Genomic DNA, 144,179 nt, shown 5'->3' with positions numbered 1-144,179 from the left:
ACTAAGGAGAACCTACTGTGCTACTGTATAGCACAGGGAACTCTACTCAATGCTCTGTGGTAACCTAAATGGGAAGGAAATCCAAAAAAAGGGGATATATGTATACCTATACCTGATTCACTTTGCTGTACAGTAGAAACACACAACATTGTAAAGCAACTATACTCCAACAAAAATTAAAAAAAAAAAAAAGTCTCTCTGACCTGGATGGTTGGAATTCCAATGTTCCCAAGCCCTGTGTCAACTCCTCAGTCTGTTCTTCGCCTGGCCTTGTAGAATTTCGCTCTATGCGTACAAAGAGTAGTTAGTATTCAGCCAAGGAACCCAGGGAACCCTTGTGAAAATGCCTGGGGCGCTTTCCTTGTGCAGTTTGCTCCCCTACACTATTCTGCCCTGCAAATTCCAGCCTCCTCAGCCTCACCAAACTAGATTTCTGTCTCCTCATTCTCGTGAAATTAGCATGCTCCACTTGAGTTTTCTCCCTCTTTATTGTGGTTTAAAAATTGCCTCCAGGAGACTTCCCTGGTGGTCCAGTGGTTAAGACTCCTTGCTTCCACCACACGGGGCACGGGTCAGATCCATGGTCCAGGAACTAAGATCCCATGCGTGGCGTGCCAAAATGTAAAAAAAAAAAAAAAAAAATTGCCTCCAGGTAGGGCTGCTGGATTTAACAAATAAAATCCAATATTACATTTTTGTACATATTTATACTAAGAAATTATTCTTTATGTATCTGAAATTCAAATTTAACTAGACAGTCCATATTTTATCTGGCAACCTTACATCCAGGCAGAAAGCCAGGAGAATTGAGGGCTCACTTCAATTGTTTCTCTTCTCTTGGAACCACAATCTTGAGTACACTGTGGTCCCAATGTCTGAAAACAGTTGTTTCATATATGTTGTCCAGTCTTCTAGCTGTTTACAGTGGGAGGGCCATTCTGTACCAGTTACTCAATTCTTGGCGAGAAATGGACACTCATAGTGCATCTTTAAGCAAGCAGGCAAACAAACAAATAGGACGGCTGCCCTATCTGGAATTGTTCAAGGAAATCATTAAGAAACAGTAATAGAATCTAAACAACAACAACAACAACAAAATAACAAAAAAAAATGGTCATGAAGAACCTAGGGGCAAGATGGGAATAAAGACGCAGACCTACTAGAGAATGGACTTGAGGATATGGGGAGGGGGAAGGGTAAACTGGGACAAAGTGAAAGAGTGGCATGGACATATATACACTACCAAACGTAAAATAGATAGCTAGTGGGAAGCAGCCGCGTAGCACAGGGAGATCAGCGCGGTGCTTTGCGACCACCTAGAGGGGTGGGATAGGGAGGGTGGGAGGGAGGGAGACGCAAGAGGAAAGAGGTATGGGGACATGTATGTGTATAACCGATTCACTTTGTTATAAAGCAGAAACTAACACACCATTGTAAAGCAGTTATACTCCGATAAAGATGTTAAAAAAAAAAAAAGAAGAAAGAAACAGTAAATAAACGTGTCACTTTTACCCATCCTGGAGTATGTTACAAAGAGTTGCTTATGTGAGGAAGAACTCAATTATAATTCAGAGCATCTGCCTTTCATTCAAGATTCTTATTTGAAATTCCCATTTCTCTTCTGCTTTATGGTCTCCACAGGCTTTTTTTTTTTTTTTAATATTTATTTTTTTGGTTGCACCAGGTAGCACATGGACTCCTTACTCGTGACATGTGAACGCTTAGTTGCGGCATGTGAACACTTAGTTGAGGCATGCATGTGGGATCTAGTTCCCTGACCAGGGATGGAACTCAGGCCCCCTGCATTAGGACCAGGGAGTCTCATCCACAGCGCCACCAGGGAAGTCCCCCCACAGGCTTTAAATTTACCTCAGTCTTAGCTGCTCCAGACCACGTCAACCTATCCCTTTGGGACATCACAAGGGTCCTGTAAGGTGAATTCTGGGCACTTCACACATTCTGTATTCTTAGAAAGACCATTTCAAATATAGCCTCAAAAGCAGTGAGATGCTATGCAGCCATCATCATATGAGAGAGTTCATTTTATTTACACAGATTACAATGACTGTCATTTCTTGGGAAGTTCAAAGAGATAGTGTTCATGAAACCGTAGTTACACAGATAGTAGAAGGAACTTGTGCCTTGTGAGGATGAGAGGTCAACTAATACTTATTGAGTGTCTATTATATGCCAAGTGTTCCGTATTCAGTGGTTTGCTGGAGCCAGCCTGTGACAGCTCATATGCGCTTGTGAGAGGCAATTGTTAAATATTCAGGAATCTTGCCAGCCAGTTTTTAAACTGTTGAAATCTTGAGATTGACAACAGGAGGAATATTTATACCATGGAAATCATCAAATGCTACAAATTCTGGCTCCTCCATCAACTCCAAGAGTTAACTGTTACGCATTTACCAGCACATCACTGTAATCTCATTTTTCATTTCATCTTATCTTCGGAACAACTCTGTAAGGTATTTATTAGAATGTGAAGTTTAAAGATGGAAAGAAGACTGAGGTTACATAAATAATATGGCCCAATTTTCCCAGAAAACAAGTACAAAACCAATTCTGCGTAACTTTACGTCCTCTGCTTACAGCTCCACAGCTCTGAGCCAGGAGACTTAAACAGAGTTGTTGCCTTAACACTAATTGATTTTATGATCTTGGACCAGTACCTGACCTCTCTGGATTACCACTTGTTCATCTGTGAGGTTGGGAGCAAGGTCTCTTTTGGATGTAATTGTGCCTGTTGTCTACTAATTCTACCCCTGCCCAATTGTGTCAGAAACACTAAAAACTCCTACCAAATGGCTGCCAGAAAAAAAAAAAAAAAAAACGCTTGTATCACTAGGGGCTTCCTGAGACTTAAAGCTATGATACTACCACATTTTCTTTGCTCAAATGTCTACCATCAAGGAGATGTAATCAAGAAAATGTGTTTAGCAAGTTCATTTATTAAAAATTTGGTAGGGCAAAGTAACCTACTGTAAAAGTACCTGTCTTGTTTTTCTTAGCCTTTGATTATTACCCACCAGTGTCACTGGCAAAGCCCATTAACAATTCCTGGAAAATATTGAATCTGGGTGATAAAATAAAGTCCTACCTTTTTTTTTCCTTTGTGCTTAGTCTAGTTTCACTTGCTCATAGGATACTGTGTGCAGAAGCCTTGCACCTGGCACTTCAGACCAGAGTTCCTAGTGCAAAATGGCTGCACTCATCCCCCTTCCCTGCTGACAAGAACCCTAAAAAGCAGCCCCACCAATGGCCTGTAGGATAGAGTGTGTACTCTAGAGCGCAAGCTTGCACCTCTCCATTCATTGCTCAAAGAATAAAGATTTCCTTTGCTTGTGAACTGAACTTGGTCTTGTTCTATTGGCTCAAAAGATACCAGGCAGAAGGACCCTTGTTGAGGGCCGACTCAGGAGGGTCGGTAGCAAAATTTGGTGACTACAAAAGGGTGGACCTTCTGCCTGCACCCACCCACAGGGCTCCAGGCTCACTCTGGCTCCAGGGGGAGGACACCAGAAGGTTAGGGAAGTTTGAAGGTTAGGTGAGAATGACTGACTCTCACCTTTGAGTACACTCTGATGGGGTAGAACGGCAGCAGCTTTGATCCAAATCCAAAGCAATTCTGCCCAGCAACATGAAGACCCTGTGTGGTGCACACACAGCATAGCCCCCAGAGTAATCTGGACTGCGCCCCATTGAAGGAATTACTGTGACATCATTGGAGATCGAAGGCTGTAACTAACACATCTCTACCCACTGCCTCCGGCTGGCCTTCTTGCAGTACTGGATACCCGAGGATAGTGGCGTACTGTGGACAAGACAGAGCCAGTACCATCCTCTTGACCCCTGTACAAGGCAGTAACAGCTGCACCAGGGCTTTTTGCCTTCCTCCCCGACCAACAGTAGCATTCTCCATAGTCACTTTCGGTTTAGTAAAGGAAGGTGGCCAGCCCCGTGGGCCAAGAGGCGAGACCAGGAAAAAACCCAAGTAATAAGGACCTCCTTGACAAAACGGAATGAGGATACTCAATCCAAGTTCAGGAAAAGGCACTGGGGAAGCCCAAGTGCAGAAGGATCCCAAGGTAGGTACGCAACTGGTGACCTGACCTCTTCCAGTCAGCGCTAGTTGTTCTGAAGTGTTACAGGGGGCCGTGCGAGCCACTCACAAGACCAGGAACCTGAGTGGCAGGAAGATGTGTGAGCTGTTGGCAAGAACAGGCAACACCCACTGCCTGATCCTTCCTCCTTCCTCTGCTTGTGCGGTGAAGCCTGGGTGAGTCTTCATCGACTGAGATTCCACGGGCTCTCCACAGCAAACTGGTGAGTATCCCATGGGGATCCCTCATGCTTTTAGCTCTCACCCACCAAGAAATCCAAAAACTTCTCCTTTTTGGCCAAAAGGAGGAAAGAGAAGATTCCCACCTCACACAGCTGTGCCTCTCCCTAACGGACCAAGTTGGTTAGGAACTAACGTGGCTAAGCTGCTCTGGCCCGGAGGTGGTCCTGTCCAACCTCCTGTGGGATGGTCTGACTGAGGAGAGACTGTCTCAAGCATGGCTGTTACAATTCAAGGGGACCCCCGCCAGTTATATCAGAGCCCACGCCATTTGGACACCTCCTATTTTGGTCTTTTGAGGAATCCATTAACACTTTAGTGCTGGTTCCAAATTTCCTGAACAGGAAACCTTATTTGGGTAAAATCTTGTGCATTTGCGTGCCAATAAATCACTCCAATCACCCCCCTCAGTAGTTTGAAACAAATCCAAAACAGAACATCTAAGGTATGGGAAATCAAACATTCACCATACCGAAGGAGCCCATTAGGGTACATTCTGCAGAACCGGAAGTTTTTCAGGTATCACCTCCAACCCTAAAACATTTAATCTTCCTATGTAATACAGCCTAGCTCCAATACCAGCGGGGACATTGGGAAAGTTGGCCAGTTAATGGGTCTCTAAATTAAAACACCATTTTACAATTGGGCCTGCTATGCCGGAGACAAAGTTTAATCTTCCTATGTAATACAGCCTAGCTCCAATACCAGCGGGGACATTGGGAAAGTTGGCCAGTTAATGGGTCTTTAAATTAAAACACCATTTTACAATTGGGCCTGCTATGCCAGAGACAAAAGAAATGGGATGAAATTCCCTCTGTTCAGTTTTTTGTGGCATTACATTAGAACAAAGGCCTTCAAAATGGTTGTGGTAATCCAAGGACCCCCCAGGAAAAGTACTCCCTTTGAGGCAGGTCCCTGGATAAAGGAGGGCTCATCCAGGTACATGTCCCATTTGCACTTCTGATCTATATAACTGGAAAAATCATGGTAAGGGGTTGAGGGAAGATCCAAAGGGGTTCCTGAATTAGGGGAACATTTCAGACCCATGACCCCACCTGGGCTGACATCCAGAGCCTCCTCGATATACACTTAACAGGGGAGGAAAAGTCAAAAGCCTGGGAGGAAGCAGACAAAGAGAACAGAAACAATGCAGGTCATGCTATTTTCAGAATAAGGAATCAAGTGGTCCCAGATTACAAACCCAACTGGGATCACCAGGACCATGGGTAAGGGGTGGGAAGACAGAGGCTGACCAATTATAAAAATATCATCCTAAAGGGAATCCATGCAGCAGGAAAGAAACCTGCCAATTGGCATAAGATAAAGGAAATCTATCAGAAGCCAACAGAAAACTGTTCAGCATTCCTACAGCCTCAGGGAATGCCTCCAAATCTATATTAGCCCTGACCCTGAGTCACTGGAAGGGAATGCAGTCCTGAGTTCATTTTCAATTCCTAAAGTGCTCCCGACATTAGGCATAAACTCAGAAACTGGAAATAAAACCAGATACCCCTACCTATCTCTTGCCTGGTCAAGGTTGTCTACTGGTGTTTAATAACCGAGATATAGAGGAAAAGTCAGAGGATAAAATGGCCCAGAGGCAAACCTACCTACTAGCTGTTGCCCTCCAATGTCAACCAGTTGGCAAAGGGATCTGTACTAACTGCCCACAGAGACTCGCTTCATTCTCACAGTCAGAGAAACCTACCCCAGGAAAGGGAAGAAGCCATTTGCAGCCTCACCCCTCCTAAAACTGCAAGACAGCTTAGGGGGTTTCCCGGGGATGGCTGGGTTTTGCCACTTCTGGATGCCTACCTATGGTCTAATAGGTAGGCCCCTAAATGAAAAGTTGAAAGGAAACGATGATGATCCTTTTGAATGGAACTCAGAATGCAAAGGGGCCTTTCAAGAATTGAAAAAGCAATTACTTCAGGTTCCTGCCCTGGCCCCCCCAGATCTAGCTAAACCCTTTGATCTTTACATTCAGGAGAGAAGGGGAATTGCCCTTGGGATATTAGCTCAAAAGCTGAGACCACTTACTCAGGTGATTGCTTATTTCTCTAAACAATTAGATCAAACTGCTAAGCGGTTGGCTTCTTGCCTGCAAGCAGTAGCAGCTACTGCAGCCCTGCTAAAAGAGGCTGAACAGACAACATTAGGTCAGTCAATCACTATATGGACTCCACACCAGGTTCAGGCTTTAGTAAGTTCTAATAGATATCAGAATAACTATCCCCTGGAAGGTCGATTCAAGTTTAGGCTATGCTGTTAGACAACCCAGTGGCTTCCATAAAAACCTGCCATATGCTAAATCCTACCACCCTGCTCCCCACAGAAATGGGGTCCCTGGAGCATGACTGTATAGAAACCACAGACATGATCTATTCCAGTCGCCCTGACCTAGGAAGTGAGCCTCTCTCAAATGCTGAAGAGGAATGGTTCACGGATGGGAGAGGGGAAAAGGCTAGTGGGATACATAGTGACATCTCAGACTCAAGTCACTGAAGCAAGAAGCCTACCCCCAGGGACTTCTTCCCCAAAGATGAAACTGATAGCCTTGAAGGTCAGGGAAGATCTTAAATGTTTGCACAGATTCCTGGTATGCATATGCCCTCCTACACGCAGAGAGAGGTATGCTGACTGCAGAGAATAAACAGGTGAAACATGGCTTAAACATGTTGAAGCTCTTAGGAACAGTACAGCTTCCAAAAAGAGTGGCAGTGATTCATTGTAAGGGTCACCAAAAGGGGGATGCAGAGGAAATAAAGGGAAACAACAAGGTGGACACAACTGCCAAAAGGACGTGGCCTTAGAACAAGTAACTTGGATACTACTCCTCATAGCCTGAAGGCAGATCCATCTAATAATTCTCCAATATACACAAAGGAAGAATTAGACAAAGCCCCAAAATGGGGCTTCAGTAGAGATCTAGGAGGCCATGGGTGGCTAGTTGATGAACAATATTTTCCCCAAACTTCAGCTTGTTAAGCCCATCAGGGAGGCTCATTAAGGAACTCACTACAGGAGAGAAGCCCTATATAACTGATTAGTTGAGGTCATGGTAACTCCTGGCATGAAAAGTGTAATCAGTCGGGTAGTTGAGACATGCCCCAACTGCACAATGAACAACCCCCAAACCAGACCCTTCAGAGGTCCCCAGAGAAGGCCCATTTAGACCAGAGAGATATATCCTGGAGAAGACTGTTAGACTGATTTCACTGTCCTACCGAAAGTACCGGGCAATTTCAGATATCTCTTGGTACTAGTAGACACATTTTCTGGGTGGATAGAAGCATTCCCAGCTAGAACTGAAATAGCAGCTGAAATAGCTAAGGCATTACTAAAAGAAATAATCCCCAGGTTTGAGCTCCCAGGATCCATACAAAGCGTTAATGGTCCAGCATTTGTGTCTCAAGTGATAAAGGGGATAACAAGTACCCTGGGCATAAAACGGACCTTGCTCTCAGCCTGGAGACCTCAACCGTCCATCGGGGAAAGTGGAGAGATCCAATCAGACCTTGAAATGGGCCTTAGCCAAGCTATGTCAGGAAACTCAAGAAAATTGGATTAAGTTGCTTCTGACTGCCCTTTTCTGCAAGCGGTTAGCCCTAAGGATAAGTTAAAGTTAAGTGCATTTGAACTCGTGTATGGTAGACCCATTCCCCAAGCCTAAGAAAAGGGACACCTTAACCCACTTGAAATGGAACAACTCAAGTATGCCCTCCAGGCAGGAGAAACGTTGAAAGCTCTCACGGAACATGGTGACCAGGTGCTGCCTGCACCCACCACCTGGCCCTATACCCCTTCTGGCCAGGAGACTGAGTGAACCTAAAAACATGGAAAACTGGCAGCCCGAAAGACCAGCGCATCCCTAAGTGGAATGGAACAGAAGTAGTAACAGAAGACGGACCTAAGCCCCTCAGTGCCCTTCAACAATGAGGAGCAACACAGAGGAGGGATTTGTCTCTGGCAAAGCCCATTAACAATTCCAGGGGAATAAAAATAGAATATGGGTAATAAAGTCTAACCTTTTTTTCTCTTCCTTTGTGCTTAGTCTAGTTTCAGTTGCTCACAGGGTGCTGCATACAGAGGCCTCACACTTGGCACTTCAGACCAGAGCTCCTAGTGCAAAACGGCTGCGCCCAACACCTCAGCTCAGCCGACCGTGCGCAGAAGTGCTGCCCACGCCACTGCAATTCAACATGGCGGCGGCAGGCCAGGAGTCACGCCGATGCAGCCTCTGGCATCGCGATAGCCTGAGCCGCACAAATGTGCCTGCCCAGGGAGAACTCGGCCCCCTCCCCTCCCCACTGAGGAGATCCCTATAAAGGAGCCCCGCCCACAGCCTGTGGTGGTGGGGAGGCGTGTGCTCTAGAGTGAGAACTCCTACCTCTCCATTCTTTGATCAGAGAATAACGCTTTCCTTTGCTTCTGAACTGAATTCGATCTCGAAGGACACCAGGCAGGAGGACGCTTGTTGGGGACTGACTCAGGAGGGTCCGTAACACCAGCACCCTCTGATTCCAGAAGGACAGCCAAGCCTTTGTGCCATTGATGGGCTTATCCCTGAGGACAGCTACATGGATCTTTGTTTTTAAAGAATTCATTAAGGAGACTAAAAGTGGGAGAAAATGAAGGAAGTGTACTTCAAAGGTAGAAGAGGAAAATAATCTTATTTTAGAAGATGGATATATTCCTAAAAACTGGGAGAAGAATTGCAGGTTTGTAAGGTTCAGAAGACTAAGTTTATGGGTTGTTTATGGGAAGGACTGCTGGGTTGTCCATAGGAGCTAGGCACTAAGAACCTTGGCCTAAGGGCTCCAGCAAAGTTTCTAATAATTGGGCACCAGCAGAGTGAGCCTCTAGAACCACCACTAGCTCTTTTTTTTTTTTTTTTAAATTATTTATCTGTTTACTTTTGGCCGTGCCGCATGGCATGTGGGATCTTAGTTCCCTGATCAGGGATCGAACCTTTGCCCCCTGCAGTGGAAGTGTGGAGTCTTAACCACTGGACCACCAGGGAAGTCCCAAGAACCACCACTAGCTTTGCATGGCCCGAAAAACTACTTCTGAAGCAAGTATAGACAGAAGCTGCTAATTTAGCTTCGGAGAGAGGAGTAAGGTCTGAAGATTGGCTGTTACTTGACTGGTGATTGGGCATTAAACTGGGTTTAATCTGGTTGTCATGGACAAATGAAATCTGTTATATACAAATACATATAATTCATAATATCTAAATATCATCAGCTGTTGGAGGATGTCATCAAGAAAGTGTGACTGCCAGTTTGACCTGATTGGTCGACTTTACCCCCTTCCATGTCCTTGGAACGTGTACTCTGATTGCCTTCCCCATCCTAGAAGCTGCCCAAGGACACAGCCTTACAAAAATGATGTGGTATTGAAACCATCAGGACTGGGTCCATGACTGAATACAGTTAAAGTTTCTACAGAAACTTTCAAGATTTGGAGGGCGGGTGCAGAGATCTCATCTTTCAGTGGCCCAAGACAGGCCTGGTAAATAAGTTCCCTTGCTTATTGAACCTGCCGCCTTCCAATCAAGAGTGGTCGGCCTCTTTCTTCAGTCTCTTCCTGCCCTCTGCATATGGGGGGTGGTTTCAGATTTTACCCAGGAAGCTCTGGAGGGGGTTCATGAACCAACATCAGCAAAGAGATTCCAGGATTATACCTATGTAGCAGAATGGAGGAAAATGATGATCTTAAATGCTGGTACTGGGGGTGGTTTCAGATTTTACCCAGGAAGCTCTGGAGGGGGTTCATGAACCAACATCAGCAAAGAGATTCCAGGATTATACCTATGTAGCAGAATGGAGAAAAATGATGATCTTAAATGCTGGTACCATAATTCTTTTTAAGGAGTATCTTAGTTCTGGTCTTCCAAGAAGCAGATGAAATTACATGTGCAATAGATTTACTGGGGAGAAAGACATGAAGTATAAGGGGGAGATGGGCAGAGTAGGCAAGGTGCATGTGGGATCTTCCCGGACCGGGGCACGAACCCATGTCCCCTGCATCGGCAGGCGGACTCTCAACCACTGCGCCACCAGGGAAGCCCCATAATTCTTTTTAAGGAGTATCTTAGTTCAGGTCTTCCAAGAAGCAGATGAAATTACATGTGCAATAGATTTACTGGGGAGAAAGACATGAAGTATAAGGGGGAGATGGGCAGAGTAGGCAAGGAGAACCTTCAGACTGTGATGATCTGGTAACTGTGAGAGGAGACCAGAAGGAATAATTTGTAGGATGAGCCTCCTACTGCAGCACAGTTCTGAGAAAGTCTTGGCCAGGTCAACGGGGGCATCCCTTAGCAAATTTCATGGGAATTGAGAAGTCCCATGTCAGGCAAGAATGGCTCGCTCTAATAGCCTCACTGTGCACTCACTGGCTGGAGGCATCTTAGGGGAAGCATAGCCTCAGTGTGTGTAGGGTGTCTGTGTGTGTGTGTGTGTAAATCAAGGAAAAAAGCTTCCATTTCTGGATCAACAAGATATGAAACAGAGGTGCTGTGCATGGCAAAGAAAGACAATCTATAACTGAGTCAATTCTGAAGAAAGAGGAGTTCAGAGCCAGGGTGGTCACTAGAGAGCATAATCTCCCAGAATTCACAGAAACCTTGAGGCAAGCATTGGAAATTCCACAGATTGTGCAGTGAGAGCACTGGATGAATATTGTCTAGCTCTGCCAGGGTCAAGGAACATTGACTGCAAAGGTAAGGTCCTCATGCTTAGCCACTGCCAGAACAAGTATGAGATGTGAAAGACTGGTAAGATTAAAGAAGAGAAGCCAGGACTTCCCTGGTGGCCCAGTGGTTAAGAATCCACGTGCCAATGCAGGGGACATGGGTTCAAGCCCTGGTCCGGGAATATCCCACATGCAGTGGAGCAACTAAGCCTGTGCGCCACAACTACTGAGCCTGTACTCTAGAGCCCGTGAGCCACAACTACTGAGCCCACGTGCCACAACTATTGAAGCCTGTACACCTAGAGCCCGTGCTCCGCACGCACCTAGAGCCTGTGCTCTGCACGCAACAAGAGAAGCCACCGCAATGAGAAGCCTGTGCACTGCAACAAAGAGTAGCCCCCACTCGCCGCAACTAGAGCAAGCCCGTGCGCAGCAATGAAGATCCAGTGCGGCCAAAAATGAATAAATAAAATAAATTTATTAAAAAAAATAAAGTACTGTACATTATTTTTCCCAGTCTGCCAACAAGTTCTTTGTTTTAAATCTAGCTGGTCTGTTAGCACTATCCCACAACGAACCATCTGCCACAGACCTGGATTGCCTTCTTTTCTCACTTATTCCAATTTCAACTGGTGTTTTGAAGTTTTCCTGAATTAAAAATTACAACAATAATATTCTTTGTATGAATATCTATCTATCTATCTATCTATCCTTTCATGTGTATTATCTTATTAGATTCTTGAGAAGACCCAGTAAAGAAAGCTGGTCAGCAGTTATGTTGCAACCACTTACAGATGAGGACATTGAGGTTTAGAGAGGATTGCACAAAGTCACACAGCTAGTAAAATCATTTTAATGTGGATATTTCTTGGTCCAAAGTCCTCCTCCTTTCCATCGTACAACTTTTCTATAGTTCGTTCCATGTAGGTGATTTCCAAGATTCAGTGGCTCTAGGAGCTACAAGTATATTTTGAGCAATGGCAGTATCTTTTTAGGAATACCTAAAAGTAGAAGTAGACTCTGAGACAAAAAATTGAGTGCAAGTAGTTTATTTTGGGGGATGAAGGAGACCCTGGAGGGGAATGAGGAAGTGAGACGGGGGAAAATGTAGCCAATAAAGTCTATGAAATCATGCCAGCTAGGACTGTGGTGACTGGAGTTTAATCCCTTAATCCCTCTGTGGAAATTCTGGGAGCCTGTGTAGGACACACAGCTCAGAGTTATCCTACCTGGGAGGCAAGGCAACTGGAGTGTGCCCAAGCTCTGGTTAGTCTTTGGTTGAAGGCTGCTTCTAGCCAATTGGATAGCAACCTTGGCTCAGGTAGCAAGAGAAAGCCCTCAAGGAAATAAATACAAGTGCTGGTAGTTGGCAATTGAGCCTGTGTGCACTGAAGTGGTAGGGTGAGGTCATATGGGTGAGGCATCAACAGCATCTTATTGGAAGCATCAATGGAGTATTTTATACACAGTCATCATACTCACTTTTCTCTAATCATCATCATCAGAATGGATATAGCACAATAAACTTAAAAGCTCTTTCACATATTATCAAATACTTCTTTGATCTAAGCAGCATTGTGCAGATGGAAAATCTAGGTATAAAAAGTAACTTTGTCAATTGTATTGAACACCTTAGGATGAATACATTTTATCTCCTTCGTGAGAATTCTCATAATTTAAAAAATGCTTCTTTTCTTATACCAAGTTGATTATTCCAAGTTCCAGTTTTCCTTATTTTGTGAATTTGCACAGCTTTTTTTGATGGGATAGGCATGGAAGCAGGGAAATTCAGGAGGTGTGGGGGATGGAGAACATTTTTGGACCCCCCCAGTCTAAAAACCTCTGAGAAATAAGCTAGAACAGCATATTAGAACCTCATTTAAAACAAAGAAATAAACCAAAAAAAAGATATCAATTGTAATTGGAAAAGATAAGCCATGTATAGATAGAGTTTAAATCAAATAAAATTTGTTCATTTATGCTATGTCACATTATGTAATAGAAGAAATATTTGCTTCATTAAATAGTTTAAATCAAAGTGTTCCTCCTTCCCCCTTCTACAAGTTCTGGTGAGATGAGCTTATTTCAAAGAAGTCACCACTGAGAAGCATTGGGAGAACTCTAGGACAGCCAAAAGAAGATTTTGTATTTATTAGCTTGTGTTTCAGGGTAGCTAAGTGAACAGTAACTCTGCCTGGACAACCCTTTTAATGGGATTGTCACTTCTGGGTTGAACTGCTCTTTCAAAAAATTCTTGCATCCAAATCCACTTGTTCTTGGATAATGCAAAGGAGTGACCCTGCTGTCAACACATTATAATGAGAAGGCAAAGGACACAGATTATAAGAACTTGCAGGGACTTCCCTGGTGGCACAGTGGTTAAGAACCCGCCTGCCAATGCAGGGAACACGGGTTCGAGCCCTGGGTCCGGGAAGATCCCACATGCCACGGAGCAACTAAGCCCGTTCACCACAACTACTGAGCCTGCACTCTACAGCCCATGAGCCACAACTACTGAGCCTCTGTTCTGCAACTACTGAAGCCCATGCACCTAGAGCCCGTGCTCCACAGCAAGAGAAGCCACTGCAATGAGAAGCCCGCGCACTGCAATGAAAAGTAGCCCCCGCTTGCAGCAACTAGAGAAAGCCCGCGTGCAGCAAGACCCAACGCAGACAAAAATAAATAAGTAAATAAATTTAAAAAAAAAGAACTTACAGAGTTTCTTGTAAGTCATATTTTTGTTTCCTTATAAAGGGAAATATATTATGTTTAGAAATTAGAGGGTTTATATTTTAATCCTCCATAAAAGAGATTAAATCTTATTGTTTATTAACATGCTAGTATTTTATTAAATCTTTAAAGTTAAACATCAAACCACTAACAAATTAAATTTGAATAATTTTTATATCAGTGGAGAAGCACTGTGATTAAAAAGATGTATCAGGATTTTTTTTTTTTTAAGTGAGCACTAAGAATTTACCATTATGGAGTAAATCTTTTCCAAAATCATGAGATTTCTATTTCAGCTGACCCAGTGTTATTTGTCTTGCCTCCAGCCTTTCTAGTTTAACTCTCAAAACTAAGAACACAAAGGCAGCATGTTTGGGGACAATAGGACACTTTGGAGCCAAAGTGTCACAAGAGCAGGGAAGGACTGGAGGAGACAAAAGGTGCATTTGCTCCCGTTTGCTATGGTTCATCCAGCTGTTGCTGCCTTCCTGGTAGGACCATTATTTTAAGGCGCAACAGACAGTACTTTCGGTTGCTTTAGATTCTGTCAGTCATATAAATATGACCAAAGTAAGACATGAGCCAGCTTTTATCACAGAGTTGCACAGACTCAGATTGCTCGCTGCAAATTCATTTGTAAATTGGCATATTATCAAGAATAAAAACTCCCTAAAAATTATCTAAAAGTAGTTCATGGCCTGACCCTCTTCATGTCTAGATAGAGATCCACTTTTAGAACATAACCTTTTATATTTTTATATTCCTCTAGAGCACTAAAAATATTCCCACTTAGGATTCTCATTTAATCTTCATAGTAAACCTGCAAGGTCAACAGAGTGAGTACTATTAATATCCCCTTTAACTGATGATGAAACTGTGGCTACAAGAGATTCATTAGTATGTCTGAGTTTTCAAAACCTACCTACCCTCTCTTCTCCCCTTGTACTGTTAATTTTGCTATTTTCTTCTCTAATATAATAATTTAAAGAAACGGAAAATATGAAGTCACAGCTCTGAATTATGAGGCTATTCTATAAAACTTTCAAATGAAGAAAAGGAAAAGTCTTACCTCCTTGGAACATTTTCTTCCCTTATATTAATTTAGGTGTCAGGGAGCTTTTAGTTACCAAGAAAGGTAAAGATATATAAAGAGGGGAAGATACATTCTCTGCCTTTCAGAGGTTTTCAATCTAACAGATAAGAAGGTAGCAGATAGCTTCTTGGAAGGCAGATCTGTCTCTCTGGGAATCTTTTTTTTTTTTTTTTTAATGCGGTACGCGGGCCTCTCACTGTTGTGGCCTCTCCCGTTGCGGAGCACAGGCTCCGGACGTGCAGGCCCAGCGGCCATGGCTCATGGGCCCAGCCGCTCTGTGGCATGTGGGATCTTCCTTGACCGGGGCACGAACCCATGTCCCCTGCATCGGCAGGCACACCCTCAACCACTGCGCCACCAGGGAAGCCCAATCTTCTTTTTTTTTAAACAATGCTCTGCATAACACCCCGTTTAGAGAACTACCTAGAACTGGTAGGATCAAAAGGGATAGTACAGTGTCCAATAGCTCTTCTGTCTTACTCTAAGCGTTCTTGGAGGGGGGCTTCGAGTAAATGACTTCTGGGAAACATTGGAAAGGATCTGAAACAATGGTGCAGCCACAACAGCTACTGTTAGCTTTCCTTACGAGTCCTTTTACATTCTTTTAATCATTCTTTTTGCTTATTTCTCTTAGGCTCTGAAGCACAAAAATACAGAGACAAAATGTGACCAAAATAAGGGCTTAATGAGTGCTAAAGAGGCAAAACGAATTCCTAATCACACTCTCCCCCCATTTTAGCCTGTTTCCAGCATCTTGAAACCAGTTCTACACTATTTACTCATATTCAAATTAACTTTTTTTTTTTTTTTTTTTAAATTCAAGACCCATTTATTCTCTAGCTCTGCCCACATGGAGACACCCTCCTTGAAAAGGCGTTGAATCCTTCCGTTCACTTTAACACCTTGTGCTGAAAACATGTGTTCCGAGGTTTCACCTATGAGATCCACATTCTTAAAGCACTAATTCTTAAACCTCATCTAGATTTCTCCCCTTGGATGGGGGGAGATGACCCAAACACAGAGAAGAACAGCTCAGGACTGTGGGCTCTGCTCACCCAGAAGACTTTGCAGCTCCCCTGACCACCCGGCTGGAGCCAGGATTAGGGCCCTGAGACAAGGGGCACCTGGTGGGCTGCCACCTGCTGGGCTGCTGCCACTGCCACCAGCCCCCTAACTCCTGTCCTCTTCACTAGGCTGGCTGTCACCTCTAGTTTCCCTGGAGTTTGGGGATTCCAGAGGGTCTCTGCTCACACTTCTGTATCACGCCTGCTGCCTCAGAACTGCCGATCCACACCAAGGGGGAAAAGCACACAGAACTGCTTTTCAGCACACCAACGTTCCACACAAAAGTTATTCCATAAGCCTGCAGGTTCTTTTTCATCAGAGGACATTCCCAAGGCCATGACTTCCCTCGGCTCCCCACTGCCCTTACCAGCAGACTGGACTTGTGTGGCCGCCGTGCTGAGTCGGGCACACCCCCCTACCCCCACCCCCCGGCTCCACTCCAGCACACTCTCATGGAGAACTGAGGACGGTGCCCTGGCCTCATCAGCAGGATCTGTCCCGAAGCCAGTCCTAGAGTGACAAGAGCCACACCTGCAGGTCTATTCCACTGACCAGCCGCACAGGACCGAGCTGGGCCCACGGACCTTGGTCTGGGTTGTGTTGGATGGTCGTTCTTGCCTAGGTTCACAGGCCAACAGCCGCCGTCCTTCCTTCCCTGCTCATCACCGCACCAACGGCTCACTCCTACCTGCTGTCGTCACACGCCTGGCAACCTCATGTTCGGGGCCAGCCAAGAATTGAGACCCCAGCAGCCCCCTATTTCCCAGCAGGCAAACTCCCCATTAAACTACTGCTGCCTAGCCGTGTTCTGGAGGCTTCAGAGCCGGGAAGGTGCGTCGGGCGCTGGGTTGGGCGGGGACCGGGGCAACGGCCCCGAGGCCGCGCGGACCCGCCAGGCCCTCCTCCGTCCCCGCCGCCCGGAAAAGCTCAAATTAACTATTAACCAAGTCTTTTTCTTTCTTTTTTTCAACGTTGTTCTTTAAGTATCTCATGAATTGCAAAATATACCTTAATTGGCAAGGTGTTTGGACTCATACTTACCCTGCCTTGCTCTGATTATGTAGCTTTGTTTGGAAGGATACCGGACTCTTAGTAGCCCTACCCACCATGTTGCGCTGGTTACGAAATTCCTGAGCCCACGTGGGCGACGCCCACCTGGGCCATGGGACCTGTCCCAAACTAGGAAAGGCATCTGGCCAGTCCCACTCCCACCCTATAGAAGGAAGGAATATGTGCCTCCACTAATCAGAAAACGAAAATTTCACCTCGGACCATTCCTTTGTTTTCTGGCTATAAACACTGATCAATAGCACATGTTTGGGCTCGACTCTCCCAGACTACTAGAAGTCTGCCCACAGTTCTGGCAGCGACCTTTCCCTCTAATAAATTCTATCTTCTTTACATTCTGCCTTGTGTCTGGAAATTCTTTTCCGACTCGCGTTAGGACCACGACAGTTCTATTCCATGTTCGTTGATGTTTTCAATAGCTCAACCTTTTGTCTTCATGATTCTAAAGAGAGCACTTTCAAATCCATCATTCCAGTCAATGATGGCTATTAATTAGTGCTAAGCTCAAGGCTGGTTGATGCATGCTACCACTTCATATGTTCTCTTCGGTTTCTCAGATTGGTAGTAAGTCATTTAGAAGCTACTGTTTCAACATTGGCAAAAGTTGGAAATGGTATGTTGCTCTGTTTCTTGAAAAGTCATGACTTAAAAAAAAAAAGAAACATAGAAGATAACAGCAGTAACATTCACCAGAGAGCAAGCGCCTAGCAGCCAGCCCTAGAAATCCAGATCTTCTGGATAGAATCCGATCCGCTGGGCAGCCAGAAACTAATTCTTATCTCAGGGTGGGGGTAGCTTTGGTCTTGGCTGTCTGGCTGTAGCTCATAGCAGAGTCAGGGCCTTAAGCGGAACCATGTTGCTCTTAATTTAGACATAATTTAATAAGTTCAGTTTTCTGATATCCTAGATCATCTGAATAGAAACACAGAAACAGCAAGTTAGAGCAGAAAAAACAAGCTCACAGTAGCATGTAGTGACAGTTAAGACAGTGAAAGGACAACAGAGGAAATTGGAAAGCAAACATAAAAATCTATAAAGTAAAGCAGCCTGGGGCTCATTAACATAAGAGCAGATGACTAATTCTGTAATCTTTGCAGTCCTGGAACTGAGAGTACCAGGAGAGGACAGAAATAAAAAGAACTTTTGAAAAATGGCAAAAACTTCTCAAATTTATTGAAGAACAATAACCTACACATCCAGGAAACTCAACAAGCTCCAAGTATAAATGCAAAGAGATCACAAATAGACACATCATAGTACAAAACACTAAAAGGCAAAGACAAGGAGAACATCTTGAAAAAACCTAGAGAAAAACATCGCATCACTTAAAAGGAAACAGCTCACTTCTGGCTTATTAAGAAAACCATAAGGAAGAGAAAATACATGTACAGTACCGTACTGTCTTTATTGATACCACAGGTTTATACTGTCAGTTTACAAGATGAATCATCTCTCTGCCAATACCTATATCAGTATTGTCTTATATGACACAAAACACTGTAGATGTTATATGTATTACTAACACTAAATATCAAAACTGAAAAGATAATGTGAAAAAGAAATTCATATTTATTTACAGGTATAATGATTCATGCATTGATAACAAAGAAGCAGCAATATGTTTGCTTTATGGTAGCCTAGTGTAATCGCTACAATTGCTTCAAGGTAGACTAGTCTATACACGAATGAACTGTTATAAAAATTGTTATGGTATACAGTATTATGGTCCTATTCATAATACAGTATTGGAAACAGTTATATTAAAAAAACTCCACTTACCTGTGATAAGCTGATATGTATTTTCTCCAAATATGAGAGAGAAGCATACTGTACAGTAGTGTAATTCTTTGAAAGCTAAGTCATAAAACAGTAAGAAAACTAACACGTTATTAGTTTTATATTAAATATTACTCACCTTATGCCTATGTAAGGATAGGCTATCCACTTCAATACAAGTCTTGCACATGATGTTCTATATGATGGATACTTAGGCAATGATAATGATGACACAAAAACGTCTCATACAGTTCTTGTCGTACAGTTATTAGACTTCCACATGAAGACACTCATACACAACAGATAAGTTTATTAACTATATGGCGTAATGATTATTTACTATTCACTAAGAGGAAGTGAATCATCATAAAGGTCTTCATCTGCATCTTCTTCATTTTGGGTAGGCTGAGGAGGAAGAGGAGAGGTAGTCTTGTTTTTTCAGGGGTGACAGAGGCGAAAGAGGTGGAGGAGGTGTGAGGGGAGGCAGGAAAGGGAGGTGCACTTGGTGTAACTTTCTGCAAATACACAGTAATTTCTTTGATTTTTGCTTTTTCATTTCTTTAATGAAAAAAATGGTACCAATCCTTCCTCCACCATTTGCTTTAGTTTCAGTGCCCATATCATAGAAGGTCCATGTCATAAAAGAAGTCAAAAGCAGTCATGAATAATCAGAACCCTTCTGCCAGTTGTCTAGTGTCAGTTTGTTTTATGGCACTGCTTCCTCTACATCTTCTTCCTCATTGTCTGCTACTGGTTCGGAAGCACTCTGCCTGCCCCATCAAATTGTCTTCTGTTAATTCCCCGGGTGTGGTGTCTATTAGCTCTTGAATTTTTCTAATATCCATATCTTGAAATTCTTCACCCCCACTTTTTTGCCATATTCACAGTGTCTTTCATGATTTCCTTGACTGGTTCTGTCGTAAATTCTGTGAAGTCATGCACAACATCCGAACAGTTTTCTCCAGCAGGAACTTATTGTTTTGGGCTTGATGACTTTCACAGCTTTTTCCATAATGATGGCATCTTTAATGGTGTAATCTTTCCAGACTTTCATGATGCGCTATCAGGGTTCTCTTCCATAGTGTTGACAATCCTTCTCCATAGAGTACCATGTGTAATGAGTATTAAAAGTCCTTACAACTCTCTGATCTAAAGGCTGAATAAGACATTGTGTTTGGGGGCAAGTAGACCACTTTGACACCTTCAAGCATTGAAATCATTGGGTTCTGGATGGCCAGGGGCATTGTCCAATATCAAAAGAATTTTAAAAGGCAGTTCCTTACTGGCAAGGTACTTCCTGAATTCAGGGACGAAGCATCAATAAAACCAGTCCAGAAAAACAGTTCTCATTGTGCAGACTTTCTTGTAGTGCAATCAAAGGACTGGCAGCTGGTATCTATATTTTCCCTTCAAGGCTTGGGGGTTAGCAGCTTTATAGACAAGGGCAGTCTGGAACATAAACCCAACTGCATTTGCACAAAACAGTAACCTATCCCTTCTTGTCTTAAATCCTGGTGCTCATTTTTCTTCCTTACTAATAAATGTCCTTTGTGGCATTTTTTCTTTCTCCTCAATGATAATTGGTATTCTTTCTCCTCAGTGATTTTCTTAATGGCATCTGGGAACTTGTTTGCTGCCTCTTGGTTGGGAGGAGCTGCTTCTCCTGTTATCTTGGCATTTTTAAAGCCAAAATTCTTTCTAAAAATTATCAAACGAACCCTGGTGGTGCAGTGGTTGAGAGTCCGCCTGCCGATGCAGGGGACACGGGTTCGTGCCCCGGCCCAGGAAGACCCCACATGCCGCGGAGCGGCTGGGCCCGTGAGCCCCGCGTACTGCAAACAAACAAACAAACAAAAACATAGCAACATAAAAAGTTACCTTTCTAAGGAAAGGAAAAAACTCACCCACAATCCTATTATCTCAACACAATAATTTTTCTTTGTATTTATTCTCTTCTGGTTTTATTCCAGAGGAATTTACATTTTATTTTATGGAGGTATAACCATTTATATTTTTATTTTTTCAGTTGATATTACACTGGATACTTCAGCAAGTTTAATTATCATTTTTGAGGGCATCACATATATTCAGAGATATATAAGCTATTTTCTCATGTCTCGCTCCCCTCTGCCCATTCTATTTTCTATTGGTGGACTTAGAAGGCTCAAGATTTTCAGATTCAAACCAGCTAGGAAAAAATAGCAAAATGTAAAACTTCGGTGAAGTAATATAGCCTCTTACTTTACCTAAGCTTTAAAACTGAACTTACACAATTTGAAATTAAGTGTTTAAATATAAATACAAGTTTCATCTGAATATGATGTTTTTTTCCATCTAATATTTATAATGTAAAATGCTATTAGAAGTTAAAAGTTTTGATTTATAGTCTATGAATCCACCATACTCTGCAGGTAATCTGAAAAAGAGCAGTACATTTAAAATGTTTGATTCAGATAGCCCTATATTCATAAAGCTACCTGATACCTTTATTACCTCAACTAATATACTGCATTAAGCAGTAATTTTGGAAAAAGAAAGTTCAACTCTGAATCAATCAAGTAGTACAATAGTTGAAATTTGCATTTTTATCAGCACGTACAAAATATCACAAATCATTTTAAAACAGCTTTTCTCCCAATTTTTCTAATATAAGTATGTCATTTCTTAAAGCATACTATTAAATTTTTTTTCTAGGAGTGTTATAGTTGTATTATGCAAGTTCAGTACGTGGCCTACAGGAGGAAATAAAAGAGGGAGAAAAATAATTTAAGGTCCATCTGGCTTCTAATGTGATAACCAGTTTAACAGACTTTAGCTCACTGATATTTATAAAGACTCTATGCTTTACTTCCTGTTCTCCCCCCATCCCACCCCGGCCAAACTCTGTCAAGTGGGTCACTTCCAGGATAGAGGTATTTGCTTCCTTCCTTAGCATTACTCAACCAATTCAGCCAGAGGCATAACCATTTATAGATGCAGTAGAGACCTCTCCGTTTTGCAAATTATAACTCAATTCCAGCTATCATATGCATAATTCCTTTTTTGGTTACTGGACATTTGGGATATACATTATTGTTAGAACGCAACATGCTGTCATGTATTTAAACATACTGCCTGTTTTAAACCAAAACAACACACTTAAAGCCATCCATCACCAACTAGTAACAACCGCTTTGATGCTTTTTTCAACATAACTGCTTATTCTTGGCATGCTATAATTTGTAGTAAATGTGCTGCTGAAGTAAATATTTTTTTTTTTTTTCGATACGCGGGCCTCTCACTGTTGTGGCCTCTCCCGTTGCAGAGCACAGGCTCCGGACGCACAGGCTCAGCCGCTCCGCGGCATGCGGGATCCTCCCGGACCGGGGCACGAACCTGTGTCCCCTGCATCGGCAGGCAGACTCTCAACCACTGCGCCACCAGGGAAGCCCATACTGCCTGTTTTAAACCAAAACAACACACTTAAAGCCCATCCATCACCAACTAGTAACAACCGCTTTGATGCTTTTTTCAACATAACTGCTTATTCTTGGCATGCTATAATTTGTAGTAAATGTGCTGCTGAAGTAAACATTTGATTGTTTATTCATGTGACTATAGTTACCATCTTCACTAGGTTTTAACACACCAAATAGCTGTTACTGAGCCTTGTGAAATGGATTAGTGTTAAATACTTTAAATATAGAAATAATTAATTTGAGAAATGTTAAAGATACAACCTATCAATTTACTATTCAATGAATAACTAGCTGATATGGAGAACTCTAGGAGCCATTTAAAAATACTTATGATTAATGTTGGAGAGCAAATAAGTTTATGCTGTATTATAGCTCAAAATGATCATTGACATATTAGTCCAGATAAATTTGGTTGAGAAGATAATGAGAGATAGTACAATTCTTGACAATTAGATTGTAGACCTTGGCAAAGTAACTTCTCGTTTGGGCTTCCTCACTTGTAAAATGAAGGGATTAGGCTTTATTACGTCTAAAGCTTTTAAGATTTAAGAGTATCTGACTTCCCATAATAGCTGTTCTTGAAGTTAAGTTTTTGCCATATAGCATGTCTGCTTACACCAAGAACACCCTATTTACATGACAATTAATCTCAGTTTACAATTAAAAATTCATTTTCATTTATTAAGCTTTCTTAAAGTGAGCAAAACCCATATATTTATAGAAATCACCAAGAAAAAAACTACTGTGGAATATATTCTTAGCTGGAATATAGAACTAGTGATTTTTATTAAGTTAGAAGTCTGGGGAAAGTGTGAAGATGATAAATCAATTTATTTAAGTTCTTATTCTGCTCATTGTAAGATATTGTAGGAGTTATGTACACTGCTGACCCTTATCCCAGGATTAACATTGCTATTCAAATTGCACAATGATGGTATGCACAAAAGCCACATATTGAAATATATTATTGGGGCTACTCTAGTCAAGGAAGGTTAAAAACTGATGAGTCATTACATATGAATGGGGCTGAGATTTTCATGTTACATTAAAAATGTAAGGGATTAATCAGTTCCATCTTTTCATTTCTAGTAGGAAGTTGTGGTCCAAAGAAGTGACTTGCCAAGGTCACAGATCTAATTATTGTCAGTTGAGAAGAGTGCCCAGATCTGATTGCCAATTCTACATCATACTGTCCTGCAATCCTTTGATTAGGTATAACTCCAAATGGAATATAAAATCTTAAAGGCACTTTAAAGGCAGTCCATGTAGCTCAACTTCTCATTTAAATCTGAAATTTCTTCTGTAACACCATGTCAGATGTCATTCAGCTTCTATTCCAGTGGTTAACATACTCATTTATCCTTCAGAGGCGATCCCTTTCCTTGATGGACAAAGAGCCATAAATTCTCTTACCCTGAGCTCTAATCTGCCATTTTGCAACTTTCACCTAGTTCCACCAAGCCAAAAAGGGTAAATTGTACATACCTGTCAAATATGTGAAGACAAAAAGGGTAAATTGTACATACCTGTCAAATATGTGAAAACAGCTATCATTCCTTAGTGATAATAATCCTTCAGTTATTCTTTGGGTTTCAGTTTATGGGATTCTTCCCAACTTGGTAAAACACCCCAGGATTTGCTCTAATTTGTGAATATCCTGTCACTGCATCCTGAAATTATTGCAGATGTGGTTTGACCAGCACTTTGTATATAAGATTTATTTCTCCATGATCAATTTTTCATCACCATCATCTTACTTCAGGTTGTAAACAATTGGCTCAAATATTATTTCCAGCAAGTTACAATCTCTAGATATTTTTCTTTTTTTCTTAAATTGTTTTTGCTCCATAGTTTTTTTTTAAAAAAATTAATTTATTTTTGGCTGTGTTGGGTCTTCATTGCTGCGTGCAGGTTTTCTCTAGTTGTAGCAAGCGGGGTCTACTCTTCCTTGTGCTGGGCGGGCTTCTCATTGCGGTGGCTTCTCTTGTTGCAGAGAACGGGCTCTAGGCGCACAGGCTTCAGTAGTTGTGGCTCATGGGCTTAGTTGCTCCACGGCATGTGGGGCCTTCCCGGACCAGGTATCGAACCTGTGTCCCCTGCATTGCAGGCGATTCTTAACCCCTGCACCACCAGTGAAGTCCCCAGATATTTTTCATCTATAAGCTCTTGACAAGTGTAGTTTCATATTTTTTTCAATGGTTTTCTACTATTTCTAGAATGATGATACCATATGTGATTGTGCCGCTAACTAGCTTGTCAGCCGCCACCCTCATCCCTCTGCCATCATTTCCCCTTGACCTCTGACCGGTGTCCTTAATTTCAAACGCACCATCCTTCCTCTAGGCTTCCACATATTGTTCCCCTCGGACCACCCGGGCCCAGTGTTTTCTTAGTCATCCTTCAAAGCTCAGTTCAAATACCACTTCTTTGTGGGACTCCTCCTTGCCCTTCTTCCCACGTTCCCTCAAAAGCACCTTTTACCTATTATAATACCCTACAAAGCTCCTTCAGCCTTATACAAACAGTAATAATACTTGTGCAATAAGGTGTCTGTCTCAGTTATACTGTGAAGGCTGCGAGGACAAGGTTGATTTTTTTTTTTTTTGATGTCTTTCTTTATCTGGCATAGGGTTTTGAATGATTTAAACATTCAGTAAGTATCTGTTGGATGAATGAGTGAATACTGAATTAGTGTGATCAATATTTTGATTTTCCCAGGTGATCAAAGAAAACAGTTAAACTCTAGGGTGTATGTTGTACAAAGAAGGAAACGTATAGGCTTTAAGACAATCTTGAGAAGGAAAAACCTCTCTAAAAGAAAGAAGGAATAATAAAATTTAGGAAACTATAGATCTATGTACTATAAAGATGAATGGTATTTTTTTTTTAGTCCCTGTACTAAGTAAGGAGTGAGGAGCATGGAAGAAGAAAAACAAGCACAGCTGAGTGGCATATTTTTGTTTTACTGTTAATTTGACACATCTGAACCAAAGCATTCACAATACTTGATATACTTTGAAGAGAGTCATACACTATAGTCTTAGACATAACCACAGAACAAGCAGAACAATTAAAACTACATAAGGCCTTAAAATATATCCACAGTGTGTATTATTTCAATATTCACTCATTTACAAATTAGACTACATACCATTAATTTTATTTTTATTTTTCTTTCATTGTTTTATTCAAGCAGGATTCATTCAAGGAAAGGCAACTTAGTTTTTGTGTGAGCTTTATTTTTTTCACTACATTCGTTAATATAAAAGTTATGACATTTTCTTATCTCCTGCATCCAGGAGTAAATCCATTAAATTCTCAGATAGTAATCCAAAACAACAGGTCCTATTCTTAAAAATAGTCAAAGTGAAAAGGGATCAAATAGCCAGTCTGTTTGTGGTCTTAACGAACATCTAATGGACTTTCAGGTTTTCTAACAGTGACAGTATTGCATTTCTACGAGATTAGTCAAAATTTAAAACAACATTGCGTACAAAATTATTCTTGAAGCTCTAAATGCCTTTTAAATTACTAAAATGAAAATTTTAAGTAGTTGCCTCACAGTACCAAACTTATAAATCAAAACTAGTTAAAATTCAGTGCTATTGTGACTTTATCATTTACAAGGTAACTAGTGGGTAAATTAACAAATGGCATAAAAATTAAGACTTACATCATTTTTTTTAAAGGAGAAAATGTATGATAACCAGGGAATACAGAAAATTCAATGTATTTTACAATAAAATAACCTTTAAATCTCTATCCCTGTACAACAGGGTTTAGGTCATCTTTAGTGAACTTGCATGTTTTCATACGGTTTATTCTGAGTACTTTAATTGTTTAAGATATACAGCTTTTTATTGAAAGAATATTACATTTGTATACCAGGATAAGATTTAGTACATTGAGATGTTTTAAAAATATTTATAAATTTGTTTCTGATATGCAAAAGCATTTGGCAATACTTTCATAGCGTTTGATCTTATAGAATTAAAATTTCATACAGTACTCATCTTGATGTTTAAAAAAAAATTCACAGAAAAAATATAAATTACATAGCCTGACTGCATGATACTCTTATTTCCAGTTTCTAGTTTGGTAATTAAAACCTTCATTAAGTCTGTTAACAAATCATTACCTGTACATTTATGAAGGCAACTGACATGATTTGCAAACAAAACCTTCAGGTTTTATGTTATTTACCAAAGAGTGCAGTTCAGCAAGAAAGAAAATCCAGTATGCAAATTTTCAGAATATTTTACAAATTTACCAGTTCCTGCGACACAAACTGTTTCAATCTTTCAAGATACTGTCCATAAAGTTCCACATCATTGTGACCTGCCCCTTCAACCCACAGAGGCTCCACAGGTCTTTGGCAACGCTCAAACAATGCGAGGCCGTGTGAGAAGTCAATGACTTCATCTTCAGTCCCATGAATTATTAATACTGGAGAGGTAATCTTAGAGATTTTGTCAATGCTGTAGGGAAAGAGGAGGAAAGAAGTCAACAAATTAAGTATGAAAAGGAAACAAAAAAAATTTTCTTGTGCTATATTAGATAATTTAAATATCAGAACCATCTTTGAATCAATTCAGAAGGGATAGATACCTCTTGGATTTCAAATGATTCAAAAGTCATCTTTACATTACTCCCTACCTTAAGATTATCTGAGGACGTTAACTTCATGCACTTCTGTTTTGAGGGAATCACTCAATCATTATAGTCATCCTACTTCGCCTTTCTACAATGTTGATATTTTAGCACAGAAACTTAGGTTGCAAGGAGAGGAAGAAACCAAGGACCATTTCAGCTATGTGCTAACTTCATACCTCTCTGCATTCACAATTTTTTCTCCCTCCCAATATCCTACTAAAATGATAAGCAAAATATTTTTTTTGTTTTGGGTATTTACTACAAAAATAGGGAGAATATAATAAAACATAACATTTTGGAGCTGGAAAGCAGATAAATATGTGAGATAACAGATTAAAAGTATAGGAGAAAACATAATTTTTAAGAGGACAGAAGGGTAAAGTTAAGAACCAATCCAATTTATATCATGGAATACCCCCAGAAGGCTAGGAACTGACATGCAGATAAAGGCGGGTGATTCAAATCTACAGAATTTGTTCAAAGTCTGTTTAAGAAATAGTGTCCTGAACCCCTGCCCCCGCCACCCCAGTTCTTTTCTTTCCTCCTCCTTTTGCAGCTGGGTAAATGCCCTCTACCTAAAACTGGAAGGTCTGTGGACTAGGGGATTGCCGGACACAGTTTAAAGCAGAGGTACCAAATAGCAAGTAAACATATACATGTTGTTTGCTATGAACCCATTTTCCCTACTGGGCTCCCAGAATGCTGGCAGCCAAGCCTCCACCTTTTAAGAGATAGTTGTAGGAAGAGTCTTCTTTGGAGACTATATATCTGCCTTAAGAGGAAAAATAAATACTGACATTGGGGTGGGATCCCCAACTAACTGGCTTGGCCAGATCACTGGATAGTGAACTCTCAGTCAACAAGTCTTAATTCCCCACACTTCAGCTCAGCTCTTTAGTTCCTTACTCTTCCATATGAGCACACAAGAATTATCAGACATCAGAGGAGATGTCACTTTACATATAAGACAAGGATCAAAATAAACAGTAAAAAAGGGCAACTTGGAAGAGACAAACAATACAAAGAAAAAACCTTACAAAGAACAATCTTTAAAAATTTTCTGAGAGAAAGAGGCGCAAGGCATAACTATAAAATGAGGACAGAATCTTGAAAAAGAAGAAAATCATCAATGAAATAATTCAAGGCAGCATTTGGTAAGGAAAAAATGCTTGGGTATATTATTTGCTGTCAACTCTTCAATAGTAGAAGAATTAAATAAAAAAGGAAACGTATGATCTTTTTCAAACAGTTTACTGTTAGTGCTGCACACTCTGTTGGTGCAGCTGAAATGAAAGAGGGAGCTAAACAGAGATGTAACTTGGCAATAGTTTACCCCAATTGTCTCCCTATCATTTCTACCATTCAGCTACAAAGTATAATGCACATACCTTCCAATCTACCATTTTCTAAAACAAAAACAAACCCCCAATAAATGTAAAAACCAAAAACCTCCCACAGCCTGCTCTGGTGATAATATCATATGCTCCCATATGCTTCCCTACCAAAGTAACCCCTTACTGGCTAATGAAGAAAAAATTTGTTTTTGAAATGACCTTTGCTGTTCTTATAAAGAATCAAGTGGTGACTTGGCCTTTGGCCTATCTATCACTCACAAAGAATCTTTGTATTGCTACCAATTTGGGAAAGGAAATAAGACTGAAATTTGCTAGCCTGTCACTTCTTCCCTTCCTTTCTTTGAGAAAAATAGGCCGTCAATTTTTTGTAACAATGAAGAAGAGCTAGTGGGAACTACCATCCTATGTTGAGAAGCATGAGGATAAGTAGCCCTTCTTTTAAATTTGTCTAACACTTACGTTTGCAGACTTTGTGGGGGCAGTAATTATTCTGGCTCATTTAAGACTCAGTATTTTCACAATTCACTTCCTTTGTAAATCAGATATCACTAATTAGACATCATTCATTTTTTACAGAAGATTTAAAAAACATTTTTATTTATTTTATTTTTGGCTGTGTTGGGTCTTCGTTGTTGAGCGCGGGCTTTTCTCTGGTTGCCGCGAGTGGGGACTACTCTTTGTTGCTGTGTACAGGCTTCTCACTGCGGTGGTTTTTCTTGTTGTGGAGCACAGGCTCTAGGCACACAGGCTTCAGTAGCTGTGGCATGCGGGCTCAGCACTTGTGGCTTGCAGGCTCTAGAGCACAGGGTCAGTAGTTGTGGCACACGGGCTTAGTTGCTGCACGGCATGTGGGATCTTCCCAGACTAGGGCTCGAACCCGTGTCCCCTGCATTGGCAGGCGGATTCTTAACCACTGCGCCACCAGGGAAGCCCCGTTCATTCATATTTTATGCACGTGTCTCATTTTCCCTCTACTTGTTCCTCTCCTCCAGTATTATGCACCTCACTGGATGGTACTATCGTCCATCAGCAGCTCAAGTCAGAAACCTGGGAATTATATTCAAATTCTTTTGTTTAGCATCCTATATACAGTCTGACATTCAGTTCTATCAATTTTTTCTCAAATTCACTCTCTTATCTCCAATACTAGTGCCACCATCTGGGGTATAAGGCTCTCAGCACTCTTCACTTGGGTTACTATTGCTCAAACACTTCAGCCTTCTGACAGATGTCCTGCCACCACCTTCCTCACAAAGTAATTTTTCCACAATTGCTAAAATATATGTAAAATAGGAGCTCATGGCTGAGTGAACTATATCATGAATACCTTAAGTGATGGAAAAAAATTCCCTCAAAAGTTTCTTCGAATTAAACTATATGAATATTAATACTTACTTTGGGAATGCATCAAAACAGTAGGTCTTCTTGGTATCAGGAAAAGCGACTCGCATTCCTGAGGTCAAAGGAGAATGAAGAATAACAGCAGCACTCTCATACCGAGCAGCAAGATCCACAGATGGTACTGTCCCTATACTTTGGCCATATATAATCACATTTTCAGGGCGAATGCCATATCTACAGAGTCCAGAAGTTTAAAAAAAAAAAAAGAGTTGGAGAGTCAGACTGGTATGAAGTGTTCAATCACTACTAAGGACTTACTCTTAAAAAAGAATGACAGAATGAGACAATGTCAATAAATTTATATTTAAAACTTAAGTTTCTTAGTCATCACTAACATATTTAATGCCACAATAAAATCTATATTATTTCATCTGTTTCAAGTCTATCTTTTGGAAAAATAATGGCTGAGGTCTCTTAAAATTTTAATCTTAAGGAATGAATTTATTAAATCATTTAGGCAGTTCAATGTAGCATATTATTGACTATATTTGGAACATACTATGTCACTAATATTTTAATGGACTGATATTTAATGGAGATTTAGTGTTTATTTTCCATTCAATGTAAAAAAGGTTCTTTATTTCTCTAGGCATTAAAAGTGGTTCATTTTATTTTCTGAAGTAGGTGGTCATAGTGATGAAAATGCAACATAGTTACAGTATGGAACGATGAATAAAATATATGTATTGTTTTAGCCAAGAGCAAATTACTTATTTTTCTTGAGATTTGCATTTATTTACCCATAGAAATGGACTAATGATTGGAAAGATCAATAGATGAATGAGAATTCCAAAAGCCACATGGGTCAGTGATTTATGAATACTTCCTTAAAAATGATTCAGATTTAAATATATGAACTCACTAACTCAATTATATTGGGTATATACTATGTTCCAGGCATTGTTACTTGTGTACAGTATAACTGTCCTAACTATAAACTACTGCAAGTGTAAGTGAGGTACTATAGGAGCTAATTACCTCTCCATAGTTTCTTCAAATCAGTCCTACAGAAGAATTTGGACCATGTCCCAAAGATTGGGTTCCATCTACTACAGACTGACTCTAAATGTAACTAAACTCAGAAAAACTTTTTTTGCACTTCCCTGGTGATGCACTGTTTTAAGAATACGCCTGCCAACACAGGGGACATAGGTTTGATCCCTGGTCTGGGAAGATCCACATGCCGCAGAGCAACTAAGCCCATGTGCCACAACTACTGAGGCTGCACTCTAGAGCCTGTGAGCCACAACTACTGAAGCCTGTGCGCCTAGAACCCATGCTCCGCAATGAGAAGCCACCACAATGAGAAGCCCACGCACCACAATATAAGAGTAGACCCTGCTCGCCGCAACTAGAGAAGGCCCGCGCGCAGCAATGAAGACCCAATGCAGCCAAAATATATAAATAAATAAATAATTTCTCTACACAGAATCTTAAAAAAAAATTTTTAAAAAGAAAAGGTTTTTTCTTTGCAACAGACCTAGCTTCATAGGAATGAAGCAATTAGGAAAATGAACATTTGCAGCATCGCATCAGCATAACACTTGGGGCTGCATGGATGCTGTTTAGCTGAACAGCAGAACTGTGGGTGGCAACGATGGGTTTTAGGCTAAAGCTAGCAATGGCAAGGCTCCAGAGTAGCTGAAGCAGCTGCCAATTTACTATCAGAGGACTCAAAGCAGTAACAGAATTTTAGAATAGTACACGTTACAAAGGACTTCAGAGACCATCTAATCTAGGTTGGCTGCTTACTGAGCAGATGTTCAAAGTCAGAGTAAGTTAATGACAGACCGGTAATTAGAACCCAGGTATCCTGACTCCAGGTCCAGTGCCTTTTCTATTATAGCACACAGATAATGAGCTCAAATACTGCGGGGGAAAGGCTGCATAGTGAATATTCATACTTTATTTTCTGTTGATCCATCAGAAGTTCAGAAACATGGTTACTATAGATATTCAATTATCCTTAAAGGGAGGTTATTCAAATAATAATTATTTAAGTTCATTATTTTTTCCCTTCCTGGTTACTTAAGCTCTTTTTTACTTTAATCAAGTAAACGAAATGAAAGGCATGAATTCTAATTACACACATTTTATTAGATGACAGAATTCAAGAACTGGAAAGAATCTTGGAGATCATTTAACTTAAGCTCTTCATTAAATAGACTAAGAAACAGAGGCTCAGAAAAATTAAATAAAATTTCCCCTTACTAACTCTTCCAACCATATTTAGAGTTCAACATAAGAGAAATTTTAAGTCTGAAATTCTATGCTAAACTAGTATGTGGGACTAGGTAGCAATCTATCTCTTCTATTCCTAGTCTTCATTCATACTGGTCGAGTGTATAAAAAGATTAATTAACCCAGACTAGAAATCACTTAAGAAAGTTTCCTGTAAATTGATATCTGATAAGATTTAAAAAAAAATAATAAAGCTGACCACTTACAAGAGGGGATTCTTTTACATAAACATAGAAAGAACACTTAACTGGATACTAACATGTTTTGCTTGAATAATTTATACTTTTGTGCTACTTGGAAGCACTAATAATGAAGGCTATCTGCTTTTAGCACCTTTAAAAGCTATACTAATTCACTGAAGTTGAATTATAGTATGTGAAGTATATTGCAATAAATCTGTTATTAAAAAATTATCATATTTTCCTGACAGGTATTATATATACTATATTCAACTGGTTGAATCTGAAAGGGGGAACTCAGTTTTGTTTGTGGGTTTGAGGGGACTGACATGAGTATAACCGAAGCTTTTTTTTTTTCTTTTTCGAAGCATATTTTGACTGTGGTCATTTAAGGTAGCTTTTAAGTTTATAAATTTTTACTGCTCTGTGCCTGCCTTCCTCCCACTCCTAAACTCCATAATTACTACTTACCATCTATTTTTTTTCTTACTTGTCAGAAATATGTTTTCATATCATTTCAATTGACTTAAGAATCCCTTTTATACAGAACTCTGCTATGAGACTATAGTTTTACTATACATCTTGGAGGGGTAAATGTTTCTAAAGATTTTTCTAAAAAAGGTTATATCTACTAATGAAATTGAGAAAGTTCTTCCCAACTAACTGAAACCATTAATATTTAAACATTAAATTAGGAATGGTAGATTTTCTTTATGTACTCTAGCTTCAGTCTAAAATACTCTGGAGGGATTTCCCTGGTGGTGCAGTGGTTAAGAATCCGCCTGCCAATGCAGGGGACACGGGTTTGAGCCTTGGTCCAGGAAGATCCCACATGCTGCGGAGCAACTAAGCCCGTGCGCCACAACTACCGAGCCTGCTCTCTAGAGCTGGAGAGCCACAACTACTGAGCCCGCGTGCCACAACTACTGAAGCTTGTGTGCCTAGAGCCCGTGCTCTGCAACAAGAGAAGCCACCGCAGTGAGAAGCCCGCGCACTGCAACGAAGAGTAGCCCCTGCTCACCACAACTAGAGAAAGCCCGCGCACAGCAACGAAGACCCAACGCAGGCAAAAAACAAACAAACAAACAAAAAAAACCTCTGGAAGTCAGGCAGCTTATTAATGTACAATGAAGAATAATTTGTACTAAGGTATCTTTCTGTTTAGTGTACATTAACTGATGAGAAAATACACTGAAGTATACAAAACTGCAATCTTTTTCAAGAAAAATTTATAAGTATTTTTGTGACTAGCAAAGATAAATGTTATTTCTATTTATTAATTTTTAATTATATAAAATGATGCAAACCCTGCCTTAGGATTTTAACAATCTAGCCTCTTACTCTGTTAATGACAGATCAAGAGAATGATTAGCTAAATCACTGTTTTCTCTCATTCCCTTGAAATGTTGCAACTTTGAATAAACATTTTTATGCCACAATCCAATAAGTTTCTAAAACTAAACATTTTTCACTGGCTTACATTTTTAGGAAAATCACACACACACACACAAGCTGTCAAACTCTTTTATGCTATTATACAAAATTTTAAATTACAATCTAAAAGTGTAACTCTTCATAGGTTTATACTGATAAATATAATCTTTATTTAGTACTTCAAGATGTGTTACAAAAACAGATTTTATTCTATTCTTATACAAGACAATTTTATCAGCCATCACAAATGTGGAAAACAATTCCCAATCACCATTTACCTTGTCCTAAGAGCAAGCCAAGCAGCTTCTATGTCTGCATAGAGGTTCTTCTCTGTCGGTTTACCAGAACTTGCACCATATCCAGAATAATCATATGAAAATATATTACAATTAATCCGTGATCCCAGTCCTATGTAAAAACTGCTCATCTGACCAAGATCAACAGCATTTCCGTGTGAAAAGAGTAAAGTGTATTTGGCATTGGGTGAGCAACGCACAAACATGCAGGCAATTCTGTTGCCTTTACTGGTTCTAGTCATGAAACACTCAATAGCATCTTTTTCTCTAGAAGAATATTGCCAGTCTGCTCGCTCTGATAGGTGTAACGTCCAGCGACTTCCACTTTCATCACACATCAGCGTGTAAGTTGGATCAGGTGGCAAAAATGCTAATTTTGAAGCAATTTTCCCTGGACAAGGTGGACAGCAGAAGAGGCAACATAGCTCACTAAATGAAAGATTATTCATCTTCTGAAAAAGAAAAGAATAGTCATGTTTTAATCACTGAATGTCCATTATGCATTTGCATACAATAAAAGTTAAAACAAAGACACCAGTAAGTCCTACTACTGGACAGTGTCTACTACTATTATATGAAGTATGCTTTCCCAAATAGATTTTTGGCATCTTTCTAGAAACACTTGAAATCATGAGGTGAGACAAATATTCCTGACCAGGAAATGGACTCAAATACTATGTGACATGTTGCAAATAGTAGTTGAATTTTTTTTTTTTTTTTTTGCGGTACGCGGGCCTCTCACTGTTGTGGCCTCTCCCATTGCGGAGCACAGGTTCCGGACGCGCAGGCTCAGCGGCCATGGCTCACGGGCCCAGCCGCTCCACGGCATGTGGGATCTTCCCGGACCAGGGCACGAACCCGTGTCCCGTGCGTCGGCAGGCGGACTCTCAACCACTGCGCCACCAGGGAAGCCCAGTAGTTGATATTTTATAATACTTTACCAAAATATGAAAAATGATACTCTTACCAGAGAGTAGAGGTATAAATTTGTTATTTCTCTACAAATAACAACATAGTAGGTATGAAATATCTTTAGTTAGCTTTTAATTTCTGTGTAACTCAGTGAAAATTCTCAGAATCTCATGAGAAGCAAGGGATTTAACATAATATAGTAAATATATAATAATAGCACTTACTATTTGTCAGGCATTGTGCTAAGGGTTCTATGCATATCAGCATGTTTAATCCTCTAAGCAACCCTGTATGGTAGTCTGAGAAAAGAAACCTGCACAAGGTGAGGAAGTGAGGGAGCCAGGATTTGACACCAGGCTCAGTCATCGTCCTACATCACTGGGCTACATACACTGCTTCAAGGGCTCAAAACACTATTTGTCTCAGAAGCTTATTATTTTAGCCATATTTGTCTCAGAAGCCTATTATGTTAGCCATAGTGCCAACGGCCTAAATAACCTGTAAAACATTAAAATGTATATATGAAATTATTGCCCAAATTAAGAAGGCATTATTATGGAAAAAAGATCTGCTCAAGGAAAATTTCCTAAATGGTTAGATGGAAATGAACATAAGGTTTGAAGTCAGAGAGTTGTGGTAGCACTTACTAGCCGTGTGCCCTTGGGCAAATTATTTACCTTTTTGACCCTCACTGTCTTCATAAGTAAATGAGGCCAATGCCTACAATGAACACAGTGGTTGTGAAGAACAAATATAATGGTATCGTTAAGGCACTTAACATAGTAATGGCCGTAGAGCTGACACACTCAGAAATGGTCCACTTTCTCCTATGCCTTTTTCATCAATATTTTAAAAGTATCCACAGCTCATATTAACTCAGAAACAAAATAAAGTACTACTTGTTTGCCCTACCAGCATTTCCTTCTAATTATCCTTTCTCAAATTCCTATCTCTTTTTAGCAGTAGACCATTGCTTAGGTTCCAGGAAGAAGGCATTCAAAACAAACACCTTCCAGAGGTTTGGTGGCACCTAATTTTCTCCAAAAAAATCTAAATAAAAGGATAGGGGAAAAAAAAGAACTGCATCCTACCAAAAATTGAGAAACTATCACCTCAGAAGAATGACTGAAGTGTTGAGTACATATGGAAAGAAATGAATGCCTTTTTCATTAATTACTGATTCAAAATCTAGTTTATTTTGCTTAATACAAATGTGTTAATTTCCCAGTGTAAACTAATTAGGTAGAAAGAAGAAGCAGAAACAGCAGAGAGAAGAGTAGGAGTGACATGAAAGGCTTTAAAAGATGAGTAAGGGAAGGACAGAAAAATGTCTCTTGGCTGATGGGAAGCACCTTTACTTGTTATTCTATTTTTATTCCCTTTCGGCCTTCAAAATGAATATAGCCTGAATAAGTTAATGTCTTACTCTGGTTGGAACAAGAGTCAGATAGAACAAAAATGACAACTAGCTGTCATCCTTAGTGCTAACTCTATTTGGCTCCATGACATGTTGTACTGAGGATTCTGAGAGCATGCCCAGGGCTTAGCAGGCAAAGAATGTGTGATAAATTAGCAAAGTCTACTACAGAATTTGGCTACAAATCTATTATCCTGGTCAGGAGGATAAAGGATCTGGTGAAGATGGCAGAGAAGGGAGTTCAAAGGGTCAGTTCCAAAGGAGATGATCCCCAAACAAAAATAAACAAACAAAAAAACCTAAAATCAAAGGAGATAACCTGGAAAAAGAAGATGAGGTAGAAGGTACAATATATCAGTGCTATCCGTTCAATAATCTACCTATGGTCATTTCTTACCCCCAATTACCTTACACGCCATCAACTGCTGACCCTGAAGAGCATATTAAAAGCTTGATTAAGTATATAGCTATACTATATTATGTTCCTATAAATTACCACTTGAACGTGAAGACTTTTATGTACTATATAATACAGTAATTTTGAAATAAACTGGCTGACCGAACAAATATAATGCTGCAGAGACGATTCTGAAGATGAACACCAAAGGAAAAAATTAGACGAGAAAAAGCTGCAATGCCAGGGTCAAGTCAAATGAAAGACAATCTGACCTTCTTAATGGTGGCAGAAGAAATCATTCCCACCTCCACTGCCTCAAACCCAGACAACTGGTATCCACTTAATAACATAAACTTGGAAATTATCACTTTCCTAATGATAGGTCTGATATAGGGCAGCAACATAGACTTGCTTAAAAAAGTTATTCTCTCCTTTTCTATAAATGTGAAAATTTTCACAATAGAAAATAAAATAAATAAACCTATGTTTTAGTATGATCAGAGCAGAGCTGGGCAAACTACTGAGGGAGAATATCTTATTCTTGATAAATCACTGAAATATCTTGTTAAATTTAGATAATTTAAATCCAATTTGTTTCATATAACTCACCTGAATATAAACATTTTATTTACTAGTTATTTCTTGACAACAAAATCTTGAGGAGACAAGGCAGTGAGTAATCACAGATGGAAAACAGAGTTATGAGAGTACACAAAGGTCATACAACAAATTTAATAATTTGTAGCTGAATTTTTGGACCAGACAAAACAAGGATTTAAACTAAGTTATAATAAACCTATTTAAAAAGAGAGAGAGAGGGGCTCCCAGGTGGTTGAGAGTCCGCCTGCCAATGCAGGTGGAAAAAAAAAAAAAAAAAAAAAAAGAGAGAGAGAGAAAGAGAGAAGGAGGGAGTGAGAGAGAGAGAAAACTTAAAAATGAAGCAGAAAAAAGTGTCAGAAAAAAAAGTTCAACTGGAATCCCTGGTATAAAAAAATCAGTATCTGAAATAAAGAATTAAACTGATGGGTTGGGTACAAATATTGATAACAGTTGAAGAACACATTAGTGAGCTGGAAAATCGGGTTGAAGAATTCCCAGGTATGGAATTTTTTCAGGGGGACGAAGAGATGGAAAATATAAAAGAAAATTTAAGGAGGATTTCAGTAGAAATACCAATATCACTATAGGAGTCCCCTCCAAAAAAAGAGGAGAAAATAAAGACAATCTAATAATTTTTCAGAATTAAAGAGAAAATTCAGATTGAAATAGCTCAGAATGCCAAATAGGTATTTAAGAAAACTTTTACAGCTAGACAAATTACAGTAAATATTAAAACTGCCAGGAACAAAAATCTGAACGTTTCCAAAAGGGAAGAACAAATTACTTACAAAGGAACAAGAATCAGATGAACATCTAACTTTTGAATAGCAACACTAGAAACCAGAAGACACTGAAGGGATAAGTTTAAAGTAAGGAAAAAGCTTTGAAGCTAGAATTTCACACAGATAAAATACCAATTTAGGGCTTCCCTGGTGGCGCAGTGGTTGAGAGTCCACCTCCCGATGCAGGGGACACGGGTTCATGCCCCGGTCCAGGAAGATCCCACATGCCGTGGAGCGGCTGGACCCGTGAGCCATGGCCGCTGAGCCTGCGTTCCCTGACCAGGTAATGCACCCATGCCCCCTGCAGTGGAAGCATGAAGTCCTAATCACTGGGTCGCCAGGGAATTCTCATTCTGACTCTTAATAAGTCAGACATAACCAGCATAAAAATGATACTTCGATACACCTGAAGAGTAGTTATAGTTTTCATTACAAATGTCTAGCCTTGAGTATTTATCAACATGTTAAAACTCAAGAAGGAGTGTAAACACAAAGAAATAAGAAATTAATGGTAGATATCAACAAAATAGAGAACAAAATGCAACAGAAAAAGAGGTCATTCTGGACCTCTAGTGCCATGCAGAGCATCTAACACATAATGAAGTTTCTAATTATTTTTTAGATGAATGAGTTAGTAAATTATTAAGATTAATTCAACCCTCTGCACCTCAGAAGCCCCCACAAAAGAAGGAAAAAAGTTTACAAATCACATGTTAAGAAAGAAATCCAACATATTTTGTGATAATTACTTAGGTTTCTTGTATGGGTCAGAATAGAAGCAATCAAATAAAAATGTATGAACCTGAATGAGGGAGGGTTCACGCAGGAAAAGCATTGCTAGTTACTGAAATCATTCAGTGTGTTATAAAGCACAGAACAGAACAGTCTTCCAGGGAGAAGGAAATCAATTCACAAAATGAAAGGTCAGTTCAATATTAAACAGATGGCCCATTGTGAAAATTAAGGTTTTCCTTTTGGCAGGGGACTCAGAGTTACTTCACTTATATAGCAGGAGGAAGTTCCTAAAATTGCATGAAATAATAATTTAAGAACTTGCTTCTCCTGGTAACTTTTTCCTGCTCAATGACAAAGGAAAAGAGATGAACACCTGAGTCCTTTCTCAGCAAAACAGGAAGACTACTGTTAAATAATGTCCTTAAATAAAATTAGTTGCGGCATGCAGGCTCAGTAGCTGTGGCTCACGGGCTCTAGAGCGCAGGCTCAGTAGTTGTAGCACACGGGTTTAGTTGCTCTGCAGCATCTTCCCGGACCGGGGATCGTACCCGTGTCCCCTGTATTGGCAGGTGGATTCTCAACCACTGCACCACCAGGGAAGCCCCTCCTTCCTCTCTTCTGACAGAAGAAATTACTGAAACGACTTCTATTAATTCCTGATGTAATAACATTTACTGAAAAAAAAATCTCCCTTTCAACTCTTTTGTAATAATTTCTTGGTAATGCAGATTGACTCATATTACTACCATCTACGAAGGACAATTGATTGATTCTTTTAGGGTTCAAGATTTTGTCATAATGAACAGTACTAGTACTCAATACTCTTTTTAAAAAGGTTTTAGAGAAAACATTTAAAAAGTATCAATACTTATAACTTTTCTTTATTTTGTGTGGTATTTTGACAATTTCACTCTAAATAGTATCTGAGCTGATTTAAAGTCTTACCCAATTTAGAGTGTAGTCAGTAAACTGCCTAAATTTTGATATACTAGATTTCATGTTAAGAACTACATTCTAAAATCCAAGATGAATTTATTTGAATTTGGCTTCATGCATGGAAATCTGGGGAAGTAATATTACATATTCCGTTTTGTAGAACGTCAGAATTTGTTACCTAGAGAATCTGCAATTACTACTTTCAGTTAGTTACACATCTATCTATTTAGCAATCAGGCTTCAAGAAGTCCCAGTGATTCAGAATAACAGCAACACTTCCCAGAGATTAATTTTTTAAGATAAACAAATATCTGAGCATTCAAAGACAAAAAATAACTAAAAAAGGGAAGACTGCACAAAATGTAAAGACTGGTCTGTTTGCTACTGTAAAAACAACCCATTTTTGATGCTTATCTTTGGTTATAAAAATTAAAGCTTGATGTTTTTTAAACTGACAGAAGAACCCAGAAAAAATAAAAATAGATTTATAGCAAAGCCTGCTTAATACGAGAAATGGATAAACGAGGTAGATGTTTGATTAAGAGCAAGAGGTAGCAAAGATCAGATTGAAGTTCGAAGCGATGGCACAGAAGATACTCAACTATGAAAAAGCAGGAAAAAAAAAATCAGATTTTAGGTTAGTTCTGTAAAAGGGGGCCATGAGCCCAACACATCCCCAGTTGACTAATCCAAAGGAAATCACCATAATACTACTATATAAAGGGGGTCAATCACATACAGCTCAGTAGCCTAGGGGTGTCTCTAAATCAAATTAAGCTCAGTTCAGTATCCTTGGAGGGCACCAAGGGAGTTAGGTACTGCCACCCTAATATCCAGCATGTAATCTGTAGTAGCATTTACCAAAGTACAGCAACAAGTGAAACCACATGTGTTACTGTTTTTAGAGAGCTATATATATTACAGAGTTTAACGTACACAGAGAAGCTGAATAATCACCATTAAAGAAGTTTGGCACCAGCCTTATTTTTCACTCAAGACAGAGTATCCAAAATAATCATAATGATCAAAATTTCTGCTAAATGTTACTTAGAAACTAGGTGTTTAGTACATGTCGCTTTAACACATTTTCTTATTTGTATATGTCTTATGTAGAAATACAGCTTATGTAGCCCATATCTCTTTGGGGTAGGTTGTATTTATTTCTTTTAGATCATTATAAGAATCAGCAGCAGAAGTACTCCACTGTCTGTGAGATCAAAGGATTTGATTGGGTGATTTTGCTAGGAAAACTTGGAAGACAGAATGCATGGGTTGTGTTACATAGGAATGGAAACTTAAAAACTTAGGAAAAGTTCTTTTAAAAGCACTATATTTTTTGTATTTCAAATTGGAAGGAGAAATTTGGCAAAACTATTTTCTTTTAAAGAGTCATGTCAGTTACTTTTAAAGATAGTTATAAGTTTTAAATACTAATAAGATTCTAGAGATACTTAGTACCTGGGCCAATGTATCACTTGAAAACACCTATGAAATATGGTTTTTGTTGGTAAATTGAACAGATGCCTTAATAATTGCGAGTTTTATAAAATTTAGAGGAGTTTCTCAAATAGGCAAAACATAATGGGTATGTCAAAATAAGTTTCCTTTCCCGCTGGTGAGAAAAGTTGGGTTTAGACACACAAAGAAAGTTGAGGTCTACCAGAGGTACCAAAATAGTCCCAATCCTAGTGTTAGTATGAAGTTATTTATTTATTTTTTCTTCAGTAAAAGAAAGTTAAACAGTAAGAATCAGAAGTGAGGAAACTGGATTTATGACAAGATTATACAAGATGGAAATTAAGGCTGAAGAGCCTATACGCTAGGCCAAGCAAACTAATTTGGCTCAGCACTCCTACATAGGTCAATGTAGCCATTTCTACAGTACTTATGTTTTCCCCAAGTTTCTTAATTCTTACTGCACTAATACAGGAGGCACTAACCACATATGGCTACTTAAAGTAATTAAAATTAAATATTCAGTTCCTCAGCCACACTAGCCATATGTTGACTAGTGGCTACCATATTGCACAGTGTAGAAGAAGCATTTCCATCACTGCAGAAAGTCCTAATTGGGCAGCGCTGAACTAAAAGCTTTTAAACCCAGGCAATGCAGAACCAAAACTTACATGCTTCATACCCATACTAGATTTAAATGTTGGAGCTCCTTCCTCTCCAGTCTTTCCATCATAGTACATATAAGCTATTTTTATAGGTCCTGTTGAACAATGTAACCACCCAGAACTAAATGAGTTTACCTAGATACTGTTTTAGAAGATTACTATCTTGACAAAAATATTACATCAAGCCCAACCTTAATGTAAAAGACATTTTATTTAAAACGAGGAATGCAAATCCCACTATCCATACATTTTAATGCATGGTTTTAAGTGTCAAAGGAATTCAATATTCCTTTTTGCGGTACGCGGGCCTCTCACTGTTGTGGCCTCTCCCGTTGCGGAGCACAGGCTCGGACACACAGGCTCAGCGGCCATGGCTCACGGGGCCCAGCCGCTCCGTGGCATGTGGGATCTTCCCAGACCGGGGCACGAGCCCGTGTCCCCTGCATCGGCAGGCGGACTCTCAACCACTGCGCCACCAGGGAAGCCCAGGAATCAATATTCTTGAAAGGTTCCTTGTATGCTGGAGTTGCAAGTAAACCATAAGAAGTTATTACTAGTTAACTAATTTCTGAACACAGCCCATACAGTATTCTAAACACTTAAAATCCTAATGATCCACTTAAGCAATGCCCGAACAAAGTGAATCAAGTTTTCCTGATTAAGTAGGACAGGCTGTTGACTTTTGCATATGCTAATATCACAGATTCCCATAAAACTCTTGGTGACTGGACAGTGTGTAATTTCAAAGTCACACCTATACATGTTGCTAAGCATAATCTAAAACAGGCACACATTTCCCTACCCATAATCATCAATTTTTGGCACTTCTACTGAAAAACTTTCCAAAACATGCTTATTCTCAAAGTTCACAGAAAAGCTGTCAACGTACGTTGGTGAAGATATTCCACAAATATACATTATTTTCTCCACATTTATAATAAGTAAAATCTGTTTCTGGGACATTTTCCAGGTGAAAACACACTACACACCTTAAAATACCCATCTATAGCACAATATAATTAAAGTAGTCACTAGTTATAGAAAATTTAAGGACTATTGATGATTATAAATTATGAACACAATCTTCTTCAAAAAGAGGGCTTAGGGCTTCCCTGGTGGCGCAGGGGTTGAGAGTCCGCCTGCCGATGCAGGGGACACGGGTTCGTGCCCCGGTCTGGGAAGATCCCACATGCCGCGGAGCGGCTGGGCCCGTGAGCCATGGCCGCTGAGCCTGCGCGTCCGGAGCCTGTGCTCTGCGGCGGGGGGGGGCGCAACAGGGAGAGGGCCCGGGACCCCAAAAAAAAAAAAAAAAAAAAAAAAAAAAAGAGGGCTTATATTACTGGTATCCCAATTCAAATTCCTAAGAGTTATAAAAGAGATTACAAAACCATTTACCATCAACAACGAACAAGTACACAATCAGCCATTCCTTACCAAGTAGTAAATAAAATAAGCTGTTCCAATAAAGTAAGAAACTACTTAGCAACGGCAAAGTGTCTGTTCTCAGGCAATTGAATTGCTGTAAAATATCCTGTACCCAGAGTCAAAAGACAGAAATGTAAATGGTGATAACACTACTACTATATTCAAATAATTATTAAACAGGCTGCATAATTAAAATTACTAAAATACTAAAAAGTAACATTGTAATTATAAAAGTATTACAAGACATGGTTTTAAAAAAGTCAAAACACAAGAGGTTAAAAAATAAAAAGTTAAGTCTTCCTGCCAGGCTAAAATAAGTACTGGTTAAAAGTCAATTTAAGAATTCAGTTCCCTAGATACTCTTGCCAACTCAGAAGACCAGAGGTTTACATTGGAAGAATCTTTTCTGAGGAATCAGACTAATCTGAAAGAAAGATCGAACAATACTTATATGGCAGAGGTTACATGGGGAAGTTGTGGGAATGAGAAGGATGCGTGTTACACTAGGGGGCCTTCTGTAAGTGGGATGTCAACACATAAGAAGTAGCAATATAATACTGTTATCTAGCAGATATTGAGAATGGACGTGAGGACACAGTGGGGAAGGGGAGGCTAGGACTAGTGAGAGAGTAGCACTGATATACATACGCTACCAAATGTAAAATGGATGGCTGGTGGGAAGCTGCTGCATAGCATGGGGAGATCAGCTTGGTGCTCTGTGACCACCTAGAGGGGTGGGAGGGAGACGCAAGAGGGAGGAGATATGGGGATATGTGTGTGCATATAGCTGATTAACTTTGTTGTACGGCAGAAACTAACACAACATTGGGAAGCAATTATACTCCAATAATGATGTATAAAAAAATACTGTTATCTAGAGATATGGAGGTAAATATAAAAAGAATCCTTCAAAAAGTTAATACTCCTTGGGAAAGGATATATCAAGGAGACAGACAGGGCCCTGGCTTGCTAATTTTCACAACAAACTTTGTAGAATCATTTGGCTCCTTAACCATATGCTTGTACGAATTTAATAAAAATAAAGATTTAAAACAAAAGTCTCTTCCCTAATCCCACCCTAAACTCAAACCAAACCAGGTTCAATCCCAGAAATTATGACGTTGGGTCATTTGCTTTTAGATCTGATGTTTAATACCACACTCATGTATTTATCCTCCACTATCATAATGTTTCATTATTATGAAAGATTAGAGAATTTACCCTACTTTTTCCCTTCTCTGCTCATTCTGTTATTTTTAAGTTTTTATAGGTTATTTTTATAACTTTCAACACTATACTTGAATCTCCATTTCTTTTTTTCTTTTTTTTTTGTGGTACGCGGGCCTCTCACTGCTGTAGCCTCTCCTGACGCGGAGCACAGGCTCTGGATGCACAGGCCCAGTGGCCATGGCTCACGGGCCCAGCTGCTCGATCCTCCCGGACCGGAGCACGAACCCGCGTCCCCTGCATTGGCAGGAGGACTCTCAACCACTGCGCCACCAGGAAAGCCCTCCATTTCTTGTTCCATCAACTTTAGGATGTTTCCACTGGTTTCCTATGTAATCAAATACCATTATAATTGGCTATACAATTACCTTCACATTAAGTTTTATATCATTTGCAGTTTGTTTTGTAATTGTAAAATTTTTTCTGTTTTATCTATAGGTTGATTTTTTAAAACTGGGTAGTAAAAAGTATTTACAATGTTATCCACTGCCATCCAAGTAGTGGGATATTTTATGTCCCTAAATTCCAAGTGTGAAGGTGTTTATAACTCTGATAACTGCTCAAAAATAAGGCACATTTCAGTTTGTTTCATATTTGACTTTCTGAAGGCCTTTAATTTTCCTAGAGCTGCTGCCTTTTTAAAATTTTCATCAAGTTCATAAACTTTTATCACATTTAATATATTCCAACTTCTTATTCTTCGAATTTGTGCAACAGAATCTGTGTTGTTTCTGAAGATGTTCTTAGTCCCCAGTGAGTTATTTTGAACTGAAACAATTAAGTTCTGGGACAGTTCAAAGCCCAGGGGTCTGTCTAGCTAGGATTTCTTTTCATCATCCTTCTGTTGTTTCTTAATCTCATGTTTTAATTCTTCTGTGGGATTATTTTTTGTTTGGTTTTGCTAGAATACATCTCCAAGCATTTGCCCTCCCTCCCTCATAAGGGCCTAGGGGAAATAAAGCATATTTTAATGTACAGTTTTAAAAAGTTCTTACTTCGGACTTCCCTAGTGGCGCAGTGGTTAAGATCCCACATGCCTCAGCGCAACTACTGAGCCTACGCTCTGGAGACCGTGAGCCACAGCTACTGAGGCCCGTGCGCCTAGAGCCCGTGCTCCGCAACGAGAGAAGCCACTGCAACGAGAAGCCCGCGCACCTCCACGAAGAGTAACCCCCCTCACCTCAACTAGAGAAAGCCCACGCACAGCAACCAAGACCCAACGCAGCCAAAAATATTTACTTAAAAACGAAGTTCTTACTTAGATTTCACAAATGGCAAACTAGGCATGCTTTAGAATTACAAGTTTTTAACGAAATTTCCACCCCAGTTTAAATCATTGGCCCACATCTTCTAGCATACAATGTTGATTCCTAATACCAATCTGATTTTTGTTTTTTAAAGTAATTCCCATCTCTCTTCCACAAAAAAAAACAAAAGATTTTTCTTTATCCTGAGCTCTGAAATTTTATGAAACTATATCTAAATGTGTTTTCATTCATTCTATTGTGTATTTAACAAGTCATTTTGATCTAAAGCCTCAAGACTTTTCTTTAGCTCAAAGAATTTTTCTTCTGTTTTTTAATTCCCTCTCCACCTCTTTCTCTTTCTATCAGGAATTCCTATTATACGTACAAACTTTTCTTTCCTGTTCCCTTCTCTTTCTGCTCTATTTCCTAGGTAATTTCTTCTAGTTTATCTCACAGATCGCTACTTTGGTATTCGAGTATAATATCAATTTTAGCATTAAAACTTTTTGGTTGGGCTTCCCTGGTTGTGCAGTGGTTAGAATCTGCCTGTCGATGCAGGGAACACAGGTTCAAGCTCTGGTCCAGGAAGATCCCACATGCCGCGGAGCAACTAAGCCCGTGCGCCACAACTACTGAGCCTGTGCTCTAGAGCCCAAGAGCCACAACTACTGAGCCCACGAGACACATCTACTGAAGCCCACCCGCCTAGAGCCTGTGCTCGGCAACAAGAGAAGCCACCGCAATGAGAAGCCCGCGCACCACAGCGAAGAGTAGTTGCTGCTTGCTGCAACTAGAGAAAGCCTGTGCACAGCAATGAAGACCCAACACAGCCAAAAAAAACCAACCCCCCCCAAAAATCAAAAAAAACCCCCAACTTTTTGGTTTATGGGTGCAATATCCTCTGAAATCTCTTAGAATACTAAGTGAGCCAAATTTTTGTTGTTCTGTCCATCTGTGTTTTTCAGATGTTTGTTCCTTCTGTTTGTTCATCTTTGATTTTCATGCTGTTAAGACTGCTTCTTCACTGACTGTTCACATTTATGAGCAAAGAATTAAATTGAGTATCCTTTATATTTGTGTAAGCATGCTGTCCCAGCAGACTTCTAGTCTGAATAGGACTGACTGGCTGCAGTCTCAGAACTCCTATAACTATGAAAATAAAGAGGATTTCTGGGGATAGGGTACTTTACTTGAGTCAGTCTCAAGTCTATCAATCTCTCCCATATACATCCATCCACCTCTGCCTATGGAAAAAAAAAGTGTGTTCTATTTACTGTTTTCAATGGGAACAGAAGATACCTTACAAATATTCAAGAACATGGTACAGCTTTAATTATTTGGTTCAGTAATGCAATTAGGGATTCTACCCAGTAAATTATTCAAATGAGTACAGTATAGTCCAGAAACTATAAAGTGGGTGACTTTAGGGAAGTCAATCCCTTTAAATCTAATTCTCCTTTTAAATAAAATGAGAAGTTTGAACTAGATATTAAGATTTCTTCTAGTTCTAAAACTTTACAATTAAGCTTCATTTACAGTCAAAAGCTTCAATTCACTCAATCTTCCATAGCATGTAAAAGAGTGAAGAAATACATAATTTGAAAAACTTCAGAGATTTTCAAAGTTTCCCCCACCACTAAAAAAGTACCTAAACAAGCATGTTAACTTATGTTTTGCAAATTATAGTTAATGAGTTGTAATTTGGGGGAGGGGGATAGGCTAGTGACAATGTGGGGAGGGGAGTGCAGGCATTCCTGAGGGGGTGAAAGATTCCTATTTCACACAGTTGCTTTTCAAAATGAGTGATCTCTGTGTCTCCTGGCCACTCCGGGGGAAACAATGTGCTTTTTAAAATTGTGGTAAAATATACATAACATAAAATTGATCATTTAAAGCATTTTTAAGTGTACAATTCTGTGGCACTAGGTACATTTATACTGTTAGGCAATCACCACTACCAGTCTTCTTCAGAACTTTTTCATCTTACCCAACTGTAAGTTTGTACTACTAAGCAATGATTCCCTTATTCCCTCCTTCCCCCAGCCCCTCCCAATCACCATCCTACTTTTTGTCTCTATGAATTTGACTGCTCTAGTGGAATCATATAGTATTTGTCCTTTTGTGACTGGCTTATTCCACTTAGCACATCTTCAAGGTTCATCATGTTGCAGTATGTGTCAGACTTTCCTTCCTTTTAAAGGCTGAATGATAGTCCCATTTTATGTACATATCACATTTAATTTATCCATTAATCAATCTGCTGGACACTTTTGGCTACTGTGAATAATGCTTCTATGAACATGGGTGAACAAACATCTGTTCAAGTCCTTGCTTTCATTTCTTTTGGGGGAGAAACAATGTTTCAAAAAGTATAAAAATATTTTTAGTTTCATTCTAATGTAGATTTATTTTGTTTGAATTATTTCTCACTTCCCATCTATCAGAAACAAAATAAAGAAATGCTGTATCTAGCAAGCTGTATATTTAAATAAAATAAAACAAAACTAGGTTAACAATTCAAAGTTAATTTTTAAAATATGGGTTAAATATACTTTAAATTTTAATATGTTGAATATGAAAATTATACAGTCAAATATTTAAAATATTTTACAGTCCTAAAATAAAACTTATTTCAATTTTTCAAGAAATTTAAATTTTAGTATATACTCTGCAAACTCCTAAACTTCAAAATTTTTAGACATTTTATATCTGTACTACTCCGTGAGTTATCACTACAAAATTAAATTCCAGTCTGTATAGATTATTAAAAGGTATCTTCTAAAAGCATGGAAATGTATATGAGGGGCCCATGAAGTTCTATTCCAAAAGAAGCCAGACTTTTTGGGCTTAAAAATGTTTTTTCTTTATTGTACAATTCATCAGCTGAACCACTTTGTAAATTACCAACTATTTACTAACCACAAGGACATTTCTGTTTTGAACCATATCTCACACATACCCTTCACTGCATACACTCAACATTCAAGTATACCTACTTCTAGCAATGGCTGCCACACAGAAGTCACTCAAAAAAGCCAATGATAGCTGAGCTAGTTTGTAAAACAAAATAAATCAAACATTAGTATCACTTTTGACATTCAGAAATCTAAACCTGCAGGTATGATATTTTGCTAGGTTACAAAAGCCAAGCTAGTGTTTATTTATCAAAATACTTATATAGCTAGATCTTGTTAAAAAAAAAAAAAAACAACTTCAGAAATAATCCCTATAACAACCCTATGAAAGAGATGCCATTATCCTCCCCACCAGCCCAATTTACAGATGAGAAAACTGAGAACTTTAGTTTCCCCCGGATCACTGTAGTGAAGCCAGGATTGATACTTAGCAGTTTGACCCAGAGTCCATGCTTTTAATCACTGAGTTAAGATTAGTATTGGGAATGAAATGTTTCGCTATGGTGTGGATGTGGAGAGAGTGTAACGAGTCCAGTGGAGAAAGAAGAACAAGGATGAAAGACCTTCCCATTTCATACACAAGAACAAACTAAAGCCAAACCAAATAAAATTTAAAAATCTAAGACTACGTGGAAAAAAAAAAAAGTTTGTTTGGGTGTTCAGAATATGAGACGATGTACCTGGGGCAAGAGGAAGAAAGTGGTCTTGGCCACCAGGTGGCAAAAAAGTAAGTAAAACCTAGACTGGCATTTATAAATTCACAGCTTTGATGTTCTTTTCTGAAGATTATGAAGTCACTGTTTAAAACAAGCAAATTGTACTTGTTACATGGAAGAAAGTGATATATTTCAGTGGCCTTCAAGTAAGCAAGGATTTTAGGAAGTCTTTGGATATATGCTTTAATATTGTCAAATTTCTATTTCTTAAAATGTATCCAAAATGGACTGCCAAACTGCTCTCAAAGGTGGCATCAGTTTCCAGTAACAACTATATAACCACCTAATGGGGATTTGTCATTTGGATTAACTTTGATACCTGATATTCTCTGGGATGTTGATGAGTGGCAATGAATCTAGAAATCAATTTGGGAAGAACTGAAATCTCTGAGTGTTTGTATTCCTGTATTCTCTATTTAACCCTTTTAAAAATACCATGTTCTAATTCTTTGTTAATGTATAGAAATGTAATATGTTTTTGTGTACTGACAGTATACAACAACAAGCTAGGAATATTCCTTAATGCCCAGGTTGAAGGCATATTCCAAGGTCAGGAAGTTATTACCAAAATTGTAATCTGGATTGTGTGCACTGCCAAAAGGGAAAAAGGAAATTGAAGTCAGGAGAATATAGAGCTGAGAATATTAACCATACAGAAGTGAAGTTTGGGACAAAATGAGCATTTACAGAATCAAAGTATAGGTAGGTTAGTGAATAAGACTCACAAAGCATAAAATGACTATGTAACAGAAATTCTAACTCAAGAACCACCAGATTTTTTAGAACAGAGTTTTCAGGTCACTCTGCTATTAAATGTTTTGGATCCTTTTTTCTATGTTGCATATAGTTTCAGGGTTCATAGAACCACACATATCCTTAATAGTGCTGTTGGTATCTAAGGTAATTTTCAGGTTTGACACCCAAGCTGATAGCACAGTAACTGCTTTTGCATGGAATTGATTAAATAGTACCTAGCTCTGAACCATCCTGCTAAGTGTTTGTCCAATGTCAATTCTTGAGAGAAATACATTATTATGTTATCCTGATTGCCATTTTGGGGTAGAAGATGTTAATAAGAAACAATTCTAAGCATTAGAACACTGACAAGGTGGCATTACAGAAGCCGAGAGCTTGGCACATTCTTCCCATTGAAAATGGAAGTAGTCCAAACTTGCATATATATATTAAACATCAATTCTCAAAATAACAGGCTCTTCCACTAGACCAGCTCTGAGATTTAACCTCTTAAAAATGTTTATTTGATGAAGGAGTGAAATTTAGGTTATTTAAATTAAGTCAGTTTTATCCTACCATTATTTAATAAAGCAGTACAGAGAAGTGAAACATACAAATCTGTTTAAGCAGGCAACAAAAAAACACAAAACCACATGGCTTCAGGGTGGATCAGGGTACAATTTCAAGTGTTCCTATAGATACGATTTTGAAAGAGGTATTTTCATTAAGCATTGGGACAAAAGAACCACAGAACTGCACAAGCAGCATACAAGTATATTCCTCATATCAATCCCTTCTCCATATTTTTAGTAGGGATACGGGGGGAATGCTGGCACTTATGAGGCCTTAATATAAGTACAACATTCCTTAACAAGTATCATTACCTCTCTTATATAGATTGTGTAACAAGCCAATCAATTCTTACTAATATGGCCTTCAGTTTGTCTATCAACACAACATAAACTGCCATCTCCACCGCTTCCTTTTTCTCCTGGTTGCCAGCTGCTTTTCCTTAGCTATTCACCTGTTAAGTAAAGGTCTGAAGAAATACTACCACTCCTAGAAAGTGTGTAATAAATCCTCATGACTGTAACTTGTGCTTAATACCTTTACTGGCCTCAACAAATCAACATTTTGCCATCATTTCTTCAAACATGGAAGTTTTGTGCAAATTTTCTTCAGGAGTGCCTGATAAGAACTAGAATAACTATTTCAAAGAAGAAAGGTTTAAATGCCCAATTAAAGAAAATAAGAACAACGTATTTAACAGACTAAAAGTCAGTTTTAATTCTTTAAGACCTCGGGCAAGTAATTTAACTCTTATGTTTCTTCATTTGAAAAAATAAGGTAATTGGCCTAACATTCATTCAAGTCTCTTTTAATTCTTAAATTCATGTGTTCTTTTGTAAATTGGCTGTCAGTATTTTAAATGTATTATAATGAATGAATATATATATTATTAATAAATTAATGCTCTACAGGCTCTTTTCATCTTATAAAAAATTAAATGCTATGTAATACAGGGTAGACTTTAAGTTTCAGAAATCAGACGAAAGTAGGCAACACTTAGGAAAGACCTTATGAAGGAGTTAGAACTAAAAAGTCAGTAAATACAACTTCCAAAAGCAGAGGGAAAACCCTCCAGGCTAGGAGAATAATACATGTAAAAGTATGACAGTTGAGAAAGAACTAAGGCAAAGGTACATGGTAGAAAGGAAGAAAAAAAAACAGGGAAAGGGGAGGATTAGATAAATGAGAAATTTAAAAATAAATCTGTTTAACAATGTATAGAAAACCACTGTAGTTCTTTACACATGGAATAAAGAATGATGCAGTCATTTAGGCAACTGCATATAAGCCTGCACTGACTTGGAATTACATTAGAATCTGATAGTACTGATGATTTTAGAGCACAGTAACTTGGTAACTTGTGTACTACTGAAGAACTTTATTTATTTAAATCTTAAGCTTTCAAAAACAAACCTCAAACAGGCATACTCTTCAACCTGCTACATGGAGGTACATCAAACACACATTATTTAGAAAGTAGAAGATTTAACAAATGGCTATATGGTGTACAATGTATAAACCACATCCTTTAATTAAATATCAACACATGACTACATTTAAAGGTAATTGTTTCTCCAAATTAGTAACACATAAAACTTTCTCCCACACAAAATAAACTAAAGGTATTCTTGATTTACTGGATATTTTAGTTAATAAAAATTGTCTTAAATTTTCCTTTTAATGAGGCAAGTAGCAAACAAAGTAAATACTGCAGCCATTTTTTTTGTTTGTTTGTTTTCTTTTAGAGACAATTTCTAGAATAGGTCTGAAAAGTATTTTAGTAAAAGCTGATACAGAACAATGATGTTTCTGATGCTGTATGCCCAGTGATGCAACTGGAGAAAAGTGGGATGGTGGGAAGGGGAACAGAAGATTGCAAAAACAGTTGAGGCAAATCCTTGATACTTGATTTGAGAAGAATCTGAGAGCTAGTTTTAGATACATGTCTTGTGTATCTCTGGTGTAAATACTTGTTTGGGAGGAGGAAGAAAGCAAGCATTAAAGATGGGTAGTCCACTCATCCTTTCAAATGTCATCAACTGGGTTACTAAATATCATCTTAGGCATGAAATATTAAACTCATCTAATGATTTTTGGTATTGCATACAATTTTTACCTTTTGAAGAAGTCTTGTTTCACATTATATGTACCTCACTTTTATAAAGTAAAGGAATGGTAGAAACAGCACCAGCTGAGGAGTTAGGGGACTCAGGTTCTAGTTACAACTCTATTTAAATGAGCTCTTATGCCCCCAACTACCTCAATTTTAATGTGAGAAGATTCAATTATAACATCTAGAGCTTTTCCAGCAAGAATATTTTATTATGCTAAATCCTAATTCTCCTCTGTAATCTGCCTGGATTTGGGGGGCATTGTATCCTATGTTCACAATGTTGCTCTTTATACAACTGGATATAATTCCCTTCCTCTCCTTGACCCTATAGAAATTTGATTGCTTATTCTATTAAAAATACCAAGAATATAAAAATAGCCTCTGAAGTATAACATTTTTAAAGAGAACAAAAATTGTGAAACCTGTGGGAACATTATTGAAATTAAGTTAAAACAGTATCAAACAGGTAGTTTTCAATGACCTCGACCTCAATATTGTAAAGTCTAAATAAATACTAAACAGAGAGTTCAATTTGGAAAAACAATTTCTTTCATCCTTTATTGCAGATGAGAACACATGCAATTCCTTTGATTTACTGAGGTTACCTTTTCCACTTTTATAGTAATTCCTGGCTTTTACAAATAAAGGATTGACCAGGGTTATGTAGAATAACACAGCAGAAGGAACAACGGAGAATGTGTGAGTAAACAAACAAATGGAAAATATTTGAGAGTAAATGTGAATTTCTTCCATTCATATGTTCTCCTAACCTACAATTTCTTTTCTACATAGCCTACAAGGTAATCTGCTCAAGAACTCCTTGATAGCTTCCCGCTGTACCTGTAATAAAATCTAATTTCTCCACAGGTCCTTAAAGGCCTTGTGTGATCTGGCCTTTGCCCTCCAAACTTATCTTGATACTTTCACCTCTATGATTGCAGACTCCCTCACTCACCCTCTTTCAGTTTCTTGAAAGCCGTTTCCAAGTCAGGATTTGCACACTTGCCTCATTTGCTCCCTCTGACCTCTCAATATTCCAGTCTCAAATGCCACTTTTCCCAGACGTCTTAAAAGCCTCAAATCTAAATTGTTATTCTTCCTCATAGCACCCAGTTCTTTTCGTTTACAGTTGAATATTGTGATCCCTGCCATGTGTGCTTAATTGATTAATGCCTACTGTCTTTACTATGACGTTAGTGACCATGTGTTTTCTTCAGTAGTATACAGGCAGCACCTGATCAATAATTTACTAATGAAATGAAAGAGAGTAAAGAAAATAAGAACTTTCAGTTATACCTAAAGACCTGACAGAACATAAACTGAGATAGATAATGCTAAATATAATTAAAATAGGTTTTGTTTTGTTATTCTGAACCAGGATTCACAACACTAATGTGTGTAATTTATGGCTTGAATCTTTCTGGAAACCATAATAATTAACAAATTATGCTTCTATTTACATTGCACTCTATGCATTAAAAAAAACACCTTCTGATATACTTAAAATCCTTAAGAAAGGTAGTTAAATAAGCAGACCAGTAAGTTAAGGATAATTACCACATGTACATTTTACTAATGTGCTAATTGGGGATGTTTTATCTGGCTAATACCCATTAACTGCAATAGCAAATCTATTTTCCTGATTATAAAGCTATAAAACTATATTTTTCTATATTAAGTTATATCACGAGTATCTTCTGACAAGGCTAGAAAATCCTTTTTTAAAAGTTATTTGAATGGTGGCAAAAAGAAAAAAGTTGAAATGCTTCCAAGTTGATTAATTTGGGAACCATTTTAGCGAGCCTAGTTCTCATGAGTTACTTTGAAGAGTTAATTTAAATTTTGTATTGGCAAAAACTGAACATTCTCTGCTACTGACAGTTTCTTTTGGGATGAAATGTGTGCTAGTGGGAAGAATTTATATTCTTAAAGCATTCACTTTTAAATAATTTGGGCACTTAAAATAACTGAGTGATTCACTCCTGCAGCTCTCAGGTGGAGCATATTGTCCCTAAGTGATAAGTTATCAGTCAGTGCCCCACTGTAAGCCCCTGAACAGTGATTTTTTCCCCCCTGTATTACTAGTACTACTTTCCAGTGCCATCACAGGCAGAAGCAGAACTTCAAACTTAAAGAGAAGAAGATGGAACTAAGTCAGTTCTTCACTTTGATAGGAACTCTAAAAAAATAAGATACACATGTGTTGATTAAAGATGTACTGTTATAGTTGGTTAGGCAATATTTACACTTCTATAAGCAAATAAGTTTATACATCCAGGATAATATTCCCAAAGTGGGACAAGGTAGGGTAGTAAGCAATGGTACAAAATATGTTAGAGCAATTTGATTTTCTATTTCTGAAAGTATTTAGATATACAGCGGCTTTCAGCAATTTAAAAAATAAGCCATAATACACAAAACCCAGAAGTATCTAAGAAATTTACAAAAGCAAACAGTTTGTGAATTAATGCTTTGAATTTCTGGGAGTTGCTTTTGTTTATCATTTTATTAATTTCTTACAAGTTTGGTAATGAGAACCCTTAGAAATCAATTTGCAGCAAAACAAAATATGAAAGAAGTTTCTAATATGGGGGAAATACAATATTAAGTTTTTTGAACACAATAAAATATTCAGCTATAACAACTGAAGTTTGTTATACAATGGTAACAATGTACTATATTTTTGTATATATATGTTTCATTTCATGAGTCTTTGTTGGCATGGGTGGTTTGAGGGCTGGTACTAGCCTATAATCAAGTTTTTACCATTCTTCAGCAAAATGAGAAAAGTTATGGACAAAAGTAGTGAGTTAATAAATTTAAAGGTTTGCCCTATATTTGGAGATTATATCCTTTCAACAGTTTTCTAACATTAAAATATATCTTTTTTTTGTGAAAAATGAAACTCTTGTAAGAAACTAAGAAATGGTAATAGGTACTAAGTTTTTATTTTTGAAGTGATTGTACTGAGCAAAATTTCAATTGGTAGCCTCTCATTATCCTTCCCCCTTTTTGGGAATTTCACTGTTCCCCTCAAAAATAAAAATTTTTAGAACTACTGGGCTCAGTTACCTTCTAAGTTGTGTCGGCTTTAGACAAATCACAGTACTTCTCTGAGCCTCAATCTTACTTGTAAACTGTGCAGTTACTGGGAACATGAAATGAGACATCTAAATTCCTGCCATACTAGATGCAGAAAAGATGTTCTTTTTACTTGGAAAATGCAGGCATGTATTTTATAATCCCTTTCTGGACCCTCGAAATCAATCAAATCCTGACTGTGCGAAGTGTCACTCCCTCAGGACCGACTCCTCCACACATATTCTGGAGGGTTCCAATGCCTCTAGCATCTTCAGAGACCCTGCCTAATCAGTTATCCTCTCTGATGTTTCCTGTATCTTCAGCCTCTCCTGCTCTTCTGATCCATCTCTGCTGTTTATAAACATATTCAAGAGTCTCCTCTTTAAAAAAAAAAAAAAGTGTATATATCTAGATTCTACTAAAAAAGTGTATATATCTAGATTCTACTACCTTCTCTGACTATCTTTCAAAATCAAACTTCTTTACTTCTCATTTTCCACTGTTCCCCATGAGGGCCAAAATGAATTGTGATCTAACATCTATCATGAAGTTGTTGATCCATTTAGGATTACCGGTAACCTCATAATTTCAAGTGCATTGGGTATTCTTAGTCTTCCTTTTACACAATCACTTGTGGAATTAAACACCATCGTCCTCTCCTTTCCTTCTTGAAACTAACTTCCAATCTAGGTTTTTCTGGTGATCTTTTCAAAGGTTATACTATTATTATTATTACTATTATTTACAAATTGCCTTTTATTGTCCTCTTATCTTTTAACTCGCCCAAACCTATGCTTTAGCTACAACTTTGGTCTTTTGCCTTCCTGTCTTTTGTTCTCAGCCATACCCCTGGCTTTAACTACCATTTATACACTGATGGTGTCTAAATCTAAAAAACTAAACCTAAATCTCTAGCACAGACCTCTCCCTTAAGCTATAGACCCTGAATATCTAAATCTGTATTTCCTTCCCTCCTCCTCCCTCCCTCTCTCTTCAGTTTTCTCATTCATTCAAGGCCTAACTCCTAGGTACCTCTCCATCCCCTCAGCCACATCTTAGCTCGACCACTTTTCAACTTAATATTAAAAAGTCACTCAGTAGTATCTATCTCATACCCCTCTAATGCACATTCTACACTGTTGCCAAGTGATTTCATTTTTTTGTTTAAAATCTTTCAATAGGTCTTATACCCCTCTTGGATTAATCTAAACTCTTTAACATGTCATACATGATTCCCCCACCCTCCTCCCTTCCTGGCATCTATCCTTATTTCTGAGTACTTCCGTTTCCATTCATTCTACTGAGCATTTAGATAATCTTAGGTGCAACATTATTTTGTGTGTGCATATGCATGTATTAGGTCATGAAAGCAAAACTTCTTATGGATTTTAACAAATGAAAAATTGAAAGCAACTACCCTAGGGAATTCTATCAGAATGTCTTCCATGCATAATTTTTAAAGGTCTTCCTCACTCCCATTAACTTAACTGCCCTAAATCTTCATTAATAAAAGTGACAGTGAGGTCTGTTAAAAAGCTGTGAATGAAATGTAAGCTTGCCAAACCAAGTTACCGAATGGCATTATTTTCTCGCTAATAGCTGATGTGTGGAGAATAATTTTTACTTTTTAGGGGTGGAGATGGCAAAGCTAAAGAGTGAAAAATTATCAGTACACCAAGCAGGATACTAATCAGAAACAAAAAATCTAGGCTACAGTTTGCTGATGGAATTTGTGGGGGGGGAGTTTATTACAGGAATTATTTCAACTGCTTTTAATTTTCAAAACACATTTAAGAATAATGTAAATTCAGAAGCCAAACAAATTTGTTGCATTAGATAAACTGATAATGTCTTCTACTTTTGTTCCTGGAGGCATTTTCTTTTATTTCAGGTTTGTTGGGATTGGAATGGAGACTTGCCTACACCAAGTTAATGAGGTTATTTCAACGTCTTTCTTCTTCATCCTGACCTACATCAAGCATATACTTATTCTCTTAATCCTATTCTTTCACTGTGGCTACATTCTAAAAATAAATCTTAGTTAAATATGCTAAGACAGACATAATGAAAAGAATTTCTTTAGCAGTATGTATTCTTAAGGGTAAAGACCCCTATCTCTATTGCTATAAAAATAAAGTACAGAGTGCTACATGAAACTACATGGCAGGGGGCTGGGGCAGGGAGGGAAGGAGGTAGGGGCTTTTACTTGTTATCTCCTTTAATCTTAATAATACTTTTCTCAGGTTATCATCCCTTTACATATGAAGAAATCAAGGCTTCAGGTTAAGTCAATCAACTTGTCCAAGTTCACACAACTTATTAAATGGGAGAGCCAGGAACACAGTTTTAACTTAACTATATTCTGTCCACTCTTCCAAGACTGTCCACATGGTTAATGCCCTCACTGCACATTGTGCTCATTCTCCCCTTCTCAAAGGGGCGACCTATTTAATAGGTCAAAACTTCCTCATTTGATTTCCTCCTTACCATTCTCTACCTTTTCTTTAGAAGTTATTTATCGCTTTCTAACATATTAGATATTTATTGTGCATATTGTGTATGGTCCTCTGCTAGGTGGTAAGCTCTAGAAAGTTAGGGATCTTTATTTTGTTTACAGATGCACCCCTCAAACCTAGAAGAGTGACTGATAGTAGACACCGGCCCATTCTTCCTTTCCCACTTTTCATCTTTAACTGTACAAGGACTTGTTTAACCATTTTCACCTTTAATTCCTGGGAAAACAAAACAGGACCTACATCTGAGCCAAATTAACATTAAAATATTTGAATTTAGTCTGAAATTCTGTTAAAAAATTAGGATAAGTATCATTTAAAAAATTCTAGCCAGAATAAAAAGTGATGACAAGACACATAAAACAAACTGTAAAATGCGGAAATGCAAATGATGAAAGATTAGTACCTTAGAGTACCTGCTCACTTTCTGTGATGTTTTAGAGGCCGAATGTGAGACACAGATGAAAAAAGGAATCAGAGTACTCTAAAAGCAGTGGTTCCCAAACCTTTTATTAAAAAAGTCAAACTGGGGACTTCCCTGGTGGGCCAGTGATTAAGACTTTGCCTTTCAATGCAGGGCGTGTGTGTTCGATCCAATTAAAAAAAAAAAATTGGAATGACAAAAGTTAACAAGTTTTAATTTTGCCACAAAGGGGTGTTACAAACTAAATATAATATACTATCACTATAATTTCATAAGCACACATTAACATAAAAATAATTTCAGTATAAAGGGTAGTCATTTTTACTGAGTAAATTTAGATTCACAAACACCTCATTTATAAAAGTAGCTCCATGTGTATTTAAGATTTACATGTGAAAAAGTAAAACTTTTAAAACAAACTATAACAGAATCTTTATAATCTCAAGATAGAGATTTCCTTTAAAGAGAAAAAGCATAATCATAAAAGAATTTGACATTAAAATTAAGAACATCTAGTTACCAAAAGATACCATACTTAAAGTGAAAAGGCATGCAAATGACTAGAAAATATCTGTAAAGCCTACCAAGCATTGCTATCCAGAATACATAAAAAGCATTTACAAATCAATAAAATAAACCCATAGAAAAACAGAATAGGCAATTCATAGAAGGAACATGAATAGCCAAAAAATAAATCCAAGTGTTCTCAACAGTGTGACTAACTGGGGAAGATACAAAAGAAACCTACAATGATGAAGTAACGTTTCATACTCCTCATAATGTCAAAACTTAACAAGTCTAAAGTATCTGGAAGGTGAGAAAACAGACCCTTTAATCCATTACTGATACAAACACTCTGGAGAGAAAACTGGTAGTTATCAAATCAAGTTGAAGCAGCAGCTCCTACCCTGTGTTCTAGCAATCTACTACTGGATATGTATCCCAGTGCAATCTTTCTCAATAATGGCTTTTTAGTTGTTGTAACGAATGGGGGTACTACTGTAGAAGATACCAGGGACACGAGGCACACTTGATGTGTAAAGATAATGCTGTGACACGTCCCATGACTTTTGAACATTCTGCTGGGCAATCATTTAAGGGAACAGAAGGAAAAAATAAGGTCAAATATTAATAAATAGGATTTAACACAAAGTATATTTGTATTGTTTTAATATAGGTGAAGATTTTAAAGAATACAACCCTTGTGTAAAGAGAGAAGACTGCACTTTTATTTTTGTTCCAACTTTACTGAAATTAGTTATTTCAGAAACTCCCTTATCAGTATCAGTGCCTCTGTTGGTATTTGAATGGCCAATTCAACACACCTGTTTAATCTGCTTTAACAGCTGTCCTATTCATGGTGATCCTATCCGTGCAAAGTATCTGACTACTACTATTTCTTCTAGCAGTGCTTCTTAGACTTTAAGGTGCACTCAACTCACCTGGGAATCTTGTTAATATTCAGCACCTGAATCACTAGGGTAGGGCCTGAGGTTCTGATTTCTAACAAGCTCCCAGAATTCTAATGTTACTGGTCTACTATCACACTTGGTAGCAAGATTACAGTGTGGTTGAGCCTGAGCACTGACACAGTGCAATACATTACTTTGTTATAAATTACTTCTTTATTTTAGTCAGGGCATTACTTTATTTAAAATATGAATGTAAGTTTATTATTATGAATTTCATTTTAACAGTAATGAGGCAGTTGTAAAATATTTCTTTAAAAATGGGATATAGGAAAAAAAAATAAAAAAATAAAAATGGGATATAGGTTCAAGAACCACTACTCTAGAGGAAGCCTTGCACATGCACCTAAGTAAACATATACCAGAATATTCCCTACGCACTGTTTAATAAGCAAACAATTGGAAACAACTAAAATGACCAACAGAAACCTGATACAGTCACATAATGAAACACACACCATATGACAGTAAAAATAAACTAGAGCTACCTGAATAAACATAGATAAATCTTGGCATGATCAGTGAAGAAAGCAAGCTACAGATACAAAATTCATAAATAGTCTTAAAACCAATCAAGGAAAAACCATATAGGGTTCATGGATACAAAGGAATGTAGTAAAGTATAAACGGAAGGATGCATGTTAGCGGTTGGGAGTGGGGAAAAGAGGGAATAGGATTTAAGAGCGGTACCAAGTACAGAGGAAGCTTTGTTTTGTAGTTTTAACTTTCCAACTGGGTAATGAGTGCATGAATATTCATTATATTGTATATTATCAATACTTACATTGCTACGTTATTTCTCATTTCACCTCAGTTGGCGAAAACTGTTGGGCCTAGACAGCTGTTTGGAAAATACTGCTCCAAAGCAAAGATTCAGGACTAGAAGTCAGAAGACCCAGATTCAAGTCTCAGTTCTGGTTCTTACACATTGTGTAGCTTTAGGCAATTCAAATAACGAACTTCTCTAGGCTTTATTTCATTTGTAATAAAGTCATAAAGCACCACCTTTCCTCTCCAACTCACAAGGCTGGGTTTGAGAGCCATATTGCTATGTGAGAAATCTGTAATAGGATAGGAAAGGTAGGAGTAGGTAGGAGTAATTTTTGAGAATTAAGAGCAAAACCTTGGGTATATTAGAAACAAAATCTATCAGTAAACAAACCAAGCAAGTCAATCTGTCACTCTATATTTTCTTGTCATCACTGATTCTAAAGATATGACACCAAATTATATTTTCTTAACAATGGAGAAATTTTGAGTTTATCACTTCCTAAGTGATGGCATATGGATAGACAGTCTCCTATTATAACTATGTTTCTTTATCGTAATTCTTCACCAAGGAACTGAAATTCATGATACCAAAACAAAATTGCATTAAAAAGTACTCTTATTAACTAAAACAATCAATGTCACATAACCAGAGGAACTGTTGGTTCTCACTGCCCTTTCTACATAGTGAGCAGATGCACATTTTATTAGTCCTATATTACAGATGGAGAAACTGACTCAGATGTGGGATAGCTTGCCTGGAGCTGTACACCAATTCAGCGACAAAACTTGGAACAGACACTAACTGCCTAGTTCTTCTGTGTTCATTAAACTACCAAAAACATTACTTTGCCATAATGCTTTATGGCAATTCTGTATGTCACAGGAAATAGAAAATTCTTTGTCAGATGTCATGCACGTTTCAAAATGGGCAAAGATACTCAAGGAAACAAGCCACTTATCAACTACAGTACTGCACAGCAAGTGACAAGATTAAAACTGCCTACGCCTGCTAAAACTCTAATCCTATCCTTGACAATTAACCTTATTAATTCTACAGCAGGAGAAAAGAGAGGTCAAAATATAGGTGAGGGTTTCCTCCTGGATCTCAAGTAATATAGCAATTATTGCACAACAGGGACCTTATTTCTTTTATAAGGTGAAACATGTCTATCTCCACTGCTCTTCTTTAAGTAAGCCTCCACCCCTACTCCCAACCAAAGAGTTGGGCACCCAAATTAAAACACTGGCAATTATGATAATTATCAAAATATTGGCTCTGATTAGATATTAGATAAATCACCCAAATGAGTTTATGCTATAAACATGAGACAAACTCTTTATAGAGAAAAGTTCATTTTATTTTAAGTCTTCTTGTTAATGTAAACAGATGAATGCTCTTACAACATGTACCTTTTTACTCAGACTCATTACCTAACGACTAGTAGTTTTAAATGACGCGAGATTTCAAACTTTTTATTTATTGGATCCTTAAAAAATATCAATGAATTATCTTACGGATCAAGTACTGCATATTACAGAAAAGTTTTAAACATGAATACCTTTTTGTAAGCTAACAGCCAAAATTTAAAGGTCACCCTCCCTGTATTCCGTTACTCATCCTTCTGCTTAACAAATCCACTTCACGCTGACTTAAATCTATGAGTCATTTAAAAAAGTTATATCTTGGCGTTGGCAGAAATCTCCATGGATCAAAGCTCTGAACATTTCTTTCTTTTTTTTTTTTTAATAAGAAGCCAGGGTTAAACTCTCTTCTTTACAAAAGCCCTTCACAACAGTACAATCTAACTTGACAGTACAATCTAACTTGACAATCTAACTTTTCGTTTCAGGGTTAAAAAAAATTCCAAAGAAAAACTCTAATTTTTCAATTCAAAAACAATTCCTGATGAGCCTACCCTAGAGTACGAAAACAGGTAGAGTTCAACCATCGAGAGAAAACCACACTACGGCGGCGGACCAAAATACACAAATCAAGCACGGTGCAGATTCGAGCTAAAGTCTAGGCTGGCACACACGAGGACATCCAGGAGACAGCCTTCAGGCCTCGCGACTCTCACAATGAGCCAGGGAGCGAAATGTGAACCTGGACCCATCTTTCCGTCCACAGGGAGAATAGCAAAGGAATGAAATGAAGCCCTTCTTTGCAAGGAGGACCCAAGACCTTTGCCAGTCCGTCAGTCCGTCCCTCTCCCGCCCCCAGACTCCCGCAGCCTTACCCACTACGAAGACTTTCCTACCTCTCCCCTTCACCGAACCAACAGAGAATCTTCTCAAAAACCCAGACGCGGTCGGGAGTGGCTTCTCCGCCTTTGCCGGCGCCGAGAGGCATCCCAGTCGCCAACAACAAAGACGCCTCCCGCTCCCCTCCCCCCGCCCGGCCCGGGCTCGTCCCTCCCGCGCTGCTGCTCCGGGCCTAGCGCCCCCTCCCCGAGCCCAGCCGCAGCGCCCCGGCCCCCCGTGGCCCCACGCACCTGCACCTGAGGGCCGCAGGCAAGGCGTCAGGTAGAAAGGACCAGGAGAGAACCTCTGCCGCCGCGCTGTCCTCTACGAGGCGCGATCCGCGCTGCTGCCGCCGCCCGACTCTCCCGGCCTGCGGGCGGGCCCGGCCAAAGAGTGGGGACGAGGCCGGCAGCCCCCGGCGCCGGGACGATCAAGAACGGAGGCGCCCGAGGGGGCCGGCTCGCGCTCCCGAGTCTCGCCTCGCGCCGGCCCTGCTCCTCCACACGGGTTCGCGTTCTGCTGACTAACGGCCTCGGCACGAGGCGCTGGAGCGGCCGCCTCCGCCGCCGCCGTCGGCTGCTGTTGAGCCTCACGTCCCGCGCGGCCGTGGTCGCTGCTGCCGCAGCCGCCGCCACCTCCCTTTCTGGCACTGCAGATACCACCCAGACCCAGCCAGGTCTTTCTTCTTTTTAATCCTCCTTTCTTTGCTCCCCTTCGGCCTGCCGGCAGCGGGGTTCGCTCTCGTGGCGGGAAGGAGGCTGGAAGGGAACCCAGGCTCTAGCAGAGAGCTCACTAAGCTAGGAGTTGGTCACTGACTGAAGGAAAGTGCCAAGGCTGACCCGGACTCCAGCCTGAGAGCGGGCCGGGTGTTGGACGCAGTCCAGTTTAGTCCGACTTCCACCAATCACAAGCCGCCCAGAGGAGTAGGGCGCCCGGAGAGGCCGAGCTGAGTCGGCAGGAGGCGGGGATTGCGGAAAAGAAGAGCCAATAGGAGCAAAGTTTTCCCTCCCCTTCACTTGGGCGGACTGCCACATTCGGACCAATGGGGGAATTCTCGCTTCGAAGAAAGTGGGATTTATCGCCGGGTTTGAGAAAGGCTTCGCGGATGGGGAGGGGTAGAGACTGGGCTGAGTAAAAGACCCTTGCTGGAGCTGAAGGGCCGAAAGGTGTCCTTTGACCTCCGCGAGGAGTCACGTGGGATTCCGGAGGCGGAGGCAGAAATGCTGGTTAAGTTCCTTCCGGGTCAGAGACAGAAGCGTGAACTCCGTGGAGATAGTTCCTGGTATCCTAGGCTTGTGTGCATCTTCCTTGTCCCAGCTCGAGGTGGTTGTGGTTTCGGCGATGAGCTCCCAGAAAGGGAACGTGGCTCGTTCCAGGCCTCAGAGGCACCAGAATACGTTTAGCTTCAAAAATGACAAGTTTGATAAGAGTGTTCAGACCAAGGTAGGAACCTGCCTATTACACTAAATCTGACTCCTGGGAGGAATGGTTCAGTGGAAGTGAGAGGAGTTGGCTCTCAGGAAGTGAGAGGAGTTGGCCAGGGCAAAAGTGGACCGCAGCCCAGAGTTAGTTTTGGCTGCAGTGTAGCCTTTTCTTTGACCTGGATGTGTTGTCTCCTTGTAAATATATTTGGCGGTCAACATTTGACTAATTGTACTGAATGAACGGGACCCTCATCAAACCTAAAATGCAAAGGGAAAATTGAGTCGTTGAACGCTCCCATTTGGATTACATATTTGCAGTAGGGAAACGAAGATTATGACGCTAGTGTCTTTTTCAAATGATGCACCAGGTTTATGCAGTCACTGTTTCTTTTTGGAAAATCCCAGGCCCATAGGTTTGTAGGGAGAATGTGAAAGCTCTTAAGCCCTCTTAGCCCCAGTGTCCACACCAACATAATGGGCATTTCTCTCTCGTTTGTAAGATTGTTTTGAGAATCAAATTATTTGATGAATGCAAAACTGCTTGTTTTGCTGTTTATATTTCTTTAGCAGATTTCTTTAAGCTGGAAGGAAATTCAGACTGTATAGATAGCCAGAGGTCTTGGGTTGTATACAGCTACTAATTTGCTGTTAGGTATTTCTCCCTCCTCACTTAGCTGTATGGAGGGGAGATAATTGAAGACAAGAGCAGCTTGGGGGCAGCCGCCATCATATCAGATAAACCTGACGTTAACGTAAACTGGAGCTCAAATTTTCTAGGTGTGTGGCTTAAGCAAGTTATTAAATATTTAATTTCTCTGAGTCTTACTTTGGTCTCAAATGAGAAACCCGCCTGTATTGTTGAGAGGTTAAGTGATATATATAAATGATCTGGATCATTAGTGTCCAACAAGTGATAAATTTCCCAACATTGGCTACGCAAGAAAAGTAACTTCTTTTTTTTTTTTTTTGGCTGCGTTGGGTCTTTGTTGCTGAGTACGGGCTTTCTCTAGTTGCAGTGAGCCGGGCTACGCTTCGTTGCGGTGCGTGGGCTTCTCATTGCGGAGCAAGGGCTGTAGGCGCGTGGGCTCAGTAGTTGTGGCTTGCGGGCCCTAGAGCGCAGGCTCAGTAGTTGTGGCGCATGGGCTTAGTTGCTCGGCGGCATGTGGGATCTTCCAGGTCTGACGATCGAACCCGTGTCCCCTGCATTGGCAGGCGGATTCTTAACCACTGCATCACCAGGGAAGTCCCAAAGTGACAGTTCATGGTAACCAGTGACTTCCTTTTTCTTTCCTTTCTGTCTTCACTATACAGATATATAATGAGCATCTTTCATGTACAGGGTCCCATGTGCATGTGTATACAGTGTTCAAAAGAGTTGACTCTGCCTTCAAGGAACTTATGGTTTTCTGGGTCATGGGACAATAAGCACAGAGATATATAATTATAAATTATGATGAAGGGAACCACAGTTGAGTAAAGAAGAATAAGGAGGGATATTTTCAATTGGGTGCTCAGAGGACCTCTCCTTTCCCTTAATTAGGTTCAGATTCAGAAGGAAAACCTGGAGCAACGTTTGGGAGGACTTTCCCAAGTTTGTACCTGTCATCAATAGGTAAACCAGAGTAAAAAAGCTGTGCTATTCCAAATAGATGTCTATCTTGCCCTGTATTCTTACTCTAAGTTTTTTCACAAGCATTTACTGCTGATTGTTTTTCATCAGGTGATAAAAAGCAGTTTTAATAAGTATTTAGCTACAGTGTCGCTTACTGTGCTTGTTGTCCTTTTAAGTACAGGACTTCTTGAACTTGTACTTCTTGTTCTAGTACTTCGTCCTAGACTTCCTGTACTTTTCGTGTATTTTCTGGTGTTATCTAACAACCATGTCATTATGGTCTGAAACGTTTTCATGAGTCTCAAGTTCAGTCCCTGAGTTTCATTTTTTTTATCATTAATTCCTTTGTCTCTTTTAAATAGTGAGGAAGTCTCATTCGTCCATTGGTAGAACCACCAGGTGCTTTGTTATTGGAGGTTCTAACAAAAACAGCAAGAAATATTTTACTGAGGAAGATCATTAGGTTGATTGTTCATCTGTCTGACGGAGGACTAATAATTGGCTGCATTCATGGCAAATTCTTGAACCAGCTATGTGTAGCTGTCTAAAGCCAAGATTTTGTCAGAAGCATCTGACCCTGTCTTCATTCCTGTGCTTTATACCAGAAAGATGTTTTATTTAGCAACATCTAATAAAGGAGTGGTAAGATGTGCATGATTCTCTGTAACTCTCCTTGAAGGATTGTAGTAACAATTGACTACTTGTACCTCATTATTTTGACATAGTCTTGCGTGATGGTTCTCCGTCTCCTCATCTGCCAAGCAGTTTGTCAGGACTGAAATTAGAAGTTGGATAATGACAGCTGTTTTATTGGAAAGTTTATCTAAGTAAAGCACCCGCTCCCAAAAAGACACAGGTGATAACTGTCTTCATATACTTGAATATATTCCAGAAGAGGAGAGAAGCTTCGCATTCCAAATGGCCAAACTTGAACCAAAGGGTCAAAGTAAAAGAGATAGGTTTCAGCTCAATATAAGGGAATTGTCGTAATAGTGAGGAGCATGCACTAGAATTTTGTAACCTCCCCGTCACTGGGGTTATTAAAAGAAGCCTCTATGGCCATTGGCCTGCAGTGCCCTCTCATGACTTGCAGAGGTGAGGTGGAGATGGGAGTAGGTTTAAATCTCTTCTAGTCATTTGGTACTAAAATATTGATTGTATCAATATCAGGCTTGTGTCCCTTATTGGAAAGGCAATAATGTGTAGTGGAAGGAACACTGGACCAAGAAAAAAGAGCCACATTTTAGCCCCAGTTCTGTTGGTTTTTTTTGCTTTGTGGAAGCATAAAGCATATGATAATTTATGTGGACTTGCAGTTGCTCAAAGCTTAAAAAATTAATTAGAAAAGAAATACATGTTTGTTGAAGAATATTGAAACAACAGAGAAATGTATAAAGTATAAAAGTGAAAGTACCTTTTTCCAGGCCTGTTCCTCTTCAGATGTAGTCACCGTTAAGAGATGTGTATGTTTTTAGACATCTAAGCACAATATAGTACCTATGAAATAAAATGCATTTTCCCTTTCTCATTTAGAAAAGTGAGTATGTCAGAACATAGAGATTAAGCTCATTCTTTTTAATGAGTGTATAATATTCTACAATATATATGTAGAGTAGCTTATTTAATTACTTTCCTATTAAACATTTGAGTTGTTTTCAATTTTTTACTATGACAAATAAAGTTGCAGTGAATTCTTGTATTCACATATTTGTTCCATATCAGTTATTTGGTACCAGACATTGTGGTAGATACTAGGGGTATAAGGTTGAGCATAATATATAGCCATGCCTTTAATTGAAGCTTATAGTTTGGTGGGCAAGGTGATGGGCATTAATCAAATAATCTTTTTGAGTATGTTAATACAAATGGCAGTAAGAGCTAGGAAGGAAAAGTCTAAGGGAACCTTGAGAGTGTCTAGCAGGAAGTCTTGAGTAAGTTTGGAGGGTTTAAGAAGGCTTCCCTGAGGTCTGAAGGATGGATAGCATTTAACTAAATGAAATGGGAAGAGCATATATTATCTTCTTAAGGATGCTGTTTGTTTCATATGTGTAGTCAGCATTGTTTTTACTAGCATGTCTGAAAGTGTTAGAGCCCCAGGATCACATGATTTTGTTAGGGCAGAAGTCAATTTCGTGGTCAATACTAGATCTCACTTTTAGGGGGTCATAGTGTACATTAGCATAAAACACTTAGATGTTTTGCAGTTTAAAAAAAAATTATTTAGCCAAAACTTCCCTGGCTGTAGACTTTGGTTTACATAATACCAGTTAAATGTGAATTAATTTTGGGGGGAACACACTCATTTTGGGAAACTCTTGTTACTACCTTGAAATGGAAAAGGAAAAGGAAAATCTGAGGTTATACTCTCTAAATAGTTTTGGAAATAAAGTTTTGTTAATAATAGCTAGTGCTATGTACTTAAGTATGTTAGCATCTGTGAATACTTGATATGTATTATCTAATTTGATCTTCAAAAATAACCCTAAGACAGGTGCTACAGTTATCCCATTTTGCATCTTGGGAAATTAGGACTCAGAGGTGAATGATGTGCCCAAAGTTACATTAATAGCATGTGGCTGGCTATCCATTGATTAGGTGTAACCTGTGCTGGGAGACCTTAAAGAACAGGTAAATTAAAAGTCCCTTTTTGTGTCTGTGCGTTGGTTGTTATTTTTGAATACTGTGTTTTTGTCTATAATAGAAGCAATGTGATACCAGATTAGGGTTGGAACAGAGATGAGCTTTATTGACACTACCCCTAAACACTACCTGTTTGAAATGTTCGGGGGAAAGAGTCTCTTCTCATAAAGTGTGGCCCCCTGGAGTGTCACATATCACAGATATGGGCTGGTTGGAGCAGGTCCCATCTAATCAGCCAGGGCTCTGGAGCAGGGGTGGGGCTCCTCACTCATTTTGTGTGAAAGCAGATGCTAATTCCGTCAAGACCCTCAGCTCCTAGTTTAGGCAGAAAGCTGTCTTAAGTTTAAGGTGATATGATTACATTTATACAGCAGAACAGGATTCTGTGTTTACAAGCACCTTTATTCACAATAGCCAAAAAAACAAAACAAAACAAAAAACAAACAACCCCCCACAAATATCCTTCAACAAGAGAATAGATAAACAGATTGTGTCAATCATATAATGAAATACTCTGCTATTTTAAAAAAAAAGCTACTGATACATGCAAGCATGTAGGTAAATCTCAAAAATACTGTGTGGAAGGAAAGAAGTCAGGTGTTTCTCACATCTATAGAAATCTGAACAGTAGTTGCCTTGGGTGGTGGGGGAATTGACTGGAAGGGGTTCAGGACAACTTTCTGGAGTGACGGAAACATGAAGGTCACAAGCATTTATTGAAACTCATTGAATTGAGCATTTAAGGTCTGTGTATGACACTGATATAAATTTTACCTCAATTATAAACAGATATGACAGCAGAATGACTGATTAACTACTCAGATGTCATGAAGTTCTGTTTTTGTTGTTTGCTTTTTGTTTGGGGAAGTTGTAGAAATACTACCTATTATCAGTATGTTTTAAAAAGAAAACTATTTTTTTAACTTCTCCAGAAAGAAAACAAATGACAGGTTGACATTCTGTCATATTGAATATGTTAGCTAACCATAAGTCAAATTAATTCTAAGTTGTCTTCTAATATTTTCCCATTTTTTAAGCTTTTATCTACAAACTCCAGTCATGACCCTTAAGTTAAATATTGTCTCTCTGTAAGAGAAATACAGACGGTTGTTACAAAGTGGATCTTGGGAACTCCTTGGTGGTCCAGTGGTTAGGACTCTGCTTTCACCGCTGAGGGCGTGGGTTCGATCCCTGGTTAGGGAACTAAGATACCACAAGCCACGTGGTGTGGCAAAAGATAAAAAACAAACAAAAAACAAAAACAAAGTGGATCTTGTTCATAAGATTACTGAGCCTGGGGCTTCCCTGGTGGCGCAGTGGTTGAGAGTCCGCCTGCCGATGCAGGGGACACGGGTTTGTGTCCCGCTCCGGGAGGATCCCACATGCTGCGAAGCGGCTGGGCCCGTGAGCCATGGCCGCTGAGCCCGCGCGTCTGGAGCCTGTGCTCCGCAACGGGAGAGGCCACAACAGTGAGAGGCCCATGTAGAAAAAAAAAAAAAAAAAAAAAATTACTGAGCCTGGATTTTATTTTTCCTAGATTGACTCCAGGATAGAGTCATAATAATTTAGTTGGCCATGATGCCTGGCACTGTAAGATGAATGAATAAAACCTTGCTATGGAAAAGATACTATTGGTAAGGCTCATTTTGTTCAGGTAGCTTGGAATCAAGTCATATGGGATCTTTGTCCTATCTCCTCTAGCCCAAAGATGTTGTAATTTAGGAAATGGTCTCAGATTGGTTTAGGTTATCTCTGATGTGAGTAATTTTGGTATGAGTTATGAAGTGCCAGTCATGGGAATAAGTGTTATTTCTTAATGGATTTCAACAATTAAGTTTTAAATGAGTGAGTAGCCATTAAACAAATCTGCAGCTGGGCAGAAATAGATTCCACTGTAGTTTCAAGGTAACCATCTTTGGCATTCCGGAGATCACCTGGGACCCCCTTTGATCTTTTTTCCAGATTGGGAAGTGCTTTGATATATTTCACCAAGGCTGTCTATTACATGGATTGAAATTAAATGTATCCTCCCCGCAATTGACTTATTAAATTCAACATACTTTTTCAGTTGACAAGGTGATTTAATCTATGGTGTGCTGGGCATTATGATACATAAGAGTATTGTACTAAATAAAAGTCATAGTGCTAGTGAATATTCACTGTTTTGAATGTTTTGAAGTATAGTATTCCCTATCTTTTACACAAAATAATCTCATCCATGTTTTGGGATATTTCATTATACCTACATTCCCAAGGTGCTTCCACTTGAAGCCAATAAATTGATTTTGCATGTTTCTTATTTTTGATGCCTGCTACAGTTGTTTTTTTGTACATCAACCATATGTTGTAGACATTTCATTTTATGGACAATGAATGACAACTGAAATTAATTTGTCTTGATTTGGTCTATGTGTTAAGGAATACTACCGTACTCACTGTTGGATTATAAAATTTTATAATTACATTGTCAACACTTGTTTCTACATAAAGTTAAATACTACCCTGTTAGAAATAAAGTATTCTCAGAATTCTTCATCTAGGTAAATTAGTTCACCTAAGAGAGAGAAAGTTGTAATGTATATTAACTCTTCCCCAAATGGGTCATTTTCCGTTTGGAGAAACACTGTGTAGTACGGGGTGGCGCAGTTGGACAAGAAACCTCAGGGATGACAGTTACAGACTGCTGCGGCATTTGTTATTTTAAGCTATAGGACTCTCCACACCTGCACAAGTGTTATTGTGAGGTCACAGGCAGGTGTACAGAGAATTGTGTTTGTCCTCAGAGCAACCCTGCTGCCCGCTCACTCCAGCCTAATTGTTATTGATCTTTTTCTCACCATTGACTTTTGTGAAAGGAAGAAATGAAATGAGAAAAGGGGATAAACGGATAGCTAACATGCCTAAGATTCCTTTCTGAGATTTTCCTTATCACTCCAGGCCAAATAGCACTTAAATATACTGAATGAATTGAATAAACGTTCCTCTTCTGAACTTGTCTATGTATGCAAGGCCCTCTACATGCAGGTGATTATCATTAGGATTCTTTAGTTGCTAACTTAAGCAAAAAGGGAATTTATTGTAAAGATACTGAACTGCTCTCATGAAGCTTAGAAAAGGTGTTTGTTAATTTGTTTCGGTTGCATTTTTAGTGTCGAGGATTCCCAAGTTGGCCATTTTTGCTGGGAAATTTTATACTCATTTGCTTTATGTAGATCCTAATTGATACAATCCTTGAACTTTTCAATGTCCCCTCCCCTAACCCTTCCAATTTGCCTCCTGGAACTGATAGTTTACTATCATCAAACAGACATAGTGTTGAAAATAAAATTTCGTTCACTTTCTTGCCCTGACTATTCTTGGGAACTCTGTTTCCCTATAGTCTTTAAGTAATGATGTTTTTTTCACCCCACATCTTCACCCCTCATTTAGAACCCTTTCTCCCATTTGTTGCTTCAGTCCATTTTTTCCTTGCTCAGAACCCCAGCTCTTCTGAAATGCATGCCATCAGACTATTTTCCCCTCCAGATCCATCCTTACCTCCTCGTTAGTACCCGGCTCACTGCTTTTCCACAGTTTTCCTGTCATTAGACTTAGTGATTGCTACAGCCACATGGATAATCAAACATCTGATCTCACAGCTTTTAGATCCCCCCACCTCAGAAATCTATTCCCATGGTCAAATGTTAAACCTCATTGCTGGTAACTGCTCCTCTTATAAACTTAAAACAAGGAAACAAACAAAAAGAACAACAAAAAAACCCACTGTCTACTTACATGGCTTCCTTATTCCTCAAATAATTTTTTTTAACTCCACTGGGTGCTCATGTGCATTAAGTTTTCCACTTTCCACTGCACCTCATTCATGTCCTTTTTTCCCTCATCTAGCTTGGAGACCATGTTCTATCAGTACAACTGGTCTTTTGCATGTGCTTCAAATCCCTTATCCTTCTTTCCTTCTGTGGTACTTACCTGACAGAATCCTAACCTTGCTTAGATCCAGCTTTCTATCCACCATCATATCTACCAAACTACCTGCATCTGTACCCATTGTAAGGTCGGATCTTAACAAACGGCACCGCAAAACAGAGGAAAGCTTCCAGTGAGCTTTATTAGGGAGCGCTCCCGGGTGAGGTTCACTGGTCCGAGAGAAAGGGGCCAGAGAAGTCGCACCCGGGCGAGGGTTGGGCAAGATTTTATAGGGGAAGAAGGGAAAGGGGTGTGGTGAATCTGGGAGGGCGCAGGGTATTCCTTATTTGGTGGTCTTTTCGGGTATCCTAGGGGACCGTTAGTCCCAGCCCTCGAAAGGCGGGAAGACTGGGCAGGGTGCAAAGTCCGCAGGTCAGTTTCTGGAACTGGGTGGTCCGGAATGTCTCCAGGGCAGTTTCTGGAACTGGGTGGTCCGGAGAATTTCGGTCTGATGAAACCTGTGAATCTGATTGTGTTCCCCTGCCTCGGGCCAGTTGGCCTTACACCCATACACTCTCCTTCCTGTTACAGTGGATGAAGTGCCTGTCTCTGCCTAAGACTGGTCCCTTTCCTTGCACCCTAGAGCTCATTTCTTCTTGCCTACCTTAGGACTTAAAGACTTAAGACTTCTCAGTTGTCCATGTTCTGTTGCATCATCAATCTTTCCATCTGTAATGGGTTATTTCAATTAAAAAAAAATCCTCCTTAGATAAAACCCATGTTCTTTTCTGGCCCCACCGTACTTCTTCCTTCTTTATAGAAAAGCTCCTGGATCTCCCATTTCTTTACCTCCCATTTTGTTCTATCCCTATTTAAATAATTTTTGTACATACCATTCCACTAAAAGCACCCTTGTCAAGGTCATCGATCTCTGTGTTGCCAAATCTTTGTTAATGCTCAGTACTCATCTCACTCAGTTGATCAGCAGCATTTGCCTCTCCAGCACTGTCTTGAAATAATTTTTTTCATTCAGCTCAGTCCATGACTTTAAATACCATCTTTATGATGATACCTTCCAAATCTGGAACTCCAGGCCAACCTCTCTCCTAAGCTGCAAAGTTGTATATTTAACTACCTACTTGACCTCTATTCTTAAATATCAAAAAGGTTTCTTAAGCTTAACATGGCAAAGAAAGAACTCTTAATTTTTCTTTCAAACCTTTTCCTCCTCCTGTGCTTCCCAACTCTGTAAACAGCTCCACTATTTACCCAGTTCCTCAAACCAAAATGTAAGAATTACCCTTGATTCTTGGCCTTTTCTCACATTCTGTGTTTCAGTTTGTCAGCAAGACTGTCAACTGTTAAATTATCTTAATTTTCATAACCTCATTATTTTGGTAGTCGGCTTTTTGTTAGAAGACTATGGTTGACTGAGATCTTTTTACCAAAAAGGATAGTCGAATAGGTTGATCTCAAGCTGTGAATTAGAATTCCAAAACTGTAGCTTTAGGCCATCATTCCTATACATAGATGTGGTCTGTTTTGTTTTGGTTTTGATCCGGTTATTTTGAAGAATAAAAATATTTTGAAGTGCATTCATTGGGTAGGAAAAACTTTTTTTGTCAGTTTTTGTCAGATTTCAGATTTGGATTTTTGGCCACAGATATCAAGCTCTTATTCAAGACAGTGGCAGCATGGTGTGGTAGAAAGACATTGATCTTGGAGTGAAAAGGTCTAGGTCAAATTCTCTAGTATGTACTGGCTCTGTGATCTTAGATAAATTTCTTACCTAATCAAGATCTTAGTGGGTTTAGCTATATTGTGAAAGTTAAGTAAGGTTTATGAAAATGCTCACATGGTACCTGGCATGCAGTGTTAAGTATTCTGTAAATGCTGGTCCATTCCTTCATCTTACTAAGACGTTCATCATGCTTGTACTACGCCCTCAGTAATGCCCTTCCTGGTTAATCCCACTGGAATGTCTCACTCCTTCCCTGTGGCATTTATTGCTCTCACCACACATACAGTGCATGTCTTATTAGTTATTAGTATATATGTCTTGGCTTCTTTCTCTTTCTCTTACGCATACATACACAAATGCCATCTACCTCTGGCGGGAGGGGCTCAAGCATTTTTTTTTAACTACTCATGGTGTACTACGTAAAATGTAGCAGCAGTTCAGTGCTCTGGAATGAAGGAATGCAAATCAAGTAGTTCTTATTGACATTGTACAATTGATTGTTGGTCTCTGTTAATTCATCTGTCTTTATTGACATAGCATCTGTCTTATTGTTATGTAGCAAGCATTTGCAAAAGATGAGTATGTTATGAATCCTTCATTCAGGAATCTCAGACTAGTAACTACTCTAAAAAGTGAAAAAAGGTAAATATGGAGCATTTTCATTTATTAAACTTTTGTTGAAGTATAACATACAACATATAGAAAGTGCAAAAATCATAATAGAGTTCAATGAAGTTTCACAAACTGAACCCAGTCAACTCAGATCAAGAGAATGTCACTGACCTCTCCTATTCACCACCACTCTCTCCTCTAATAACCATTATCTTGATGAATATGAAGTATTTTTAAATAACCTTAAAGTCACGGCTTTTGGAGTCAAAGGAGAGAGAGTTATAGGTGCCTGGATGACCAGCCTTTCTTTACAGAAATAGTATTAGTGGATGTAGGCAAGCATCCTGATGGATCATCTTAACTGCTTAAATGTACAACACGACTTGATATAATCCTTCTTTGGGATGAAAGAAATTGGTGCGATTTGATTTTCCAAGTGATTGATTTGATCCCTGTAGGATTTTTGACTCCTAAAACTATCAAGAGTAAATTTGAACTTTCCTTTAGCTTTGGAGTTGATTATTTCAACCACAGTCCTAAATGTCTTCCAATTTATCTACTTATGAGGTTGAAATACATTTTCAGAACTTTATGGTGCATATTTTCTTAGATATTTTATCAAGTTCATTTCTAATTGGAATAGTTAGATTTATATTCTAAAGTTAATGTAATTATTCAAATTGTCCTTACGGAACGGAGTTGTATGACACATTTTCTTTTTTGTTTTTGCTTTGGCAGAGTTATATGTTATTAACAAAGAAGTATTTCTTCTTGTAGGTGATAGAAGTATACATGTATAATAATTTTCAGTGATGGCCCATCAGCATTAGAATTCTGTTGTAGCTTTATATTAATTGCACCTGGTTTTGAAGGCCGTTTACAACATGCATATGAAATACCAAGCTAAATTAGGGATTATTTTAAATGCTTTGTTGTTCTGTAAAGATTTATATATTATTAAATGCTCAGCCCTGTCTTACCAGGTGGCTGACTTGTTTGTTTTGAAATTACTCATGTCCCTGAAGCCATCAAATTGAATAATATACTTGACATCATAGTATATACTTGTATTTGTGAATGTTCTATATACCATCATTAGCCCTTATCACAAGACATTATAGTGATATGATATCATGTTTCCTGTAAACGTGAATGCTTGTAGGACATAATGCTAGATCTAAGTTTTAATAAAGTTAGAATAGTCATATGGGATAAGCTGTCATTTATCATCCATATGAAAGAATATTATGGTTACTTTTACATATGTGATGCTGTTGCTCTAATTTAAACTCCTTATTATCGATCCATGGATGGTTCTTTGACCCTCATACGATGATTTCGTTGGCTGTTCCCTGGTATATTTAAATAAAAATCCTGGTTTATCTTGGTAGTTAACACTCATCTTAGGGATTCTCTAGAGACACCTTTATTAATGCCTACTTTTTGCTACCCAGTAAGAAAAAATCAGTCAAATTTTACTAAGGCTTCTTTTTTTTTAAAATCATTTCCTACAATTATTATTATTATTTAATATAAATTTATTTATTTATGGCTGTGTTGGGTCTTCATTGCTGCGCGCAAGCTTTCTCTGGTTGCAGCAAGCAGGGGCTAATCTTTGTTGCAGTGCGTGGGCATCTCATTGCGTTGGCTTCTATTGTTGCGGAGCACAGGCTCTAGGCGCGTGGGCTTAAGTAGTTGCGGCACGCCGGCTGAGTAGCTGTGGCTGGCGGGCCCTAGAGCGCAGGCTCAGTAGTTGTGGCGCATGGGCTTAGTTGCTCCGCGGCATGCGGGATCTTCCCGGAGAAGAACTCGAACTCGTGTCTCCTTCATTGGCAGGTGGATTCTTAACCACTGTGCCACCAGGAAGTCCCCATCATTAAAGTTTTAAAGTCTAAGTGCCCATTATTTAGTGCCTGTGCTAAGCAATAAGGAGATGAAAATAAGACCTTGTTCTGGCCTTCATGGTGTTTTAGTATAGCTGGGGAGTTAAGACCAGTGTACAAGAAGTAATAGTGAGCAAACTAGAAATTTTATTGACACCTTCAGGAAAGGCCGAAAAATATGGGCTGTGTGACCATCTGTACATAGTCTCTCCTGCTTCTACTTGTGGATAAATCCCACTTCTGGTTTTAACACTTGACTGGTAGAAGTACAAAGAAGGTATGAAAGAAGATGAATTGCTGCTGTTTTAAATTAAACCCGTGTGTCACGTTAGGCTTTGATCTGCAACCTTTTAAGGACTTATTTTACAAGATTAACAACGGTCTTTGAAAACATAAGATGTCTTCCCCATTCTGTGACACCTTTGCAAATTTGTCATTGAGTAGTAGAGATAGATAACTCCCTCTCTTTGTCCCATTGGGTTGGGACTTGCAGTTTTTAAATCTGCGAGGCTACCAGTCAGCCTTGAATCTCCAGTGACTCCCCTACCCCTCAATCCAAATCCTTCCAAAAGCCCAGTTTGAAGAAGCTAACAGTTAATCTATCGTTTTAAACACTATTTTAATTCGTAACAATACTATTGCTTACTATTCAGATTTCCTTCATGCCCATTACTTTTGTCTCAACTAGATGTGAAGCACTGTGAGGAAAGAACTGTATATTGTAAATCTTCTGAATCCTTGCGATGCCTAGCATAGTACTGAGTACACACTAGCTTGTACTTTTTTCGAATTGTTCCTGTAGACAGCAGAGAGATGGTCACGGTACATGGTGTACTTACTTCTAACCTGTGATACATTTTATAATTTGACTGTTGGAAGGAGTCCTAAACTGGGAGTCAGGGCAAAGCAGGAGTAGACTCTTCAGATTCCTTCCTGTGTGGCTACTGAGTCACTCTCTGTAACCATGGGTAAGTTATATCAATTCTCTACAAATTAGAATAACAATAAATAACAATACTACTTTCTTCCTTCCACACAGGGCTGATGTGAGAATAAAATAAGAACTATAGGACAACTTCAGATTTTAAAAAAACTATGGAAATAAAACGTAGTAGTGTTTTGTTACAGGTGATTTGCATCCTTCACTTCAGAACACACCTTAATTTTATCCCTTAGTTTTTTTATATTCTTGTCATCAAAAATATCTTTCTTTTTTAAGAATGAGAAAATGCTCTCAACTGAAGTTAGGTAAGTCACATGTGAATACTGCGCTCTAGACTAAACGAATCATGGCACAAACCTAATTTTTTGTGACTTGACTCCTCAATCAACTGTCAGCATGTACAGGCTATTCTTATGATATAGTAATGTGACCAGAACAAGGCAACTGTCTTTGAAGAAATTAACTAGCTTCAGTATGGCAAGTGTCCTTGTATACCTGTACCCAAGTAAATGACATACAATGCTGATTTATTTTAAAAGATAAAATCATTTGGTTTGTGGACATTGCCAATTATTATGCTTGGAAGAGTTAAATCCATAAATTCCTAAAATATGCTATTAGAAGGAAATGAATATCATTGTTCTTTTTTGTTTAATACATGCTAAACAATGGTTGGTCAGTAGTTTGTCTCTTAAGATCACTAACTTGGGGCATACCATACTGGTTGGACAGGATCTCAAATTGTGACTAACTTTTAATGAGTGCTTATAAAAACACGTGTAGCCTCATGACACTACATAATTGCTGCTTGAGTAGGGCTTTTGGCATTCCAATTGGATTGTACATAGTTGGCCTATGTAGCTCACTACTTTAGTTTACACTTTATTTTTTAGGTGTCAGTGTGTTGAAAATCTGTGAAGAACATGGTAGAAAATTAAATCCTCCTCTTTTAGAACATTGCTTAGCAAATGTAATATTTTCTTTCTTAAATGAATTTTTCTAACTTTCGAATTTTGTTTTGTGCCTTTTAAGCAAATAACATATAATACTGCTAAGTTACCTTAGGAACAAGCCAGCAGGTTTGGCCCTATTTGCAAAACAATTAATATACCAGTGTTAGAATTTGAGTCAAAACATAGGACAAAAACATAGAATTTTACTCTGCAAAATTTTGTGCTTTTCTTTTTTCCTTTACTATTTAGAAAACCTTGAAAGCTATAGGGGAACACTTTCTACTTGTAACTTTAATAGAATGCCCTAAACTAAAAGGCATCTTTTTATGGGTTCTGCCTCTGCTGTCCTGATTAATTGTGTGACCTCAGGCAAATCTCTTAATTCTCTGAGCCTCAGGTTTCTCATCTGCAAAATGAAGATAATTATGCCTGCCCCTAGCCACAGGAATGTGGCTAAGAATAGCAGCAGGGAGAATTTTTATAAAGGATTAGGCATGTGGTTTATAGATTTATGATAGCAGTCTTTTACATAAAAATTATTTAGTTTGCTATTATTTTTATAGTGAAAACCAAAAAGACCTGTTTTATAATAAACCGTGTAAATAAATAACCTTTCCCTAAGCATGCTTTTGTCTAGACACCTGATCAAAGAAAGTACAGACATGTCCCATAGATATGAAATCACTCAAGGACTTGCATAAGCAAAAGAACATTGACCAGAACTGTAAACAACCGAGCAGGGAGTTAAATGATAAGTACAGTAGAAGATTTCTCGAGAAGCTAGAAATACATGTATTTAGCTCTATCTCCTCTAGTTTTGATAGACATCCTCTGTTGGAAAAGAATGTATCAGGACCTCTCTTCCCTGTGCTTCCCCCAAATACTCATTAACTCTCCTGTTAATTAAGTTGTACTATTTTCTGTATTTGATGATGAGAGTAACATGGGGTTGTGAACAGTAGAGGGAGAAACAAAGGTTGAGAATCACTGATCTGGAAATTACCCAGATTTCCTAGCATGTTCCTAATCTTAGATTCCATAGCTAATTGAGATTTGGTCTGACGTTTGACCTTTTAACTAAGGCAGGGTTAAAACATAGGGAAGAGTGAAGAAGTAATTTCCCAGCTTTCAGAGTGTTTAGATTTGGCCTAAATTCCAGGAATAGGAATAAAGGCTATAAACTATTTCTATAAATTCTATTTTTCCTGACCATGAGAAAGTCAGAGTAGAAAACAGATGGTTTCTATACAGTGCAATACCACTGTGAACCATGTCTGAATTAAGGGACTTTAGACATACAGACTGAGAATCTAGGATTAATTACATTTAGGGGTGATACCTTTTGATATTAAACTTTGGAAAAGCTTCTTAAGTAATAGCTCTTCTGGACTCTTGACCTATGTCTCTAACATAGGTTTTCCTGTCAGTTCTGAGGTTATTCTGGGCAACACTGTACGTTTCCACAAACACTGTATGTTTCAAAGATTTCTCTAAGTTACTCGATTGGAAATCAAAGTGCATCTTCCCAAGTAATGATGCTTTCAATGGGGAAACTAGAAATCAGACTGAGATTTAGTTTCTTTTTCTTTTAAATTTATTTATTTATTATTTTTGGCTGTGATGGATCTTCGTTGCTGCACGCGGGCTTTCTCTAGTTGTGGCAAGCAGGGGCTACTCTTTGTTGCGGTGCGCGGGCCTCTCATTATGTTGGCTTCTCTTGTTGTGGAGCACGGGCTCTAGAGTGCGGGGGCTTCAGTAGATGCGGCACGTGGGTTCAGTAGTTGTGGCTCATGGGCTCTAGAGCACAGGCTCAGTAGTTGTGGCACACGGGCTTAGTTGCTTTGCGGCGTGTGGGATCTTCCCGGACCAGGGTTTGAACCCGTGTCCCCTGCATTGGTAGGCAGATTCTTAACCACTGTGCCACCAGGGAAGCCCTGAGATTTAGTTTCTAAAAGAGAGACAGTATGGAATGGTGGGGCAAAATATGGAATTTGGAGTCAACATGCTCTTGAGCCCTGGTTGTATGACTTTGTAGTTGTGTGATTGTAGGCAGATTGTTAAACCTGTCTGGATTTGTTCCTTCATCTGTAAAATAGGAATAATACTATTTATCCCTAAGATAGGCATGAGGAAATGATATGATTAACTGTGAATATTGATTTTTAAGATGATACTATATAAATGTCATTATTATCATTACCATTATTGTTATTATTTCTTCTCACACTAACCAGTGGTGTTTCAACTACAGTAATCAACTTTCTAAGGAAAAGTGTATCACCTCCTTGGTAGACATCTAAGTTGAAGGAGAGACAAAGACAGAGAGAGAGTGGGCAGGTGAGTGAGTGAGTTGATGACTAAATATTGAGGAATGTATAATTTTAAGGGGTAATCAGAGGAAGAAGTATTAGCAAAGGATCTTAAGAAGGAGCAAATGGAGTTTGGGGTACAATCCTACATTGTAAGGCGGGTCTTTTTTCAGGAACGACACAGATTATTCCTAGCTAAAATCATTGATATTTTGACCATTTACAGCAAAATTTTGAGGGAGAAAAAACTTACTTCCCGTAAAACTGCTCTGACAATAATGCTATTTCCTCTTAGAGAAGTTATTCTTGGGTTATTTATTTACTAAAAACGTCCCATAGTTAATAATGAAGATGGCTTAAATATAATTGAAAGCACATTATCTTAAAATACTAAGTTCCCAATGTTTTAATTGTTGTAAGGCAAAATTTCTCTTGTCCTCAGGAGATTATTCTATGTTCTGCTTATAATTTGTTCTTAGCGTTGCATTTTGGGTCCTTCTATGGAAGTATTTTTTAACATTCATAACATGTCCTCCTGAACTGTTCCTTTTAGAACAAGATGGAGAGAATTAAAAATCTTCATACCAGAGTGCTCTTTGTTCCAACTGACCACACCTTTTAAAGATGTGATTGGTTTATCAGTGCAGTGATTTGGTTGTTAGAATCCTTCAGAAATATTTGCTTGTTAAAATTTACAGCGCCAATTTATTTTAATTTTTCCTTAAAAGTAAATGAGTGAAATATACTTTGGAAAAAAAATTGCTTTCTTAATAGGTTTTGCTACTGCCAGAAGATATTGCAACAGCATGTTTCTGCCTGTAGGCAGGTGTGGCTTCTTTTAAGTGTCTGTCTGCATTCAGCTTGTCAGTGAAAATCTGAGTAGTTTGCATGGCTGCTGAAATAAATCAGTAGGTAGTTTGTACATAGACCCTCTCTGTATAATTGCAACTGACAATAGCTCTACCCACTTTTTGAGAGAATAGTCCTCTGTTTAGGATGATCAGAACCCATTTTATATTCAGTCTTTGGATGAAAATGCAATTGTTTATTTTTGCAGATGTCGTTTGTTAAACATTTCAGCAGTAAAAAAAAAAAGTGGGAGAGGGAATCCAATATTATTTCGTGACTAGAAAAGCTAGTATTGTAAATATGTTGAACAGGAGGAGAATTTTGAGTATTTCTAGTATATATTTTCACTTTCCTCTGCTTGGTATTGGTGTTTTAAGGACTTAAGATGAATACAGAGTGAATGAGAGGAAGATGGACAAGACTTCAGGGAGTAAAATTAATTATTTTAACTTACAGTAGAAAGATACCTCATTTTATGCCTTAGGTATCTTTTAATTAGAATTTTATATAGTGAAAAATCAAACATTGGTAACTGAAATGTTTATGTATTTGATGTATGTCAAGTATTTTAGAACACTAAGGTAATATTTCGCTTATAAATGTTGAGAGCTAATTTCTAATTAGCTACATTAAACCAATGTAGTTTCCTAAAAAGAAGTAAGTGTATAGTAACTTTGGTCTTCTATTTATCCTTAAATGACAATAAAACCAATTTTATTAGGAGAACTCACTTCAAAAGTATTTCTGGTCTATTTATATAACTAGCTTATTTTGTGAAATAAAAAAATACATAAAAATAGTAAGACTCAGTAACTTATCCAAATAAGGTATTTCTGAGAGTAATAGACATTCAGACTATTACTTCTTATTCCATTAAAAAAGAGTTTGTACGTTTGAAAGTTTTAAGAGACTAGAACTCAGTATTAATATTCTGGATCATGTAATAGTGGTGTTCTATCTATAGTAATTGTGATATTGTTGATTATAGCAAGAATGCTTTTTTTTTTTGCGGGGGGGTGGGGCTGTCCTGAGAGGCTTGCGGGATCTTAGTTCCTTGACCAGGGATTGAACCTGCGCCCTTGGCAGTGAAAGATCCGAGTCCTAACCACTGGACCGCCAGGGAATTCCCAGCAAGAATGATTTTTAATTCCCTTTTTGAAAAGGAAAGTGTCTTCTATTCTTTTTAACTTTTTAACTGCCAGGATAAAAAAACAAAGCAAATTTTTGTAGACAATATTAGGAAACATTTGCTTTAAGGTCCAAATAATTATGTACTTGATTTAAGAAAGGGACAGTTATTCTTTACGATGAGTTTTTACTTCTGATAAAATTCCTGTTATTTTTACTCTTTTGTTGAAATGAGATAAGAACTTGTTTTGTGTAAATGAGAATTTGCATGTTCATTAAAAGTTTTCTGATATTTATAACATAGTACATTTAAAAATATACGTATTCAGTCAGAAGTTGGAAACAAGCAAACTCTCAGAGAATAGGTTAAGTAAATGAAAGTATTACTCTGAGAGAATATAATACAGCCAATGAAAACATGTTTTTAAAGTATATACTCTTATGAAAAAAATTGATAAGTTATAAAGCAATGCATACATTAAAAAGTGCAAATTTCTATAAATATATATGCTTGAAATGCTGGAAAGTATAGAATCTCTGAGTGATAAGACTTGTCTTTTTCTCTTTATCTGTATTTTTATAAAAATTTCTACAATGTGAATATTTATATATAAGTGCTCATATTGTTTTAAATCTATGAAATTGATCAGTAAAGTTATTTTTCATTTACAAAAGTAATAAATTCTTGTCATAAGAAAATTATACAATATAGTATACCATTGTTAATACACAGTGGGAAAAAAAAAGCATTAAAAGGAAAGAACTAGTTGTAAAACCAAATGAGGTGGTAGGAGATGAACAAAATTTACAGACTACTGGACAGAATACAAAAGAGATTTCTATTGAAGCTTGAACTCTGTTTTTTCCCCTTCCCTGTACATATTTATTGAATGATAAATTTGATTTCCTGAAGTGTTATATAATATGATAAACCAAAGGCTAGCTATAAGAAATTGAACTCCATCTAGTTAGGATAAACTTTTTCTTGGTTTGTAACCAAAAACACACTTTTAACGTATAAATGTACTTTTAAACGTTTAAAAATAAGGACTTGAGCTTATTCTACAAGACTTTTAATATTCTAGTGTTCTTCTAAGATATATAAAATCTTTACTTCTATTTTAAGTCCTTTTAACCCTTTTATATGAATCCTCTAGCAGCTGAACTAAACACCAAAACCAGAGACGTTATTAAAACAAATGAACAGGGCTTCCCTGGTGGCGCAGTGGTTGAGAGTCCGCCTGCCGATGCAGAGGACGCGGGTTCGTGCCCCGGTCCGGGAAGATCCCATGTGCAGCGGAGCGGCTGGGCCCGTGAGCCGTGGCCGCTGAGCCTGCGCGTCCGGAGCCTGTGCTCAGCAATGGGGGAGGTCACAGCAGTGAGAGGCCCACGTAACGCAAAACACAACAACAACAAAAAAAAACAAATGAACAAATAACTATGGACCAATAGCCCTCATTGAACATAAACACAAAAATCTTCAGTGAAATATTAGCATATTGTATTCACCAATAAGAAGGATAATATACCTCAGACAAATGAGGTTTATCCCAGGAATGCAATGGTGATGGATTGGAATAGTCAGTATTGTTAAGATGTCAGTTCTCCCTCAAATTTATTTATAGTTTCAATGTAATCCTAATTGCAATCATAGCAGGCTTTTTTTAAAACAATTTTTTAACATGTTTATTATAGTATAATTGCTTTACAATGGTATGTCAGTTTCTGCTTTATAACAAAGTGAATCAGTTATACATATACATATGTCCCCATATCTCTTCCATCTTGCATCTCCTTCCCTCCCACCCTCCCTATCCCACCCCTCTAGGTGGCCACAAAGCACTGAGCTGATCTCCCTGTGCTATGAGGCTGCTTCCCACTAGCTATCTATTTTATGTTTCGTAATATATATATGTCCATGCCACTCTCTCACTTTGTCCCAGCTTACCCTTCCCCCTCCCCGTATCCTCAAGTCCATTCTCTAGTAGGTCCACAGCAGGCTTTTTTTTATTACAATTAAGAAATTGATCCTAAAATGTATACAGAAAAGCAGAGGAACTAGAATAGCCAAAACAATTTTGAAAGAGAACAGATTTGGAGGAGACACAGTACTGACTTCAAGACCTTAAAGCTCCAGTAATCAAGACAGGGTGATACTGAAGAAAGAGTAGACACAGATTAATGTGATGGAATATTGAGTCCAAAATAGACTCACACATACTTAACTTTTGACAAAGATACAAACACAATTCAGTGATGCTAGAACTTGGATGCCCATAGATAATTTATAAATTTATTTATTTATTTACTTATTTTTGGCTGCATTGGGTCTTCGTTGCTGCGCACGGGCTTTCTCTAGTTAAGGGGGCTACTCTTCTTTGCGGTGTGCGGGCTTCTCATTGCGGTGGCTTCTCTTGTTGCGGAGCATGGGCTCTAGGTGCACGGGCTTCAGTAGTTGTGGCTAGCGGGCTCCAGAGCACAGGCTTAGTAGTTGTGGCGCACAGGCTTAGTTGCTCTGCGGCATGTGGGATTTTCCTGGACCAGGGATTGAGCCTATGGTCCCTGCATTGGCAGGCGTATTCTTAACCACTGCACCACCAGGAAGTCCCGCCCATAGATAATTTAAAAAGAACCCCCTACCAGTATTTTGCACCATGTACAAAAATGAGCTCAAAATAGATCATAGACTAAATGTAAGGCCTAAAATTACTGAACTTCCAGAAGAAAACGTAGGTAAAAATCATGATTCTTCAAAGACTTCTTAGATTTGACACTAAAAGCATGGTCTGTAAAAGAAAAAATCGAAACATTGTTCTTTGAAATTTAAAACATTTTATCTTAGAAAAACTCTGTTAAGATAATGAAAATAAAAGCACAGATTGGGGGCTTCCCTGGTGGTGCAGTGATTGAGAGTCCACCTGCCGATGCAGGGGACACGGGTTAATGCCCTGGTCCGGGAAGATCCCACATGCCGCAGAGCGGCTGGGCCCGTGAGCCATGGCTGCTGAGCCTGCGCGTGTATATTTGCAAAGTATGTATCAGTAAAGGCCAGGTATCTAGAATATATACAGAACCTCACATCAAAATAATGAGAAAACAAAACAGTACAATTAAAAGAAAAAAAACGGCAAAAGATTTGAACAGACACTTCACTAAAGAAAATACATGATAGCGTGTAAGTGCATGAAAAGACATTCAACATTATCAGTTATTAAGGAGATGCAAATTAAAAGCATAAATAGATAATTCTATCCACCTATTCAAATGGCTAAAATAAAAAAATATTTACAATTTCAAGCACTGGAAAGGTTGTGGAAAAACTGGATCTTCATGCATGGCTAGTGGAAATGAAAAATGGTATAGCCACTTTGAAAAATTGTTAGTTTCTTACAAAGTTAAGCATAAAATTATCATACAACCCAACAATACCATTCTTAGATAGTAAATCAAGAGAAATAAAAACATTTCCACACAGAAATTTGTATGTAAATATTCATTAGCACCCCAAACTAGAAGCAACTCAAAATGTCCTTCAAGGGCTTCCCTGGTGGCACAGTGGTTGAGAGTCCGCCTGCTGATGCAGGGGACACGGGTTCGTGCCCCAGACCGGGAAGATCCCACATATCGCGGAGCGGCTGGGCCCGTGAGCCATGGCCACTGAGCCTGCGTGTCAGGAGCCTGTGCTCCGCAACGGGAGAGGCCACAGCAGTGAGAGGCCCGCGTTCCAAAAAAAAAAAAAAAAAAAAAATGTCCTTCAAATGGTGAATGAATAAACATTATAGCACATCTATGCAATGGAATACCATTCACCAATAAAAAGGAATGAGCTCCTCAAATAGTTATATACTTGATCATTTCATTTATATGACATTCTGGAAAAGGCAACACTATAGGAGCAGACTGAAAATTAGTGTTGTCTGGGGGTTGACAACAAAGGGGCATGAGGGAACTTTTTAGAAGGATGGAAATGTTCTATATTTTGATTGTCAGATTCATGGAACTATACACCTAAATTGGGTGAATTTTACTCTATATGTATTATACCTCAAAACTGACTTAAGCTGTCAACCTTTTTTAAAAAAAATTAATTAATGTAGAAAGAATGATAGAGTTAGCATTTAAAATGATTGATTCATACAAAGAACCTTGAATGGATGCTAAAACCATGAAGCGAAATGTTATTGTGGAACAGCATATTGACATGACCCCTATACATTATTGCTAATCTTTGTAATTTGAAGAGATCTGGACAGTCACTACCTTAACCAAGTGATCAGTCAAATTTCTCATCATTGACTAGGTAAGAACTGGACATCTTGTGCCTCCTGACTTGGAGTAATATGGAGTACATAGCAGCAGCACAAATGAACTATTCTTGTCAAAAAAATCTTAAACCTGGATCTAATCAAGGCTTTAAACCTAACTTCCACCTTGCAGAACTATAGGACATAAAGCAATGAGTTAAATTACACCAAGAGAAAACAATCTTACAAATACAGAATGTGGAATATTCTCAAAGACAACTTGCCGGGTATTTTCAAAAACATCAGTATATATGTATAACTGATTCACTTTGCTGTATACCTGAAATTAACACAACATTGTAAATCAACAATACTCCAATAAAAATTTTTAAAAAAATAATTGAAAAAAAATCAGTGTAATAGAGGGTAAAAGAGGAAAACCCTTCTAGATCAAAAGAGAGATAACAAACTGAACTTGAATACTGATTTGGGGGGGCAGGGGAGCAGTTGAGGACATTTCAGTGTAGACGGGCTACATTCAATGATATTAGAGAATTATTTTTCATTTTTCTGAGGTGTGGTAATGGTATTGTGGTTAAGTAGGAGAAAGTCTATTTCCAGGATATGTGTGATTGACAGGTGAAGTGTCTCCATGTTTGCAACTTATTTTAAGTGTACACACACATAAAATGTTAACAGTTGTCTCTAGATAGTGTATATGGCTATCCGTTAGTATTATTGTTTTAACTTTTTTCTGCATGTTTGAATTTTTCGTAACAGAGGTGAATGTTTTTAGAACTCATTTGGGAGAAAGTATTTATTGAAGATGGCCTTATGATTTGCAGTGCATTTCTATAGATCTTATGAATATCAGGCCTCTGTATCTACTTTGCACACCCGAAAATAACTTTTTTACTACATTGTGTTTGGCATGCTATAACACCTGCCTACTTTGAGAACTAGGGTAGAAAACAGCTCTGTGAAATACTTTGAATTGTAAGGATTTTTTTTTTTTTTTTTGTGGTACGCGGGCCTCTCACTGTTGTGGCCTCTCCCGTCGCGGAGCACAGGCTCCAGACGCGCAGGCTCAGGGGCCATGGCTCACGGGCCCAGCAGCTCCGCGGCATGTGGGATCTTCCCGGACCGGGGCACAAACCTGCGTCCCCTGCATTGGCAGGCGGACTCTCAACCACTGCGCCACCAGGGAAGCCCTGTAAGGATGTTTTTGAGAGCATTGTTTACTGTATTATATGGTGTCCTTTTTGGGAAAATGAAACTTCGGGTTTCAATGACAAGAATAGTTGTGCTGCTTCTGAGAAACTGGATTTTTGGCATGTTACAGACATTGAATCAGGTAGGTGAGCAGAGCTCATGTTTTTTTGACTGCTAGAAAACTCACATCTCACTTGTGGCCGATTTCTAGCAAGTGCACTTCCCAGCTGTACTCCTGACTGCTTTGTAATTTTCGCTACCAACTCTCATTATTCCCTCAATCTGACTCCCTCATCTATTTTTGGTTGTATTTATTTTATAAGATACTTTATGCCCAACAATCTTCTAGCCATATTAAAAGGATTTAAAATAATACAGTTTATGATTTGAAAGTTACAACCTAAAATACAGATTTTCACATTATTATTATTAGTCATATAATATCTTACTCCTAAATTCAGAGATCCTTTATCCTCTAACCAAATTTAGAATAAAGGAGTGTTACTAGAAAAATTTAAAATATATACTTTTAAATATAGTTAAAATATAAAATTCCTATTTTCTGAAATAACACTGTTGTAGCTATATTGGCAGCAAATACCTTATTTTGGTGTAAGGCAGGGGAGAGAACAAGGCCATTCCATTCCATTCCATGGAAATTAAGCTGCCATTAGAATTGGCATTTTTCTTGAGAATTTGATTTTTTTTTTCCATTAATGAAGGGAAGTAAAATATGCCATTGTTTTACCTTTAGCATTTCTGAAAGAATTTTGATGTACAGAAAATCCTAATGAAAGATTATATTAGTTGCTCTTGAATGTTATTCAGATTCTTGCCCCCCAACACAGTAGTGCCTTCCTTCTGTTAAATGATACTTTATATTTTATAAAATATTTTTCAGCATCAGCATATTGATACAGATGTTATATTTACAATTTGCTCTTGCTGCCTTCTTGGGGTTGTAGTCCTCACCCAGTTTTCTTTTGGGGATTGCTGTATTATTTTACCACTGATGCATTGTGGGATAACAACGTTTAACAGGGATAACAGCACTTACTATAAAATGTGTTGTATGAATTAATAATGGCTTAGACAGTTTTTAAGACTATGTGTATGTGAAGTAGGAGTGTCTTCTGATACATCTTAAGTCTATTCTAATTTTTAAAAGAAGGATTCATTGATAAAGAAGGTTTTCTTTTTTTAGCTAAGATTCTTAAGTCCAGTGGAATCTTCCACTGATGATTTTTTTCCTTTAGATATCTGGATAGTAGCTTGTTAAACTAAATGATCTTTAAAGGCTTTTGTACTTGTAAAACTAAGTTTTGATTTTATATTTGAACATGCTTAAATCTTAACCTTAAATAACCTATTATCTTCTACCATGAGGGGACATGCTAAAATTAACTGCCAAAACAGGGTTGGTTGTAAACATAGGTGTAAGGTAAGATTGCCATCTCCTTTGCTCCAGGCAAAGTGATTCCTAGAACTAGGATTTGGCTTTCTTTGCTCAGTTGTCTGGAATTCACTTTTTCTAGTTTGCCAAAAGACAGTAAAACAAGGTACACAGTTTTCTTTCTGCAATTATTTTTAAGTGAAAGTACTGTTCATTCTCATTCATTCATTTATTTTCTCATTCATTTCTTAACACATGAAAATCAAGTTTAATTTTGTAGTAGTGCCTGCTGGTCATGTGGATGCTGTACAACGTCTCCATTTACACTGCTTCACACATCACATACAGGACAAGTTCCCACAGAGACCTGTTTTCTACTCTCGATCCACCCTAAAGAAACCAGTTTCCAAACTATGCACAGCTTTGTAAATCAAGATGAAATGGTCGGAAATTGGAACAGAAACAAGCAAAAAACCAAATAATCCTTCCTAGTTAACAAGTAGCGTGTGTTGTATATAATAAAATTGCAGGTAACAAAATGGTGTGCATTCTAAGAACATTCTAATTTGAAAGTTTATATCCCATTCATATTATAATCATAGATCAAGTCATTAATTTGTTTCTATTATTGTTAGAGTTAGGAAGATATAAGCAATGCTTTCGGTAAGATATTCTAGGCAACAGAGGGCAGTGAGAATCAAAGATGAAATGTGAACTTTAGTTCTGGATATTTCTTAGCAAGCCCTGTATGCAATAACTAAGTGCCAAGGTTGATAAGAAGAGGACTTTGGTGTTAGGCACAGATTTCCTTCTTTCTGGCAACAGTCAGTGGACCACAGAAAAGAGGGAATATAGTGGCATGCAGAATTTATCTTCCCAGGGACTCTCCTTCTAGGTCAGGAAGAAAAGAATCCCCACACACAATTCATAAGTAATAGAATATGTTTTTCACCACAGCGTTAAATTCACACATAATGTATTCACAGCTTAATTTATGGTTTTTGAAAATACCCTCGAAATATCTCTTTGAATAAACATTTTGTCATTATTTTACCTTCTTGTTTAGAACTTTAAAGAATATCAAATGCTGTTTAGAAGTTTTGTTTTCTTTCAGATGATTTCTAAATATTGTGATTTTAACTCAGTATCAAATAACCTTCCAAAGAATCTGCATCTTTTGGGATGCTTTCTTTTTCTCCTTTTGAGAAATTAAAAAAGGAAACAAAGGAAGCGAACTTAAAATGTCCTTTCTTCATTATTCCAACAATAGGCAAAGACCAGGCTTCCACAAACAAAGTAAGTTAGAGAATTCCCAGAGTGCTTAGTGAAAATATATAGTCTAGGTCCTGAGTCAAATAAATGTGTTATAAAATATAAAGCGGTTGTGAGAACACATGACACATTTAAAAATTTCCCTTCCTCATTTCCCAACACATTTTGAGACTAATATTATAATAAAAATGTTTATTTTCTTCATAAAGCCCCTTTTCTACCACAGTCACATGCACATATTTATTTTCTGTTTTGAAGAAACCAGGTTAGCAAGGTAACTTTTCTAAGACATCTTTACATGAGAATACAAAAGGTTTAAATTGAATAAATACCTTCTTGCTTCCAGCTGCTTCTCCCTGGCTCTCCTTTCTCAAGTTTCTTAGTCTCTGCTGTCCCCTGCAGACTAACAGTTCAGGACTGTCTAATTTCTCAGTTTAATTTCTCATTTCTCAGTGGTAAGATTTGAATTGTCAAAACAGTAGTCTTAAAATATGAATTAGACTTTCTTTTTTATTACTACCTTTTTTTGAGATATAACGTACATACAGTAAAATGCATATATCTTAACTATACAGTTTGAGTTGTAAAATAAATATGCATCAGAATCAATGGGGATGTGCTTAAAATACTCCTTCCAGGAAATTAAAAAGCTCCCTAGATGATTCTGAGCTACAGGCAGTTAAGGATCTTTGCCTTTGTAAAGAGCCAAATTGATAATGTACATAAAAATACATAGTATACCATAAAATGTTAACCCAGGTTGAAGTTAGGTTGCTATTTAAAAAAACACTTAGGCCTTCTCTAGTGGTGCAGTGGTTAAGAATCCGCCTGCCAATGCAGGGGACATGGGTTTGAGCCTTGGTCTGGGAAGATCCCACATGCCATGAAGCAACTAAGCCCACGTGCCACAACTACTGAGGCTGTGCTCTAGAGCCCGCGAGCTGCAACTACTGAGCCCGCGTGCCACAGCTGCTGAAACCCACACGCCTAAAGCCCGTGCTCTGCAACAAGAGTAGCCACCGCAATGAGAAGCCCGTGCACCACAACAAGGAGTGGCCCCCATTCACTGCAACTAGAGAAAGGCCGCGCAGCAACGAAGATCCAACGCGGCCAAAAGTACATAAATTTATAAAAATAAATAAATAAAATTAAAATTAAAAGAACCTTAAATTTCTCATGTACCTTTTGGGGTTTGTAATGCTGGCTCACAAGTGAAATTCTCAATTTATTTTTCTGTTTCTTTTTAAGAAAATTAATGCAAAACTTCATGATGGAGTATGTCAGCGTTGTAAAGAAGTTCTTGAGTGGCGTGTAAAATACAGCAAGTACAAACCCTTATCAAAGCCTAAAAAATGGTAAGTTAAGTTTCTTAATTACCTCACCAGTACTATCAGTATCATAGTATATGACTTCATTCCCTGATTTTCAAAATCGTGTCCAGATAAATATTAAGGTGAATAGAGAAAAAATTTCCATTCCCTGTAGAATAGAATTTCATCTTACATGCTGAATCCTAGCTTGTGAAGGCAAATAGATCGAAAGGGTGGATTCACCATTCCCCTCTCCCCATTCTCCCCTAAATAAATAATGCACCATTTTTATAGCATCTCGTTCATAAAATGAGACTAGGCTTAAGGCAGAGAAGGGAAAGTTTGTTTTGCAAAATTCTATCTCCCACTGATGAGATAATAATATTTACTATTTAATTTACTAAATTAAATAATATTTTTTACCAAAGGGGGTCTTAAAAAGGGTCTGACCTTTTAATTTGACCCATGAAGATTACTGAAATGCCTTAGATTGAGTATCATAAATAAATCACTAGATTGATAATTTATAATTTCATTCCTTTGAAGTTTTGGGTCTACATGAAAAGACACTGGACTGTTTCTCACCTCTCTCTCCTTTACCCTTCCTCTGTAATTTTGGCATTCTGTTTAATCAGCTTTATGTACATGCTGGTGCAGCTCCCTTACATTCTTTGGCTCAGCTGAGTAAGGGCCATATTGGAGGGTAATTGCTGCCTAAAAGAGAAAACTGATTATTTTACATATAAAAATTAGCATTAATATGTACAATATTATTTTTACAATTATGAGTTTTAATTTGGTAGTCTATATAGTAGCTATTTAGAATACATTTGTTCATTGTTGCTTAATTTTACTTTTAGCTATTCAGTAGTAGCAACTTCCTTATATGTATTCCCTCTCCCTTTTTGGGAGGAAATTTTAATTAAAGTTTGGACGTCTGTCTAAATAATAAATATGGGGCTTCCCTGGTGGCGCAGTGGTTGAGAGTCCGCCTGCCGATGCAGGGGATGCGGGTTCGTGCCCCAGTCCGGGAAGATCCCACATGCAACGGAGCAGCTGGGCCCTTGAGCCATGGCCACTGAGCCTGCGCGTCTGGAGCCTGTGTTCCACAACGGGAGAGGCCACAGCAGTGAGAGGCCTGCGTACCACAAAAAATAATAATAATAATAACAATAATAATAAATGAATATGATATAACCTTTGCTGTTTATTTCTATTGAAAAATTATGTCAGCTTTTTTGTGGATCTTTAACTCAAGCTATGGGGTAATTTGTTTATTTGAGAATTTTAACAGCTTTGAATGTTTGGGCATTTTAGTTTGCTTAAGATGCTTCTTTTTAATGCTGAAAGGTTAAAAACCTCAAGTAAAGATAGACTAACTTCAGCTTTTTATTTCTGTATTGCTTTTTCAGAGCAAATTTTTAGTATTTATTACAGGTACAGCTGACCCCCTTTTAAATAGCTATATAAGTTTCTGTCTCCTGTCTTCCAGTCTTTTCTTTGTATTCTCTAGCATTTCCTCCCCAAAGAAAACACTTATAATGAAAATTTTAAAGTTTTATGCTCATTGGCCCAAATTAGCAGTAGGGAAATTTGGCAACTGTTTGTACTGTTCAGTGCTGGATTTCCATGAATGGATTAACTCTGTTTCCTACCACAGAAATTAGATGCTGATTCACTATAAACTGTGTAGTTTTAGTTAATAGGCCTAATACAAGATTTGTAGTTTTTTGAGTATTTTCAACAGGTCTTTCTTTTTATAAAGGTATTTTGAGATTTCATCACCAGTCTCCATTTTTCTCTTGGTAGTGCTAGTTCCTAAAAGAATTTTTATAGGTAGTAAATATTTATGTAGCTGTAGAGTTTTAGTAGATTCATGATATAACAAAGGAAATAATTTAAAAACATTTGTGCCTTATCCATTATCTGCATTTTAATCTCTTATCTTTAATTTGTGCTGCATCCTTTATGTTTATCTTCATTGAATGTGCCAGTATATAAAAGATCATATCAATTATTATACATTTTCCAGATGCTGTGATTTGCTATAGAATTTCCTTTTTTTTTTAAAGTTTTTATTGAATTTGTTACAATGTTGCTTCTGCTTTATGTTTTGGTTTTTTGGCCCCAAAGCGTGTGGGATCTTAGCTCCCCAACCAGGGATCAAACCCACACACCCCACGTTGGAAGGCAAAGTCTTAACCACTGGACCGCCAGGGAAGTCCCATGCCATAGAATTTCTGAACTTAGTTATTTTAGACAGCTCTTGAATTTTTATTCTTTTTGTGTATTACTTATGGCCTTAATATTTTTATGGCTCCAGAAGAACTTGTATACTATAATTCCTAGAAGAACAGATATTTTATTCAGATAGAAAGACTCCATTAAAAACAAAAGGAAACAGTAACAAATCTTATGTTTAGTTCCAGAAAACTTGTAACACAACAACCTAAGAATGGTTGAATGTGGACACACGGACCCAAAGGTCAGCAACTCTGTCCTGTCTTGGAGTCATTGAAGTCCTTGGAGTCAGGGAAGCTCATGGTGATGTTGCCAGTACCCGGTAGTATGTGACTCAGAGGTCTTCGAAATGAGAGCTAGAAGAGGACCTCAGGAGCTGCTGTTCTATATCACCCTGAAGCAGATGAGGTTAGCCATAGAATAGCTCCCACTGAATGCAAAATGAAGGAAATATATTATACAAATACCGAAGTACAGGTAACAAGACGTTAAAGCCTAAAGGAAGATCTCTAGTAATAAAGAAGCCCAAGCTAATACAAAAATGGTAGCTTATGAGAGACTAAGAAACTACTAGTTAAAACAAGTCTGAACACATTATTTAGGAGGTCAACTTGCCTGGCCTAGAATATCATGAATTTCAGGCTATGTTAGAATTTTAGATTACATTAGGCATTTTAGAAAGCCTAGCTTTCAAACTCCAAACCAAGATTGAGTGTTATAGAAAGCATAAATCACCTATGTACACTTTGCTGTCTCTGCATATCAAAACTTGACCAGTACTATAAGGTTTTTAAATCCATTGGTGAACAGTGCTTAAAGTAGCGTAACTTGTTTTGAAATTTTAAATGTTTTGTTCAAGCTAATCACTTATAAATTAAATTTGTCCTTTGTTAGGATTTGTATAAGTAGTTTACTTTGACACTAGATGTGTCTTTTGTGTAGATTCATTTTCCAGCACCCTGAATATTACTTTTGGTTAAAATGCTGAGCATTGTTTCATTTGTCTGTCTCATGCCACAAATTATGTAACCAAATGATGTACATAAAGAAAAGTTCAGCAGAACATAAAATGGAGGAGGAGGTACTGTTTATAAGTGACATTTCTTTTGGAATGAGATAATATTCTGAATATTGGGAAAATTAATGCCTTTTCTCCCATTTGTTTGGCGTGTGAATCACCAAAAACCACACACATCTAGCAAATTTCCATTGTCCATGGGATCTGATACCAAACAGATCCAAGAAACAGAGGTTGACATCTAAACTATTCAAACGTCTTCATTCAACCATGGGAAGCAAAAATTGTATGGTGTTTGTAAGTGGCAGAAAATATTTTCATGTTTCTCTTTTTCCTTCAGTAAGGTGATGTGCTACAGGACTTTTATAAGCATGTTCTTTATGACAATTTCTCCCAATAACTGAAAACAACCGTGGACCATTCCCAGAGACTTTTAAGAAAAGAATAGATGTCCTAACTTAAGCTGAAAGAGGGAAGAGTTGGAAACTGTTTTTGCTAGAGAGGGATGGGATGATGGCTGTGAGGGGAAGGGGATAAAATGCATGTCACGTATTAGTGATGTGTGAACAATGAGATTCTGATATGATGCTACCCTTTGATATGATCAGATAATTTAAATGTCATTGAGTGTGCAAAGCTGTAGGTCTTTATAGAAATAAAATGAAAGGCTCATAAACATAATGCTTAGTTTTTTTTTTTACAGCTTCTCATCTCTGTAAAAGTGCTAAGATGAGCTGCCATCCTTATTTTCCACTGTCACTTAATCAGAGGTCAGCGTAGTTGTACCAGGATTTCCCCATCATTTTGGCTCGTGTTTTTTTATTTGAAGGCAAGAAATCGCTACTCCCTGGTGGAGGGCTGTTGTGGTGCTATGACAGACATCTCCCTTGACCCCTGAATGGTATAATCATTATTAAGATTACTGCTAGATGTAGAATTGTGGTTCAGGACGAGTCTAAATCTTTTTGTATAAAACCTCATTTTTCAAGGGGAATTACCTGGTGGTCCAGTGGTTAGGACTCTGCACTTTCACTGTGAAGGGTGGGGTTCGGTCCCTGGTTGGGGAACTGCAAGTCACGCAGTGAGGCCAAAAAAACCCCCCGAAACCCCTCATTTTTCAAGTGCCTTGTTTTTAACATCTTTATTGGAGTATAATTGCTTTACAATGGTGTGTTAGTTTCTGTCAAGTGTCTTGTTTTTGACTTTTTGGGGAAAAAAAAAAACCAAAGATAAATTAAAAGCATTCGGGGGCTTCCCTGGTGGCGCAGTGGTTGAGAGTCCGCCTGCCGATGCGGGGGACACGGGTTCGTGCCCCGGTCCAGGAGGATCCCACGTGCCGCGGAGCGGCTGGGCCCGTGAGCCATGGCCGCTGGGCCTGCACGTCCGGAGCCTGTGCTCCGCAACGGGAGAGGCCACAGCAGTGAGAGGCCCACGTACCGCAAAAAAGGAAAAAAAAAAAAAATTAAAAGCATTCGTTACCATTCCTGGTCAATCACAAGCCATTCATGAACACTGTAAATAATTTTAGGTGTGGAGCTGAAAATTATTGGAAAAGCAAGAAATCTTAAAAATATAAAGTGATTTGTATAACTCTTAAAAGAAGAAAGGAATCTTGATATTTTTCACTTAAAACTCATTTATATAGACATTTATATTATTTTCTGGGTACTAGAAATACAGATGGTTAAAAGACTGTCCCCTTCCTCAAGCAATGTAAGGAAATGAAATGGGCTCTTTTCTTTCTTTCTTTTTATTCTGGGCTCAGAGGGATTAAATGTCTTACCAAGATAAGAAAGTAAAGCAAATGGAGTTAAGATTCAGATGCAAATTGTCTTATTGCAAAGCTCTGTTTTTCCACTTTCCCACAGTGATTTCAGTGTTTTATTATTCATTCAAAAAGTCCTTTTTCCCTCTTCACCTGAGCCTAATACTATATTAATTTTTTTTTTTTTATATTAATTTTTATAAGTCACCTATCTTGTTTATGGAAGTTTCCTACTGCTGAGTAGTATATATAGTCCTGCTTTTTTTTTTTTTTTTTGAAATGCCTGTATCTAGACAAATTTTACTTTACTTTTAGGTCCTGAAATGCCTAAGGCATAGAAACTTCATATGCCTTGTGTTTCAGGTAACCAAGCAACATTTTTCTCCTGTCAATTTTGAAATGTGGTAGGCAAATACCCACATATCTGTTAGAGTCTCTAGCCTGTTTGTTTTCTCTTCCTACCCATTAAAAAGAAATCACCAATAATATAGTGTTAGCTCATGTTTAACATAACCATTAGAAGAGAAAGGAGAAGCTAGTAGAAAATAGCAACAGACCACAAACAGATTAGAGTCTGGGAGGGGAGGATTTTGCCTCCCAGGGGATATTTGGCAGTGTCTGGAGACTTTTTGATTGTCATGACTAGAGAATTTGGGAGGGATGCTACTGGCATCTAGGAGGTAGAGGCCCAAGTGTAGGCTAAACATTCCACAGTGCCCAGGACAGCCCTTACAACGAAGCTATAGCTGCCTGACCTGGCAGTGGTGTCATGGTTGAGGAACCGTGTTGCATACAAAATAGGTGGATACCCACAGGGTCAAGCCACTGAAATGTCATACGTATTTGGTTCAGTGGTTTTCAAACTTTGCAGCTGTAGAGTTTTTGAATAAAACAAAAGGTTACCCAGGAGTCCACTGAATGCTACAGACCAAAATGGAGCTGCCCTGAATGGAGAGAAGACCTTAAATGCCAAAGGAAGAATGTTGATTGAAAGTAGATTTCATCTGAAACATATTTCAAGTGAAGAGGAGAAGAACTGGTGTACCATGCCTTGGAACCACATTGCTCTAGGGATGTCTGGCCAGTTTCATGACTTGTGGGTGCTTTATGCCTAAAACAATGTTTGCTTTTCATTAGACAAAGTCACTCCCCCTGGTCCTCACATCCAGGTATTCACTTTTTAAATTTATTTATTTATTTTTGGCTGCGTTGGGTCTTCATTGCTGCGCACGGGCTTTATCTAGTTGCAGCGAGCTGGGGCTATTCTCAGTTGCGGTGCGCGGGCTTCTCATTGCAGTGACTTTTCTTGTTGCAGAGCATGGACTCTAGGCACGCGGGCTTCCGTAGTTGTGGCCCGCGTGCTCAGTAGTTGTGGCCTGCGGGCTGTAGAGCGCAGGCTCAGTAGTTGTGGAGTACGGGCTTAGTTGCTTTGCAGCACGTGGGATCTTCCTGGACCAGGGGTCGAACCCATGTCTCCTGCATTGGCAGGCAGATTCTTAACCACTGCGCCACCAGGGAAGTCCCCAGGTATTGCACTTCTTACTTGACAATTTTAAAACGTATTGCCTCTTAATTTTTATCTCCACTGACTGCCCTGGTACAACCCTTATCTCTTCACACGTCATTGCATTAAATAAATTCTCCTCTATCTCATCTCTACTCCCTTGGCTCAGATGAATAAAACAGTGTTTTAAAAAAGGCTTATTTCACATGTATGTTTCAAGTGCACTTGTGGGGAAGAGTTGGGTCTCCAGCAGCAGGAAGCTAAGTGGAACTTTGTCCCCCCAGAAGTTTTGCTTTTGTATGTTTACTGTAGTGTGCTGGGGGAATGGATGGGGGTGGTCTTCTAAACTGTGGGAGAAAACAAAACGTAGTACTATTGGGGAGAAAGTGAGGTGTTGCTCAACAGGTCATGCTACCCTATTGCTTGGCAGTCTAACCAGATGTTTGCTCCATCTTTACCTTTACTAAAAGCTTTTTTTTTAATTAGCCAAACTAAATCCTTAAAGATAATCTTTTATAGACCAACTGTGTTCTTTTTTTAAGTTGTCTATCTATCTATCTATCTATTTTTGTTGTGGTGGTGAAAAACACATAACATAAAATTTGCCATCTCAGCCATTTAAAAGTGTACAGTTCGGTAGTGTTATGTATAATCACATGTGCAGTAGATCTCCAGAGCTTTTTCATCTTGCAAGTTTGAAGCTGTATAACCCATTTAACAACAACTCCCCTCTTCTTCTTTCCTCAGTTCTTGGTAAACACCATTCTACTTTCTGTTGTTTTCAATCTGACTACTTTAAATACCTCATATAAATGCAATCATACAGTGTATGTCTTTTTTTTGACTTTCATTTCACTTACCATGATGTCTTCAAGAATCATTTGTGCTGCAGCATGTGACAGAATTTCCTTCCATTTTAAACCTGAATAATAATTGTGTGTGTGTGCGTGTGTGTGTGTGTATGTATCACATTTTGTTTATCCACTCATCCATTGATGGACCTTTAGGTGGCTCCCACCTCTTGGCTATTTTGAATACTGCTATGAACATTGTTGGGCAGTTATCTCTTCGAGACTCTGTTTTCAGTTCTTTGCATGTATACCCAGAAGAGGGATTGGTGGATCATATGGTAGTTCTGTTTTCATGAGGCTTCTCCATACTTTTTTCTATAGTGATCACACTATTTTATAATCCTATCAGTGGTGCACAAGGGTTCAAATTTCTCTACATACTTGCCAAAATATGTTAACTCCCTTTTTTTTTAAAGGGAAGAAGTATTGTACTCTTAAAATTCTGCCTAATAAAGAGCACCACTGCCCTCACTTTTCGAAGAAAGCAAATTAAGGCACAGAAAGCTCCAGGTATATCCACCAGCTAATGGTTAAATCATGATAGTACCTTGCACTCATTCCTTGGTGCTGAATTATTTTATTTGTCCATGAGTTGGCATTCATTACTTATATTTGTTCATTGCTCAAACACTGTAACATGAATCTCCTTGAACGAGTTATAATCACATTTTAGATAGATAGATTCTATTCATAAGTATCCAAGGTGTACTTGCTTTCAGTGCTTAGGAACTGAGCATACTACTTACTTCACTGTGAGATACCTGAAAAATAATGTTTGCAATATGCCGTGACCAGTCCAAATTGAGCCCTTATTCCTCCATATAATCTGAGTTTATAGCGTCTGAGTGAAGACCCATTGTTTAGGTGGCTAATTCTACAATCCACATGTTTTGAACATTTTGACTTGCCTCCCTTTTGATGTATTGTAAAACTGAGCACATTTATCAGCTCTTTGCATTCTAGAAATACAGCTTCTGTTATTAAAATACACCTTTGAGGGGTCCCTGAGCCATTATGGGCCTAAAGCTATATTGCATGCATGGGAAAGATAAACAGATTCAAGTGAAAAGGAAAAATAAATGGATTTTTAAATAAATTATTAGAGAAAGAATTTTTCCTTTTTTAAATTTGAAGAAAATACTTATGTCAGGACATCTGAAAATTAAATGCTTTGTTTATTGTAGACTCTTCTAATAGAAAAGTTGTCTCAGTGCTAATAAACATTGGTGCTTAACGAAATTAATTGGGATGGAAATGCAAAAGCTTTATATTTTATAAATATTATATTTCATAGCCAGAGAAGGCTGTTGACTTGGTGATATTTTATATAGTGAAATGGCTACAGATTAACGAACAAAGTTGAATTCCTTAAAAACTGGTAAAAATTGGGGACTTCCCTGGCCATCCAGTGGTTAAGACTTGGCCTTCCAATGCAGGGGGCGCAGGTTGGATCCCTGGTCCGGGAGCTAGGATTCCCACATGCCTCTCGGCCAAAAAACCAAAACATAAAACAGAAGCAATATTGTAACAAATTCAATGAAGACTTTAAAAATGGTCCACATCAACCCATGATGCTCGCACCATCCACTACCCTGATCCCCTCATCAAGGTGAATGACACCATTCAAATTGATTTGGAGACTGGCAAGATTACTGGTTTCTTCAAATTTGACACTGGTAACCTGTGCATTGTGGCTGGAGGTGCTAACCTGGGAAGAATTGGTATGATCACTCACCAGGAGAGACATCCTGGTTCTTTTGATGTAGTTTATGTGAAAGATGCCAACGGCAATAGCTTTGCCACCCGGCTCTCCAACATTTTCGTTATCGGCAAAGGCAACAAACCATGGCTCTCTGTTCCTCGTGGAAAGGGTATCCGCCTTACCATTTCTGAGGAGAGAGACAAGAGACTGGCAGCCAAACAGAGCAGTGGTTAAAATGATCTCTAAGTGACGTGATTGGGAAAGTCTTTGTACTTGTAGATAATACTACATACTTAATAGCCTCTTTAGTGTTTAAAAAAAAAAAAAAGGTCCACATCAAAAAAAATCTTAAAAAAAAAAACTGGTAAAAATTGGATGCTTAATTTATGGGTTTATTGCCTGACAACTGGCTTTTATTCCCTTCCTTCCTTCCTGTTTTTCTATTTTTCTTTCTTTCGCTAGCACCATGTATTATATATATTGTATATACCTATATATAGCATATATATATTATTGTGGTAAATAAAGACTGGCTTTCTGTACATTCTTTTATTTTTACCATTTAAAATAAACATAGCAGTTGGATTGTTTATCTGGTTTATAGATTTTTAGGCTCTTTCTAATCTTACCTCCCAAACCCCATCATTTTTATTATTAACTTAGGATATTAGACTGGGTGGAAATAGAAGGTGAAGTTTATACCAGTTGTGTTCATTACATTTTACAAATTTTATTGGTTTGGCAAAAAGGGTTGGAATTTATTTTTTATTTTGCGGTACACGGGCCTCTCACTGTTGTGGCCTCTCCCGTTGCGGAGCACAGGCTCAGCGGCCATGGCGCACGAGCCCAGCCGCTCCGCGGCATGTGGGATCTTCGTGGACCGGGGCACGAACCCGTGTCCCCTGCATCGGCAGGTGGACTCTCAACCACTGCGCCACCAGGGAAGCACAAAGGGTTGGAATTTTTAAGTGGTGAATTAAATTTTACACCAGGTCTAGGCAACATCCCAATCAATTTCATTGAAATAAATACATTATTAAATATCACGTTTCCAGACCAGTGAAAAATTGATTACTTACTGTTGCAAAGAATGTAATAAATTAGGAAGAAAAATTGTTCTAAAATAAAATAGGAGAAAAGGATATTTAATGATTAAACCTTCATTGTCAGTCAGGTCCTCTCTCTAGATGTGTGTGTACCTATATGCAGTTTATTTGGAAATTCAAGTAAGTTTGTGATGGCAGAGGTGATTGGGATGAAGATAGTTTAACAGTGTATGCTATCTGCCAGAATCCAAGCAGAATTAAAAGATAGTAAAGACTCAACTGTAGTTTGACTCTTTCTTTTCCTTCCCCTTCCTGCCTTCATCCCCCATCAACCTGGGAAAGGTATATTGTAAATAACTGGGGAAACCCCTGCAGTTGAGTGCCTTTTTCCTTTCAGACAGCATGACTTCCATGAATAGGAACTGGGAGTGGCATTGCAGAGACTATGTCTTAGATCAGTAAAGTACTTTTAGTATTCTGGGATGCAGAAATAGCTTTGTTATTATAGAACCTTCTCCTTTACTGGTATTTTAGACATCCAATTTTACTTTTTTGTTTGTTTGTTTGTTTGTTTGCGGTACGCGGGCCTCTCACTGTTGTGGCCTCTCCCGTTGCGGAGCACAGGCTCCGGACGCGCAGGCTCAGCGGCCATGGCTCACGGGCCTAGCTGCTCTGCGGCATGTGGGATCTTCCCAGACCGGGGCACGAACCCGTGTACCCTGCATCGGCAGGCAGACTCTCAACCACTGCGCCACCAGCGAAGCCCCGAATTTTACTTTTACTGTTTGGGCACTGAAATGATGTATTCTTTCTGATTTGGATCTTAATTGTAAAAGGTAGAAGCCAGAAAGCTAAGAAGTCCCTTAAAAGTAGAAATTATATTCTGTTGGTGAGACTTGGGAGAATTTATTGCTGGAATTCTTCAGAGAATTATCAGGAACTTGATACTGTTTGAGGAATCATGGTAAAAGGAAAGGAAAAGATCTCAAATACTTAGAGCTGGCCTAAGATCACATAAAGCTAGATTTCACTTTAACCCTAGTACTATACGTTTTTCCATTTTTCTTATAGCGTCTTAAGTGAGTAGATAATTAAGATATTTGTACTGAACTTTGCATGTCTTCAAAGCTTTGTTACATATTTTGGCTTCTAGTAAGAACCCTATGGAGGTAGGAGCAGCAGATGAAAAAGTGGCCTTAGAAAAAATTAGGCGACTTACCGTAGGCACAGCTAGTAAACAGCAGATTCAAAATTAGAATGCAAAGTTTTTTTTGTTTGTTTTTTCATAATCTCTCATTCCTGGCTTTCATTTTAATATCAGATCCCTAAGGTTTGACTCAAAGTCATCCACTATGACTTGAACCATTTCTATACCTTATATTAACGAACACAAAATTTTCCCTTGTAGAATGAAAACATATCTGTTAAAAAACTTTATTTTGTATAACCAGATTTTCCTTACTTGACCTACAAGAACCAAGAAACCTGCCCTGTATTTGAAAGATAATTTAGTGTAATCTACATGTTTTGTTAGGAACAAAATTGTCTCTAGGAAGAGTCCAGGGTAGTGATGGAGGATATTATCCCAAACATAGATAGTTTCTGACAAAGAAATGGGATTGCTAGGGATAACAGATAAAAAATGTGGTTCAGTTTGCAATTATTTTTTTAAAAATAAATTTATTTATTTGTTTTTATTATTGGCTGTGTTGGGGTCTTTGTTGCTGCACGTGGGCTTTCTCTAGTTGCGGGAGCAGGGGCTACTCTTCATTGGGGTGTGTGGGCTTCTCATTGCGGTGGCTTCTCTTGTGGAGCACGGGCTCCAGTTGTGCGGGCTTCAGTAGTTGCGGCATGCAGACTCATTAGTTGTGGTTCGTGGGCTCTCTAGAGTGCAGGTTCAGTAGTTGTGGCACACGGGCTTAGTTGCTCCACGGCGTGTGGGATCTTTCCGGACCAGGGCTTGAACCCATGTCCCCTGCCTTGGCAGGCGGATTCTTAACCACTGTGCCACCAGGGAAGCCCTGCAATTATTTTACTAGACAGGCGCTTTAACCAGCTAATCCATGGTGCCGTTTGCAATTATTTTAAATAGCATCTTCAATGTACAAGATACTGTGCTATGTATTATAGAAGATACCAAAATGACTCTGTGACACCAAGGAATTTACAATCTGTTAGGAGAGGTGGGCCCACAGGTAACTCTGTTGGCAGGCCGCAAGAAGTGCTAGTTGTAAGTAAAAGAAGACAGAGACCCAAAGGGCACAAGTTAAGACTGCAGAGGAATAATAAGATGAAGATAGGAAAGACATCTAGAAAATGTAGTAGACTGCTGTAAACAGTGTTTACAGGAAACTTTATGAGGAAGGCACCAGGGAATGGAGGGAAAATGAACAAGAATCCCCTGTTCTCTTTGATGGACAATGCAGGCACTCTCAAACTGTCTCTATATGTCTTGTCTTTGGGTTCTACATAAGTTGTCATTTGTTCATTCATTTGCTCTTATTTTTTCTTTCCTCTTGTTACAGAATCTTGGTGATTCATAAACATTAATCAATGTTCCTTATCAAAAAGATCTGCTTTGAGTATATATTTAACAAAGAGAAAACAAGACAGAATTTTGGTTTAGCGGTTAGATTTCTAGCCTTAAAAAAAGTGTATTGATCACTAATTTTTTTTGATCTTTTATCAAACAAAAGTAAACATTGTTATATACTACAGTATGGTCAGTCCTTCCATGTATACCAGTGTGTGACAATAAACTATATATAAGAGAAAGACAGTGAGTGTCAGTTTGGCCTCTTTGGTTTAGCTCTTCAACTCCAGCATTTCTTAGAATAGTTTGAGGCTCTGATGGTTAATCAGTGATATGAGAGTCACGTCACCACATTCCAGGAGTATTAAAATGTCCTAGAGTGGAGTTTTAGTCACAGGCCACTCTGCATCATATTATAGTATGCAGTGACTGTAAACCCTGACCTTATTCTTGCCCAGAACTTTGGTCTTTAATACTTAAAGGTAAAAGTAGAGAGTTTTCATTACTATCATCACTTGTGCACCTGTGCATAAAGCCTACTTTTTGACATTAGTATTGATTGATACAGCAAGCTTTGATTTTAAATTACCTGCTCCAAGTAATAGTTTTGAGCAGTAGTTTCCATTTTCTCTTTTTTTTTTCTAAACTACTCTTGGTCAAAGGTGAATATTTTGTAATCTTTTAAGAATTATTCTAATCAAATTTACTGCAATAAGAAGAGGTAAAATCTCTCCACATATTTTCAAATACATCATTTAGGGACACAGGGAAGTGAATTAAACTTCTACTCAAAGTTCTTGGAATTTGGGGACATTGTTTCCTTAAAAACATTTCCTAAGTAGCATATGATATAATTCCTTAGTATGGATTCTGGATCTTTCTGTGTTAGCACAGGTTACTTGGAGCCACTGTAGAAAATGTCACTTTATAGAACTCTGTCAATGTGAGTTTCTATTATTTGTACACCAAGGGTGGAGTATCACAACTCACTGTTTACAAAGGCACCTAGCTGTCACCTGTGAGAATATTACAAGTGGAGCTGAACTATGATAAAGGTTAAAGTGTAATAATATAACCAGGAAATGAAGGCAGTACCAGAAAAGTTGTGGCAGAGTAAAATGAGTCTTTTACTTATAGAAGTTACTAAAAATATCAGATCAGTTCTTTTCCCATTGCTATTTATTGTCCAGATCAGTACTTCTCAGAGCTTTTGTTTCAGGACCTCTTTATACTGTTAAAAATTACTGAGGGGCTTCCCTGGTGGCGCAGTGGTTGAGAGGCCGCCTGCCGGTGCAGGGGACCAGGGGTTCGTTCCCTGGTCTGGGAAGATCCCACATGCCGCGGAGCGGCTAGGCCCATGAGCCATGGCCGCTGAGCCTGCGTGTCCGGAGCCTGTGCTCCGCCGCGGGAGAGGCCACAACAGTGAGAGGCCCGCGTACCGCAAAAAAAAAAAAAATTACTGAGGACCTCAGATAGCTTGTTTTTTGTTGTTTTTTAAAAATTAATTATTTTTGGCTGCGTTGGGTCTTCGTTGCTGCGTGCAGGCTTTCTCTACTTGTGGTGAGCAGAGGCTACTCTTCGTTGCGGTGCACAGGCTTCTCACTGCGGTGGCTTCTCTTGTTGCAGAGCACGGGCTATAGGTGGATGGGCTTCAGTAGTTGTGGCTCGCGGGCTCTAGAGTGCAGGCTCAGTAGTTGTGGCGCGTGGGCTTAGTTGCTCCGCGACATGTGGGATCTTCCCAGACCAGGGATCGAACCCGTGTCGTCTGCATTGGCAGGCGGATTCTTAACCACTGCGCCACAAGGGAAGCCCCAATAGCTTGGTTTATATTGGCTTTTATGGGTTATATCTAATGATATTTATTAGATATAATGGTATTTATTGTATTAGATATGAAAACTGAGACATTTTTAAAATAATTATTTAATAAATAATATGAATGTAAGCAACATGCCCATTAAGTGTTAATACTAATAACTTTTTATGAAAAAATAACTTTTGAAACAAAAATATTAGTGAGACAAGTGGCATTGTTTTATATTTCTATGAATTTCATTAGTGTCTGACTAGTAGAAGGAAAATGAAACAGTACATTTCAAAAAGAGTATGAGTAAATTTTAGTAACCTTTTCCAGATAATTGCAGAAATTCATCTTTGATACCATACCAGATCTCAGAAGGGTAATTTCCTAAAGGTTTGTTATGGTATAGAATCTGAAACCACATCAGAGAACACTTTGTTATACTAAAATCCATTGGTCTGTCTTGCAATTGAATGGATCTTTCACTCATGCATGTTTTTGTAACATCATGCATTTGCTCATTTGGAAAATATTAGTTCATTGAATTATACAGATCTTCCAAATGTTGCTATGTTTTATTATACAATAGAAAATGTGTTAATACTACAAGAATGTCATTAGAAAGTCTGTGGGTTTTTCATTTTTGTTATTTAGCTATGAATTTGTGGAGGTGACAAATACAGTGGTTACTAGTACAATTTGGTGCTGCTGTCTTTGTTCATGCTAAGTTGTCAGCACTTTTAGTACCCATTGTAAGGAATGAGACTCAAAGAAGTTAAAGTGCCTTTCAATGATTATGTGGCAAGGATATGTCAAAGTTGGGCTAGATCTAGGTCTCTTGCTTCCCAAATCAGTGCTATTTTCAAAATACATAATATTTTCTAGTATTTACAGTGGTCCTCAAAATCAAATTTTGTCTCTGATTTTTATCCTTAAATAGGTAGTGAACATTTTTTAGCTTTTAATTACTTTTTCTTTCCTTTTGTGTTTTTCATTATAAAAAAAGTAAATATAATAACATTTTTAAAAAGTGTATTACTGTCTCCTTTGTTAGTAAACATGGTTCATAGGAGTAACCTGTGCTTTTTTTTGAGCACAGTTTCCACTAAAATGATTAGTTGTGGTATATGCATGGTCAAGATTATTTCTGGGAATTGTATTTCATGGAGCAATGAAAAGAAGGCAAAATCACCATTATTTTAACATCTCTGGAGTTCGCTTGGTAATGAACTCACAATATTCAAAATGTAGCTATTTTCAGGGGAAATTAGGTAAAATTTATATTTAGGTGAATTTCAAGTTTTTCCTTACTACACATTTTGCAAGAAAAAAATACTCAGGAGTGATTAAATAATTTACAGCTATTTTAAAAGATATTTCAAGATACTGCACAAGTCTTATTATAACTTGGAATGTATATCTCTTATCATTAAAATAATGTCTAAACCATTTCATGCTTAAGATCAAGATTCTTTGGCTAGACGAATGTGATGTATTTAGGTGAAAAAAAGAGGCTGAAACTCAATTACTTTTAGGTCTTCTCTCACTGTACTCCCCATGAAGACATAAAGCCTAGGTTAAGAGATTTGAAATTGAAGGCGCACAAAGATCTCACTTCTGTAACAGAGAAACTGGAAGGATGTAAACGTCTAAAAATGTATATAATTTAACTTTTCACAAACATTTCACGTTTATAAAAAGCAAACGTGTCATTTGAAAAATGTGTATGTGTGTGTATCTCCTTATAAGATAGGTATATTTATACTCAGAGTTCCTAGCCTAATACAACCTGTTTTTCTGAGTGGATTTAAATTTGGAAAGAGCATAATTGCTTTCAGCAAAAAAATTCCTTCTCTTCTCAACCACATTGAAGGATATTGGAAGACCCCCGTATCTAGGTAGTAGTACTTTGATCTGCTCAAGACTTCTCAAGTGGTAATGTGCTTAAGAATTTCTTGAAGAGTTTGTTAACAGACAGATTCTTGGAACCCATCCCCAAGATTCTGATTATGTAAATAATGGGTGGAGGCCAGAGATCTGCATTTTAATAAGCTATGCTGGTGTTTGAGCCAGTGATAAAAGTCACTGTTTTGAGGATTAGATGTGCTAGAAAATGTAGAATCTGGTATCTTTTAACTCTGCATTCCAAAACAGGATATCCCATTTTTGAGCCTATTTTACATGTAAATTTTAACATTAAGAGTTCTACAAATACAGTTTTATCCCCGAATTAGCAATCTGAATACTTAAGGATTAGTTTACTCCAGGAGTCCCTGTTATAAAACAACATATTAATAGAAATGAATTTCTTTGAAGCCTCAGGAATCTAACCAAAATAGACTTCCTTTAAAATTATTTAAAAAAAAGAAATTGAAGCCAAAAAACACTGAAATTTTTCCTAGTCCATTTGTATTATTAGAATTTTGTGTGTATTCTAATGGCATAAAATTTTAATCTAATTTTTATTGTAAAGTAATTAAGTAAAGCTTTTTGGAAAGTCAAAACACAAAACATACCAAATTATTTTTAAAAATTTTTCATAATTATTTTCACTTCGATTGTGAAGTTTTTTTAAAAAATTCTGATTCATTTTTCCTAGTCAGGTCTCTTACATGCAGTAAAATGTACCCTTTGTAGTGTACAGTGTTAAAAAAACAAAATTCAACTGAGTGAATTTTAGAGATCTTATTGACTTTATCCAATTTAGCAGATGGAAAGGAGGTCTGAGGAACTGTAGAAAATGAAAGATTTTTGTAGGCAGAAGGGTGTGGGAACAAGAAAGTCACACTAGACAAAAAAGCAGATTGGTTACCGCAAGGTCACTTTCCTTTAGGGGGTGGCAAGGGCCGATCAGGCAGAGTACTTATTAGCTTGTGCTGATTAGATGAGTCCTGATTGGTTTAAAATTCCATTTCTGGGAAAGCCAAAACTGAAATTGTCTCAATTTGGTGATTTGGGGCTTAGCTTAAGTGACTCTATTTTGGGGGCAGTTGTTTTGTTTTTAACAACAGTTTTATAAGTTTTGACAAATGAATACAGTTGTGAGACAAACACCACAGTTAAGATATAGGACAGTTCTATTACCCACAAACATTCCTTTATGCCACTTTGTAGTTCCTCCTACCTCACTCCCAGTCCCTGGCAAACACTGATCTGTTTTCTTTCCCCATACTTTTACCTTATTGCAGAATGTCATATTTATGGAGTCACGCAGTATATGGTCTTTTGAGGCTGACTTCTTTAACTTAACATAGTGGATTTGAGATTCATCTGCACTGTTGTGTGGATCAGTGGTTAGGTCGGTTTTATTGCTGAGTAGTATTCAATCAGGATGTATCACCGACTGTTCATCCATTCACCGGTTGATAGACATTTAGGTTTGCTAGTTTTTGGTGACTGTGAACTATGCTGCCCTAAACATTTCATGTACAGAGTTTTGTGTGAATGTATGGTGAAGATCTGTTTAATTTATCAGGATTTATTGATGATGGTTTTGTTGTAGTTAAGAAATCTTTGCCTAGGGTTACAAATATTTTTTCCTTTGTTTTCCTCTAGAAGTTATGTAATTCTTGGTTTTATATTGGGTTTATGATCCATTTCCTGTTAATTTTATGGATATCCAACTGTTCCATGGTTATTTGTTGAAAACTCTATACTTTCTCCATTGAATTCCCTTTGTGTACTGTGTTGAAAATCAGTTGATTTATGTGTAAGAGTCTATTCTGTCCCGTTGATGTATGTACCTATCTTTCACCAATACCATACTGCCTTCCTTGATTACTATAGCTTTAAGATAAGTCTTGAAATCCAGTCTTAAGAAAGTCTTCCAACCTTGTTTTTCTTTGAAAATAGTTTTGGCTAATACATTTACTTTGCTTTTTTTTTTATAACTTTTAGAATCAGCTTGTCAATTTTATTTTTATTTTTTAAAATTTATTTTTTTATACAGCAGGTTCTTATTAGTTATCCGTTTTATACATATTAGTGTATATATATGTCAATCCTAATCTCCCAATTCATCCCACCACCACCCCCACTCGTTGTAGTTTTGATTTGTATTTCTCTAATAATTAGTGATGTTGAGCAACTTTTCATGTGCTTCTTGGCCATCTGTATGTCTTCTTTGGAGAAATGTCTATTAAGGTCTTCTGCCCATTTTTGGATTGGGTTGTTTGCTTTTTTAATATTGAGTTGTATGAACTGTTTATTTATTTTGGAGATTAATCCTTTGTCCGTTGATTCATTTGCAAATATTCTCTCCCATTCTGAGGGTTGTCTTTTCGTCTTGTTTGTAGTTTCCTTTGCTGTGCAAAAACTTTTAAGTTTCATTAGACCCCATTTGTTTATTTTTTGTTTTTTATTTCCATTACTCTAGGAGGTGGATGAAAAAAGATCTTACTGTGATTTATGTCAAAGAGTGTTCTTTCTATGTTTTTCTCTAAGAGTTTTATAGTGTCTGGTCTTACGTTTAGGTTTCTAATTCATTTTGAGTCTATTTTTGTGTATGGTGTTAGGGAGTGTTCTAATTTCATTCTTTTACATATAGCTGTCCAGTTTTCCCAACACCACTTATTGAAGAGACTGTCTTTTCTCCGTTGTATATCCTTGCCTCCTTTGTCATAGATTAGTTGACCATAGGTGCGTGGGTTTATCGCTGGGCTTTCTATCTTGTTCCATTGATCTATTTCCGTTTTTGTGCCAGTACCATATTGTCTTGATTACTGTAGCTTTCTAGTATAGTCTGAAGTCAGGGACTCTAATTCCTCTAGCTCCGTTTTTTTCCCTCAAGACCGCTGTGGCTATTTGGGGTCTTTTGTGTCTCCATTACAAATTTTAAGATTTTTTGTTTTAGTTCCATGAAAAACGCCATTGGTAATTTGATAGGAATTGCATTGAATCTGTAGATTGCTTTGGGTAGTATAGTCATTTTCGCAATATTGATTCTTGCAATCCAACAACATGGTATATCTCTCCATCTATGTGTATCATCTTTAATTTCTTTCACCAGTGTCTTATAGTTTTCTGCATACAGGTCTTTTGTCTCCTTAGGAAGACTTATTCCTAGGTATTTTATTCTTTTTGTTGCAGTGGTAAATAGTGTTTCCTTAATTTTGCTTTCAGATTTTTCATCAGTAGTGTATAGGAATACAAGAGATTTCTGTGCATTAATTTTGTATCTTGCTACTTTACCAAATTCATTGATTAGCTCTAGTAGTTTTCTGGTAGCATCTTTAGGATTCTCTATGTATAGTATCATGTCACATGCAAACAGTGACAGATTGACTTCTTTTCCAGTTTGGATTCCTTTTATTTCTTTTTCTTCTTTGATTCCTGTGGCTAAAAGTTCCAAAACTATGTTGAATACCAGTGGTGACAGTGGACAACCTTGTCTTGTTCCTGATCTTAGAGGAAAAGGTTTCAGTTTTTCACTGTTGAGAACGATGTTGGCTGTGGGTTTGTCATATATGGCCTGTATTATGTTGAAGTAAGTTCCCTCTATGCCTACTTTCTGGAAGGTTGTTATCATAAATTGGTGTTGAATTTTGTCGAAAGCTTTTTCTGCATCTATTCAGATGATCCTATGGTTTCTCTTCTGCAATTTGTTAATATGGTGTATCACATTGATTGATTTGTGTATATTGAAGAAACCTTGCATCCCTGGGATAAATCCCAGTTGATCATGGTGCATGATCCTTTTAATGTGTTATTAGCTTCTCTTTGCTAGTATTTTGTTGAGGATTTTTGCATCTATGTTCATCAGTGATATTGGTCTGTCATTTTCTTTTCTTGTAGTATCTTTGTCTGTTTTTGGTATCAGGGTGATGGTGGCCTCATAGAATGAGTTTGGGAGTGTTCCTTCCTCTGCAATTTCTTGAGTTTGAGAAGAATGGGTGTTATCTATTCTTTAAATGTTTGATAGAATTCACCTGTGAAGCCATCTGGTCCTAGGCTTTTGTTTGTTGGAAGATTTTTAATCACAGTTTCAATTTCATTACTTCTGATTGGTATGTTCATATTTTCTGTTTCTTCCTGGTTCAGTCTTGGAAGGTTATACCTTTCTAAGAATTTGTCCATTTCTTCCAGGTTGTCCATTTTATTGGCATAGACTTGCTTTTAGTAGTCTCTTAGGGTGCTTTGTATTTCTGCAGTGTCTGTTGTAACTTCTCCTTTTTCATTTCTAATTTTATTGATTTGAGTCCTCTCCCTCTTTTTCTTGATGAGTGTGGCAAGTGGTTTATCAATTTTGTTTATCTTCTCAAAGAACCACCTTTTAGTTTTATTGATCTTTGCTATTGTTTTCTTTGTTTCTGTTTCATGTATCTGTATGATTTTTTTCCTCTACTAACTTTGGGTTTTGTGTGTTCTTCTTTCTCTAGTTCCTTTAGGTATAAGGTTAGATTGTTTATTTGAGATGTTTGTTGTTTCTTGAGGAAGGATTGTATTGCGATAAACTTCCCTCTTAGAACTGCTTTTGCTGCATCCCATAGGTTTTGGATTGTTGTGTTTTCATTGTCATTTGTCTCTAAGTATTTTTTGATGCCTTCTTTGATTTCTTCAGTGATCTCTTGGTTATTGAGTAAGGTATTGTTTAGCCTCCATGTGTTTGTGCTTTTTACGTTTTTTCCCCTCTAATTGATTTCTAATCTCATAGCATTGTGGTCAGAAAAGATGCTTGATATGATTTCAATTTTCTTAAATTTACAGAGGCTTGATTTGTGACCCAAGATGTGATCTATCCTGGAGAATGTTCCGTGCGCACTTGAGAAGAAAGAGTAATCTGCTGTTTTTGTATGGAATGTCCTATAAATATCAATTAAATGTATCTTGTCTACTTTGTCATTTAAAGCTTGTGTTTCCTTATTAATTTTCTGTTTGGATGATCTGTCCATTGGTGTAAGTGAGGTGTTAAAGTCCCCCACTATTATTGTGTCACTGTCAATTTCCTCTTTTATAGCAGTTAGCAGTTGCCTTATGTATTGAGGAGCTCCTATGTTGGGTGCATGCATATTTATACTTGTTCTGTTACTTCTTGAATTGATCCCTTGATCATTATGTAGTGTCCTTCCTTGTCTCTTATAACATTCTTTATTTTAAAGTCTATTTTATCTGATATGAGTATTGCTACTCCAGCTTTCTTTTGATTTCCATTTGCATGAATATCTTTTTCCATCCCCTCGCTTTCAGTCTGTATGTATCTGAAGTGGGTCTCTCGTAGACAGCATATATGTGGGTCTAGTTTTTGTATCCATTCAGCGAGCCTGTGTCTTTTGGTTGGAACGTTTAATCCATTCACATTTAAGGTAATTATTGATATGTATGTTCTTATTACCGTTTTCTTAATTGATTTAGGTTTGTTTTTGTAGGTCCTTTTCTTCTCTTGAGTTTCCCACTTAGAGAAGCTCCTTTAGCATTTGTTGTAGAGCTGGTTTGGTGGTGCTGAATTCTTTTAGCTTTTGCTAGTCTGTAAAGCTTTTGATTTCTCCATTGAGTCTGAATGAGACCCTTGCTGGGTAGAGTAATCTTGGTTTTAGTTTCTTCCCTTTCATCACTTTAAATATGTCATGCCACTCCCTTCTGGCTTATAGAATTTCTGCTGAGAAATCAGCTATTAACCTTATGGTAGTTCCCTTGTATGTTATTTGTCATTTTTCCGTTGCTGCTTTCAGTAATTTTTCTTTGTCTTTACTTTTTGCCAATTTGATTACTACGTGTCTTGGCGTGTTTCTCCTTGGGTTTATCCTGCCTGGGACTCTCTGTGCTCCCTGGACTTGGGTGGCTATTTCCTCTCCCATGTTAGGGAAGTTTTCGTGTATAATCTCTTCAAATATTTTCTCGGGTCCTTTCTCTTTCTTCTTCTGGGACCGCTATAATGCGAATGCTGTTGCATTTAATGTTGTCCCAGAGGTCTCTTAGGCTGTCTTCATTTCTTTTCATTCTTTTTTCTTTATTCTGTTCCACAGCAGTGAATTCCACCATTCTGTCTTCCAGGTCACTTATCCGTTCTTCTGCCTCAGTTATTCTGCTGTTGATTCCTTCTAGTGTATTTTTCATTTCAGTTATTGTATTGTTCATCTCCATTTGTTCTTTAATCCTTCTAGGTGTTGTTAAACATTTCTTACATCTTCTCGATCTTTGCCTCCATTCTTTTTCCTAGGTCCTGGATCATCTTCACTATCATTATTCTGAATTCCTTTTCTGGAAGGTTGCCTGTCTCCACTGCATTTAGTTGTTTTTCTGGGGTTTTATCTTGTTCCTTTATCTGGTACATAGCCCTCTGCCTTTTCATCTTGTCTGTCTTTCTGTGGATGTGGTTTTTGTTCCACAGGCTGCAGGATTGTAGTTCTTCTCACTTCTGATGCACACGTGCCTGCCACACGGCGTTGATGTCATTGTAGAGGTTCTTCTCAGAGGGCTTGCCCAAGCTGATGCCATGGCCCGAGTAGTCGTAGAAGATGTTGCAGTTGATGCGTGAGCCGAGGCCGATGTAGAAGCTGCACATCTGGCCCAGGTCCATGGCGTTGCCATGGAGAAGATCAGTGTGTAGTGGCTGGAGGGTGCACAGCGCACGAACATGCAGCCGAGCCCCAATTTTATTTCTAACACTTTTTTTTGTATATTCTGTGATATTTTCTACATAGACAATGATTTTTTTTTTTTTTTTTGCAGTACGCGGGCCTCTCACTGTTGTGGCCTCTCCCGTTGCAGAGCACAGGCTCCGGACGCGCAGGCTCAGCGGGCATGGCTCACAGGCCCAGCCGCTCCGCGGCATGTGGGATCTTCCCGGACCAGGGCATGAACCCGTGTCCCCTGCATCAGCAGGTGGACTCTCAACCACTGCGCCACCAGGGAAGCCTGACAATGAATTTTTTTTTACATGAAGACATGGGAATTCCCTGGCGGTCCAGTGGTTAGGACTTGGTGCTTTCATTGCCATGGTCATAGAACTAAGATCCCGCAAGCTGTGCGGTGGGGGAAAAAATTAAAAAGATAAAAAATGAAGACAGTTTTATTTCTTGCTTTCCAGTCTGTATGACTTTTATTTCTATTTTGGCTTTATTGTACTGCCTAGGGCCTCCAGTATGTTTTTGAAAAGGAGTGATGAGGGCAGATATTCTTACCCTGTTCCTGATCTTATGGGGAACATACACAGTCTTTTATCATTAAGTATGATATTAGCTGTAGCTTCTTTTTAGATGCATTTTACTGGGTTGGGGAAGTTTCAATTCATAGTTTGCTGAGAGCTTATTTCATGAATAGATGTTAAATTTTGTCAAATAACTATTTCTGCATCTAGATGATCATATGGTTTTTCTTCCTTAGAACAATTGATTTGATGAGTTATGTTTATTGATTTTAATATTGAATCAGCCTTTCATGTCCCTAGATAAACCCCACTTGATCATGATGTGTAACCTTTTTACATATTGCTAGATTTGATTTGCTAACATTTTGTTACATTTTCTTGCATGTGTTCATTACCAATACTCGTTTGTAATTTTGTCTTTTTTTTATCTTGATGTTAGGGCCTCATCAAATGAGTTGGGAACTGTTTCTTTCTATTTTATTTTCTGGAAAGATTTGTGTAAAAATAGTATTTTGGTAGAATTCACCAATTCTAAAGCCATTTTGGCCTGGAGTTTTTTTTATTGGGAGAGTTTTTAACCATAACTAAATTTTTTTTTAATGGGTAGAGGAGTTTTTAGATTATCTACTTTATCTTAAGCAAGTTTTTATACTGTGTCTTTCCAGAAATTTGTCCATTTCAATGAAGTAGTTGGATTTATAGGCATAGATTTTTTTGTATATTTTTCTTATTATTCTTTAATATCTGTTGCATCTCTAGTATTGTTCCCTCTTTCTTTCCTGAAATTGATTATTTGTGGTCTCTCTTTTTTTATCTTGATCAGTCTGGCTATATGTTTATGAATTATATTAATCTTTGCAAAGAGCCTGCTTTGGATTTTATTGGTTTTCTCTTTTTCTGTTTTTCAGTTTCATCAATTTCTGTTCATATTGCTTCCTCCCTTTTGTTTACTTTGAGTTTAATTTACTCTTCTTTTTTTTTTTACTCTTCTTTTTCTTGTTTCTTAAGATGGACGTTCAGATAGTTCTTTTTGCTTAATATAAGCATTTAATTATATAAATTTCCCAAGAACACCTTTAGCTCCATTCCATAAATTTTGGTGCTGTGTGTTCATTATCATTCAATCAAAGTATTCTAATGGCCTATGTGACTTCCTCTTTAACCTGTAGGTTATTTAGAATTGTTTTGCTTAATTTTTGAATATTTAGACATTTTCCAGATGTTTTTCTGTTACTGATTTCTGGTTAATTTCATTGTGGTAAGAGAACATACTTTATATAAATTTTAGGCTTTTGTTTTTAATTTGTTAAGGTTGGTTTTATAGCTCAGAATATGGTTTATATTAGATTCTGTTCCATGTGTGCTTGAAGAGAATATATTGCTCTTGTTGGGTGGAGTGTTCTGTAAATGTCAGTTTGATTGATAGGCTTCTATCAATCAGCTGTTCTATATCTTTACTGATTTTTGTCTGCTTGTTTCTTCACTTACAGAGAGAGAAGTGTTGAAGTCCCCAGTTGTAATTGTGGATTTGTCTATTTCTCTTTTTAGTTCAATGCTTTTGCATCATTTATTTCAACACACTTTTTTGGTGCATAAATATTTAGGATTATTTCATGCTTTTGGAAAATTGATTCCTTCATTGTCATGTAACATCCTTTCTTTAAACCTGACAGTTTTCTTTGCTTTGAAGTCTGTTTCAATAATAATGTAGCTTTCTTCTGATTAGTGTTTGCATTTGTTTTTTTTTGCGGTACGCGGGCCACTCACTGTTGTGGCCTCTTCCGTTGCGGAGCACAGGCTCCAGACACGCAGGCTCAGCGGCCATGGTTCATGGGTCCAGCCGCCCCACGTCACATGGGATCTTCTTGGACCGGGGCATGAACCCATGTCCCCTGCATTGGCAGGCGGACTCTCAATAGTTTTTTTTTTTTTTTTTTTTGCCTTTGGGGTATATGAGTTCTTTGTATATTTGAGTTATTAACCCCTTAACAGATACATGATTTGCAAATATTTTCTCTCATTCTGTAGGTTGCCTTTTCATTTTGTTGGCCTTTTCCTTTGCTGTGAAGAAGCTTTTTAGTATGTTATAGTCCCACTTGTTTATTTTTTTTTTTACTTTATTTCCAAAATGATTTCCAGAAAATTGCCAAGACTGATGTCAAGAGCTTACTGCCAGTTTTCTTCTAGGAGTTTTATGGCTTTAGGTCTTACATTCAAGTCTGTAACCCATTTTGAGTTAATTTTTTTGTATGGTGTAAGATAGTGGTCTAGTTCCATTCTTTTGCATGTGGCTGTCCAGTTTTTCCAATACCATTTATAGAAGAGACTGTTCTTTCCTTATTGTATATTCTTGGCTCCTTTTTATAAATTAATTGACCATATATGAATGGGTTTATTTCTGGGCTCTCTATTCTGTTCCATCAATCTATGTGTCTATTTTTATGCCAGTACCACTGTTTTGATTACTGTGGCTTTGTAACATAGTTTGAAATCAGGAAGTGTGCTGCCGCTACCTTTTTTCTTCTTTCTCAGGACTGCTTTGCTATTTGGGGCCTTTTGTGGTTCCATACAAATTTAGGATTGTTTTATTTCTGTGAAAAATGCCACTGAAATTTTGATAAGGACTGAATTGAATCTGTAGATTGCTTTTGGTAGTATGGCCTTTTAAACAATATTATATGGGTACATGTGGAATATTCCAACCAAAAGCAACAAAATACGCACACTTCTCAAGTGTCCACAGAGCATTCTCCAGGATATATTTTATGTTAACCCACAAAACAGTTCTGAGAGGGAAGTTCCTAGCAGTAAATTCTTACGTCAAGAAACAAAAAAAATCTTAAACAACCTAACTTTATTTATTTATTTTTACATCTTTATTGGAGTATAATTGCTTTACAATGGTGTGTTAGTTTCTGCTTTGTAACAAAGTGAATCAGTTATACATATACATATGTTCCCATATCTCTTCCCTGTTGCGCCGTCTCCTTCCCTCCTACCCTCCCTATCCCACCCCTCCAGGCGGTCACAAAGCACCGAGCTGATCTCCCTGTGCTATGCGGCTGCTTCCCACTAGCTATCTACCTTACATTTGGTAGTGTATATATGTCCATGCCTCTCTCTTGCTTTGTCCCAGCTTACCCTTCCCCCTCCCCATATCCTCAAGTCCATTCTCTAGTAGGTCTGTGTCTTTATTCCTGTCTTACCCCTAGGTTCTTCATGACATTTTTTTTTCTTAAATTCCATATATATGTTAAACAACCTAACTTTGTTCCTAAAGGAACTAGAAAAATAGATAAAGTCCAAAGTTAGAAGAAGGAAGGAAATAACAGAGTTCAGATTGGAAATAATTGAAATAGGAACTGAAAAGACAACAGGCAAGATCAATGAATCTCAGAACTGGTTATTTGTAAAGATAAACAAAATTGTCAGACCTTTAGCTAGAATCACCAAGAAAAAAGAGAACTCAAATAAATCAAATCAGAAATGAAAAAGGAGACTTGCAACAGATACCACAGAAATACAAAGGATTTTAAGAGACTTCGATGGACAATTGTATGCCAACACGTTTGACAACCTATAAGAAATGGGTAAATTCCTAGAAACATACACCCTACAAAGATTGAATCATGAAGAAGTAAAAATCTGAAAGTTCACTTACTAGTAAGGAGATTGAATTAGAAATCAAAAATCGAATACCAATCCTTCTCAGACTCTTCAAGAGGAGGGAATGCTTCCAAACTCATTTTATGAGGCCAGCATTACTCTGCTACCAAACCAGACAGGGATACCACAAGAAAAGAAAATTACAGGCCATTATCCCTGATGAACATAGATGCAAAAGTCCTCAACAAAATATTGGTAAACTGAATTCAACAATACATCAAAAGGACCATTCACCATGATCAAGTGGGGTTTATTCCAGGCATGCAAGAATGGTTCAATTTCCTCAAATCAATCAATATGATACAACACATTAATAAAATGAAGGATAAAAATCATATGACCATCTCAATAGATGCAGAAAAAGCATTTCACACAATGATATGATAAAAACTCTCAACAAGGGGCTTCCCTGGTGGCGCAGTGGTTGAGAGTCCGCCTGCCGATGCAGGGGACACGGGTTTGTGCCCCGGTCCGGGAGGATCCCACATGCCGCGGAGCGGCTGGGCCCGTGAGCCATGGCCGCTGAGCCTGCACGTCCGGAGCCTGTGCTCCGCAACGGGAGAGGCCACAACAGTGAAAGGCCCGCATACCGCAAAAAAAACCAGAACAAAACAAAACAAAAAAAAACTCTCAACAGAAGTGGGTATAGAGGGAAAGTTTCTCAACATAATAAAGGCCATATATGATAAATCCACAGCTAACGTTATACTCAGTGGTGAAAACTGAAAGCTTTCCCTCTAAGATCAGGATCAATACAAGGATGCCCACTGTTGCCACTTTTATTCAACATAGTGTTGGAAGTCCTAGCCAGAGCAATCAGATAAGGAAAAGAAATAAAAGGAATCCAAATTGAAAAAGAAGAAGTAAAACTTAATATTTACAGATGACATTCCTTAAAAGCTTTAAGAATCTACTATTATTCTGAGCTGTACACTGTTCTCTAGAAATGCTATGTAATTAATCTAAATAACATATGAGAGTAATATCTGAGATTGAGGCTTATCAGCTATACACTTAGCCACACACCCCCTTATTTCATTAAATAAACCTTAGATAATGAGTAAAAAATTAAGATTTTCTTTTCTTTTCTACTTTCAGTGTTAAATGTTCACAAAAGACAGTGAAGGATTCTTATCACATAATGTGTAGACCATGTGCCTGTGATCTTGAAGTTTGTGCCAAATGTGGAAAGAGAGAAGATGTTATTCCGTGAGTATTTCTTTTTATGTTTGGGATTTACTCTTTTAATTAATATGTGAATTTTCTTTTAAGGAAACATTCAGTTGCTCTGAGAGTCTTAAGATGCAGAATGTCACACTAATGTAGACGTTGTTCCACCCAACAGGAAGAACATCTTAATTAATTGTTAAATATTTCTATCATTATAATAAAAGTGAAACATCACTTTTAGAAAGTTAAAATATTTATGAGGTTCACACTTATTACACATTACAAAAGAATTACTTATTATATAACTTCTTTTCTTTAATGGACATCATGTGTTAATTTCTTTGATCATACTTTATTGACAACTGTATTATAATTGGTTGGCTCTTGAGTTAAGTTAATCTTCAAGGATCTTTTCCTCTTTATTTCATTAGACTCCTATTAATCAAGAAATGTAGTGTAAAAGTCTTTTCAGTCTACACAGTTAAACAATGAAATCCTGAGAAATAAAGTTTTTTTCTTCCATCTTTAGGTTTAATACAGAACCAGAAAAGACAGAAAATGTTGAAAATAATCAATGTTCCAGCCACAGAAGAAGCTGCAGAAGAAATGAAGAAAGTGATGATTTAGATTTTGATATTGATTTAGATGACACAGAAGAAGACAATCAGATGGGTTGATATAACTATATTAAAAGACAGTTTGGAAGCATGAAATTCTGAACAACTTTGAGGTTTTAAAAAAAAATACTGTGGAATACTAGTAAGGACATTGGAAAAACATAGAGAAAATACATGGACAATATGAATTGTGTGTGATATTTGAATAGTGATAAAGCTTTCATCCAGAGTTTTCTTATAATACATTTTTAAGTAGCATATGCTAGTATATCTGCCAAAATGAGTATTGGAGTATCGTATTGCAGTTCATGGGAATTATTTAGAAGAATATACTATCTATTATCAAATTAAGCAAGATTCAGAATTGATGCTTATATAGAAACTATCTCATGGAAAAGTCAGATGACATTATTATGTTGCTAGCCTCAAAAATTGGTCCTCAGGAGGTACCTTTTGATAGATTGATCTCAGGTTAATGTCCCACATAACGAAAGCCCTCTTGCTTACGCTTGCTTGTTGTAAAGCAAAAAGTTTGTTTTTTAATAATAATGTTTAACAAGTATATAGCAGTTTTTCTTTGAAAATGTTTTTATGTATCTTATCACATTTTTAACTTTTTTCGCTTATGAAATTTACATACAGAAAAAAATGCATAAAATCTATATGTATAGTTTAACACATAAAGAAAAATCATACATTTATCACCCACGTGAATAAAATACTCCTAAACAATATAAGTTAGCTTTGTCTGATTTTTGAACATTTTTTCTATCTTTTTGTTTTGAAAAATCTCAAACCTAAAGAAAAGTAGCAGTGTAGTACAATGAACCTTTGTATTCTCTTCACTTAGATTCACAATTGTTAACATTTTGCCACATTTTCTTTATATTTGAATAGATATATGGATATATTTTTTATTTGCTGAACCATTTGAAAATAAGTGGCAGGCATTGGTTTCAAACTTTATATGAACAGACTTATACTATGCATGTTAATTTGTATCTCTTCTTATTTCATTATTATGAAACTTGTGAAATTGATCCGTGTTGTTGCAAGAGCTCTAATTTGTTAAGATTACATTTTTATTTTACATTTTTCCTCTCTAATACTGAGGGACATTTGAGTTATTTCAGAATTTTCCTATGACAAACAATACTAAGTGTTTCTTGGTATAAGTGTCTTATTTCTTGGTACATTTTCTGTTAGGTATGTAATAGAAGAAGTTTGAAATGTTTCCTGGTGTACTTGTCTTGTTTCTTGCTACAGTTTCTGTTAGGTGTGTCTAGCAGTGGTAGAGGGCATCAGGTATATATGCATCTTCACTATTACTATGTACTATGTAATGCTGTCTTTCCAGAAGGATTGTTATCTCCCTTCCCCATAGCAATGTATTAGAGTTCCTGTGCTCTGCATCCTTTCCAACACTTGGTATCATCCTTTTAAATTTGTCAGATATGTGTGCAACATACGTCTTTGTCTTATTAATTTGTATTTCTCTAATTACTAATGAGCTTGAGCCCCCTTTAATGTTTATTGACCATTGGTTTTTGGGTAATAGATGATATTAAGGAATCATTTTGCTTAGGTGTAATAATGTTATTTGAGAGATACATATTGAAATATTAAAGGGTGTATAGTCAACTTACTTTAAAATATTTTAAGCATAAAAAAGTAGAGATACAGGGCTTCCCTGGTGGCGCAGTGGTTGAGAGTCCGCCTGCCGATGCAGGGGACGCAGGTTCGTGCCCCGGTCTGGGAAGATCCCACATGCTGCGGAGCGGCTAGGCCCGTGAGCCATGGCCGCTGAGCCTGCGCGTCCGGAGCCTGTGCTCCGCAACGGGAGAGGCCACAACAGTGAGAGGCCCGCGTACCGCAAAAAATAAATAAATAAAAATAAATTAATAAATGGAGAGAGATATCATGTTTATGATATAGAAACCTCTAAGTTTACAGTCTACAGAAAGTTTTTCTACCGTAAATTTGTGTGGCTTACCTTTTTGTTTGTAAATTTGTTTTCTGAACTATGTAACCTTTGTGGTTAATGAGCCAGCTTAATTATTATTAGACCTAGCATAAATTCTTCCCCATCTGAGTGAGTTATAATTCCTTAGGTTACCTTACTAGGAGAGAAATTTAATGAAGAGCATCACCTAGTGACATGTACTAATATCTGCATTTCATTCTTTAGTGCTAAGAGAGATTTTGTTTTTTCAACAGACTGAACTTTAATTGTTATATTTAGTTCATTTACATATCTTTAGGTCTTATCCTTTCTAATCTAAAAATTATTTTTATTGGAACTTGGCATGGATCTAAGTCCTGGCTCTGCCAGTTACTAGCTGTGTGACTTGGTACAAATTAATTAATATTTCTGTGCCAACTATGAGTGCACTAAATAACTGATATTATTATTGCTACTGTGATTTTGTGTGTATATATATATTAGTAATGAGTTAGTAATTATTAACGGGAAATGAAGTAATTAGTAATTATTAGTAATGAAGATGTCAATTTGGTTGTTTGCCTATGTTCTTCAGAAGAACATATATATGTGTTTATATATGGAATGCAGAATGTTAGAAGGTGAAAAGTTCTGTGGGAAAAAAAATAAGGCATGGTAGGGTGATTGGGAGTCTAAGGATATGGATGGGGTGGGAATGAGGGTGCACAAGGGGATGGGAAGTGGTCTTTTTAAATAAGGTGCCTAGAGAGACATGTTGGGGAAGAATGTTCCAGGCAGAGGAGACAGCCACTACAAGGCCTCTAAAGCAAGACTGTGCCAGGTGTGTTCAAGGGACAGCAAGGAAGGGAGTGATTAAGTTGGAGAGTTGAAAGAGATAAGATCAGGAAGGTAATGGAAGGTCAGATGATGTGAAATCTGCTTTTAAGATGTTTTTTGTTTATCTTTGGTTTTCAGCCATTTGACTGATTTCTAAGGTATGAATTTCTTATTTATGCTACTTAAGGTTTTCTGAGTTTCTCATATCTGTTGGTCAATGTCCTTGAACAGATTTGGAAAGTCGTTAGCCATTATTTCTTCAAATATGCTTTTTCCTATTCTTTCCTCTCCTTCTAGCACTCCCATTCTATATACATAGGAGTGTGTCCCACATCTTTCTCATGCTCTGCTTTCTTTTTTCTATATGTTTTTTCCTTTTTGTGTTTGCTTGTTTGTATGTTTTCTATTGGCCTTTCTTTGCATTCATAATTCTGTCTTCTATATAAAGAGGAGTAATGTGTTCAGTATGCTTTTATTTTTTAAATTTTATTGAAGTGTAGTTGATTTACACTGTTAATTTATGCTGTACAGCAAAGTGACTCAGTTATACATATATATATTCTTTTTCATATTCTTTTCCATTATAGTTTACTACAGGATATTGAGTATAATTCCCTGTGAAAAGGGCGTGTATTTATTTATATTTATTTGTTTATTTTGGCCATGAGGCTCATGGGATCCCAGTTCCCCAACCAGTGATCAAACCTGTGCCCCCTGCTGTGGAAGCACGGAGTCTCAACCACTGGACCACCAGCCAGGCAATTCCTACTAGTATGCTTTTAAACCCATCTAACACATTCTTAATTTCAGATACTGAATTTTGCAGTTCTAAAATGTTCATTTGATTCTTTTTTTTAAATAGATTTATCTCTGTTGAAATATTCTGTGCTACCTATCTTGTACATTTTTTCTCTATGTTTTTAATGTATTCATTACAGTTATTTTGAAGTTCTTGTTCACTTTTGTTTGCTTTTACTAATTATTTTCTCTCTTGATTGTTGGTCACTACCCCCAGCTTTGCATATCTAATAACCTTTATTGTATGCTAGATATTGTGGATGATACATTATAGAGACTTCCTCTGAAAAATAAATTACTGCAGATCACTTTGATCCTGTCAAAACTTGGGTTTAGGCTTGGGGTGGTCTATTTCAGTTTCACACTTATTCCTGGCTCTTACTCCTTGAGTATTGTTTTTATTCCTAAGCATGTATTTTCTGAGGTCTTAATGCCACTGGTGTTCACCAAGGAATCTCCCCTCTGGGTAAGCCCAAACTGCAACACTGGGTGACCTCTGAAGTCTCTGCCTACCTCTCAGCTTCACAGCAGCTGTTCTCTGCTAGGACTCCTGGAGTTGTGCCCTGCATGTATGCAGTTTAGGAGACTAAGGAGTGACCAGAGAAGTAGAAGGAGAACCAAGAAAGGGTGTCCTGAAAGGCAGCAGGCACACATATTGAGTGCTTACTGTATTCTGACAGTGCTCTAAACTAAGCTCTTTACATGATAAACTCCTTGAATGTGTATCATGGCCCTGCATAGTGATAACTATTATCCACATTTACAGATGAGAAACTGAGATTAAATAAATTGACATACATCCACAAAGTGTTTAGGTCCAGGTTTTGAACCTACATGATCATCTGATCCCAAACCCCATTCTGCCTATTAGTATGCTTAAGAAAAATATGTGAGTTGCTGACTGGATAACTCCACTATTTTTCATACTACTATTCCAGGGCTCTGTTGACAGTCATTTCCACTGCCACACTTTCATATTCCTTTATTTGAGAAAATTTAGAGCTTTTCTCTCTTTTTTTCTGAAGAACTGTCCCAGGCATCACTGGAGAGAGCTTAAGTTTTTAGCCACTGCTGATATACCTGAATTCAAGTCACTTTTTTTGTACTCTCCTCCATGATTATTGATTTCCATATATGAATCATAATACCTGTGATCTTCCTAATTAGTGATTTCATGTTCTTGTGAGACCTACTTGCATAATGGAAGGAATATAGGTGTTTGCAAACAATTCTGGATATATCTAGTAGCTGTATTGGGAAGGTAAGTTGTAGTGATTATCTCCTAATATGGTAATAATTATTAGGAGAGTAAAAAGTTGTTATATGTACTTGGTGCTTATATATATTTTTTCATTGTAAAAGATAAACAGCAATATTCTTAGTGTTCTCCATTTTTCAGGTGACTTACCTAAGGCTCGAGGTTAAGTAACTTGCCAAAGTCAAAAAGATAATAAGTAAAAAACCTGAGGTTCAAACCAAGTCTATGTGGCTCCAAAGCCTATATTATTTCAACCACATTTGTGCAAAATTACAAATATTGCATGTTCCTAAACGCTTTTCTTCTTAAGCGAAATGTGTAATAACATTAACCTGAACACACCTCTATCCTTTCCTTATGTCCCTCTTTCTAGGTCTTTTCCCTCTCTCGTAACATTAGTCCTGTACTGAATGATTGCCCTGTTTAAAAGCTACATTTTTTAAAAAATAAAAAGATTATAGATATCCTCCATATAACTTGTGGCATAGAATTTTTGTCACTCATTATTTTCAAATTTGTCAGTAATGTTAAATGTTGCAAGGTCGTTTTGCACAATTTTTACTGGCAAACTTATGGAGTCAGGGGAGTACGTTGGGATTACTTAGCTTTATGCTAATGAACTGCACAATTTCATCAACAACTGTGGAAAAAATTATGCATCCCCAAATCTCTTAAATAAGACTAATTTTTAAGGAATTAAAGTGCCAGGCTTTCAAAAGATATCATTACATAAAACTACACATAAGGTTACATCAGTTACTTCTATATAATCTTAAAAGTAAAAAATATTTTATAATCTTAAAAATGTTTCCTTTCAAATCAAATAGTTTGCATTATAAAATGTATAGTTGGTACTTGATGCTAATATGGAGGGTTTTTAAAAATATATTGGATATAAAATTACAAACAGTACCTTAGTGTTCAAAAGTTGACTAAGTGATACAATATTCCATCAAAATTTGGTTTAGAAGTTTCTGTAACCTCCAGAAATATTAATTTGTAGTATATAAATTAAATATTCAATATTTAAATTATATTATTTAAATAATATTTTAAAATAACTTTTTTCTATTTTCTAAGGCAAATCAAATGTCTTTGAATTGAACATAAACATTAATTTGTAATTAACATTTTGAAATTATACATTACCCATGGATGGACCTCACAGATAATGATGAACAAAAGAATCCAAACACAAGATTATATATTTTATGATTCCATTTGTATGAAGTTCAGAAATAATCAAAACTGGGAATTCCCTGGTGGTCCGGCGGTTAGGACTCAGAGCTTTCACTGCCAGGGTGCGGGTTCAATCCTTGGTTGGCGAATTAAGATGACACAGGCCGTCCAGCGTGGCCATAAATAAAAAACCCTAAAATAACAAACAAAACCAAACAGAACAAAAATAGTCAAAACTAATGATGATAGACATCAGAATAGTGGCTACCTTTGAGAGTGTGGTATTGACTAGGAAGGGACACAATGGAAACTTCTGGGGTGCTGGAATTGCCCTTATCCTGATCTAAGGATAGTTACAGAAGTATCTAAAAATATAAAATTTAACAGTTAGGATATGTTCACTTTATTGTATCTAAATTTTATCTGAATTCAAAAGTAATTATAGTACTTAATTTAAAAAAATTAATAGATACCATTAGCAAATCCATTCCTTGAAATAAAGCAATGTGGATTTTGGTGTCAGGAAGAGTAGCAGGCAGAGAGACTTGGAGGCAGAAGGATCTGTTTGAACCCTAACCCTGCTCCTTCACTAGCTTTATGACCCTGGGCCAATTTTCTTGTGAAGTTACCTTCTGTGCACTTTACCTAGTTGTAAAATGAAGACTGATTTCTACAGTATAAGATTGCTATTAGTTTAAATACAGTTATCTATAAAGCTCCTGGCCCATAGGTGCTCTATTCATAGAGCTTATAAATATTATTTTTTAAATTTTGGCTTAGACATTTTCTTTCAAATTATCCCAAGATGCTTTGTGTGGGTGAGACATAGGTAAACTGAAAATTCTTTGGTGGGGGAGGGAAAAGAAACCTTGATACAGAATTCCTATATGCTGAAAGTAAGAGGCAAACCCTTCCATTTGTAATAAGACATGTCAGGCTTGCTATCGGCTATTTTTAGTATTTGTGAGGGATAGGCCCTTCAATAACAACATCCAGGGACTTCACTGGTGGCACAGTGGTTAAGAGATCACCTGCCAATGCAGGGGACACGGCTTCAAGCCCTGGTCTGGGAAGATCCCACATGCCTCGGAGCAACTAAGCCCGCGAGCCACAACTACTGAGCCTGCGTGCCTGGAGCCCGAGCTCCGCAACAACAGAAGCCACCGCAATGAGAAGCCCGTGCACTGCAACGAAACGTAGCCCGTGCTCGCTGCAACTAGACAAAGCCCGCACGCAGCTACAAAGGCCCAACGCAGCCGTAAATAAATAAATAAATTTATTAAAAAAAAAATAACATCCATAAATTTGTGAGTACAATAGTGAGTTTTAGAAAAAATATTTCTGACGGTAACAACTTTATAAACTGCCCTTCATTTCTTTGTTAAAACTAAGTAATACCATATTGCCAACTGTAATTAATATCACACAGACACAGGAACTGAGAAACTTTAGTAAATCAAATGATCAAAAAATTTATATTTTTAAAATTAGCTAATGAATTAAAAATACAAAATAAATTAGAAAAGCATATTCCGTTACACTGAACTTTTATTTAAATTATAAGCTTGCATATTTAAATTACAAACAACATTATTTGTGTAGTTGTTTGTAATTGTTATTGTTTATTCTATTTTTTATTTTCACTTATTTAATCTAGTCACAATTTATTTGTGGGGTATATTTTCTTTAATCTGTAAAAGTTATTTTTTTCTCTTAGTGTTATGAAGAAAAATCACAGTAACGTGGAGAACAATGACCTAAATGGCTGATACAGGAAATGAATTGGCCCTGGGGAAATTGCCAGGACCAGCTGAGGTTAGGAAAGATGATCTTCTATGGGACAAAACTGACGTCCCTTAGAAGAGGATATTACAGCATGTCCACGAAGTTCGGAAACATAAACTGACTTAAATTATGTTATTTACACTTTCAAATAGTATACTCAGTACGTTTCCTGATGAAGTGCTCTGAATTTAAAGCAATAGGTCCAATTGTTATTCTAGAAAAATATATAATCGATACACTACAGAGTGTCCAGAACATCTGGAAACACAGGGAGAATAGTGTATTTATTATACTTCATCCAAGAGCATACTGAACATACTATTTGGAAGTACAACTGAATAGTTACACACTGTTTTAAAAAATAAGTTTCTCCGATGTTTCTCGCCTTTGCAACATTTGTGACTACCAGCTGAACAAGGCAGGTGCAGCAAGAGCGGCTGCTAGTGGACAGTGACAAAAACAAGACTTACTGAAACAAACAAGTGTTTCTTATAAATAATTTGGAAACAATTTTGGAATCCATTTCTTGGCAATGAAAATAGTACATTTCAGATTATATTAAGTGATTGATTTATATGTGGGAAGCCCTCAACTGGTAGTTCTGGAAATATTTAATGACGTTATGCCACTGTCTGTAAAGTTGAGAGGATATCCTACAGAAAATGAAAATCCCAGAGGAAGGAAGACATGTGGGAGTATGCTGTCTCTGCATGGTCACGATCACCTAATACAAGGTTTGTGCTGGAGAACTGTAGTGACATGACTGGTTACAACTGAAATGGGCCCTGGGGATGGATTGGAGACAAAACAGGAATCCACAAAACAGTTCCATTGTATGTTTGAACAAGCATCCAACCAGCCAAACTTTCTGTATTTTTCCAGTCATATGACTTCTCTTTTTCCATGATCCACTTAAGTACATTTTGCCCCCATGTGGGACTACAGAGATGACTAAAACACCATGCAACTGAACTTAAAGTAGTAAATTTGCTTTTTTTTGGTTCAGTGCTGCATTAGGAGATGAAAAAATTTCAAAGAAGTTTCAAGTCAGGGGCTACTGACCCCACCAGTATTCAAGAAGCCTATGAATCCACATGTGCACTCAGCATTGACAGTAGACTGAATAAATAATACATCTTACATATGTATCTACTATTTTATGTGTAGATGTGATTAGTTAAATGCAAATTCAATTAAAATTATTACTGAGTTCACAGTATTCTTGAAATTATGTTTCCTCAATTTATACCAGATGTTCAATGCATATATATATATAAATATGCAGGGCTGTCACTATTTTTGCTGTTAAAAAAGGATTCTAGTCCTGGAAATGGTTGAGAATCACTGCTACAAGTATCAGTCTTCACTGTGCTATAAATTCTGTAAAATTCTATAAAAGCTTTTCATACAACATAGTGATAATTCCATCTCTATACTTTTTAAATGCTTTATTGAGGTATAATTTATATGCCATAAAATTTACTTAAGTGTTTAATTTTATGATTTGGTAAGTTTACAGTGTTGTACAATTATCACCACAATCTAGTTTTAGTCCATTCCCATCACCTCAGAAGGATCCATCATGCCCAGTGTTTAGTCACTCCCCATTCCTATTCCCAGCCCCAGGCAACTAATCTCCTTTCTGTGTCTATAAAATTGCTTTTTATGAACCTTTCAGATAAGTGAAATCACAAAATATGTAGTCGGTAAGTCTGGGTTTTTTCATCGAACATAACATTTTTGAGATAGATTCATGTTGTAACATGTATCAGCAGTTCATCATTCTCTTTTTCCTTTTTGCTAAATAATATCCCATTATATGACCATACTAATTTTGTTTACCCATTCCAATCTTTATTGGTTCCACTTTATGGCTATTATGAGTAATGCTGTTGTGAACATCTGCATTGTGTTTGTGTGGACATATGTTTTCATTTTTCTTGAGTGTATGTATACCTAGGAGTGAGATTGATGGATCCTATGGTAAATTTACATTTAATTTTTAAGAAGCTACCAAGTTTTTTCTGTTTTTCAGGGTGGCTGCACCATTTATAATCCTGCCATCGGTGTTGAGGGGTTCTCATTGAGGAGGTTCCACATCCTCACCAATACTTGTAATTGTTGATCCATTTTGATGATCACCATTCTAGTGGGTGTGAAGTTTATTATGGTTTTAATTTGTATATTCCTAATGAATAATGATGTTGACTTAGCATCTCTTCATGTGCTTATCAGCCAATGGTATATCTTCTTAGGTAATATGTCTATTCAGATATTTTGCCTACTTTTATTTATTTATTTTTGCGGTACGTGGGCCTCTCACTGCTGTGGCCTCTCCTGTTGCGGAGCACAGGCTCCAGATGCGCAGGCTCAGTGGCCATGGCTCACGGGCCCAGCCGCTCCGCGGCATGTGGGATCTTTCTGGACCGGGGCACGAACCCGTGTCCCTGCATGGGCAGGCGGACTCTCAACCACTGCGCCACCAGGGAAGCCCCTGCCTATTTTTAAAATGGGGTTGTTTTCTTACAAATCCTTTATCGAATATAACTTGGAAATATTTTTCTGCCAGTCTGTGGCAGATATATAAATGTAACTCAATTTAAAAATAGTATCCTTCACATTAAGAAATTACCAGTGTAGAGACATAATAACCCCTCTGGTAGCTATGGATGTTTGCAGTCCTGAAGCCTAACTAACTGTCCACTGCCCCTCCCAGCTACATGTTACATCATTTACGAAAATTTTAGAGTAACCATTGTGCATGCAGTCTTGTTTGTTTGGGTAGATTTCTGGAATTGGAAGACAGAGAGCATGTAGTCCAGCACATTGCCCCAGTAAGTTAGTATGAAATTTCCTGTTAGGAATTTTTGTTCTCTTCTGTGGTGGGTATACTGTGGGCATGTCCAGTATGACTAGGGAGTGGGGGTGGGGGGGAGCGGCATCTCTTGAGAATGTGAAGAAATGGCTTTCATTATCTTTAAGTCAAAGTAGTATTTCTGTATTTTAGTATGTGTATAAAGGTATGTGTGTGTGTATGTCTCTGTGTGTAAATAAACAAACATGGTTGGAGGAGGTGGTTCAACCAGGTACTGCAGGAAGGGCACAAAAGAATAACTGGATCTACCTTCAATAATGAAAACTGTGTATACAGCAAACCATAAAAGCCAAATGTAGATTCTCATATTAGCCCCTGGTTCTTCCTAAGAAAATGGTGTATAACCATTGTAGTAGCAGGAATCATTTTGGTCCATCTAGAGCCTCTTTTTTATTTTGTAGTTTTATTTTCAAGGTTGCTCTTTTCCACCACTGGACCGGCAGCCTTTTGCTCCACATCAGAGAGTCATTAAGTCTTTGCTTGTGTTCTCATTCAAAAATGAGTCTGGGGCTTCCCTGGTGCCGCAGTGGTTAAGAATCCACCTGCCAATGCAGGGGACACAGGTTTGAGCCTTGGTCCAGGAAGATTCCACATGCCGCGGAGCAACTAAGCCCATGGGCCACAGCTACTGAGCCTGCGCTCTAGACCGTGTGCCACAACTACTGAAGCCCGTGTACCTAGAGCCCGTGCTCCGCAACAAGAGAAGCCACCGCCATGAGAAGCCTGTGCACTGCAAGGAAGAGTAGCCCCCGCTCGCCGCAACTAGAGAAAGCCCGTGCGCAGCAACGAAGACCCAATGCAGCCAAAAATAAATAAGTCAAAAAATAAAATGAGTCTGCATCAGTTTTCTATAAGAAAACATTTTAAAATATCTTATATAAAAATGCCCTGTGGGACTTCCCCGGCAGTCCGGTGGTTAAGACTCCGAGCATCCACTGCATGTGGCTTGGGTTTGATCCCTGGTCAGGGAACTAAGATCCTGCATGCTGCGCAGCATGGCCAAATTAAAAAAAAAAAAAAAAAAAAAAAAGCCCCTCACTTGCAGTCTCTGCCTGAGGCGGTTTCTTTTCTCTTCTCTCTTCCCATTTGGTGGAACGAATTTGTTCCTGTTTGAAACTGAAAATATTTTCTCCACTGCCCAAAAGTGTGGACACTAAGATCACTGTACAGTGCCATTAACCCCCTTAAAAAACCCCCAGCAACTGAGATATCATATTGGGCAGTGGTCCCCAGACCTGGGTGTACATCAGAATCACCTGTGATGTGCATTTAAACTACTGATCCTCCAGCCCCTTAGGCAAAGCTCTTCTGCAAAGTTGATTCCAGCTAGTATGGGGAGCCAGTAGGGAAGGCTGAAATGGCTCAGCAGGCCAAGGTCCAAGCTGTCGGTGCATTGTGTCATTACAGTATATTTAGCACAGCTAGAAGGATGGACTCACCCTGCTGGACAGCCTGGTACTACAGACCCTCAGGCACAGGGTTGTCTAAACCTTAGGTGTGGGCCATAACTGATGGGTACAAGCTGGCCATATTTGGAAAAATTCTATTGTAAGGGGCAAATGTGGGTGAGATTTACGAGCCATAGGGAAATATAGCAGGGACAGATTAAATCTTGTGCTATGCGAGAGATGTGGGAGAAACTAACTATTGGCAGAGGAAATATAATCCCTGGTATAAGGCAGCATTGTGATTATTCAGATTATCACTGTGTGGGCATGAGATGAAGTACAGGAAGAGGATAAGGCATTGGGAAATCAAGTAGCTGTGGCAGTCAGTCATTATGCTAATAATAAATGATTATATAGATCATGGAGCCACCTGGCTTCTTTTGACAGCCTTAGAGAGTGTATGAAAGATAAAGGAGAAATGAAACTGAGTTTCCAACTGTAAGTGGATAATCCAAAAGCCTTTTGAAGCTTCTGAAGGTTGTCAGATTTTGAAAGATGAGAGCATCTCCTGTAGTTATGGAGCAGATGTCATTGTGGTTACTATTATAGAAAGGGTAAAGTGAAAACCCTGGAGCTACACAGCTCTCCCCATCAAGACAGTAAGCCAAAAGCGATGCTCTGTTTCTAAAGAAATTGCAGAGGTTGGTGCCACCATCAAACACTTGAGAGATGCAGTGGTGTGATTCTATCATATCCCCTTTCGAGTTGCTTGTTTGGCTAGTATAAAAGTCAGATGGTTTATGGAGATGTTACTGAAAACTTAAACAGATGGTGATGACAATCATAACCATGGCCTGACTGGAGTACCATTACTAGAACAAATCAATATAGTCCTACATATCTGTTTACCTGACAATTTACCTACATAGCTGTTGACCTGACAAATGCTTTTTTTCCATTCTCATCATTAATAAAAATCAGAAGCATCTTGAAGTAGTTTGCCTTTTCAAGGCAGGGCAATGTATACCTTTCCTGATTTGTCTCTAGGCCATGTGAACCCTCTTGCTCTGTTATAAAACAGTCCGAAGGGAATTTGATCATCTTGATAGTCTACATAGCATCAGTGTAATCCGCTACAATAATGACACAATGCTAATAGGAACTGGGGAACAGGAAGTGGCATGTATCCTAGATGCCTTAGTAAGTCACATTCATCCTAGAAGGTGGGACAAAAGTCTATGAAAGTTCAAGGGCCTTCCACATGTGTGATGTTTTGATGTGTGCAACAGGCTGAGGCATGTCTCTCTAAAGTGGGAGGCAAGTTGCTGCACCTTGCGTTGACTACCACAAAGAAGCACAAAGTATGTTGGGTTTCTTTGGATTTTGGAGGCAGCATATGCCACATTTGAGCATAATGTTCCAACCCACTTACCTAGTAAGCTGTGAAGCTGACAGGTTTTTGGGTTTTTTTTTGTGGTACGCGGGCCTCTCACTGTTGTGACCTCTCCCGTTGTGGAGCACAGGCTCCGGACGCGTAGGCCCAGCGCCATGGCTCACGGGCCTAGCCACTCCGCGGCATGTGGGATCTTCCCGGACCGGGGCACGAACCCGTGTCCCCTGCAACGGCAGGCGGACTCTCAACCACTGCGCCACCAGGGAAGCCCAAGCTGACAGTTTTGAGTGAGCTCCAGCGCAAGAAAGCATTCTGAAACAGGTGCAGGCTGAGGTGCAAGTTGCCCTGCCACTTGAGCCTTATGACCCAGTAGACCCAATCATACCCCAAATATCTGTGACCGACAGAATGTCTTATGAAACCTCTAGCAATTCCCAGTAGGAGATTGTTCATGGCAATCTTCTGCCTATACCGTGCTCTCTTTCTTTCTCACACCAGAAATTGAAATGGGCCTCCTATAACAGGTATAAGTGAAAGTAAAGATTTGGGGAAATAGATTCCAAAAGGTTAGAAGCAACTCTACCAATGGCAGCAGGAACAACTGTGTTTGAAAAACAGTGGGCAGGCTAGTTTGAGAGAGGAAGAGTATCCTTTGGGGAAAGCAAAGGCAGAAACACTTATAATGGTGAGCAATAGTCAGATTTTTGAAGGCTCTGAACTTCTGCATAGAAAGTTGGGACTTTGTCCCACAGCCTGTGGAACTTAGTGAACAACAGGATTCACTTACCCCTTAAGCAGCAGGCACAGTGCCTAGGACTCATGATATTTTCAGGAACCCACAACAGTGTTTGAATTTTAATTTATCTCAAAATGAGAAAAAAAAGAATATATAAAATGAATCCAGTCTGGATTGTATCCATCTTTATAACCATACAGTTATAAAATTTTATTATATATATACATATATATGTAGGAGGATGATTCAGGAACGTCTTTTTTAAAAAAATTTATTGAAGTATAGTTGATTTACAATGTTGTGTTAATTTCTGCTGTACAGCAAAGTGATTCAGCTATACATTTATATATATTCTTTTTCATATTCTTTTCCATTATGGTTTATTACAGGATATTGAATATATTTCCCTGTGCTATACAGTAGGACCTTGTTGTTTATCCATCCTATATATAATAGTTTGTATCTGCTAACCCCAAACTCCCAATATTCCCCTCCCCACTCCCTTGGCAACCACAAGTCTGTTCTCTATGTCTGTGAGTCTGTTTCTGGCTCATAGATATGTTCATTTGTGTAGTATTTTAGATTCCACATATAAGTGATTTCATATGGTATTTGTCTTTTTCTTTCTGACTTACTTCACTTAGTATGATAATCTCTAGGTCCATCCATGTTGCTACAAATGGCATTGTTTCATTCTTTTTAATGGCTCTAATATTCCACTGTATGTGTACATATATATACCACATCTTCTTTATTCATTCTTCTGTTGATGGACATTTAGGTTGTTTCCGTGTCTTGGCTATTGTAAATAGTGCTGCAATGGACATAGGGATGCATGTATCTTTTTGAATTATATTTTTTTCTGGGTATATGCCCAGGAGTGAGATTGCTGGATCATATGACAACTCTATTTTTATTTTTTTGAGGAACCTCCATACTGTTTTCCATAGTGGCTGCACCAATTTACAATTTACAAGGAATGACTTTAAAGTTTAGAAACTGAAAAAGTTTAAACAGAAAGGCTAAATGTGTCATGGCCTGAGATGGTTTTATTTTTTTGAGGAACCTCCATACTGTTTTCCATAGTGGCTGCACCAATTTACAAGGAATGACTTTAAAGTTTAGAAACTGAAAAGGTTAAACAGAAAGGCTAAATGTGTCATGGCCTGAGATGACAAAATCAGGAAAAGCTGGTTTATGGGAAATACTGATGCTCTGCTGAGTTGGAAGCTGATGCTGAAATTCTGGTATGAAGTGATAAGGATTTTGATCCAGTGGTGGCTTTGAGAAGAGAACAGTGTCTTTGAATTGGTGTCTAATTGGATTGGGAAGACAGGGTTCAGTATGGGAAACCACCCCTGGAATTTCCCACCTCTCTACCTGCTAGATGACCCCAGGCTTTCCTCTTACTGCCATAACAGGAAGACAGAGGTTGAGAGGTTCCTCTCACCAAAGGCTGTACTGGGTCACAGCCTCCCATGCCATTAACTCTAACCTCTTTCATGTCTCCTGCACCCCACCTTGTTCTCTGTGGTCCTATATACTTATGTAGATTATTGTATCATTTACATTTGAAATTAACTATAATGTGAAGAGCACAACATCATTGTAATATCAGCAATCACAATTTTTATTTGTAGAATACCTTACAGGTGCAAAAGTGTTTTCTAGGAAGTGCCTTATAGCATACGACACCCCCAAGAGAGAGAAAGGGCAGATTTCCTAGTCTACAAATAAAAGCTTGTCCGGGGTCTCAGTCTTTGACAGAGCTGGGATTAAAAATCATATCCTTTGACTCTAATTCTCTTTCAACTTCACCATTAACAATCAGCCTAGATTTAGTTGAAAAAGTCAGTCTCACCACTTTGCAGGTTTCAGTTCGATTTTAAAATACCAAAAACTTCTTTATGGAAAACCTCAGTCTCCTTGTCCACTCGTCTTGGAGGTGCATTCTAGTCCCCAATAAAAGCCCTTAGTCCTAGGGTGTACTTAACCTTGATTTATTTCATCTTTCTCCTTGGAGCCATTATTCTCTTGCTATTCTCCCTTCTTTATTCTTTCTGTTCTAACCCTCCCTGTCTTTGCCCCTGTACTCTGTATTCCCTCTCTTCTCTCTCCCTCTCTTCCTCTATCCACTTTCCCTCACTCCCCCTCCTTTTTTCTCTTTATTTTTCCTTTTTATGTTCATATCTTGGTACTATCTCCCCAATATTTGTCTTAGTGACATCATCATTCTGTCTCCTGAAACTAATTTAATTATCCATATCATCATATAGCCTTGTTATATTTCCTTCGTGCTTACAAAATAAACATGCATTTATAAAGTAAATCCATAAACTTTTTACAAGTGTGTGTTCAAACAATATAATTAGAAAATGAGCAAAGGGCATGAAGAGACATTTCACTGAAGAGGATATATGCATGGCAAATAAAGACATGAAAAGACATTCAACGTCATTAGCCATTAGGGGGATGCAAATGAAAACCACACTGAGCTATCACTACACACCTATTATAACAGCTAAAATTAAAAATAGTGGCAATACCAAATGTTGGCAAGGATAAGGATCTCTCATACATTGCTGGTGGGAAGGTCAAATGATACAGCCACTCTGGAAAATACTTTGGCAGTTTCTTAAAGTACTAAACACACACTTAGCGTATGACTTATAATCACACTCCTGGGCATTTATCCCATAGAAATGAAAATTCATGTTCACACAATCTGTACATGAATGAAAATTCAAATGAAAATGAAATGAAATGAAAATGAAAATGAAAATTCATGTTCACAAAATCTGTACATGAATGTTCATAGAAATTTTACTTGTAATAGCCGCAAACTGAAAACAATCAAAATGCCCCTTTATAGAGGAATGATGAAACAAACTTTTTTATATACACAAGGTTATTATATACACTGTTCTGCAACATGATTCTCTCCTCCCCCAGCTCCTCCCCCAATCATAATTTATCTAACCAGTCCCCTATCATTGATGGTCCAATCTTTTGCTGTCATAATAATATTGTACAATGAATAACTTTATATATAAGTCACTTTAAAGGTATGAACTTATGGATACAGGATAAATTCCCAGAAATGGAATTGCTGGATTAAAAGAATCTGCAATAGTATCTTTAATAACTTTAACAAGTGACTGGGGTTGTCCATTTAAATTCCTACTAGCAATCAGAGTGAAGTGTCGGTCTTCCTTGCTAAAAGAATGTGCTTTTACTTTTTTGAATTTTAGCCAATCTAGTAGAGGAGGAAAATGGTATCTCAGGATAGTCTTAATTTGCATTCCTTCATTATGAGTGAGGTTAAGCAACTCTTCATAAATCTACAGTCATTTGTACTTCTTTTTCTGTGAATGGTCTTTGCCCATTTTTCTACTGGTTTTTTGGGTTTTCTCTTTTTGATTTCTGGGAGCTCTTTAAGTATTAGGGAGAGTGGCTCTTCTTCTGTGATATTATTTGTAAAGATTTTCCACTATGAATCTAACTTCAAAGGCACCGTTTTCTTATATGTTATTGCCTTTGAACATAACACAAATGCTTTTTATTTTTATTTTATGTTTTTAGTATTATGAAGTATATTTTTCTCAACAAGTAAGGCATTCTCTTGCAGCTTGACACAATGTCCTTTCTCTTTTGTTGCAGAATATTCCATAAGTATTGCAGTGTTGTCTTCTGTGTACTGTTCCTTGAAAAATGAGGTCTTTCCGGACTTCCCTGGTGGAGCAGTGGTTAAGAATCCGCCTGCCAATGCAGGGGATACGGGTTCGAGCCCTAGTCCGGGAAGATCCCACATGCCGCGGAGCAACAAAGCCCGTGAGCCACAACTACTGAGCCCACGTGCCGCATCTACTGAAGCCCTGGCTCTCTAGAGCCCACGCTCCATAACAAGAGAAGCCATCACAATGAGAAGCCTGCACACCGCCATGAAGAGTAGCCCCCCATTCACCGCAACTAGATAAAGTCCGCACGCAGCAACGAAGACCCAACGCAGTCAAAAAAATAAATAAATAAATTAGGGCTTCCCTGGTGGCGCAGTGGTTGAGCGTCGCCTGTCGATGCAGGGGACACATCCTGCATCGGGACACGGCAGATCCCACATGCCATGGAGTGGCTGGGCCCGTGAGCCATGGCCACTGAGCCTGCGCGTCCGGAGCCTGTGCTCCGCAATGGGAGAGGCCACAACAGTGAGAGGCCTGCTTATCGCAAAACAAAAAATTAAAAAAAAAAAAAAAGGAGAGATCTTCCCAACCCTGAAATTTGCTTTCTTGCTTTGTTTTGATCAGAAGTGGTACCTGAAAAACCACAATGCCTAGAGAGCAACACTTGCTTTCAGAGCCCTCCTGAGCTCACGGCCAGCATCAGCATCACTGCTCATGCTGCATTTCTAGGGTTTGAAGACTCAGAATGGATAGAGAGAAAGTAATAATCACTTTAGGGGTGTGGCAGTGGCTCTAACTGCCTCAGAAGAGGTCCTACAGTTTTGGAGTGACCTCTTGGTTTGTCCGTGGTGGATAGGAGAGTGGGAATAGAGGAAGTGGGTCTGACGTTCACCTCCTTCCTGCTCAAACACTGTACATGTAGCTTCAGGGGTTCACAGCTGGCCGCTGTGCTGACTGATCCATGACCATGTGCTACCTGTTGTTAAGTATTTTCACTATCCACCCTCCACCCTCCATCCCCAGTGGAGGCTTTGTTCTCCTTTCTTTCTTTTGGCTACGAAGTTTACAGAGTTTAGTTTCAGGGGTCATGATTTGAACCAGTCGGTGATGGTTTCTCAATCACATTATATTTACTGAACATTAGGATCTGCGTTCCTGATGATGGATATTTTTATTTTGAAGTCCTGTTGGGACTTTCTATTCTTTTGTACAGTGTCTCTTTTTTTTTTTCCGTAAATCCCATTAAGCCAGGGGGATGATTCAGCCAAGTGTTCTATAGCTGCCCTCTTAACCAGGAAGGACTGAAAAACAGCTTTCCGAACCAAACCCTGAGAGTTGTATCCATGTTTTTGTTTGACTTTTCTAGATTTTGGTGTGCTAATAACACTCACTGCTTTTCCATATTGTAAGTAATGTAACAATTTATTGGATTGTTTATATTTTGAGTTAACACTGACCCCAGGTGAATCAAATACTGGAATGTCTCCCTGAGCGTGTGATCTAGAGTGATGGGTTGTAACTGGGGATGCATCAGGATCACCTATGATGCTCGTTAAAGGCCCTGATGCCTCGTTTTTATAGGTCCTAGCCTGGCCCTCCTGGTAGGTGTGTACTTGAAAAAATGGGGATTGATGTTTGACAAGGGACACGGGAAGACCCGTCTGCTTAACACACTTACTTGGGTTTTCATTATTCTTAGAGTAGGATCCAGATTCATTTCCAAGGCATTCAGACCTGTTTGATCTGTGGCCTGCCCACCCTGAACCTCATCTGATAGGGTTCTTCTCTTTTCTTGTGTTTCAGTCACACCGGCTTTTGCTGTCTCCCAAGAATACTAAGCTCATTCCCACTTTAGGAACTTTGTATTAACTGCTCCCATGTCAGACTGCTGTTCCCCAGCTCTCTTCTACCCAGCCCCCTCTTATTCTTCAGGTTTCAGGTCAAATATCCCTTCTTCAGAGAGGTTTTCCCTGACCTCCTTATCCAAAGTATCCTTCCCCAGAAACTCTACATTTCAACATCCTGGTTTTTTTCTTTTCCTAGCATTTTTCAAAATCTGTAATTTTTTTAGTTACTGACATTCTCATTGACCAACCTCTCCCACTAGATACTAGGCTTCATGTGGGAGCCTAAGTCTGTATATTAGCACTGGGCAAGAGAGACCACTTACACGGCACCAACCACCAGGAGGCAGGAAGCTTTGCAAACGAGAACTTTGCTTTTTCATATGTACACCTGACAGCACCAGCTTTGCTTGGCACTATGGGTCTCGTCCGTGCTGAGACTCAAAGGCATTTTCTATGTGGCTCCCAGCATATATGGTGTGCCCCAAGTCTGTATATGGTGGGCCCTCAATAAATATAAACTGAAAAGAATGGATGAACTCAAAAACATACCACAATCCTTTTGGAAATTAAATGGCAAGAATTATGAGGAAGATACGGCATACAATTCATGTTTTAACATACAACATCTTTAGAGAGATTACTGTGGTAATCCCAGGGTCTGTGGCAGGAAACAATTTCCCTCAGGCCATTAGGGGAAATGGATACCTAAACCACTGAGTCTTATTAAACTGTGGACAAGAATAACTCATCATGAACTTTTACCTATCAGTGTCTTGTCTCACCAGGGCTCCGTTTTTATACGTGCTACTGTTGCTTTACTTTTCATTACCTCGAAATAGATTTAACAGAATTGCTAATACTTTCCTGCCTTAAAAAAGCAAAAAAAGATAATCCAATTTATTCACTTATTTATGGTTAGAAGTAGAAGGTTCTGGAGCTTGCAGGCACTAGGGAGAGGTACTAGTGAAACATTTTGAAGAATCTTAAAGAGTTTGAAAAAAACTAAAAATATTTTTTAAAATTAATAAAGAGTTTTTGAATTGGATGCATTCTTAGAGATCATTTGGTTTAAAGCTATTTTCCTGGAAGACTAAACGGTAAAGTGGAAAGAGATGCTTGGTGTGTAGACTGACACTTAAGAGCCTGTATGACCTTCGGCAGATCATTTAATCTCATGCAGCTCCACTTGCCTCAGCTTTAAAGAGGAGGGGGAGAAAGAGAAGGGTCAGTCTGGCCCAGTTATTCCGTGATGATTGCTGCAGGTGGACTTAATTAAGTCAGCCTGTCAACAATTGCTTTTGGAGAGTTTTCCAGGTGTTAGCAACTGAGATGTGCTTTCAAGTCATGACTGTGAGCTTCCAGTCTCTCCCAGAGGACTGCTCTTTTCTTTGTCCTGCTATGGGTTTGGGGATATGATTTCCCTGCTCTTACTACTCTATGTAAGAACCTGCACTGTTTTAGTCTGATGGTTTGTGTCCCCTTTTTGCTGTTGCTTCTGAAGCTATTAGGAATTCATTCTTTTAAAAATATTTTTTTCTGCCATTACAATGGGATTTGAACAAATGGTAAGTACATGTTCTCATTACATCATCTTTGAAAAAATATTATGAAATATAGAAGACTAATGTAATAAACATAATAAACACCAGAGCCATTTAATACATAAAATGTTTCCAGGACACTTGTTATTCCCGTGTTTCTCTCCGCTGAGAAGGATCCACTATTCTGAATTCATGTTCTGTCATTCCCATGTACTTCTTTATAATTTTCCCATGTCTATGTATCCCTAAACTATACACACGTGCACACACATGTATTTGCATATTATATACACACACACACACACACACACGTGTGTGCATATATTTTCTGCCTGGTTTTATACTTTATAGAAATGGTATAATATTGCACACATCTTTCTATAACTTACTGTTTTTACTCTGGTTCATTCCTTTTCACTGCTCTTAAGAGTGTTCCATTTTACAAGAATACCACAATTTAGTACCTGAAACTTTTACCAACCTAGGGAACTTCTTTAACCTAATAATATTTTTTGCCTTAAATTCTATTTTGTATTAGTACTATAGCTACAAAAGCTTTTATTTTGGTTAGTACTATCTATATTTCAGTTGTTTTATTATCAGCTTTTCTATGTTCTTATGTTTTAGGTCTTTCTCTTGTATATAGGATATGACTAGAGTTTTTATTTTCCAGCCTGACAATCTCAGTCATTTAACAGGTAAATTGATTTCATTTTTTTTTGTGATTCCTGATGTGCCCAAATTTATTTCTAAGTTATCTTTTGCTTTCTCATCCTGCTGTGTCCTATATTCCCTCTTTTTTTCTACCACTGCTTTTGTTACTGACCCTTTCGGGTTGGTACCCTAAAAGGGTCTTCCTGCCCAGTGTCGTTGTAGCCAAGAGAATGAGACCAAGTTTGGTTCAGAAGCAAAGGAAAGTTCTATTCTTCGATCCAAGAATGGAGAGGTGCGAGCTAGCACTCTGGAGTACTTGTTCTCCCCACCGGCTGTGGGCAGGTGTGTTTCATAGGGATCTTGTCAGTGGGGAGGGGAGGGAGCAGAGCTCTTGCATGTTGGACGCAGCTGTGCTGCTTAGGCTCCAGATCCCAGCGCCAGGCCTAGCGTCTCTGCACACAGCCCGCCGCTGCCATCTTGAACGGAGGCGTCCTGCGCAGCGCTTCTGCGCGGCGCTTCTGCGCACGCGTCCTCCGAGTGCAAGTGTCAGCACAGCCGTTTCTCACTAAGAGCTCCGTCTGAAGTGCTGCGTGCAGTGCTTCCGAGTGCGGCGTCCTACAAGCAAGTGAAAGACTAAGCACAAAGGGAAAGGAAAAAAAAGGTTAGACTTTATTTTATTACCCAGAATGGGCTTTGCTGG

The 144,179-nt window shown here is 38.2% G+C and overlaps 2 protein-coding genes across 2 annotated transcripts; one reads left to right on the top strand and one right to left on the bottom strand.

Moving 5' to 3' along the window:
• Positions 1–25,181: 25,181 nt before the first annotated feature.
• Positions 25,182–63,991, bottom strand: ABHD17B (abhydrolase domain containing 17B, depalmitoylase). The gene is made up of 4 exons (XM_024738991.1): positions 63,391–63,991; positions 33,776–34,245; positions 29,638–29,817; positions 25,182–26,712 (listed from the first exon to the last, which is right to left on the bottom strand). Exons 2-4 carry the CDS (start codon positions 34,240–34,242, stop codon positions 26,493–26,495), a joined length of 867 nt encoding a protein of 288 aa, XP_024594759.1. The 5' UTR covers positions 34,243–34,245; positions 63,391–63,991; the 3' UTR covers positions 25,182–26,492.
• Positions 63,992–64,271: 280 nt separating this feature from the next.
• Positions 64,272–122,803, top strand: CUNH9orf85 (chromosome unknown C9orf85 homolog). Its single transcript, XM_024738972.1, has 4 exons — positions 64,272–64,582; positions 92,509–92,615; positions 120,881–120,991; positions 121,482–122,803. Exons 1-4 carry the CDS (start codon positions 64,481–64,483, stop codon positions 121,627–121,629), a joined length of 468 nt encoding a protein of 155 aa, XP_024594740.1. The 5' UTR covers positions 64,272–64,480; the 3' UTR covers positions 121,630–122,803.
• The last annotated feature ends 21,376 nt before the right edge of the window (positions 122,804–144,179 follow it).

Source organism: Neophocaena asiaeorientalis, unplaced genomic scaffold (assembly GCF_003031525.2).
Source record: "Neophocaena asiaeorientalis asiaeorientalis breed wild unplaced genomic scaffold, Neophocaena_asiaeorientalis_V1.1 scaffold249, whole genome shotgun sequence".
Lineage (NCBI taxonomy): Eukaryota > Metazoa > Chordata > Mammalia > Artiodactyla > Phocoenidae > Neophocaena > Neophocaena asiaeorientalis.
The sequence above is the reverse complement of the archived record's forward strand: the minus strand, read 5'-3'. Positions and strand labels throughout refer to the sequence as shown.

Coding starts and splice junctions, on each gene's coding strand:
- ABHD17B (XM_024738991.1), bottom strand. CDS start 34,242: ATGAATAATCTTTCATTTAGTGAGCTATGTTGCCTCTTCTGCTGTCCA. Junction 29,818..33,775: donor TGGCTTGCTCTTAGGACAAG/GTAAATGGTGAT, acceptor TGGACTCTGTAG/ATATGGCATTCGCCCTGAAA. Junction 26,713..29,637: donor TGTTTTGATGCATTCCCAAA/GTAAGTATTAAT, acceptor CTTTCCCTACAG/CATTGACAAAATCTCTAAGA.
- CUNH9orf85 (XM_024738972.1), top strand. CDS start 64,481: ATGAGCTCCCAGAAAGGGAACGTGGCTCGTTCCAGGCCTCAGAGGCAC. Junction 64,583..92,508: donor ATAAGAGTGTTCAGACCAAG/GTAGGAACCTGC, acceptor TTTCTTTTTAAG/AAAATTAATGCAAAACTTCA. Junction 92,616..120,880: donor TTATCAAAGCCTAAAAAATG/GTAAGTTAAGTT, acceptor TTCTACTTTCAG/TGTTAAATGTTCACAAAAGA.